At 43.0% G+C, this 126,229-nt stretch overlaps 2 protein-coding genes across 12 annotated transcripts; one reads left to right on the top strand and one right to left on the bottom strand.

Annotated features, from left to right (window-relative positions):
* Positions 1-46,149: 46,149 nt before the first annotated feature.
* Positions 46,150-47,244, top strand: CT47C1 (cancer/testis antigen family 47 member C1). The gene has a single exon (XM_057717581.1). The coding sequence runs from the start codon at positions 46,150-46,152 to the stop codon at positions 47,242-47,244; it is 1,095 nt and encodes a 364-aa protein (XP_057573564.1).
* Positions 47,245-52,794: 5,550 nt separating this feature from the next.
* KIAA1210 (KIAA1210 ortholog) lies at positions 52,795-126,003 on the bottom strand. 11 transcript variants are annotated; one of them, XM_057719199.1, is made up of 12 exons: positions 125,776-126,003; positions 95,521-95,591; positions 89,691-89,865; positions 83,042-83,168; positions 77,642-77,797; positions 66,916-67,098; positions 64,264-64,369; positions 58,767-62,174; positions 58,554-58,619; positions 57,474-57,637; positions 55,930-56,035; positions 52,795-54,474 (listed from the first exon to the last, which is right to left on the bottom strand). In XM_057719199.1, the coding sequence occupies exons 1-12, from the start codon at positions 125,808-125,810 to the stop codon at positions 54,299-54,301; spliced, it is 4,773 nt and encodes a 1,590-aa protein (XP_057575182.1). In that variant the 5' UTR covers positions 125,811-126,003; the 3' UTR covers positions 52,795-54,298. The 11 variants fall into 11 exon arrangements, with proteins under 11 accessions (XP_057575182.1, XP_057575183.1, XP_057575187.1 ...); XM_057719200.1 differs by having other exon boundaries at positions 52,795-54,471; XM_057719204.1 differs by having other exon boundaries at positions 57,579-57,637.
* Between the last annotated feature and the right edge of the window lie 226 nt (positions 126,004-126,229).

The raw sequence follows: 126,229 nt of genomic DNA, 5'->3' as shown, positions 1-126,229 counted from the left end.
AGTTCTTCTGCCCAGGATGCCTGCCTAATTCTCTCTGGAGGACTGGATTGGATCATCTAAAAAGAATGTCTTGTTTGAGCAAAGCCAGAGCCAACACCTTCTGCTTCTTCTCTTCTGGGATCCACCCTTTGAGTTCTCCGGGGCCAAAGATGCCTCCCTAGAAGGAACTCCCAGTCTCAAAATAAGATAGGAGCAAGAGAAAGGAAGGACAAATGCCCTTAATGCACAGGCTCCCAGATTTTAAACTTTCCCTTCTCCTCTTATATTTGATAAGTTCTTAATTCCCAGGAGTGGCTGAGGTGGGATGGGAAGGGACTGGTTTCTTCCAGGCAATGCAGAAACTTCCCAGCCAGACTTGTCCATGGTCAGCCCAATGCAGAGCCACGCCCTGGTCAAGACAGAAAGGTGGAGGCCCCAAGGAGCCCTGCCTCTATATTTCAGAGCCCACCTCTCCCACCCTTTCCAGCTTTCTGCTACTGATTTCCCCATGTCAAATGATTCTCACATTGACTGGCCACCCGTGTTTTCTGTCCACTTATACACATGTATCAGCCAATGTCGTTGTGTTAGAAAGCCCTGAAAAACCCTTCCCACCGGTTATTGAAGTGCCACCCTCTACCCCTCCTGCGGAACACTGCCTATCTCCCAGTAAGTCAATATCAACAACTTCTGGATACCACAAGTGCAACGAAGTTAAGTCCCAAAATAGCTTACTTAACAGAAGTCTAGTTTCACTATAGAAATCTTGCTTCTCTTGGATTTTAGAGGTGCATTATGGAAATATTCAACACGGTCTCGGGAACAGGGGAGATCACTGCCCCTTTGGCCCACCAGGATGCCCGTTGCCACACCTAGCATGCAACTGCATCTCAGGACCACGTGCTCCTCCTGTAAGCCCCAGTGAGTGCTTTCATCAGAGGACCAGGGCAGAGGGTTGGGGGAGCATGAAGTCCACAAATGGAGTTAAGCCCTTCGGTTTCAGCAGTCTCTACAGAGATGAGTTCCAACTGGAAGGAGGAAAGGAGGGAGGGAAAGAAGGGTATGGAAATGGTTAATCATGACAACTGAAGTGACTTCCTTTTCATCGCCTTCTGGGCAGAACTTCACACATCCTCTTTTCATGGTGACTGGATTTGATCTTCCATCCTGATTGAGGATGCCACTTATGTCCAAACCAAGACTGCAGTCATGTCTTCAGGAAGCACGAGTCATGTTCTTACATCCTTAGGCATTCAAAGACCCAGCAACTGTGCACTGAGTGTTGCCTGCGTGCCAGACTCTTTTCTAGGTGTTTAAATATTTAGCTTCTCATGAGATCCCCGCTATAATCTATGAAGTAGATCTCTAGTCCCATGTTACAGGGGAGTAAGCTGCAGCACAGGGTGGTTACGATACTTGCCTAGGGTCATACGGACTAAAACCTGGGCAATGTGATTCCAGAGTCCACACCCTTAACCGCTATTATGAGCTGCCCACCACGCGGTGCTACAGACCCAGGAGAACAACTCCGCTGGTGGATGCTCGGGGGACCTGCACTAAAGGTGACAGCAAAAGAGCAGCAAGAGCAGCTCCCATGTACCGAATGTGAATGATGTGCTGGGTGCTGTGCTTCAGATTATCTTGTTTAGTCCTGAGGTAGGTGCTGTTATCACCCATCTTTTACAGAGGAGGATGCTGTGGTTCGGCAAAATAAAGCAACTTATTGAAGGCCACGCAGCTGGGAGGCAGGGAGGCTGGGCTTGGGATCCAGGCTGTCTGACTCCATGGTCGTTAGACTGCCTCTCGTGAAGCCCACCACTCTCCTCATTTCTTGGACCTTAGGTTTCCTGCATTCTGCAACCATCCACCCACCCCCACCACTAATAGACATTTATCTCATTTAATAGGAAAACCAGAAGCAAGAGATTCCAAAGTTGGTTCATAGGTCCAATAATGCCATCAAGTGCCTGGTCCATTTCCATCTTTCCTGAATGTTTTTTTAAAGCCCCATTATTAGTGAAATAGCTTCACAAAGAAAAGAAGGCTGTCTACCTAGTCCTTCCTGCTGAGGGCCAGATGCCTGAAGGGGAGGGTTTTCGTTGGCCGTCAGCAATAGAGGGCTGTAAATCCACAGATGAAGGGATTTTTAAAGTAGGAAAAGGTACTTTGAATTCTCCTTAGATCAGATTGTGACATATTACTGGTTCCCTCATTCATTATGAGTTAAATAAAATCTTTGACGTATGTTCGAAAAATAAATAAGTGGAAAAGGGGGGTCTTCTGATGCTCACGTCTACTTCAAAGTTCAGACAGGAGGGTGTTCACCAGAGGCCTTTCCACCTATAGGAATTGGCAGCAAAATAGAGGCTCGGCGACAGTGGTAATTCTTAGTCCAGGTCCTGCAAGGGCAGTAGCACCTTCAACTCATTCACTTATTAGTGGAACAAGTATTTACAGGACACATAAGCTAGGCACTGGGCTACAGAGAAGAACACATGTGTGTGCCCTTGAGAGGCTCACAGCCTAGGGAAGAAAACAGAGCATTACACAGAGCATTACTTTCCTCAAAAGAAAAAGCACCTAATCTTGTTTGGGGAGGTATTCCGGGAAGGCTTCCTGGAGGAGGTGATACAAAAAGCTGAATATTGGGGACTTCCTAGGTGGCGCAGTGGTAAAGAATCTGCCTGCCAATGCAGGGGACACAGGTTCGAGCCCTGCCCTGGGAAGATCCCACATGCCACGGAGCAACTAAGCCCGTGTGCTACAACTATTGAGCCTGTGCTCTAGAGCCCATGAGCCACAACTACTGAGCCCATGTGCCGCAACTATTGAAGCCCACACGCCTAGGGCCCGTGCTCCACAGCAAGAGAAGCCACTACAATGAGGAGCCTGCACACCACAATGAAGAGTAGCCCCCACTCTCAGCAACTAGAGAAAGCCCGTGTGCAGCAACAAAGACCCAATGCAGCCAATAAATAAATAAAATAAATAAATAAATTAAAAAAAAAAAAAGCTGAATATTGAAGGATGATAAGTTTTCTAGATGAAAGATTGGAGAGGGGTTGAAGAACATTCCGGGCAGAAGAAACACATGAAAAAAAAATCTAGTGGCCCATAAAGAGAGCATCGGCCAATCACGTGGAACGTTATGGGCAGTTTAGCCCGGCAGAGCCCAGGGCTCAAGGTATGGCAGTGTCTGACAGGGAAGCAGGGCCCAGTGCCTCACACTTTTATTTTATCCTGGTTGAAACCACCAGCTGCTCTCTGGGGAGGCCTGTGCAGCAGACTTCTGGGAGTGGGGCAGGGCTAACGTATGAGAGCTCAGCTTGCCGGCCAAGTCAGGGTTCATGGGGTAACCGCCACGGGAGTCTTCTTGGCACAGCCTGACTCCTGCCACTGAGCCCAGGAGCCCCATTAGGGTTTGGACGAGAGAGAGAAGTGGGGGGTTGTGAGTCGGACATGCTTTGAGGAGTGACTGGAACCTTCAGAAGTGGGGAGGCCAGGGTGGAGTGGGGAAAGAAAGGAGTAGGCAGGGAGGGAGTGGAGGGTTGTGATTTATAAGATCTGAAGGCTTTGGGACAATGCACCCAGATGAATCTCCTCACCTTGATCAACCAAACATAACCCAGGGCCCTGGCCGTGGGGCGCTGGAGCTAGCTCATTCTGGCTCACGAAAACCAACTGTTGAGATTTCAGAAATTTTATAAGGTGGTTGTTAAACACAGCCGTTATTTTAAAATGAGTTATATAAACTTACAATGAAATAAATTATGTTAAAAACAAAGTAATGGATACTCAAAGTTTATCTCTTCCTAATTGTACTACTTTTCCCTCTCATCCATGCTACTGAAGTTGTTTAGCTCTCCGGCATCTGTAGGTGGAAATGCTATAGAAATATGCCACTCGCTGAGCACCTCCTTCCAAGCCCACGTTCAGTGATGTCAGGTTGGTAGCCGAAACCAGCCATGGTGGGAGATGTACAGCGCGTTAGAAATTAGGGCTTCTCTCCCAGGGAGCCGGTTGCTACATTTTTACCAGCATAGCCCTGGCTCTGGGTCTTTTTCCTTTCTCCATCTCTCAGCTTCCCCCCAATGCCAATAGCTGTTTTCAGGAAAAAGCAATCCTGAAAATGAATTCATGTGGACATGCAAAATGCTAGGAGTCCAGGTTTCTGGCTTGGGCTTTTAGATAATTTATTTGTGCTTTAACAGAGGTCTTCTGGGGACGCCAAGATGGTGTGATTGACAAGACATTTTCAGACCAACCTTTTCAGTGGCTGTTGAAATGGACATAATGGACAACAATCCCCTCTATGCTTTTGTTTAAGGTCATCCCTCCACACCTACCCCCTTCAAACCACAAGCCTGAAACTATTCCCCTGGCCTAGGATTTCAGTGGAATTAAGCAGTTGAATCCTCAACTTCATCCCATTAAAGTCATGACAAAACTGACTGACAGGTCCTCAACTCAGGAGCTCCCAGCTAGAGAGATTCACTTTTCACCACCACTACACAAGAGTAAATTATAATCATAATCATTACTGCAATCACAGTAGCAGGTAATATATATTGAGTGCTTACTATGTACCAGGCAGTGCACTTTAGTGCTCACAACAGTTCTGGAAGGCAAATACCATTAGAAGAGGAAACTGAGGCTCAGAGAAGTTAAGGAACCTGCTCAAAGGCACAGAGCAATCAAGCCGTGGAGGGAGATAGGAATCCAGCCAGTCTGCTTGCAGAGTGCTCCTTTCTCACCACGGCAGGGAGCTTTCTCCCATCAAAGCTGTCCTCACAGCTCTCCCCCTGGTTTGGCTGGAACTTGTCCTCTCCTCTCTCTGACCAGCCTGGTCTCTCTGCCTGGCCATTGCTGGATGGCACTCCTAGGGGCTTAGATGTCTGGCTGAACTTGACCATTAAGTGAGAAAATCACAGAAGCTGAGAAAGTCCCAGACCATTTCCATTTTATGATCCTTCCAATGTATTAAACAAAAAATCCGAGGAAATGCCAAAAATAACATTACAAAATTTGTGGTAGCACATTCATACATTTAACACAGAGCAGCTTAATGCAATATAATTTTGCTATTCACAGAGAAGTGGGGAGTTTGTTCAATGAGGATAGAGTTTATTTTGCAAGATTAAAAAGTTCTAAGAATCTGTTGCACAACAATATGAATATAGTTACCACAACTCAACTTTATACTTAAAGTTGACTAAGATGGTATATTTTATGTTCTGTGCTTTTTACCACAATTAAAAAGAAATCTTATAGAGAGTATATGGAAAAAAAACCAAGGAAACGCCAAAGAGAAGGATACAAAATTTGTATTCACACATTCACACATTTAATTACAGAACAGTTTAATACAGTATGACTTTACTATTCATAAGCTAAATCCAGTACTTATATAAACAGTAATTTGTATTGCACTATATGCAGTGTCATCTGAAAATGGGACACATGCTTTAAGTTGTATGATGAATGTTGTCTTTGTCCAGACCTATCAGTGAAACTCCGTGAATGTATGAAAAATAGCCTCGTTGTGAGACAACCTCAAACACTGAGGTTGGTCGTGAATGTAAAGCCTTGATCAAATGGCTTTCTTAGCTGCCCCGGCCATGTTTTGCCCTGACCTGACATAAGGCTTCTGGCCCAGAGGGCCTCTCATAACTACTGTCAATTTCACACTCGGTTTCACAGCTCCGACCTGCACTGTAGTTTCCAGAGGGACTGCACAAGCTTGAAAGTCCTTCCAGACTGAAACAACCTTGTCTCGACTCTTTTGGTCATTCAAGCAGATAGTTTAACCTTATTTCATCATTCTTTTTTTTCTAACTTTTTAAAATTGAAGTATAGTTCATTTACAATATCGTGTTAGTTTTTGGAGTACAGCAAAGTGATTCAGATTGTGTATATACATATGTATATATGTATATATTTTCTTTTTCAGCTACTTTTCCATTGTAGTTTATTACAAGATGTTGAATATAGTTCCCTGTGCTATACAGTAGGACCTTGTTGTTTCATCATTATATCGCTGTATCTCACCAGTTATCACCTTTATTGTATCACACACAGACACAGAACATTATGTATCTGTTCTCTAGAAAAAGGCACACACACAATTCTGAATACACTGTGCATATATACAGTTTACAGACCTCCTTGGAATCAATGAAGCCCATTCATATGGACTCTGTATAAGAACTTTTTGCACACTAAAGTCCACACTCTTTAATAGGAAGTTCTAAGCCATAAATGTTTTAGGTCACCGAGGTTAACACGAGATCCCCATAATATTTCAGTGATTTGGTGGTGGTTCAGCATATCAGGACAACATGCTAAATTTGAACTTGACCCAAACTCCCAACTTTCCCAGTCTGACCAGTTTGAGGACTGCACTCCACAGCTCCCTCTGACTTGGTCTGCCTGGCATGCTAACTATTTGGCTACAGCCTAGAATTTACCCAGAAAACAAGCAAATGTTAGTACTCATTGAATCTCTCTGGGACCATTCTGTGTAAATAGAAAATGCACAGAAGTCGTTCTGCCTTTGAGAATCTGCTAAAAGCCATATACATAGATACATATATTTGGGGGCTCTTAGACTCCCTGACGTGTATTTGTGGACCATCCTGTTCTATTTACTCTCTGGCTTCTGACCTGGGCCCTTCTTAAAGGAGTCTTTCTCTGATTCTAGGGTCTAAGCTAAAGCCAATCGGATGCTCACTTCCTGGTTTCCCCTCTGTTTTACTCATCTGGTAGCCTCTGTCCTCGTCCCACCACACCTGAGTGCTCCCATCTTGGATCCATAGTTATATTTCCACCCGGTTTCCCTCCTTTACACCTTGAGTCCTTGTTTTCTGAGGCTCGCACTACACTGTTCTGATCTTTTGTTCTCGGCGCCCCCCTTCCCCCAACAGCCTCTGAACACTGCACGCCTCGTTATCTCTGCCTGGCCCAGCTTACAGTTCCCAGCAACTCCCTCAAACGGGCTCTGCCTCATTCTCCTGAAGAGTTTCTTTATGGCTTCCCGACATACATTTGCATTTTGATTCTGATTCCCATAGATTTTGGCTTTGCCAAAACAAAAACAAAACTCGTACTTCAGGAAGCCAAGTTGATATATTTTTTAAAAGTCTCGTTCTGACTCTCCTTCTATCCTCCACTGGCTTCCACCATTCAAAACCCCTCCTTTGCCAGGAGTAGCCTTACACCTCTCCCCATCTCTCCTATCCCTTAGCTGTGGGGCCAAAGGCTAGAACTTTCTGTCTATTTGGCTAAAGAGAAGAGGTCATCAGATTGAGTCCAGAGATGTATATGTGGGGGCTCACAAATAAAACAACCTCATTTTACTCTTTTTAACCGGGTTGCTTCTAATAATAGCCATCCACTGGGGGAAATTAATGAGTATCAATTTACAAAACAGAATTACGGAATTTTGCAAAATGAGCACTAGATAGACAAATTCTTGGGTTAACACTCCTCATTGACCTAGAAGTACATCGCAAAAAGAAAATAGTGTATTTCCGATAATGAAAACACAGCCTCCGTACCTAACCTTTTTTATGTTAACAGTGGTGCATATACATGGTGATCCCTTCAAGGGCTGCAGGACCACGTTCTAAATCATTTTGTTCAGAGCTTATCTTGAGGAACATGATAGTCAAATCTACCTAGATATCTCCACCCATCTGGTCTTTGGGACATGAATTGATACTTATATAGGAACTAGCTGCCATGAGAGGAGGGAGTTTGAAGTTCAAGAGTTCATCTAGAAGAATATCAGATCAGGAGATTTAAGAATGCCAGGTGTTTTAATTTGGGTAAGTGCAGCCACAAAGCTTGCTGGGACCTCAACAGAGGACTGGTAGAGAAGGAAAAGTAGCTGGTATTAGATAAGACTGTGGGAGGGAAAGACAACCTGCTTTGCCCCTAGAAGGGTCCAGGCCATGGAGTAGGGAGTCAGCCCAAACTAATAGTGTCCAAGGCAGGGTGGCAAACTTGGGGAAACAAACATTTGTCCCTCTTGTGGTCTGAGCTGTGTCCCCTGCAAAATTCATATGTTGAAGCCCTAAACTCCCCTCCCAGTACCTCAGAATGTGACTGTATTTGGAGATACGGCCCTTAAAGAGGTAATTAAGTTAAAATGAGGCCATTAGGGTGGGCCCCAGGCCCATCTGAGCAGTGTCCTTATAAGAAAAGGAAGGGGCATATGCGGATACAGTGAGAAGATGGCCACCTGCAAGCCAAGGAGAGAAGCCTCAGGAGAACCAGACCTGCCGGCACCTTGATCTTGGACTTCTAGCCTCCAGAACTGCGAGAGAATAAACTTCTTATTGTTTAAGCCACAGATCTGTGTTATTTTGTTAAGGCAGCCCTAGCGAATGAATTCCATCCCTTTTTTTTTTTAAATTTCCCAGACTCTAAACTCCCTTCCAATATTTGGGGAAGTTCCCATTGACGAGTAATGGGAGAGGTAGAGCCTCTCTAGTAGAAGCAATGGAGTTCCATTTTTTTAATTAATTACTTTATTTATTGGCTGCCTTGGGTCTTCATTGCTGGGCGTGGGCTTTCTCTAGTTGCAGAGAGCTGGGGGCTACTCTTCATTGCGGTGCATGGGCTTCTCATTGCGGTGGCGTCTCTTGTTGTGGAGCACAGGCTCTAGGTGCGCGGGCTTCAGTAGTTGTGGCACGTGGGCTCCGTAGCTGTGGCTCACAGGCTCTAGAGGCAGGCTCAGTAGGTGCGGCGCACGGGCTTAGTTGCTCCACTGCATGTGGGATCTTCCCAGACCAGGAATCGAACCCATATCCCTTGCATTGGCAGGTGGATTCTTAACCACTGCACCATCAGGGAAGTCCTGGAGTTCAATGGTGAGAGCATTAAGAGGACAGGTTGCCATGTCTAGTGCCCATTGAAGGCAACGGTAGGAATGTCCTGGGAGGGCTGGCTCTACAGCTAGCTTGGCTCCCTACCTCTCCCAAGGATTCTATGAGCTACCAAGAACCTTTAAATAAATATATTTTCTTCCTATATCAGTTACAGATGGTTTCTGTGGCTTATAATTAAGACCAATGACAGCTATGATTCAGGTCTGCATCTGTATCCTGAGAGTAACTCAACGGCAAAAGGTCATAGGTGTCAGGGACATTCAAAGTTGGCTGGGTGATGGCCTCAGAGTTCCCAGGATTGAGGCAATTTTGAGCAGTGCTCCAGCCATCAGAGATGCTCTCAAGAGGAACACCTGACCTGAGGTGCTTTTTTCTTTTCTCTTTCCTACTTCCTTTTGTCCCTTCTTTTCCATTCCTCATCCTTAGCTAATGCTTTGGCTAGCCCACAGACATTGTTCAGCCCTAAGTGGGGTCCTGGGAGTAAGGAAGCTGTGAGCCCTGCTCAGTCTGGGCTGTCTTGGGAATGAAAGCTGCCTTAGAATGTGTCCCCCTCCACCCCATCCAAGCCCTTCTTGAACTCAGCCATGAAGAGTGGTAAATAAGGAAAATACGACATAATTTTTGTGTAAACTTTGATTCTCTATTACTTGGAAACCAAGGGTCATCCTGAGACCAAGGGGCAGCTCTAAAATAGCTATAAAGAAAGACTATCTATATGTCTATTAAGGGCAACGAATAGTTACTAATGGGAGGTGGGGATTTGGTCCAAGAAGCAGGGGTACTCCGTGTGGCCAGGGGGCTGTCTTGAAACTGTTTATATGACTAGCATACTACTTCTATTTAGGTGGTAATGGCAGAGGAACAGGAATACCAGAAGTCCCCAAATATGGTCCTTCTTACCCTTTACGCAATATTTTAAAATATAGATTGTCCCTATCAAAGGAAGCTTTTAATATTTTTTTAATAAATTTATTTATTTATTTAATTTATTTATTGGCTGCATTGGGTCTTCATTGCTGCACACGGGCTTTCTCTAGTTGCTGCGAGTGGGGGCTACTCTTCATTGTGGTGCGTGGGCTTCTCATTGTAGTGGCTTCTCTTGTTGTGGAGCGCGGGCCCTAGGCGCATGAGCTTCAATAGTTGCGGCACATGGGCTCAGTAGTTGTGGCTCGCGGGATCTAGAGAACAGGCTCAATAGTTGTGGCGCACGGGCTTAGTTGCTCTGTGGCATGTGGAATCTTCCCAGGGCAGGGCTCGAACCCGTGTCCCCTGCATTGGCAGGTGGATTCTTTACCACTGCGCCACCTAGGAAGTCCTAAATATTTTTATTTGAGGATAACTTTGGGGGTCTATATAGCTCTCCCGAGCTACTCGTTGGTGCCACCACTCCTGGACAGGAGGCATCTACCATCCCCAACATTATATCAGAAGGCAGTTATTCAGCCACAAGTTCAATTTTTGCTCTTAGGGACTTAGGCTGTTTTTCAGCCACCTGCCTGGGGCCTGACTTCCAGTTGCCTGGGCCACTACCTCTGCTCATTGGTCTCCCAGGCACAGGATTCAGGGCTTTGGTGGCCTAATCCCTTGGGCCTAGAACATAGTTTTAGCTGAACATTTTGCGAGGTGACCTCAGGCTTGCCAGACTTCGATACCTCCAACTCTCCTTTTCCATATCTTATCAGTTCCCTGGTCCTTCCTCCTCTGTTCCAGCCTGTGGAGTCTAGACAGGACAGGGAAGTCAGTCGTTTGGCAAGAGCACACATGATTGGGGGTAATTTTCAGGTTATTATTTCTCCTTTTGGGGAACTCAATAGAATTATTTGATTGAACATGTAAAAATACAAAACAAAACAAAAAAACCCCAGGAGATGACCTGAATTTGTCTGCGATAGAAGGCTTTCAAGCATTCACCAGTGTGAAGGAGCACATTATACTTAAAATATACCCAATCCCTCACTGGATAGTTGATTTAACTTTGTTTTAACATTTTATTAGGGGGAAAAAAGGTCAGTGGAGCAAAGGTTTCTATAGCAACCTGGCAGCCGCACCTCTTGTAACCTATGAAATCATTAAATTATAAGGTGCAACTAGGTCAGAGAAGGGCCTTATGGGAATTGGCTGACCAATGGTTATATAACTGGAATAAGTGAAGGTTTCAGCCCACTCATCAAGGAGGAGACAAGTAGGTATTTACAAATGCCTGAGGCTGCATCATATGCTCCTACTGTTAGGAGGGCCTTCAACTTGGGGTGGCAAGTGGGAGTTGGGAGTATACATGTTGTGTACATGTCTTCAGGATGGGGGTGGGGCGTGCCCTAAAGAGTGGGAGGACAAAACCTGAGAAAGCAGAATGTCCAAGGCTTCATTCTGAAAAGCTTGGTGCTACTCAGACTAGGTAATCCCTGCTGGTCTGGTTCCCTGGCAAGAATGGGCAGCCCTCCTTTTTTTCTGGGGTGGGGTGGGCGGGGAGGGTGGGTGGAGATGAGTACAAGCCAGATGTACTTGAGAGTAAAGCAATGTGTAGGCAAGAAAATAGAGGAAGATCAGGATAGCATGATGGCTGGTACCAAAAAACCAAGAAACAACAGCAACAACATCAACAACAACAACAACAAACCTAGGCCTGGGTAGGCACGTCCCCTGCAGCCCTCATTCTCCCCCATCCCACACCTATGACAACAACCGGAAATTCCCATTGATGCTTATATGTGTCAGGTAGAAAATTGGTGATTAATACTTCTGGAAATGAATACCCACCACTAGTTTCCTTTATCTCAGTGACACCTCTGCAAAACCAGATGTAAATAGACGAATCAACCCACTCTCACTTAATGTGGGGAATTGCAGAGCCTTATATAAGGCAGCTATTTCATTTTGCACCTGCGGATGAGAACGCGGTTTGACTTAGAGAAATCTGTTTCCAGTCTGGGTAATACGATGAAGGAGAGAGAGAGAAGGAGATGCATTCTATTTTCTCAGCATCCTGTGGGAGGAAAGTCTGTCACCAGATCAACATCAGCCCCACCAGAGAGGCCAGAACTCCCCATTCTCACCAGCCACATGAATGTTGAGAGACCGGTAGGGGAGGCTGCCCAGTTCTTGGACCCTAGAAATTGCTTCTTTGTCAACCTCCGTTGTGTCTCAGAACCCACCTCTGCCCTTCCCATCCACCAAACAGCACAATCAGGCACCTTATTTGTGTCTTTGATCACATTTGTCTGAGAGAATGTAGGCGTGGGTGACGGAAGAATGTTTAACTCCATGGGAGTGGTGGTGAGGGAGGTCAGTTTGGGATAAGAACCAGTGCCGCAGCACTCATGTGTTGGCTCTAATACTGAAGTCCAGGGTCATTTCCAAGTTGCGGAGTGACCTTCAGTCTTCTATGAGTCACAGCTGCAGCTGAGTCATAGGCAGAAGGAAAGAGACTGTGCTTTCTGCTTATAAGCCTTCTTCCTTATCCCCTCCCCATATTCTTCCTAGTTACTCGAGGAAGGGGCTGTGTCTTCTATTATTATTATGACAAATGTCATGATGGCTTTGGAGTCACAGTGTTCTGTCATTTATCACCTATAGATGACTTCCTCTGTCTGAGGCTTAATTTCCTTAGCTACAATGTGGGGAGAAAATAGTACCTCAGGGTGTATCAGAGGATTATTTTGAAGTTGAAATGAGATCAATCATAGAAAGAAATTTTCAGAGTCTCTGTCACACATAAGTACTGAATGAGTGTGAGTCATTATTAAGTCATTCCCCCAAATTATTTTGGAAATATTTTTGGAAATTCCTCTATTAGGAGCTTGATTGTTGAGAATCATTTCTTCAGAACCTCATCACCCTGGAGGAAGAGGCACCGATCCAACCTAACTTCTCACTCCTAAAAACGAAGGACTGACCCTAAGCATGTGTTGACCACATCAAAGGGCACATGTCCCACAAAGCTGTGCATGAAATATCGCATGGGCTTCTCTCTGTGCCTCTCTTGTACACGATAAGGAGTGGGTTACGCATTAACTACCTTCAGCTTGTTAGACTTCTGTGAGGGGAAGTGGTGTCTCCGTGTTTATGCTAATGCAATGGTTTGTCCAGCCAGTATAGAAACGATCCTGTTCCTCACTGTCAGTAGAACCTGTCCTTTGGCCACCTGGGTGCCCCCGGGTTCCCTGCACACTTGACATCCCTTATTGGTGTCCCTTGGGTGCCCTAACATCATACTCAACCAATGGAACTGACCAGCCCACAAATCGAAGGCTATTTTGCTAGTTTCTTTCTCTGGAAACAGCACATTAATCGAGATATTTCCTTCCTTCTAAACGTCATCTTTTTTTTAAAATTTTTTTCCTCCAGAGAAAGGGAAGCTTGCAAGTGAGCTTCTATGAAATGTTACTTAGCCTTTTCTACAACAGGTTCAGAGAGACAATTTCAGGACTGAGTGTGCTTTTAATATCACCCCCCAAAAAAAAAATCAATAAGGACCAATTTCCCACATAGCCTTTCAAGCCCAGATTGTAGTGATGAGAAATCAACAGACTTCCAGGCTCTGGAGAGAGCTTTTTTTTTTCAGGAACAAATTTTCGATAATGGTTCATACACACAAAGGCAAAGGCAAGATCAGTGTGATGTTTTAATTGCTGCAGACGTAGTCATCAAAGAACTATTGTGTGGGTGCCTCTGAAGCACCCCCATGTGTTCCAAATGCAAAGGGTAGAGGCACATAAATGTCGATGACAAGGCGTGGGCTCCACGGCCTCGTTTGATGTGCTCATGACGCACTCCTGGACTGTGCCAACCTTCTCCTGCAGGTTGCTGCAGAGCTCCCGCTGTCATCCACCCCTCATGACAGACTACAGCCCTGGGCAGAAAAGAGCTGCAGTACTGCTGAGGAGCCTGTGCAAATTTTCCTCTGATCATCTCATGGATATTTTTTTTAATCCAGTAACTTACACATTTTAGTCTTACTTTCCTTTGGGCTAGTAGGAGGCAGAAAGAGTGGACTTTTCTCTCCTAGGGGATTCATGGAATTATTGTCGAATGATATTTAAAATTGGACAGGCCCTTAGAAACCATCTAGTCCAATATCTTCATTTTTTACAAGTGAATCAACTAAGGTCCAGAGAGATTTTTGTCATTTACCCGAGGCCATTATGGCAATTTAGTAGCAGAATCAGAACTAGAATCCAGGACTCTTGCCATCCAGTTCAGTGCTCTTTCCGGGACGGCATGTACTTTCCGCTGTAATGGCATTTGTTTTGCCTTAGATAATAACAGCTAATACTTTTTAACCACTCCCTATGTGCCTGGAAGTGTGCTAAGCACTTCAGTGCATTATCGTATTCAATCCACAAAACAACGCTAAGAGGTAGGGACTTTTATTTTCCCCACTTTTATAGACAAAGAGATGGAGGCTTAGAAAGGTCAAGGAACTGAGCCAAGGTTACACATCACACCATACAACTCTTTTAATATTTAATTTACTAAACTAACTAATCTAATCCAAGAAGAAGAGTACTCAGACTAGAGGGGATATTTACGTTGACCAGACTCTACAAGGCAGACTGTCAGAATTTATTTGTACATTTCTTTATTTGTGTCTTGAGAAGATAATTCCCTGCATTAACCCTTACAAAGCTATTTTTAGGACTTTTCTGTCATAGGGGAGTTATGGAATTATTGTTGAATGATATTTATTGACATTCACCACTATGATGAGCACATGAACACGTGCACAGGTTGGAATTAAGAGGGGGAAGGTAAAGATTGAAGAATTAAAATATTGATTGAATAGGTATCCTGGAATGTTTGGAAAGGATACATCCATTTATTGCATTTGTCTTTTCTAATTATTCATAAATCTCCTCCCACTGAATTTTGGTAGAATAAAACCACTTGAATAAAAGCCACTTGAGGTAATGGATCTATCCTCTGTGTTTGTACATATCTGGATTTTCCCCCACAAAATATCTTCATACACACTTCCCACCCTCCTTCTCCTCTGCAGTTGAGCACTAGGTACCCTCTACATCACCCAGATAAAGCATAAAGCAACACTTTGAAGCAACTCATTTAATCCTTCATATGGGCAAAAAACCCACAAGAGAAACCAGGCTAGGATGTACAGGTTATGAGGACCTGTCTGATTATTTAATGACTACCTCCTTCAGTTTCCATTCAAATCACTTACGTCCCTATTGTTTCCATGACACTGTCCAAACATTCTACTGTTCCTTGGAAGTAGAGCTTGAGCTAGTGGACAGAGCTGGTAATCTGGAGAGGACTTTAGTCTCAGTTATATCCTTTCAGAGGCTCAGTTTCCCCTAGGCTTAACACCTACCTTTCCGACATACAGAGTGGCTATAAAGACAACAAGGAAATATGTGAATGTTCTTGAAAAGTTATGTTAAGCAAATGCAAGTTAAAATTTGTGACAATTAATTTTATGTGTCAACTTGACCAGGCCACATGGTGCCCAGATATTTGGACAAACATTATTCTGAGTGTGTGTGTGAAAGGGTTTCTCGACGAGATTAACATTTGAATTGGTAGACTAAGGAAAGCAGACTGCTCTCCCAGTGTGGGTGAGCCTCATCCAACCAGTTGAAGGCCTGAATAGACCAAAAAGTCTGACCCTTCCCAAAGTAAGAGAGAATTTCTCCTGCCTGACTATGAGCGTGGACATCAGCTTTTTCCTGCTTTTAGATTCAGCTGAAACATTAGCTCTTCCTGGGTCTCAAGCCTTTGGCCTTCAGACTGGAATTATACCATTGGCTGTCTTGGGGTCATGATCTGATTTATGTTTTTAAAAGATAACTCTGGTATGGAGACTGGTGTGTGTGTATGTGTGTGTGTGTGTGTGTGTGTGAAGAATTAAAGCAGAAAGACCAGGTTGGAGGCCATTGTAGTCAACTGGGAAAGAAATAATAACAGCTTAGCTTAAGGTGGTGGTAGTTGAGATGGAAATAAATGGATGGAATTGGAATATGTTTTCAAGGCAGAGGAAATAGGACTTGATAAGAGATTTCAGGTGAAAGAATGGAAGGAATGAAAGGTAACTTTGGGGTGTTTGGCTTGAGCAACTTGGTACTGAAGTGGGAAACACTGCAACTGGAGGTGGGGGTAAAATCAAGAGTACTGTTTTGAACATATTAAGTTTGAGATGCCATGCAAGTGGAAAGCTGGATACATAAGTCTGGGGTTCATGGAAAAAGTCAGTCCTGGGGATAAACATTTGAGAGTCACCACTATTGATAGCATTTAAAGCCACGGGACTGGCTGAGATTGCTAGAGACAGTATATGGAGAAGAAGAGTCCCAGGACAGGGCCCAAATTTAGAGACTGAGCAGAGCAGTAGGATCCAAAAAAGGGAATATACAGTAAGAGGTGGGTGAAGTATGAAGAAAATCAGAAGAGTGCTTTCCCAGAAGTGAAGAAAGGAGAGTGTTTCATGAAAGAGAGTGTGAGCAAATGTGTTAAATGTAGTTAAAAGGTAATGGAAGAGGGTAGAAGAAGTGACCACAAGATTTGGCAATATATCAGATATATGATCTAAAAGATCACTCTAGTGACAACATGGAGAAAGGATTTGAGTGGACGGGAGGTGGTGGCAAGATTAGAAACAGGGAGATACCAGTTAGAAAATCACTGTTACTGAAACTTCAAGGGAAAGATCATAAGGGCCTGGATTAAAGTAGTGGTGTTGAGGGAGAAGAGGAGGAGATAGACAAAGAAAATCTCTTAAAAATAAAACCAAGGTTCTCTCATAAACACTTCTTCCTCTCCATTTCAACTGTTCCTATTTCAAGACCTCATTAGCCCTAGAAGCACAGGGCTTGGAAAAACCTAGGGATTATTCAGACTAAGCTCTGATATAATGCTTCCCGAGTTAAGCATTAAGAAGTCATTCCCCTGGGCAAAATCTTTCCATAGCAAAAATAAAATTAATATACAAAAATCAGTTGTATTTATCTATACGAGTAATAAATATTCCAAAAGTGAAATTAAGTAAACAATTCTAATTGCAATAGCATAAAAATAATAAAATACTTAGAAGTAAATTTAACCAAGGAGGTAAGATTTGCACATTGAAAGCTACAAAACACTGTTGAAAGAAATTAAAGAGTCAAACAAATGGAAAGACAGCCTATATTCATGGATTGGAAGACTTACTATTGTTCAATGGCATACTTTCCAAATTGATCTGCAGATTCAAGACAATCCCTCTCAAAATCCCAGCTGCATCATTTTCGACAAAATCAACAGTCTGATTCTAAAATTCATATGGAAATGCAAGGGACCTTGAATGGCCAAGACAATCTTTTAAAAGAAGAACAAAGTTGAAGGGCTTTCACTTCCAATTTCAAAGCTTACTACAAAGCTACAGTGTGGTACTAGCATAAGGATAGGCATATAGGCCAGTAGAATAGAATTGAGAGTCCAGAAACAAGCATCATACATCAAAGGTTAATTGATTTTCCACAAAGGTACCAAGACAATTCAATGAAGAAAGAATGCTCTCTTTAACAAATGGTGCTGGGACAACTAGATATCTACATGCAAAGAATGAAGTTAGAACCTTACCTCATAATATATATAAAAATTGGCTCAAAATAGATCCAAGGGGACTTCCTAGGTGGTGCAGTGGCTGAGTCCACCTGCCAATGCAGGGGAAACAGGTTCGATCCCTGCTCCAGGAAGATCGCACATGCCATGGAGCAACTGGGTCCATGTGCCACAACAATTGATCCTGCACTCTAGAGCCCGTGAGCCACAACTATTGAACCCATGTGCCACAACTGCTGAGGCCCACTCGCCTAGATCCCGTGCTCCACAACAAGAGACACCACTGCAGTAAGGAGCCCGTGCACCACAACGAAAAGTAGCCCTCACTCGCTGCAACTAGAGGAAGCCCATATGCAGCAACGAAGACCCAATGCAGCCAATAAATTAATTAATTAATTAACTAATTAATTAAAAAATAGATCCAAGACCTAAATGTAAGAGCTAAAACTCTTAGAAGAAAATGTAGATGTAAATCTTTGTAACCTTGGTTAGATAATGGTTTCTTAGGTATGACACCGATTGCACAAGTAGCCAAAGAAAAAATAGATAAATTGGACATCACCACAATTAAAAATTTTGCAATTTATTATGTATTAACTTGCTCTTATACAGATTGATTTTGTTTATTGACTTATTTTAGACTTTCTGTTGTCCCTTTTCTAAAAGTTGAATACTACTGTTGAAGCCTGTGATTTCTTCATTTAAAAGAGACGATCTCTAGCCATCTGATCAAGTTATACTACATTTCACTAATGATATACAGAAACAGAAAATGCCCATTTTATCATCAGTGGCTTCATCTGATCAGGCTTAAGAATGTTTTTACCAGCTAATGGTGAAAGTTATAGTTGAATATAGGCCACAGATGTTCAGAGAGATAAAGGGGACAAAAACACAGATTTCCTAATTCAGGAGTTATCCACTATTTACCTCTATTGAAGTCACATTTACTTACTTTCCTAAACTTACCATAAATAAAAGTTTTAAAAAATCCTAAAGCAGTTTGATAATCACAACTTCCCTTATATTCCTGCAATTCTCTGTTGCTTTACTCGGTACCAACAAAAATGTTTGGGAAAGGGGGTCCAAATGGATAAAAGATATGCTAGGAACATCAGTCAAAAGGCACAGCAAGGACTTCCCTGGTGGCACAGTGGTTAAGAATCCACCGGCCAATGCAGGGGACACGGGTTTGATCCCTGGTCCGGGAAGCTCCTACGTGCAGCAGAGCAACTAAGCCCGTGAGCCACAACTACTGAGCCCACGTGCTGCAACTACTGAAGCCCACCTAGAGCCTGTGCTCCACAGCAAGAGAAGCCACTGCAATGAGAAGCCTGCCCACCACAATGAAGAATAGCCCCTGCTCGCTGCAACTAGAGAAAGCCCTTGAGCAGCAATGAAGACCCAACACAGCCCGCCCCCCTGCCCCGCCACCGCCAAAAATAATGCCTGAGGGATCTGTATGCTGATTAACAGAGGGTTAGATAGAATGTATAATTTACTATGTTTTGGCCCTTACAAAATTTCCTGCCCTTGTCCTAATGTTGATGCTCTTCTCAGTGAGATTGTCCTTGGACCTCCTATGTAAAAATCTCACCTCTGCATTTCTTATACCTCTTTCCTCTATTTTTCTTCATATCACTTATCATCATCTAACATATTAAGTGATTTTGTTCGTTGTCTGTCCACTCTCACTAAAATGTCAGATCCATGAGTCAGAGATTATTTTTTGTCCATTTTATTCACGACTATGTTCCCTCCCAGTGCCTAAACAACACTAAAAACAAAACACCTACTAAACGTGCAATTAATTATTATTTAAATAAACTTTTTATTTTAGAGTACTTTAAGAAAATAGTTGTATCGATGCTTGGTGATGACCTAGAGGGGTGGGATAGGGAGGGTGGGAGGGAGTTTCAGGAGGGAGGGGATATGGGGATATGTGTATAAATACAGCAGGTTCACTTTGTTGTACAGAGGAAACTGGTACAACATTGTAAAGCAATTATACTTCAATAAAGATCTGAAGAAAAAAAATAATTGTAAAGAGAATACAGAGAGTTCCCGTATACTTCACACACAGTTTCTACTATTGTTAGCATTTTACACCAGTATGATGTATTTGTTACAATTAAAGAATCAGTATCGGTATTGAATACATTATTATTACGTGCAGTCCGTAGTTTATTCAGATTTCCATAGTTTTTAACCTACTGCCCTTTTTCTGTTCGAGGATCCCATCAAGGACACCACATTACATTTAGTTGTCATGTCTCCTTAGACTCCTCTTGCCTGTGACAATCTCAGACTTCCCTTGTTTTTGATGACCTTGATAGTTTTGAGACCTACTGGTCAGGTATTTGGTAGACTGTCCCTCACTGGGATATATCTGATGTTTTTAACATGAGGTTATGGGTTCTGAGAGAGGAAGACCACAGAGGTCAGGTGTCTTTCTCATCACATCATATCAAGAGTACATGCTATCAATGTAACTTATCACCATTGATGTTGACTTTAGTCACCTGGCTGGAGGTACTGTTTGTCAGCTTTCTCCACTGTAACATTACTCTTCCCAGGCCCCCTCCCCTCGCTTACATACTGCACTCTTCAGAAGGAGGTCACTATGCCCAGCAGCCCACCCTTACAAAGTGGTGGGTTACACTTTACCTCTTTGAGGGTGGAGTATCTACATACATTATTTGGAACTCTTCAGCACAGGAGATTTGTCTCTTCGCTCCCATTTATTTATTTATAAAATTATTTATATCAGTATGGACAAGTGGATATTTATTTTATACTTTGGATTATAATCCAATAATTTAATTATGCATTTTTTTGCTCAACTTATTTCAGCTTTGTTCACTGGAAACTCTTTCAGAGACACTCCTATGTCTCTTTGACATACCCTCATTATTTGGGGATTTTCTTTTTAGCATGTTCTTAAATATTTCTTTATTTTTGTTTTTGGCTGCATCAGCTCTTTGTTGCAGCGTGCAACCTTCTCTCTAGCTGTGGCACAAGTGCTCAGTAGTTGCGGCGAGGGCTTAGTTGCCCTGAGGCATGTGGGATCTTAGTTCCCCAACCAGGGATTGAACCCACATCCCCTGCATTGGAAGGCAGATTCTTAACCACTGGACCACCAGGCAAGTCCCTTTAGCACATTCTTGTTTTCTATCACTACAAGATGCTCCAGACTCATCTTATGTATTCCCTGCCCCAGCCCTAGAATCAGTCTTTTCTCCAAGGAGACGTGGTTCTCTTTATTGGAGAATAGCGTTAGAAACCAATACCAGGGGACTGGGTGTGCTCATTGCTACTGGAGTGTTGTTGCTTCTAGGCCTCTTTAGCGAACAGAGCTAGGAAATACACGCATACACACTAATCCATGTCTACTATATCAAGAATTATTTCTGTATCTCTTCATCTGTACCTGTATTAAGCTGAACAGGAGTTCAAACTGATATCTCTAATTGGTTATCACATATGTCATTCTAGCCTCCTCCCCTTGCTTATCTGCAGCCTCTCACTATAACCTCCCAGTATAGGTAGGAATCTGGCTCCCACCATATGCCATCCATTTTCTTAATTGCCCAGTGTATACATGTATAGTAATTTTAGAATTGTACCTGTGCCTCCATGAGAAACACCTTTACCAACTAGAGTGTCAATGTACTGTCTTATCTTTAGCTTTACATTAGCCAGTCAAAGCACCATTTGTCAAAGTTACTTAGGTCAGCATCGTTTTCCACACTCTCTTCAGGAAGGTTATGTCATGTACTCGTAATACAGCTAGATTCATTAGCCTGCATCTCCAACCTCCCAGTTGATTAGAAAAAAATTTTTTTCATATATTAAGGTTTACTTTTTTGTGCTTCAAAGTTCTAAGAGTTTTGACAAATGCATAGCATCATGTGTCTACCACTACGGTAGCATACTGATTAGTTCTATCACACTAAAAAAATCTCCTGTGCTTCCACTAGTCAAACTCTCCTCTTCTCCAAACCGCTAGCAACCATTAATCTGTTTTCAATCACTCTAGTTTAGCCTTTTCCAGAATGTAACATGAATGGAATTATACATTATGTAGCCTTTGAATGGTGTGACTTCTTTCACTTAGCAAAATGCATCTAAAATCCATCTGTATTGTTGTCTGAATTACAGTTTGTTTACTTGTATTATTGAATTTCATTGTATGGAAATACCACCATTTGTTTATTCATTTATCTATTGGAAGATACTGTAGTTGCTTCCAGTTTTAGCTTAAATACAACTCTGTATTTGTGACCATTTCGAACTTGCCAGTGTTTCTAGGGCAATCAGATCTCTATTGCCCCACACTTCAGTTTGGAAAGAAAATTTGGATTTAATGCAGTAAGAATAGATGCACAGTGCCAGGTGACACCTTTCCCACCTGTATTGTGTCACCCAGAGCAATTCATCAAGAGGCAAGTCTAAGGGGGGAAAACATGGGAAATGATGTGAAGCAACTGAAAAGATTGAACAACGAGAGACTGGAGTCCTTCAGAATAGATTTCTGTTAACAATTTATCAATAAGATAAAGATAATAGGACTGAATATTTTACTAAGGATACTTCACATATTTCAAAAGTTTCCAAAATCATGGCACACAGACCTTCTCTATGTTGTTGCAGTGAGTGGGTTGCTCCTGTGCAAGAAGGGATCTAAATTTAAAGTTTCAGAGATAATTGGTACAGAAGCATGAATTTGAATTTGAATTTGTTATTGTGGGTCTGTGATTTATTCATAATTAAGGAAATACTACTCTCAGTTTTAGAAAAAATGTTGTCAGCAGGCTATTAATTGAAAAGATGATGCATCAAAATGTTAGAGAACATTTTTTTAAAGAAGATATGTTTAGTAGCTGTAATCAGAGTTAACTTGCTTTGAACTGTAGTTCAAATCTTTTTTTTTATTGAGGTATACTCGATTTACAATATTATGTTAGTTTCAGGTGTACAACATAGGGGGTCAATATTTTTATAAATTGTACTCCATTTAAAGTTATAAAATAGCGGCTGTATTTCCCTGTGCTGTACAATATAGGCTTATCTATTTTATACATAGTAGTTAATCCCCTAGCCTTATCTTGCCCCTCCTCCCTTCCCTCTCCCCACTGGTAACCACTAGTTTGTTCTCTATATCTCTGAGTCTGTTTCTGCTTTGCTATGAGGAGATAAAATTATTTTTAAGACAGGATAAGAAAATTTTTAAACATAAAATTCTGTCTCTGCTCATTTAGGCCACTACCCCCTCCTCTTTAGTATGCATTGTGTATCTGCAGTATACATTAACTAGATCATCTTTGAAGACACAGGAAGTTCTGCTCGCAAAAAATAAAATAAAATAAAATAAAATAAAATAAAATAAAATAAAATGAAAGCAATTTTCTCCTGGCGCCAGCAAAGTAACCCCTTGGGAGATAACATTCCCTTCTCAATCCTGTAAGGGGTCATAATGACCCACTACTAGCCTGTTGGACTATGTCAACTGTCAATATGCTACTTTGATGTATAACCTTTTGATGCATAACCCTTTGTCCCCAAAACTTATATAACTGTGCTTTGGCCTCAGAGCTTTCTGAAAGACTGTCTCCTGGGTTATAATCCTCAGGTTGGCTCAAATAAATTTTTCCATTCTTTCTTAGATTGACTATTGATTAATTTTTTTCATCGACAGTTATATTCATTCTTTTTTTTTCGATTCCACATATAAATGATAAAATACAGTATTGTCTTTCTCTGTCTGACATTTCACTTAACATAATGAGATTATTATCTTTGAAAAGACTAAGCAAAAGTTTAGCTATTTCTTCTACAAGGGATTTTTTTAATAGTTAGATTTAAGAAAAAGTTTTGACAATGTATAAGGTAACCATGTTTCTTCAATGTAGAGTAGACATATAAAATAAAACTAAAATATTTCTATGCAAGAACACCTTGTCAATACACAATTAGTTTGTACCCACTTTTGATTTTCTGGTCCATACATTATTTTGATATTGGTGACACTGGTGAAAAGTGACTATGCTAAACGCAAGGGAAAAACAAATGGGACAATATTAAAAAACTGAAAATCAAACCAAAACTTTACTAGTATTATACTGGAAATAAATCACACTAAAATTAATTTAAATTGCTTAAAATTAAAACTAAAAAGCTAAATGGAATCATCATCCATAAAAGATAAACTAACACTTTATAACAAATGAAAATAAAATCTGTAAAACATGCAAAATATTTTATATTTTAGATTCAATATCCTTTCCCCAAACATTATATTGGATTTACCTTAATATTTTTATGATTTTAAAGGTAATATATACTCATCATAGAAAATTAAATTTAGAAAATTATAAAGAAGAAAATTAAAGTTTCCCACAATCCCACTACCCAGAAACCACTGTCGTCTTTTCCAGCCTTTTTTTTTCTTTATGTATACATTTATAGCCATTTAAAAAATAAAACGGGACTCATGCTGCATACACAAAGTAATTTGTGTCCTATGTTTACAGGAAAAGCAAAAAGATAATGACACGAGTTAATGCACGTGTCTGCAATAAAATTAAAAAGTCAATAAAGCTCATTAACTGTATAGCCAAATAGGAACTTATTTTCGTGGTTGGTGGATATATTAAGCAGTTCAAATCTTCTAGAAAAAAACTGGACATATATAATAGAAGTGACAAACACATATATCCTGCCTCTCTCATGAGGACTGTAACGCAAGAAAGTAAAGCTAAAAACATCAATCAAGAATGACGTTACTAGTAAACAAACAAAAAACAGATGAATAAAGAAAATGTGGCATATATACATACAATGCAACATTATTCGGCCTTAGAAAAAGAAGGAACGTTTTAAGTCAGACAGAGAAAAAGAAATGTCATATGATATCACTTATATGTGGAATCTTTAAAAATGATATAAATGAGTTTATTTACAAAATGGAAATAGACTCACAGACATAGGAAACAAACTTATGGTTACCAAAGGGGAAAGGGGGTGGGGGGGATATATTAGGAGTTTGGGATTAGCAGATACACATAGTATATATAGAATAGATAACCAACAAGGACCTACTGTATAGCACAGGGAAATATATTCAGTATGTTGTAATAACCTATAATGGAAAAGAGTCTGAAAAAGAATATATATATTTTAAAAATATATATATTGGCTTAAAAAAAAAATATATATATATATACACATATTGGTTTTAAACCAATATATATATATATATATGGTTTACAAAAAGAGTATTTCTGGGGAAGGTGAAGGAGGTTAAGCATAATAGCAATTTCCTATTTATTTTAGGGAACGTAAAGATTAAGATGTTCAGTGATTTGTCAACACCACTCAACTATTTGGATAAAGTAAAGACTAGAAAATATTACTTCAGACAGAGAAAAAATTATTTCTGAGACCTATTGCTGAAATAAATTGGAGGAATTAATAAATAAATGATAAATTAATTTAACAATAAAAGACAATAATGAGTTTATTAATTCTATTTTATAAAGCATTTGGGCTTTATATGAGGTTTCTTTAATTTCACACCCTCCAGATTCCTTTGTATTACTGAAAGAATGAAGTTAGTCATTACACATTGAGATATTAAAAAGAACACCAGAGCTAAACCCATGCACCTATAGTCACCTAATCTATGACAAAGGAGGCAAGAATATACAATGGAGAAAAGACAGTTTCTTCAGTAAGTGGTGCTGGAAAAACTGGACAGCTACATGTAAAAGGATGAAATTAGAACACTCCTTAACACCATACACAAAATAAACTCGAAATGGATTAAAGACCTAAATGTAAGGCCAGAAACTCTAAAACTCTTAGAGGAAAACATAGACAGAACACTTTGACATAAATCACAGCAAGATCTTTTTTGACCCACCTCCTAGAGTAAGGAGAATAAAAACAAAAATAAACAAATGGGACCTAATTAAACTTAAAAGCTTTTACACAGCAAAGGAAACCATAAACAAGACAGACAACCCTCAGAATGGGAGAAAATATTTGTAAATGAAGCAACTGACAAAGGATTAATCTCCAAAATATACAAGCAGCTCATGTAGATTAATACCAAAAATAACAAACAACCCAATCAAAAAAAGGGCAGAAGACCTAAAAAGATATTTCTCCCAAAAAGATACTTCTCCCAAAAAGATACAGATGGCCAAGAGGCACATGAAAAGATGCTCAACATCACTAATCATTAGAGAAATGCAAGTCAAAGCCACAATGAGGTATCACCTCACACCGGTCAGAATGGCCATCATCAAAAAATCTAGAAACAATAAATGCTGGAGAGGGTGTGGAGAAAAGGGAACCAACCCTCTTAAACTGTTTGTGGGAATGTAAATTGATATACTGTTTTTTTTAAGGAAGAGTATGGAGGTTCCTTAAAAAACTAAAAATAGAACTACCATATGACCCAGCAATCCCACTACTGGGCATATACCCACAGAAAACCATAATTCAAAAAGATACATGCACCCCAATGTTTATTGCAGCACTATTTACCATAGCCAGGTCATGGAAGCAACCTAAATGCCCATCAATAGATGAATGGATAAAGAAGGTGTGGTACTTATATACGATGGAATATTACTTAGCCATAAAAAGGAATGAAATTGTGTCATCTGCAGAGACATGGATGGACCTAGAGAGTGTCATACGGAGTGAAGTAAGTCAGAAAGAGAAAAGCACATATTGTACATTAACGCATATATGCAGAAAATAGAAAAATGGTACGGATGACCTTATTTGCAAAGCGGAAGTAGAGACAGACATAGAGAACAAACGTATGGATACCAAGCGGGGAAGAGGGGTGGGAAGAATTGGGAGATTGGGATTGACATATACACACTACTCTGTATAAAACAGATAACTAATGAGAGCCTACTGTATAGCACAGGGAACTTTACTCAGTGCTCTGAGTAAACCTAAATGGTGACCTAAATGGGAAGGAAATCCAAAAAAGAGGGGATATATGTATACTATGGCTGATTCACTTGCTGTACAGCAGAAACAGACACAGCAGTGTAAAGCAACTATACTCCAATAAAAAAAAAAGAATAAAAGAAAAAGAAAACAAAACCAAAATAACCAAAACAAACTGAAAAAAATAAAAAGAATAAACAAGGAGGGTTATTAAAAAAAAAAGAGAGAGAAGGCACTTCTGCAATATACGATAACATTGATACACCTTGAGGACATTATGTTACGTGAAATAAGCCAGTTACAGAAAGACAAATACTGCATGATTCCACTTATATGAGGTATCTAAAATAGTCAAGTTCATAGAATCACAGTTTGGAATGATGGCTACCAGGGGTTAGGGGAAGAGGGACATCGGAGTTACTAATCAATCTGCATAAAGTTTCAGTTAAACAAGACAAAGAAGTTCTAGAGATGTGATGTATAACATTGCACCTATAGTCAACGATAATGTATTGCACACTTAAAAATTTGTTAGGAAGGTAAATCTCATGTTAAGTGTTCTTACCACAATAAAATAAAAATTTTTTTAAACTCTAAAAAAAAAGAATGATGTTAACAACCATGCTGGAAAGAAGTTTTCACTTTATTTCTCTAATGATATCTCATCAGTATAACTAAAGAAAATTATACTGCAATCAGAAACACGACATATAAAAAAATCACACTATATGGAATCCTGTGTGTATAATATGTTGAAAAAAATGAAACCACAGAGACATGCATGGGAACAGAGTACATGAAATGATCTCTATAAAAATAAGCATATGACCGAATTATGTGATAAGTGTCAGAATGGCTAAAATAAAATGTAGTGACAGTGAAGAAGGCAGGTGGGGATGAATATCCATCACTTGTGACAGGTGGGGGTTTGCAGATGCCAGTGATACAGGAATCCTCCCTGGCAACCCTTGAAATAAGAAGTTGCAGGCCTTTACACACTTGTGATTTTGTGGTTTTTCCAAATGTGAGAAAATTTATATTTAACAAAATGTGCAGATAGCTGCTTGGCAACATTTCTCAGGAGAGTTAGGATTACAGTGAAAAGTGAACATTTCTAACACTGTTTTTGTGAGATCCTGGGTTGGCTCCAATGGTCTTAAAGGAGCATTGCACAATGCCCTCAAAATTAATTATCCCAGTTCATTTTATAATAAAGACAAATCAAAGCATGAAATGCTCTCCACCCTCCCAAAAACCACTTTGCTCTAAAGTGTATTTTACCCTCCCTTCTTCCTCCACAAAGCCTTCTGAGACTCACTTGACCCACAGTGAGCTCTTCCTGTGAGAATTCCTCCTGCATTTATGGGACAAGCTCATGAGGCATTCAAAGAACCATGTAATTAGCACATTCTTCTGTGTTCATGTTCCTGTTCTATTTGCTGTTTCCCCAGTCAGGTGGTATACTCCTCGAGAATAAGGTTAGCATCAGATACTTTAGTTATACCACCTTTTCCACCCCCTCAGTGGGTCAGAACAGTTTGGAACCAAATGAATGTTCAAAAAAATGACACTTGATAATGAACTGGGGGGTGTCATCAACATAAAGTCGATGTTCCGCTAAAGCATTTAAAAAATAGCTACAAGAGGGCTCCTGTATCAGCATTAGTTAACAAATTATGTTGGGCTCTGTTTTTAACCACCTTGAAGTTTGGACCTGTCTCCCCTAGGCTCTTAGCCAGAGATTAGAGAAAAACCAGCCATGGCTGAAAGCCTTGTAGGGAAGTAAAAAGACACTATCCAGGTGTTGGGGTAGGAACAACAGCAGATAGGAGCTGAGTCATCTCCCTAACTGGAGTGTGATCAGTACAAAAGGAAGAATGATGCACACTGGATTGTGGGATTGTGATTTGTTACTAAAAGAAGTCTTTCTCTCTCTCCACAGCTCTTACAATTGTCTCTGTCATTTCACTTATCGTGCTGTGTTGTATCGTGAATGTTTCAGACATTTCTTGGATTGTGTCTGGGGATTCTTGAAATGAAACTGAGTGGCAGGTCTGCGTCCATAACCCTCAATCATTTTAGTGATAATATCAATGCCCTCTAGCCAAAGACTCCCAGGAACACACATGTAGTGTTCAAGCTGGGTTTGTCACTTGCTGCAATGAGAGAGAATGTACACCATGGAGAACTGTGAGGCATCTTAAGAAAAGGGTGCTAAAGAAACTTATAGGATTTGAGCTTTGGTTTGGTGACTTGGGGGAGGGTCAAAGGAAGCTGTGGTTCACTCTAGGTTGGGTGCTGCCAGAAAGCAGAGCAGTTCTGTGACTGAGTATCTCAATAAGTTTTATCTGGGGTGGGAGGCAGACTAGAGTGAGGGTGACACTGTAATTGGTAAAGAAGGAGTAGTCACTCATATTAGCCAGGAAGAAGAAACATTTGGTCATTTCTGAGGTTTGGACAATGTTCATACTTTGTCTGTGTTCAGGCATTATGGAGTGGTCTTGTTTTTGTCTTGATCCATCATAGTCACAGAGTTGCCTTGTCTGATATTGATGTCCTGTGAAATTATTCGTGTTCAACAGAACACCAAGCTCTAGTTTGGTGTTGCTACTAGTGCCAGGCCAGCACCGTCTAGCTGAGAGTACCAGGCTAGCTCCTGGATGTTAGGAAATACTTTTCTCTTTTTAGTTTTGTGTTTTACCAGTAGGCCATGTGCAAGGGGGCCCCCTTAAGTGCATTTCGAAGAGGCCTGACATCCCCCTCCACCACACTGGCATTTCTGTCTCTAAGCCCAGGTTCTTCTGCCCCCACTGCATTGCTCTAGCTCCATCTACTCATCCCCTGCCATATTTCTGGGGCCTATCCCAAGTCTTACCTCTTCCATGAAGCCATCTCTGATCACTCAACTCCAAAGGAATTTCTTGCTGCTGTGATCTTAGTGCTTTTATTGTTTGCTCTACTTTATTGGCACTTTTAGGGTCTAACACTACATGCAATCTATGTGTGTAGTGATAAGAGGTAACAGGTACAGTGAATTGCCTTTTACTGCGTGAGCCTTCTCTCTCCAAATGAACCCTAAGCTACTTGAGGGCAGGGATCATATGCTGAGAATTCATGTCTTTTATGTCCCAGGCTCTGTTCTAAGTTTTAACATGTGTTAACTCATTTAATACAATAAGTCTATGAAGTAAGCACTATTATTATCTCCATTTTTCAGGTGAAAATAAAATACCTCTAATTAGCCTTTCTGCTACCTCCCCTGCCACTTCCCCATCCAGTTCACTAAGAGGCTGGTTAATGATGGATAGCAAAAGGCAGGGGAACGGTGTGTGGAGATTTTCTCCTCAAATACTTCTCCGGAATAACTCACTTTACATAATATCAATACATATTCTTGAAAATTGACATTAATAAAACTGTTTCCTTAAACAGAAGAGCTACCACTACCATGCCAATTAGGGTAGCATTGTGAGCATCTACGAAGATAAATTGGTGCAATTTGGCATGTGGTATCTCCTTAGACTTTCACAATGCTACCCTTATCCTCATTTTACAGGTAAGGAAACCACAGCACAGAGTGGTTCCCAGAAAGAAAAAGAAGAAGACAAGATAAAAATGTAAAAAAGAAGAGAAAGAAAAGTGGAGCTACAGGTTCAATGCAATCCCTATTAAAATTCCAATGGCATTTTTCACCGAAATAGAACAAACAATCCAAACATATGGAACCACAAATAGTAAGAGCAATCTTGAGAAAGAAGAACAAAGTAGGAGGCATCACACTTTCTGATCTCAAACTATATTACAAAGCTATAGCAATCAAAATAACATGGCACTGGCATAAAACAGACACATAGATCAATGGAATAGAAGTAGTGCCCAGAAATAAACCAACCTATATACGGTCAACAAATATTTGAGAAGGGAGCCAACAATACTCAATGGGGAAAGGTCTCTTCAATAAAAGGTGTTGGGAAAACTGGACAGCCACATGCAAAAGAATGAAAGCAGATCCTTATTTCACACAACTCATGAAAATTAACTCAAAATGGATTAAAGGCTTAAATGTAAAACCTGAAACTGTAAAACTCCAAGAAGAAAACATAAGGCAAAATCTCCTTCACATTGGTCTTTGCAATGATTTTGTGGATAAAACAGCAAAAGCACAAGAGCAAAAATCAAGTATGATGATGTCAAACTTTTTAATGCTTCTGCACAGCAAAAGAAACAATAAAAAAATGAAAAGGCAACCTACAGAATGGGAGAAAATATTTGAAAACCATATATCTGATAAGGAGATAGTATCTAAAATATATAAGGAACTCATACAACTCAATAGCAAAAAAAACCAAACAATCCAATTTAAAAATGGGCAAAGAACCTGAATAGACATTTTTCTTCTAGGGAACACATCTAAATTGCTAACAGGTACATGAAAAGATGCTCAACATCACTAATAATCAGGGAAATGCAAATCAAAAACATAATGAGATATCACCTCACACGTTAGAATGGTTATCATTAAAAAGACAACAAATAACAAGTGTTATTTAGGATGTGGAGTCAGAAACCCTTGTGCACCATTGGTGGGATTATAAATTGATACAGCCACTATGGAAAACATTATGGAGATTCCTCAAAAAATTAAAAATAGAACTACCATATGACTCAGCAATCCTACCTCTGGATATATATTTGAAGAAAGTGGAATCACTATCTGGAAGAGATTTCTGCACCCCCATGTTCACTGCAGCATAATTCACAATAACGAAGACATGAAAACAACCTAAGTGTCCATTGATGGATGAATGGATGAAGAAGATGTGATACACACACACACACACACACACATTATTTAGTCATAAAAAAGAAGGAAATCCTTCTATTTGTGACAACATGAATGGACCTTGAGGGCATTATGCTATTTGAAATAGATAGTGAAAGGCAAATACTGTATGACCTCATTTATATGTAGAATCTAAAAAAGCCAAACTCATAGAAACAGAGAGTAGAATGGTGGTCGTCAGGACTGGGGACTTTGGAAAATGGGGAAATGTTGGTCAAAGCATACAAACTTTCTGTTATAAGATGAATAAGTTCTGGCTATCTAAGGTATGCCATGGTGACTATCATTAACAATATTGTATTATATACTTGAAGGGTCTAGGAGAATAGATCTTAAATGTTCTCAGAAAAAGTGGTAGTTATGTGATGTGATGAATGTGTTAACTAATTTTATTGTAGTAATCATTTCACAACATATACATGTGTCAAATCATCATGTTGAACAGCTTAAATTATGCAATGTTATGTATCAATTGTATCTCAATAAAGCTGGGGGGGGGGGGGAGAAGGAAAGTGGAGAGCCGAAGTGAGAGGATGGTGGTGGAGCTTTGTTGGGGGTGGGTTAGGAGAGGTGAAGGAAGGTTAAGGTAGGTTGTTGTTTTTGTTTGTTTGTGAACCTGGAAGGACAAAGAAAAGAAACCAGGGCTAGAACTTTCCTGGAGGCACTGCCTAGCAAAGCCTCCTGGAATAAGATCAGCAGTAAGAGTTGCCAACAAACAAACAAACCACCCGAAACAAAAGCCCACAAAAACTTGTAATTTGTCTTCTCTCTGCCTATAGCAAAGCCTAATCTCTACTCCAAAACACAGTCCCACTGCTCCAACCAGTGACAGTCTTGAGATAGTGCACTGAGAATGTCTGCCAGAGCCATCCAGACTGCATCAGTATCTCCACGTGGCAGGGAGGCGTGGCCATGTTATTATTGTTTCTTAATCCCCAGGGGATTCCAATGTGCTGCTGTATTTGAGAATGACTGGCCAAACCTGCATTTTCCCTATGACACAGGGACTTTTTCTGGTGCCAATCAGGATGGCTGGCAGCACCTGGGCAAGTTTCTAACCTAGGCCATGGCTTTGTTTTTTTGCATTCTCTCCTCAGGAGTTTCACTCTTTCTCATCATTGCCATTTCTCAGTGAGTGACTGTGTATTAGGTGCTGGGAATACAGCACTGCACAAGAAAAACAAGGCCTATGTCTCATGGAGCTTACAGTGAGGAAGACAAGCAAATCTGTACTTACAGATGGTGATAAGTTCTATGAAGGACATGGACATGGTGCTGAGATAGAAAATGACTGAGGTGATAGGAAACCTCTTTGAGGAGGTGACATTGAACTGACACTTGGAGAATAAAAAGTCAATTATACCCTGAATAGCCAAAGCAATCTTGAGAAAAAAGAACAAAACTAGAGGTATCATGCTCCCTGACTTCAGACTATACTACAAAATTACCATAATCAAAACAGCATGGTACTGGCACAAAATACCAGTGGAACAGGATAGAGACACATAGATCAATGGAACAGGATAGAGAGCCCAGAAATAAGCCCACACACTTATGGTCAATAACCTACAACAAAGGAGACAAGAATACACAATAGAGAAAAGATGGTCTCTTCAACAAGTGATTCTGGGAAAACTGGACAGCTACATATTAAAAAAAATGAAATTAGAACATTTTTTCACACCACATACAAAAATAAACTCAAAATGGATTAAAGACTTAAATGCAAGACCTGAAACCATAAAACTCCTAAAAGATAACATAGGCAGAACAATCTTTGACATAAATCATAGCAATATTTTTTTAACCTGTCTCCTAAGGCAAAGGAAACAAAAGCAAAAATAAACAAATGGTACCTAATTAAACTTAAAAGCTTTCGCACAGCAAAGGAAACCATCGACAAAATGAAGAGACAAGCTACTGCATGAAAGAAAATGTTTGCAAATGATATGACTGATGATGAGTTTACACCCAAAATATATAAATAGCTCATACAAATCAACATCAAAAATAACAAACAAAAAAAATGGGCAGAAATTTTGCAGCAACATGGATGGACCTAGAGAATATTATACTAAGTGAAGTAAGTCAGACAGAGACAAATATTATATCACTTATGTGTGGAATCTAAAACATAATACAAATGAATCTGTATACAAAACAGAAACACTCACAAACATAGAAAGCAAACTTATAGTTACCAAAGGGGAAAGGAGTGGGAGGGATAAATTAGGAATATAGGAATAACAGATACAAACTACTACACATAAAATACATAGGCAACAAGGATTTACTACATAGCACAGGGAACTATATTCAAGACCTTGTAATAACCTATAATGGAATATATATCTATATATATATCTATATAATTCACTTTGCTGTACACCTGAAACTAACACAGTATTGTAAATCAACTATATTTCAATTAAAAAATAAACAACAAAAAATGAGCAGAAGACCTGAATGGACATTTTTCTGAAGAAGACATACAGATGGCTAGCGGGCACATGAAAAGATGCTCAGCATTACTAATCACCACAGAAATGCAAATCAAAGCAACAATGAGATATCACCTCACACCTGTCAGAATGGCTATCACCAAAAGAATACAAATAACGAATGTTGGCAAGGATGTGGAGAAAAGGGAACCTTCATACACTGTTGTTGCAAAGTAAATTGGTGCAGCCACTGTGAAAAACAGTATGGAGGTTTCTCAAAAAACTAAAAATAGAGCTACAATATGATCCAGTAATCCCATTCCTGGACATATATCTGGAAAAGAGGAAAACTCTATTTTGAGAAGATACATGCACCCCAATGTTCACAGCAGACAATAGCCAAGACATGGAAACAACCTAAATGTCCACTGACAGATGAACAAATAAAGAAGATGTGGTATATATATATATATATATATATATACACACACACAATGGAATACTACTCAGCCATAAAAAGAATGAAATTCTGCCATTTGGAACAACATAGGTGGACACAGAGAGTATTATGCTTAGCAAAATAAATCAGAGAAAGACAAATACTCTGTTATTACTTATACGTAGAATCTGAAAATAAAACAAACAAATATATATAACAAAACAAAAACAGACTCAGATATAGAAAATAAACTAGTGAAGGAAGTGGGGAAAGGGATAATAGGAGTAGGGGATTAAGAGATACAAACTACTGTGTATAAAATAAATAAGAGACAAGGATATATTGTACAGCACAGGAAAATATAGCCATTTTGTGTAATAAATTTAAATGGAGTATAATCTATAAAAATATTAAATCACTGTTGTGCACCTGAAACTAACATAATATTGTAAATCAACTATACTTCAGCTAACAAGAAAGAAGTCAACTGTAGGAAGAGTTGAAGCAGGGCATATACCCAGAGAACCATAATTTAAAAGACACACACACCCCAATGTTCATTGCAGCTCTGTTTACCATAGCCAGAACATGGAAGCAACCTAAATGTCCAACAACAGAGGAATGGATAAAGAAGATGTGGTACATATATACAATGGAATATTACTCAGCCATAAAAAGGAATGAAATTGAGTCATTTGTAGTGAGCTGGATGGACCCAGAGTCTGTCATACACAGTGAAGTAAGTCAGAAAGAGAAAAACAAATACCTTACACTAACACATATATATGGAACCTAAAAAATGGTACTGATGAACTCAGTGGCAGAGGAAGAATAATGATGCAGATGTAGAGAACAAACATATGGATACCAAGGGGGAAAGGAGGGGGCGGGATGAATTGGGAGATTGGGATTGATATATATACACTATTGATAATATGTATAAAATAGGTAACTAGTAAGAACATACTGTATGGCACAGGGGACTCTCCTTAATGCTCTGTGGTGACCTACACAGGAAAGAAACCCAAAAAAGAGGGGATATCTGTATACATATAGCTGATTCACTTTGCTGTACAGTAGAAACAAACACAACATTGTAAAGCAACTATACTCCAATAAAAATTAATTTTTAAAAAAAGCAGTCATGGGATTTTTGTGCTGATGAGCTAGAGGGCGGATTCCACGATGGTGGTTGCTGGCACCAGTGTCCACATGGTGGAAGGAGCTCCTGGGAATGGCTGTCGCCAGTGTCTGTGTTCCCAGGGTGAGCTGCAGTTGCTTCCTGCCTCTCCGGGACACTCTCCAAGATCAGCAGAATTGTAGAATTACAAATTAAAGAATGCATCTCAAAGACCAAGAAGCAGCTGATGCATTTTGGAGTTGTGCTGCAGAAACAAGACCCCACGCAGACGGAGAGTGGTGAGCAGTGAGCATGCAGTCCAGAGACAGACTGGAGCCTGAAGATTGATAATGTTAACCCCTGTGGCCTAACCTGGTTACCTCACCACCCATCAATGAGAGAACTGTTCATGAGCTGATCACATTCCCCATGACCCTCTCCCTCACCTTGCCTTTAAAATCCTTTCCCTGAACGCCATCAGGTAGTTCATGTCTTTTGAGCATTAGCCACCACTTTGCAATCAATGCTGTACTTGCCTTCACCACACACACACATAAAAAAGAGATAATGAAAGTGAAAGTCTAGGGTGTGGTATAGGTCATCCAAGTGGATGTTAAAGTCACCAAGAATGATGAACAAACTTCAGCTTAAGGAGGACAACAGCCTTGAGGAAAAAATGTAAACCTCACAAGCTAGGGGAGACTGTGAGTGAAAAGGGACCTTTGTTGGTGCCAACTCAGCCAGGACCAGGGTCCAGCTGGGCTGCAGCTCCTGCTCAACATGAGGGATGGAGCCCTGACACTCCACCCCACTCCCAGGGGCTGGGCTCCAGGTCACAGGCCTGAGCAGTGATCCCCTTTGGATGTGGAGGCAAGGTCCAGTCCTGCGACTCTAGCACTCCTGCCAGTCCCCTGCCCCTCCTGTGGCTTTCACGAACAGCAGGGGGTGCTGGGATTGAGGAACCTGTGCTCCTTACCCCAGTGCTTTTGGCTCCTAAAGGGAGATAGCACCCCTGTGTGGGTGCTTCTGTTTGATGAGCACCCACTGCCTGGTCTAGCTGTGACATGCTCGTCTAGCAGGCCAGGGACAGGAAAAGTCACTCCCTGTCTGTGTGTGGGGGGGGGGCGTACTTGGGGGCACAGTCCCTCATTGTAGCCATTACAGTACCATGAACATCACACCCAGCCACAAGAGCAGAAACCTCCCTGGAGGCCCTGCAGAGGAGCCAAAAAAAGGCAGGAGGAGGATGGGAAGGCCCTCTGTAGACAGTCAGGCCCTGGGCAGGTAGAAGAGAAGCACCATTGATGGTGAGAGTGATTCTGAAGCCCTCATGATTCAGTCAACAAATACCTACCTGTGCAGACACTGTGGGGGTCGCAAACTTGAAGAAGATCTGGACCGTCCCTCTAAAGGATCTGTGCTTTCCAGGAGCGCCAAACAATGTCCACACACCTCAGTGCAACCAGGAGAGCTCGTGGGGGTAGCAGGGGGAGCAGATATAGAAGAGAAGGCCATGTTATGCCATGTAGCTGTTTATTGTTAAGTTGGGGTGAGCAGTAAGGGACTTGAAGGTAGCTTGAACCCCAAATGAAAGATCACCTTTCATTGTATGGACAGAGGCATTGTTTTGGCATCATATCCTATATTGATACTACTGTTCCTTATGTGTGAATTAGGACTCGGCTCTGAAATGATTAGTCACAGTAATCTTTGTCATTTCATAGCCATAGTTTTTCATTGGCAGCTTCCTAATGAGCTCATCTTTCGGGTGCCAAGTGGCAGAGCTATGGGATTTCTTTAAGATATTTGAGAGATACAGTCAGACAGTCAATTAGCATTTTTATTTACTTTGGGAGAGATTTGAGTTCCAAGACCTGCCTGAGATTTTCCTGGTAGAACTTGCACTGTCTAACAAAACAAGTCAAAAATTTCTTACTTGTCATCCCAGGAATTTGGCAGTAACAGTATTGAGCAGACTAGGACCAAGGTTGGTGACTGCTCACTAATTAGTATCTATGAACAGTTTATATGGAACTACTCTGGGTCAAATATTTTTGAAGAAGTTGAAAAAACACTTAGTATAACCTGAAGTGGAATCTACTAAGATGTGTTGCAACCGATGGTGTTAAAAAATGTTTGGAGAAGAAAAAGAGTTAGTAAACAAATATACAAAACTTGTGAAAATATAAGGTCTTTAATTCATGGTTATTCATTACATTATTTATCAGCAGTTATATTGCAGACAGTATTTGAATCGCTGATGTGTCATTAAACTGATAGTGTCAATGGAGAACATCATTCACTCTCATGAACGTAACCATCATGGTTCTATGAACTTTTGTCAGAAATAGAAGCTGGATATCCTGAATTTCCCTACCACTGTGTGTGTCTGTGTGTATGTGATTTTTTGAGCTCAAGGTGGAAATTTAATTATTATTATTTTTTTTTCAGGTTATGATATCTTTATTTTTTTTTCTTTTTAATTTTTTATTTTTTTATTTTTTTTTTATTTTTTATTTTTGGGGGGGTACACCAGGTTCAATCAACTGTTTTTATACACATATCCCCATATTCCCTCCCTTCCTTGACGCCCCCCCCTCGAGTCCCCCCCACCCTCCCTGCCCCAGTCCTCTAAGGCATCTTCCATCCTTGAGTTGGACTCCCTTTGTTATACAACAACTTCCCACTGACTATTTTACAGTTGGTAGTATATATATGTCTGTGCTACTCTCTCGCTTCGTCTCAGTTTCCCCTTCACCCCCCGCCCCCTCCCATACCTCGAGTTCTCCAGTCCATTCTCTGTATCTGCATCCTTGTACTTGTCACTGAGTTCATCACTACCATTTTTAGATTCCGTATATGTGAGTTAGCATACAATATTTGTCCTTCTCTTTCTGACTTACTTCACTATGTATGACAGATTGTAGTTCTATCCACCTCATTACATATAGCTCCATCTCATCCCTTTTTATAGCGGAGTAATATTCCATTGTATATATATGCCACATCTTCTGTATCCATTCATTTGTTGATGGGCATTTCGGTTGCTTCCATGTCCTGGCTATTGTAAATAGTGCTGCAATAAACATTATGGTACAAGTTTCTTTTGGGATTATGGTTTTCTTTGGGTATATGCCCAGGAGTGGAATTACTGGATCATATGGTAGTTCTATTTGTAGTTTTTTAAGGAACCTCCAAATTGTTTTCCATAGTGGCTGTACCAACTTACAGTCCCACCAACAGTGCAGGAGAGTTCCCTTTTCTCCACACCCTCTCCAACATTTGTGGTTTCCAGACTTTGTGATGATGGCCATTCTGACTGGTGTGAGGTGATACCTCATTGTGGCTTTGACTTGCATTTCTCTGATGATGAGTGATGTTGAGCATCTTTTCATGTGTTTGTTGGCCATCTGGATGTCTTCTTTGGAGAAATGTCTATTTAGGTCTTCTGCCCATTTGTGGATTGGGTTATTTGCTTTTTTGGTATGAAGCTGCATGAGCTGCTTGTATATTTTGGAGGTTAATCCTTTGTCCGTTGTTTCATAGGCAATTATTTTTTCCCATTCTGAGGGTTGCCTTTTAGTCTTGTTTATGGTTTCTTTTGCTGTGCAAAAGCTTTTAAGTTTCATGAGGTCCCATTCGTTTATTCTTGATTTTATTTCCATGATTCTAGGAGGTGGGTCAAAAAGGATCTTGCTTTGATGGATGTCAAAGAGTGTTCTGCCTATGTTTTCCTCTAGGAGTTTTATAGTGTCTGGCCTTACATGTAGGTCTTTAATCCATTTGGAGTTTATTTTTGTGTATGGTGTTAGGAAGTGTTCTGATTTCATTCTTTTACATGTTGCTGTCCAATTTTCCCAGCACCACTTATTGAAGAGGCTGTCTTTTTTCCATTGTATACTCGTGCCTCCTTTGTCAAAGATAAGGTGCCCATATGTGTTTGGGCTTACTTCTGAGTTCTCTATTCTATTCCATTGATCTTCCTTTCTATTTTTGTGCCAGTACCATACTGTCTTGATCACTATGGCCTTGTAGTATAGTTTGAAGTCAGGAAGCCTGATTCCACCAACTCCATTTTTCCTTCTCAAGATTGCTTTGGCTATTCGGGGTCTTTTGCGTTTCCATACAAATCGTAAGATTTCTTGCTCTAGTTCTGTGAAAAATGCCATTGGTAATTTGATCAGGATTGCATTGAATCTGTAAATTGCTTTGGGTAGTACAGACATTTTCACGATGTTGATTCTTCCAATCCAGGAACATGGTATGTCCCTCCATCTGTTTGTGTCATCTTTGATTTCTTTCATCAATGTCTTAAAGTTTTCTGCATACAGATCTTTTGCCTCCTTAGGCAGGTTTATTCCTAGGTATTTTATTCTTTTGGTTGCAATGGTGAATGGGAGAGTTTCCTTAATTTCTCTTTCTGCTCTTCCGTTGTTAGTGTATAGGAATGCAAGAGATTTCTGTGCATTAATTTTGTATCCTGCTACTTTACTAAACTCATCAATGAGTGCTAGCAGTTTTCTGGTAGAGTCTTTAGAGTTTTCTATATATAGTATCATGTCATCTGCAAAGAGTGACAATTTTACTTCTTCTTTTCCAATTTGGATTCCTTTAATTTCTTTTTCTTCTCTGATTGCTGTGGCTAACACTTCCAAAACTATGTTGAATAACAGTGGTGAGAGTGGACACCCTTGTCTTGTTCCTGTTCTTAGAGGGAATTCTTCCAGTTTTTCTCCATTGAGAACAATGTTGGCTTTTGGTTTGTCATATATGGCTTTTATGATGTTGAGGTAATTTCCTTCTATGCCCATTTTCTGGAGAGCTTTTATCATAAATGGATGTTGAACTTTGTCAAAAGCTTTTTCTGCATCTATTGAAATGATCATATGGTTTTTATCCTTCAATTTGTTGATATGATGTATCACGTTGATTGATTTGCGTCTATTGAAGAATCCTTGCATCCCAGGGATAAACCCCACTTGATCGTGGTGTATGATTTTTTTAATGTGCTGTTGCAGTCTGTTAGCTAGTATTTTGTTGAGGATTTTTGCATCTATATTCATCAGTGATATTGGTCTGTAGTTTTCTTTTTTTGTGACCTCTTTGCCTGGTTTTGGTATCAGGGTGATGGTAGCCTCATAGAATGAGTTTGGGAGTGTTCCGCCTTCTGCAATATTTTGGAAGAGTTTGAGAAGGATAGGTGTTAACTCTTCTCGAAATGTTTGATAGAATTCGCCCGTGAATCCATCTGGTCCTGGGCTTTTGTGTGTTGGGAGATTTTTAATCACTGCCTCAATTTCTGTACTTGTGATTGGTCTGTTCATGGTTTCTATTTCTTCCTGGTTCAGTCTTGGAAGATTGTATTTTTCTAAGAATGTATCCATTTCTTCCAGGTTATCCAATTGATTGGCATATAGTTGCTTGTAGTAGTCTCTCATGATGTTTTGTATTTCTGAGGTGTCCGTTGTGACTTCTCCTTTTTCATTTCTAATTCTGTTGATTTGCATCTTCTCCCTTTTTTTCTTGATGAGTCTGGCTAATGGTTTATCAATTTTGTTAATCTTCTCAAAGAACCAGCTTTTAGTTTCATTTATTTTTCTTATGGTTTCTTTCCTTTCTTTTTCATTTATTTCTGCTCTGATCTTTACGATTTCTTTCCTTCTGCTCACTTTGGGGTTTCTTTGTTCTTCTTTCTCTAGTTGTTTGAGGTGTAAGGTTAGGTTGTTTATTCGATCATTTTCTTGTTTCTTAAGGTAGGACTGTATTGCTATAAACTTCCCTCTTAGAACTGCTTTTGCTGCGTCCCATAGGTTTTGGGTTGTTGTGTTTTCGTTGTCATTTGTTTCTAGATATTTTTTGATTTCCTCTTTGAGTTCTGTAGTGATTCCTTGGTTGTTTAAGAGTGAATTGTTTAGCCTCCATGTGTTTGTATTTTTTGCAGTTTTTTTCCTGTAATTGATATCTAGTCTCATGGCGTTGTGGTCTGAGAAGATGCTTGATATGAGTTCAATTTTCTTGAATTTGCTGAGGTTTGATTTGTGACCCAAGATGTGATCTATCCTGGAAAATGTTCCATGTGCACTTGAGAAGAAAGTGTAGTCTGTCGTTTTTGGATGGAATGTCCTATAAATATCAATTAAGTCGAGATGGTCTAATGTGTCATTTAAAGCTTGTGTGTCTTTATTGATTTTCTGTTTGGATGATCTGTCCATTGATGTAAGTGGGGTGTTCAAGTCTCCCACTATAATTGTGTTACTGTCGATGTCCCCTTTTATAGCTGTTAGCATTTGCCTTATGTATTGAGGTGCTCCTATATTGGGGGCATAGATATTTACCATTGTGATATGTTCTTCTTGGATGGATCCCTTGATCATTATGGAGTGCCCTTCCTTGTCTCTTTTAATAGTCTTTACTTTCAAGTCTAATTTGTCTGATATGAGTATTGCTACTCCAGCTTTCTTTTGACTTCCATTTGCATGGAATATCTTTTTCCATCCCTTCACTTTCAGTCTATATGTATCCCTTGGTCTGAAGCAGGTTTCTTGTAGGCAGCATATAGAAGGGTCTTGTTTTTGTATCCATTCAGCCAGTCTGTGTCTTTTGGTTGGAGCATTTAATCCATTTACATTTAAGGTGATTATTGACATGTGTGTTCCAATTACCATTTTCTTAATTGTTTTGGGTTTGTATTTGTAGGTGTTTTCCTTTTCTTGTGTTTCCTACTTAGAGAAGTTCCTTTAGCACTTGTTGTAAGGCTGGTTTGGTGGTGCTGAATTCTCTTAACTTTTGCTTGTCTGGAAAGCTTTTGATTTCTCCCTCAAATCTGAATGAGATTCTTGCTGGGTAGAGTATTCTTGGCTGTAGGTTTCTCTCTTTCAGGACTTTCAGTATATCCTGCCATTCCCTTCTGGCCTGCAGAGTTTCTGTAGAAAGGTCAGCTGTTATCCTTATGGGTTTTCCCTTATATGTTGTTTGTTGCTTTTCTCTTGCTGCTTTTAATATTTTTTCTTTGTGTTGAATTGTCGTTAGTTTGATTAATATGTGTCTTGGTGTATTTCTCCTTGGGTTTATTCTGTATGGGACTCTCTGTGCTTCTTGGACTTGGTGAATTATTTCCTTTCCCATGTTGGGGAAGTTTTCCACTAGAACCTCTTCAAAGATTTTCTCAGACCCTTTCTTGTTTTCTTCTTCTTCTGGGATGCCTATAAGTCGAATGTTGGTACATTTAAGGTTATCACTGAGGTCTCTGAGGCTGTCTTCTAGTCTTTTTATTTTTTTTTCTTTTTCCTGCTCTGTGGCATTTATTTCTCCCATTCTGTCTTCCAACTCACTTATTCGTTCTTCTGCCTCAGTCATTCTGCTGGTTATAGCATCTAGAGTATTTTTAATTTCAGTCATTTTGTTATCCATTGCTGTTTGTTTTTCTGAGTTCTTATGAACTGTTTCTTGTACTTTCTCTATTTTGTTATTGAGATTTTGTATCATTTTTACTATCATTACTCTAAATTCTTTTTCAGGCATTTTTCCTATTTCCTCCTCATTTATTTGGTCTTGTGCGTTTTTTTCCTGCTCCTTTGCCTGCATGGGGTTTCTTTGTTTCCTCATGGTTGTCCAAGCTTTTGGGGTTGCTTGTCCTGGTGATAGAGGTGTTTATAGAAGACTGTCCAAGCCTCAGACTAATGTCCAAGTATTGGATTAAACGAATATTCAGTCTAGGAAACACATACATGTATAAGACACACAATTATTGAATCCGTTAGGACATAAGGCTCTAGAAAGACCTGACAGAACCCCAGTGTGCTATCAGATATTCAAAGAGAAACCCAGCAGAAACTGACAACTGAAACAGAACAAATCAGAGACAAAAGCAAAAGCAAACAAACAACAAATAACACCCTACACATACAAACATCAATCCAGGGAGATTTTGTAAGCTAGGATCAAATATAGAAATGAGCTGGAGTACCACCAGAGAGAATGGAGATTCTCAGAATGTAATTAGACAACTGTACTAAGAACTAAGATAAAGACAAAAGCCTAATATTAATACCAAGGCAGTGCATCATCTGGAGAATAGAGCAAGGAGTCTGAGCAGACTGATAGTGTTGCTTATAAGTATGTTAAGATAAAATACACTTAAAATGGCTGGAAGAAAGGGGAACAGAAGAGCGTAATGTGGTTGGAAATATGCAAAGAAAAAGAAAGGAATAGAAGTGTATAAAAGAAAGGGATGAAAGGAAAGTATGAAAGATATTTTGTCCATACTACCAAAAACTTAGCTAGATATAGAAGTATATAAAAAGGCAAAAAAAAAAAAAAAAAAAGAATAAAAAATATCCTTAAAAAATTATGTTGTAAAACTTGTAGATCCCTTAGGGCTAAGATCGTATTTAATAAATCAAAAAAAAAATTAAATTAAAAAAAAAAGAGAGAGAGAAAGAAAAAAAAAAAAATCCAGAACTGATCCCAGAATGGACCAGTTCAATAGGTATTGATACTACTATTTCTGTTTCCTTAGCGTCTCAGCTGTAAGTGTCCTTCTCCTTGCCTTGGGTTTTTTTTTTGCGTTATTCTGTGACCAGCAGAGGTTCCTTTATTGTTCGTCTGTAAGCCTCGGTGTGTGGGGAGGGAGAGGGTACAATAGTGGCTCCTTCTCCTGGGAGTGAGTGAGCAGTGGTGCACTGTTGTTTCAGTCAGGCTTGGAGGTGCCTGTTGCAGAGGGCGCTGGTGGCTCAGGCGTACACAGAAAGTCTTAGAGTTGGGCCTCTCTCGGGGTTTTTTCTTTTTGATGCTGGTTTTTTTTTTTTCTCTCGGCAGCCTCCCTGCTGCTGGCATTGCAAGGAGTTTTAATCTAGCCCCGCCCGAGTGCCTGAGGGTGCTTGTTATCCCTGAGTGCCTTAGGTGGCCCGCAGGGCGTCTCTCCACTGCCTGTTGCAGAGGCACCGAAAGAGAGGGAGAGGCTATGCGCGCGGCTCCTCCCCCCCGCCCGGGAACCTGCAGCCTCCAGCCACCATCATGGCCGGGCAGCTCTCAGGGACCGGCACTCCTCTCCGTGGACCTCCTCCCTCCTGTCCTCTCGGTCCGTCACCCTACCGGCAACAATGTTTCTCACCCTGAACCAGCTCTCCGGTTCCCACGCTCCCGCTCCTGGACCCTCCGTTCAGCCGCGGATCGATGTCTCGGTCCGGGAACGCTGAGCTGCGCTGTGAACCCTCCGTATGTTTCTCACTCCCTCCCGTCTGCCACAGCTCTGCCACTTCACCCTCTTTGAGCCCTCATAGATGCCTCCCTACCGGCTATGTCGGGCTCCCCGCAGCCCTTTCTGGTGTCCGAGGCCGTCTGCTGGTGTTCAGCTGGTTCTCTGTGGGAATGACTGCGTCCTTCCGTGCATTCCCAATGCATCTGTGGAGAGGGATGCACTCCACGTCTCTCTACTTCGCCGCCATCTTTTTCTCCTTCTGAATTATTTTTGATTGAGAACATCTCCCTCAATTGTTATTGTTAAACACTGAATGACTTTGGAAATTAGCTTCTCTTGTAGGCTTGATGATATTTCTTAATGAACTAAACCTAAAATTATAAGGCAAACAGTGCTCATATACAAAACATATTGTGGTAAAGTCATTTCAATGACAACTAACATTATTTGAATCAAAGTAATATCAGGCTGCTTTATACTCTTCACATGCTTTCTAAAGTTAAACTAAGAAGCAAGTCTCTATTCCCATAAAAATTTGCAGTAGATATATATTCAAGCTCAGACTACAGTTCCAGCAGCTTTTTTTCAGACCTCTATGCAAGTACAAAGGAAATTTCAGGCCCATTTAACTCTGCAGTTGAGGAGCTTCCACATAAACTTCAATTGGAAGGAATTATTCTGCAATGTAATGACATGCTAAACGGCAAATATCAAGAGAAGAACCTAATAGAATTCTACAATTCCCTTCCAAGAGATGAATATGCTAAATTAAAATCATATGCTTGTGGACTGATAACAGTATTTAGAAGTACCTATCTCATGGATTGATATCAATATTTGCCAATATCTGTGTGAAAAGACATTTGCAAAGGTGAACTACGTAAAACTTCATTACAGGACAACAGATGAACATATGCAATTTTGATGATAGAGAACACTAACTTTGATTGTCAATTAGGCAAAATGTTATTCTCCCAAAAGAATTCCATTGTTCTTATTAATAGACCTATATTACTAAAAAGCTGTGTGCAATTATTAATATTTTTTAGTTTCAACAATAAAATATTTGTGGACATTTGTTTTCTCTTCTGTTATGTGATTACCTACATAATAATCTTGATTTTACCAATGAGCACCTCCAAACCCAAAATGTTAACTCTCTGCCCTTTACAGAAATTTCCTCAACCCAGGTTGTCAATATATTGGACCACTATGGTTTTTTGGACAATCATAAAATTAAAAGGACAGGAGCCTTGTGAACCTGAACATAGGGCAGGACCTGAGGCGTCAAAGAACAGGGATGCAGTGGTGACCAATCCTACAACGGAAGGGCCTTGGTCATTCATTGGATGCAGGGCACGTCAATCCTTGCTTCTCAGCAAATGAGCTTGGAGTTTGAGACAAGGGGCGTGGCTTATTAGCCACTCTTCCGGCCCTGCCCCCCATCTGCGGCCTAGCAGAATCTTTTCCGCCTTGCCTGGCCCCCTGCTGCCTGAGGCCCAGCTTCGGTAGGCCTCTCCCAGTGTCAGGCCCCTGCCCTTGTCTTGGGGCCTCCTCTGTCCTCCCCTCGCGGCCACGCCATCCTCAGCTCCCTCACCACCAACCTCAGCTTCCCCTCAGGGCAGCCACCTTGGTGGGCACCGCCTGCGCCAGGCGTCGTCGTTGCCCCAGCCGATCGCTGCACGCCCGGTTGAGGTAACTGCCCTGTGCCATGCCGGCCACGGGGGATGGAGACCCGGCTATGGGAGGCCCGGACGGCTCCGCGGGGGCGTGGGCCCGGGAGGCCAGAGCCGGCGACGGGGTGGACCGCGACTCCGGGCCTCCCGGGGCCCACCCAGCGCCAGCGCTGGGGGCCGAGGCAGCCGGAGTCACGGGGGCCCAGGGAGGCTCGGGAGTGGCGGCCCCGGAGGGCGATAGCGCTGAGGAGGATTCAGACATCCAGCCGGCCGAGGAGGAGGAAGAGGAGCGCGAGGACGAGCTGGACCTCGTGGTGGACGAGCGCCAGTTCCCCATGGCGGCCTTCCGCTTCATGTTCCTGGACCTGATGCACTCGCTGCTGCACAGCGTCTACCACAACAACCACACCCTCGTCCGCCACCGCGGCGGCCCCGTGATGGTCCGGGCCCGGCCGTGCTCACCCGACGGCTCGGGCGGGCTGGCCGGGCTCCCCGCGCTCCCCGCACTCCCCACACTCCCCGCACTCCCGGCGTCCGATGGGCCGGGCGAGGAGCCCGCGGCCCGGGAGCCGGTGGCGAAGGCCGTGGCCCGGAAGCCCGAGGAGCCCGAGAAGCCAAGCCTGTTGGAGATGGCGGCCGAGGGGGCCCACGAGGCCAGCCTGTGGGAGGCGGCCGAGGAGGAGGAGGAGGGGGCCACCCTGTGGGAGATGGCGGAGGAGGAGAACACCACCCTGTGGAAGATGGCAGAGGAGGAGACTGAGGAGGAGCCCAAGAGGGCCAGCCTGTGTGAGATGGCGGAGGAGGAGGACACCACCCTGTGGAAGATGGCAGAGGAGGAGCCCACTGAGGAGGAGCCCGAGGCGCCCACCCTGTGGGAGATGGCGGAGGAGGAGGCCGAGGAGGAGCCCATCCTGTGGGAGTTGGTGGAGAACCCTGCCGCTCTTGAGGGTGAGCGGCCGGCAGGCGGGCCAGTGGGCGGGCGTGGGGAGCTGCAGGCCAGTGGGCGGGCCGGCGGGCGCGGGAGCTGCAGGCTGCAGCCCGGTTGGTTGGGGACCCGGGATCCAGAGGGACCCAGGCTCAGACGTGGGCCTCGGGAGGTGAAGCCGGGAGTCGGGGCCTCCACGAGCTGAAGGCCAGAGGGGTCCAGTAGAAGCCCAACTCCATAACGACCTCTCCAGTTTCGGGGTGGGGGGGGGGAATAAGCTGCCCTCTACCAACCCCTGGTAAGAGATCTGAGATGATTGGTGCCATTTACGAGCCCACAGGTGAAGGTCAGTGGAGGCAGGTGTTCGGGAGGGAGCTGGGGAGGAGATGGAAGAGAAGAGAACAAGCCAATGGCTTTTGGTTCCTGGCTTTTTAAAAATGTCAGGATTCTTAGAGAGTTCATCCCAATACATTATGAACTGATACGGGAGCACTTGGTCACAATAAAATATTCAGGGGGGTGAGGAACTAATGAGCTTCACCATAGGTTTAGTCATCAAAGCAAAACATTTTTGCAAGCAAGTTCTGACCAAAACATACAGAATGCATCAGACCCAGACGATTCTGATCCATTCTCTAAAGGGCCAGAAGTAATCAGCAGCACAGAGTGACAGATTTACTGGAAAAAGAGAAATAATGTCACTGTGAAATGATCAAGCAGGAGAAAAGTGAGGGCCACAGAAGTGTTGTATCAACCAGAAGCAAGGTGCCCAGCTACTCTCTTCCTAGTTGCTCCTATCCTCCTGCTTCTCTTGAGGGTAGAGAACTGGATGTCAGTTGCTCTTCCTTATGAATTGGGATTTTTTTCTGTGAATGTCTGGTCCCAAAGTCTGTATTATTCTTCACTAAAGAAATAACTAAATATCTTGATGAGAACTCCTGTGAAGCGGTCCACATGCCGAAAGTGAGGGGAAAACCAAGAAGTTTAACAAAAAAACAAGAATCTGAAAAGGATCTGGACCCAGCACAGGACAGGCCCAGAAAATCCAGGTATCTGCGTATAGCTTTGAAAATAACCCAACTGTTACCAGGCATTTACCAATTTTTTTTTTTTTTTAATTCTTACAGTAAGTTAAGAAAAAGTTTGTTTAAAATTACTTCATTGATTCAAATTTACCTACTTAGAATGTTAATAGAACATTCATGCACCTAGTAATATAAAATGCATTAGGTACTGAAATATACTTCATGGCTACTCATTTGTTCTTGTGAGGTTTTTTGTCCTCTACCTGTAAGACTACTAACAAGTTGTAAATGTGTCAATACCTAAGACCAATATTTGTTTAGAAGACAGCTCTAGAAGCAGCAGCAAAAGTAGCTGGGCTGTGCCCTTAGTGAGGCCTTCATTACTTAGCCACAGAAGTGCAGTCTCCTGTACTAAGAGATGATGCCTTTTAGAATGTGACTACTTACAAATAGCAAAAAGCTCAGAATTTCAAGTAGGACCACATTTAGTGATGAATACCTAAACATTTGTTTGCTTGTACATTTTTGTATTTTATGTGACAGTCAAAAGAAGAGCAACTTAGTCATAGAGTGACTGCTGTTTATCACTGAATTGGTAATGAAGTCTCAAGGTCTATCTCATCTTCGAGTATATTTAAATGATTAACTAACATTTTTCTTTTTCTTTTCCTGCATTTTCACAGCTGTGTATTTCATAATAACAGCCTCTTTCTCATATGGTAGATATTGAAACCGAGGGTCTGGGAGGGTAAGGGAGTATCGTTTGTGGAATGAGCACGGGCTTTTATTGCGGAGAGAGTAATTTAAATCCCAGAATGGCCTCTCAAGGGGGAAAAATAGTATTTATGGTATTGGGCAAGAGGGAGACCAGGTTGATATGATCACATGATTGAAGCCATCGGTTGTACAAGCACCCTGTATCCAAGGTGCAGATTACAAGAGGAAAACGTGTTGTTCTCTACCTGTTGAGACAGAGCCCTCAAATTGCAGCATTTATACAGAGGGCTGGCTATTTTCTTAGATTTAGAAAGTCTCTGGTGCTGGTTAATTCTGTGTAATTGTTAATTTGTTCTCATTTCATCCTGCAGTTGAGAGAAACAGAAAGAAGATGGAAAAAGAAGAAAGGATCTGTTGTTCACAATGTTTAGGTTTTTCGTTTCTCAGAAGCCCATGGGAATGTTATTAACGCTGATTCCATTCCAAAATGCATCACCCAAAAAGTGGTATCCAATAAGATAAGACTTTTCTCTTTTACAGATGTATTTGACAGCATTTGTTCTAGTTAAAAATGTTTGTTTTAAATTAATAAACTGAAACGCAGGCAGATTTTATGTAGGTAAATAATCCCGACTCAAATCTCTTTTACCTTTGTTTGACCCACTTTACCTTCATAGAAAGGCATCACTTGCCACCATTTGGTAAGCCTGTTTCAAATTCTTTTATTGCAACCTAAAATAAAATGTCAAGTTTAAAACAATTTTTGTAAAGACAGAAATGGAGGCTGAGTCTTTAGAGCTGAGCTGTTTACCACATTAGTCTCCAGCCACGTGTGCCTGTGAGCATTCAAAATGTGGCTAGTCTGAGTTGAGATGCGCTGTAAGTTGTTATTTTTTAAAAGTAATGTAAATTCTCATTAATAACAGCTATTGAAGTGATAATCTATTGTTAAATAAATATAATATTAAAATTACTTTCTCCAGTTTCTTCTTACTTTTTTAATGTGGCTACTAGAACATTTAAAATTACACATGACTTGTGTTATATGTGTATTTTACAGTACTGCTGTGTGCTTTTGAAGAAAACCTGATGGGTAGCCCAGCTTGCCTGGAGGCCAGATGGTGCTCCTGAGCCCAGACATTGATTTGGAAAGCTGGTTCTCAAAGTTTGGTCCTTAAAATAGCATTATCAGTATCACCCAGGAATTCTTAGGCTCCACTCAAGACCTGTGAATCAGAAACTCTGAGCGTGGGGCCCAGCACATTTTAACAAGCCCTTCAGGGGACTCTGATGCAGCTAAGGTTTGAAAGCACTGGTTAGGAGCCACAGGGGGAGACGCTGAGACCCACCTGTGGTGGGACCAGCCTGCATTCACTGGCTTGGGACTGTTGTAGGTAAACTAAACAGGATGGCAAGGGCTGGACTGGGCATGAGATTAGAACTCACAGGGACTGAGACACAGAGAGGCTAAGAATGGGTGATGCCAGCAGAAAAATGCATAAGGGAAAAGCTGATTCCAGAAGGATGCAAACATGATGCTGTGTATATGAAGTCTAAGAAAACATTCAATCACCATATATTGATTGTGGATACATAGAGTAACAGGCAGTGCATGTGAAAGATGTATACAAATGCAGCATACAAGTGGAAGGCATGCAGTGGAAAGATGAACACCACACTTAGGATGGTGGTTACCTCTTGGGGAAAGAAAGGGAGGGGAATTCAGTTGGGAAGGGCTCCACAGGGGGCTTCAGCTATGTTTGTAATGTTACATTTCTTAAGCTGGGTAGTGGGTATGTAGATGTTTATAGTATTCTCTATACCTTTGTGTAGGTCTGAAATATTTCATAATTAAAAATGAGAAAAATAAAAAGAGCAAAAGGAGAAAATAAGCTTAATATCTAGATTCTGTTTAAGAGGGAAAAAAGGTTAAGTCATATTTGACCAGAGGATCAGAGCTAGGGAAGGGCCTTGGGGTTTGAGACTAGACAGCCTCATTTCTGCATTTAGTTAAGGCTTGCTAAGTGCTCTGTTGGTAGCATTGATACTTTCATATTCTGTGCTAGCACATCTCATATTCTAACTTATATTAGCATTATTTTTTAATTGAGGTGATGAGTTCACTTAAAATCAGTCATTTAAAAGTGAACAATTCAATGACATTCACAATTTTGTGCAACCACCACATCTTTAGTTCCAAACATCCTTATCACCCCAAAACCCTGTACCCATTAAGCAGTCCCTCCCCATTTCCCCACCCCCGAACTCCCTGGCCCCTGGCAACCACAAATCTGTTTTCCATCTCAATGAATTCACCTACTCCGGACATATCCTATGAACGAAATCAATTTGTGAACTTTTGTGTCCGGCTTCTTTCACTTAGCATAATGTTTTCAAGGCTCATCCACATTGTAGCACATAGCAGTACTTCATCTTTATGGCTGAATAATATTGCTGTTAGATGTATATACTGCAATTTGTTTACCCATTCCTCTGTTGATGGACATTTGCATTGTTTCTACCTTTTGATTATTGTGAATACTTGCTGCTATGAACATTTGTGTCCAAGTATTTGTGCATTATTTACCTATGTGTGTACCTACTGCCCCCACCCCGCACCCCCAGGACTGTGAACTTCTGCATGGTTGGGGCCTTCCAAGGTTTTATCTTTCTTCCCCAAAGTCCTAGGCACTGAGTTTTCCACTAGTAGGTGCTCCATTCAGGCCTGTTAAACCTAACACTTCCACAATCTTTTTTTTTGGTCACCAGTGTTGATATTTTAAAAGGTATTATCACGTATTCCTTATGGCTAGAACCACGTGGTGAGACAGAGGCACATTGTGCCATTATTATTTAAAATGAAAGGGCAAGCCAATAGATAGTTTTCCATATAGAATGATTTGAGGAGCTTCAAACTGGTTCTGATTGGTTCTGATTGGTTAGTGTTTATGCTGTGCTAGTGAATATAGTATTCGTCTAGACCCAGGCAAGAGGGACCTCTGTCCTGAGCTCTATGCTTCAGAGGGCCCACTTTGGTCCTCTTCCAACCATACCCCTCCCTATAGGGCCAGGAGCCCAGCCCATGGGAACAAGGGATTTGCCCCTGTTAGTCCACGCTCCAGGCACCTGACACCCCTCAACAGTCCCAAGCCTGCTTCCAGGGCCTGTGTGCTCCTCTTAGAGCTGTCCTGGGGAGGGCTGACTGCACTGCCGGGGTATGTGCTCCCAGGCCCAACCCGGAATGGGGGGGGAGGGGGTTGTATGCCCAGAACAGGGGATGGGACTTGGCCTAGGAGCCAAAGCATAGGCAGGGGGAGGGGAGAGGGGGCAGCTCTTCCCATACCATTGGAGCAGAACTTAGAGGGGTTGGAGAATTCTAAACCCCAACTTGGCCTTTCAGGTCACTATGAAGGTACATTTGTCATGGAAGGAGATACGACTTATTTAATGGTTTATTAGTTGATTTAATTATTTCAAATATTTTTAGACATGTGATGTGGATCCCAAACTGACCTTTTTTTCTGAACCCTGCAAATAGGACAAATGTTACAGGAGGGTCAGGTTAAATATCTGCTCTATCACCCCTTCCCCTTGCTCATTCTGTGTTACACTTTGTTACCTGAGCACAGTGGGGCCACTTCCTTTTGATCATGGCTTGTTCCAGTAGCCCAGCTTGCAGTAGGACTCAGACCTAGTCCCTGGGCCAGGCTGGAGTACGACCACTATCTTGTCCCCTCTACTCACCCCCATGTGCATTCTCTCTCCCACTTGGTCTCTTTGCTCCCCAGGTGTTTACACATATGCAAACCTCCTCTACAATACCACCTCTCCCCCGTACAAATACCCACCTGGAGGCTACCAGCTTGATCAGGCATACCTGCGCAGGGGTCCTTTATGCTCCACACAACCTCTTAAGATCAATTTGCTTTTCTGGCAACCCTCAGGTCTAAGTTGCCAATAACCTATTCAATTTCCCTCCCCATGTGACAGAGACAGACTACAGAACAGGCTTTATTGACTTTATTTGCTGTGCATACAGTAGAGATCAAGAACGCTAAAAGAAGCTGGAAACTTGCCAAAATGTGCCTCTAGGCATTAAAAAAAGACTTACCCTCTTTACTTAAAACAGATTTTTGTTGTTAACTGTGAAACAGAAATTGTTAATGGAGCGTTCTCAGAGTAAGAATAACCTAATAGTGGTCCACCCTGAGCAAAGGAGGAAGGGGCGTATAACAGTTAATCCACCAGGATTGCCTGGGTAAACAGCATCTAGCTGAATGAACCGCTCACTATGGGAATACAAAGGAAATCAAACCCAACCAATCAATCAAAAACCTAGCATTATCCAAAAGGCAAAGATATAGTATCAGGAGAAATAGATGTTTTATAAAGAAAACACAAAATCCAGCATATGATTGTACGATATCACATTATACCGTCATCGGGAAAACCAAGCACCGAGGGTTTAAATTAGCTCTGGTACCGTACAGCCTCCCTGAATTTTTCTTTTTTTTTTGCATGAGGCAGCTGAGGGAAACGGTCAAGAAACTGGGCTACTCGCAGGTTTCCACCTTAAGGCTGGAGCCAGGGTGTAAGACAGCTCTCCAGGGGCCCCAGACTTCCTGCGTGGAAGGCGTCCCATTTGCCTGATTGAAAGCACAGCTTTTGGCATCTGCAGAATTTTGAATTTCAACAGGGTCTTAAGTGCTTTGAAAATAGGATCTGTATGAAGTGCAGTCCACTTCTGAGCAACTAGCGAGGGTCGCAGTGACACTAGGGCAAAAGGTCAAACACGGATGAGCTAACCATCCAGAGGACTATGATAATCCCCGAGGAATGTTATGCCTCGCAGGAAGGTGCTCACAGCTGCCAGACTTGAGGCAGGCTGACATGGGGCACCTGCGCAAAGAAAGCTCTGTACAAGCTGCAGGTGCTGGGGGCCCTCAGGGATGCAAAGAAGGTGTTTCAAAGGGCAGTGGGCTGATTGGGGGACTGGCTGTGCCAAGTTTTTCTTGGAGACCCAGAATTATCACTTCTACCACCTCTTCTTAGGGGACTTTGCAAAGTTTGGAGCAGAAACCAAAGAACTGAAGCATGTAACTAGGCTCGTAAAATCTAAAAGCCAATCCTTGGACCAACTCATCTGGACATTTCCATTAGAATGAATTTATTTGATCAAGGGAAATGACCACCTCTTAGTTGCTCCAACAAAATGTTTTAGCTTTCTCCCTTCTAAAGCACATTGTCCAAGGTTAAAGATTGCTCAATTCGACAGCAGTGCAAACATTTCACATAGTTGTATAGAGGAAATGCTGGGTTTTCAGATGCTGGCAGTGACTGTATTGAAGGTTAGGCATTCATGGCGTCTGTTTCATTCAAATAATTATTAGCTTTAATTCCCACTTTAAGGCTCTGATGCTTAATAAAAATGGTTACAGTAAATAATTCACTACGTGGCATTAATACAGCTATTGGCAAGTATCATTCGAAATGCTGATAACTCCGCCCAGGAGTTGTTTATGTCATGGTCTCTGCTATATGGCTCCATGCTTTGGCTTTCTTCTTGGCCAGGGAGAACCAGACTGGCTCAACGGGCTCATCCTGCTGTTGTAGCATGGCTGGGAGAGTTGAAGACCTTCTGGTTTCTTTTTCCGTAGAAGGTCCTTGAAATATCATCTCATCTGCAAATCCTACTGGAACCATAGCAAATGATACATAAGCAGTAAGAAGCCCCAGAGATAGCGAGGTATGTTTATGAGATGCAATAAAAATTTTCCTCCTTTCAGGTTTCCTCTGGCTTCTAAAAGTCAGTGCGTGGCCAGTGCCACAGGGTGGTATGTGAAAGGGGTAACATCAATATGGCTAGAGCCACAGGGGCCTGGACATGGGAAGGCCTGAGAGAAAATACCTACAGCTGTAACTGCCAGTTTGGGGGTGGCTATTATCGGATTGTCTTACACTTTTGAATTGAGACCAGAGAAGAAACATGTTGTATGGTATCTGTTCAGTTTTTAAAATTTCAAATAAGGTAATATTGTTTTTGTTTTGCCAATCCATTATGTTGTATGAAATGGTTGTTGATGACTCAATGGATCCACCCAGTAAGAGTCTCTGCTAAATAACATTATATCAACTACTCCCACAGGGCAGACTACCTCACTCTTCCCCATTTCTGCTCCTTCCCTCATCCTGCTTTACGGTTGGTTGACTTACTGGCTTAGACTCAACCAGTGGTTCTCAACCCTGACCACAAGTTAGAATCACCTATGGCTCTTTTTAAAACTACAAATGCACATGCCATTTCCTGAACTAACTGAATTAGTACCTCTAGCGATGGAGCCAGGGCCATCTGTAATTTTTTAAAAGCGCATCAGGTGATTCTAATGCACAGTGAGAGTTGAGAACCACTTGAGAGGGTTACGGTGCCCATGAGACTATTCACAGCTATAAGCAGGTCAAGTGCTGCTATATCATGGCCAGACAGTGGGTTCCTAAATTCCTTCATGAGGCAGACTGAGGAAGAGAACAAAGATGACTCAGTATAAATCTATTCTCCCCTCCTCCTGCTCCTTCTGAAAACAAATCCCTCTGGCACATACCTCTACTGATGAGACCCCATTCTATTCTATCACAGCACAGTGCTTTTTTCAGCTTTCAACATTTCCCCACCTCTCATACCCCTGCTCAGAATATGGAGGGATTGAAACAAACCTTTTAAATAGTTTTTAAAAAATTCAATACCGCTGAGCATTTATAGTGGATTATTTTCCACAGTTTCACTGGGAATGTAGAAGGTGAGAAAATACTGTTTTGCTGTGAACTAGACAGTGGCTTGGTTCTTTCCTTTCGAATGCCAGCCACAAGAACGTTCTAGTGAGTGATCACAATTTTGTTCTTATACAGTTTCCTCGATGGGGTAAAATACTGGAAGACCCTCTGAAAGTTACACACTGGATTAACTTATAGTAGTCAAAATAATTGGATTTTCCTAAAACAAGCTAATATCTGTATCTAATGGAAGAACCATGAGAGAATCATAAGCTGATTTGGGGGAAGAGACAGGTATTGTCTGAGTTTCAAATTGCAAAAGCTTCACAACATCCTGCCAGGGCTATTTTGGGAGTCAGGGGTTGGAGTGTGTTTTTTACCTGCTTTGGTAGACTTCAGTGACTTCATGAGTGCTATGTTCACCTGTCTGTTGACATCAGAAGTGAAAATGCTTCTTGCTTGGCTTTCATTTGCAAGGCCAGTTCTCTTTAATACAAAAATGAAAACAGAAAGCTCGTAAGTTCTGACATGAAAACAGCAAATTACTTAGTCAGATCACAAGGTGCAAGTCCTGTCCTGGGTATCATGAGTTCAACATTAATCAAAAGGAAAGAGAGAGATAAGGAAAGAAATAGCACACATAGCACCTTGGTTCAGAATTTAGGTTCACAACATCTAAGCTGGTTCAACTTTATCACCTTTCTGATCTGGGAGAAAGGGTTGTCTAATCATACAAACAGTGTAAGCAGGTGAACATGAAAATTATTTAACTTTACAACAACCTTTTCTCTAGTATTTTACCAGCACTTAACAGAAAGCTAACAGAAATGTGGTGGTTACAAACAAATCTTATCAGTTAATTGACATGAAGTCCATAGATTTCTATGTAACAAAACCTATTTACATCTGATGTGCACTCCTTGCGTTAGAAAGTGATATAACAATAGATCTTTTCAAAATTGTACAGTTTAAGCTTTTCAAATTAGCCTCTCCACAACTGGTCTAAATTAATTAGTTTATATACTCTAGTGCAATTCCCTCTGACAAAGCTTTAACCAAGGTGGACTTTGCCCCTTGTATGAGCCTGCTCCCATAAAAATACTAATAATGAAATGAAAAGATCTTTAAAGCAAAGAGTTAAATAGATTTTCACATGATCACACAACAAATTCATCAAGCAATTAAAAGTATAGGAATTTAGACATCTCGATATGTAAAAGTGATTGCTTTCTTGAGTCAGTTTTATGTAGTTTTGACAACAACTAATTCTAAAACTTCCAAAGACACTGCAAAGGGGACAGTAGAAGCAAGACATCATCCCATTATGCCTGGTCCACATGTGGTACCATTAGTCTAGTTCATCACATAACTTCTCTTTTAACCTATAGGGAGGTGCCAGACCAAACCAAATCAATATGTGGAAACCCAAACACCAAATATTTACCTTAAAGGTAAATCATTATGTACTGTTGTGGAAAGGTGCCCAGAAACAAAATAAGTGAAAAATAATATGTATAGTTTAATTCCATTTATATTTTCTTAAATAAATATACATATTTATAAGCCTAAAATATCTGTAAGGATAGTTACTCAACTCTCACCCCAGTAGTGACCTTTGGGGTTTTTATAATGACTGCTTATTTCTCAACCAATTTCATGGAGTCCTGCTCTAGAATATTTAGGACAGGATTTGACTTACAGAATCTTCTTGTATTCATTACTTTTCACAAATCCTTTAAGAACATAGAGTGGGGCATATTTCTATCCGTACAAAGCAGGTCTTTCCCCCCAAAGAGTCCCCTTGCCTTGATGAATGCACCCAAAGAGATGAGGAGCTACATGTCTGGCAAAGTTCCCAATATAAGCTTAATCAATTGGCTCCAGCAACCTTTTGGAGTGTTCTGTGGGCTGCCCCAGGTCCTACCCCATATCTAGGTTCGTTAGTCTCAGCCTTGGCTCCAGCTCTATTCTCGGTTTCTGGCTCTTTCACAGGAATGTTGGCCTGGAAACTCCCCTGCCTCTGCTTTACCATGGTTATCCAAGCTGGCTCTGAGGTGGCATAATCTGACTGTCGACCAGGAGCTTTTCCTGAGAAAGGAATGAATGAAGTTAGAACTAAAGTGCGGCAGGTAGGGTCTTGAGACTGGCTGGGACCTACTTATATTAATGTCCCAAATGGGACCCTTGTTAACTGCCAAATGAAAAGAAAAAGATAACATACAGAGAAGGGCCCCCTTCTTTTGTGCCCTCCCCACAACTTGGCAAGGCAGGAGTTCCTTGAGTAGATAAGAAGCTGTACTTCAAAGTTTGCAAACTGTCCTCTTACTGGTCACTTTTGCTCCCTCGTCCATCTCTCTTCCTATCCCCATTTCAGGGTAGGACAATGGCTGCCAGGTGGGCTGGGAAAATTCCTAGGAAGCCAGAGGCTCAGGTCACTGATGTCATTTCTCTAACTCCAAAGAAAACCTTATTGCATTTGTTACTTCACGGTCTCTAATGCAAGTGTGTGGTTAAATGGATATAATCAGAGGCATGTACAAGACTATGTGATGATGAGTCTGAAGGCACAAAGGCTTTGAGGGCAATAAATGCTCAAAAAAATCACTTAGCTCTGATTCTTAGACATTTCAGGTGAGTTAAGAAACTGTGGAAGTACAAACAAATACCTTTACGTGCATAAAGGTATTTTGAGAAAAGCATAAAATTCCATCTACATGTAAGGTGTATGAGGTAACGGGGATGGGGAGATGGTTACGTGTCCATTACAGAATGTGGACAAATGTCCAGAGGGGACCCTCTTGGGAAATAGAAGACTCAAAATTAACCATCTCCAAATCCACTAATCTAGAATGGGGCACTAGTCTGCCCAGAAATTCACAAGCCAGCCCTATCAAAGCCACAACGCAGTAGGCAAGACTAGAACAGACTTCCTCCCATTCAAGACTTTGTTTTCCAGTTCTGCTCTCCACTTGGTACCTTGCCATCTGGGAAGATAAAGGCTCACCTGGGATCCTGTAAGCAGGTTGTTTCTTGGCCATGCTTTCAGATTTGGGCTTCTTCTGTTGCCTCGCTGCAATGTTAGACATTGTGGTTAGGTTCTGTGTGGTACCCAGGAGCCCCTGGGAAGCCCTGCTTCTGAATTGCTGTTCTCTACCTACAGAAGATGAAATTGGGCCCAAGGAGGGTGAAGAAAGCTTGGTAAAATCTTGTTTCTCACCTTTACACTTCTGTGAGGAAGAGGTTCTTCTCAGTCGGACTCCAAAAAGGTTTTCAACATCGGCCCCTTTGGTGGATGAACTTGAATGGCTGTTATCTTGATCATCACCCTCGAGAACTTCCTTCTTAGAGTAAGTGCCCCTAGAAGTGGATGTTTGCCAGGGAGGGGCATCAGCGAACTTCACAGGTTTGGTAGCAGGAGTCAGGATGTTCTTAATGAGGTGTTTGGAGCTTCGCCTGTGTTTCTTGGTTTTGTTTGGAGAAGCTGAGTCTCTCGGTAAGGACCAGCAGCTAGGATCGCTCTCCAAAATGGTTCCCTCAGCAGCAGCACTCATGGGACCTGAATGAACCGGTTGCTGATGTTCAGGGTCTGCGAGAGCCCACAAAGGGTGTCTGGGAGGCAGATGCTCCTCAGAACGGCTCCCCTCCGCTGGTGCACTCACTGGGCCTGTTGAGAAAATCTGTGGCTGCAATTCAGCCTCATATTTGGCTTGGCCAGGGCATCTGCAAGGCAGCTGCTCTTCAGAACTCCTCCACTCTTCAGCAGAGCTCTTGGGAGCTGAGGAGATTTCCTGCTGGTACACAAGCTTCCCCAACACCTGGGCAAGGTGTCTGGGAGGCAGCTGCTCTTTAGAACTGCTCCACTTCACAGGAGCACTCTCTGAATGTGAGAAGACTTGCAGGCCTTCAGGCCTCCACAAGCCCTGTGCAGGGGTTTTCGCAGGCAGCTGCTTCAAAGAAACGCCTCCCTCGATATCGGTACTCTCCCAGCCCGAGAAAACTTGGTGCTCAACCTTAGGCCTCGACGAAGATTTGGAAGGTTGATTTGGAGACAGAGGATCCACAGAGATTCCCTCCTCAGGAGCAGGGCTCTCTGAAAAGATCTGCTGGGCCATAAACCTCACGAATGGCTGGGAAGGACGCTTGGGAAGCACCGAACGCTTAGCTATGCCTTCTTCAACAGCCGTGCTCTCTAGGCGCGAGGGCAGTTCCTGAACTTTAGACTTTTTTACCAACTGGGCAGGATATGTGGCAGGCAGTGACCTCCCAGAAATGCCTGCCACAACAGCAACACTCTCGAAAGTTGACAACATCTGCTGGACTTTATGTCTCCCAATGGATCGGGAATGTTTGGGAGGCAGCAGCTTGGTAGAAGCACTGCCTTCCGTCTCGACACTCTCTGGACCTGCAGAGATTGGTTCTCTGACTGGTGGTCTCACCAGGGCCTGAGAAGTCTCTCCGGGAGGCAGCGGCTCCATGGAAACACCCCACTCCACGGCAGCGCTCTCTGGACCTGCAGAAGCTTGTTGCTCGGACGTAGGGATCACCCAGGGCTGCCGGAAGGTGTGCCTGGGAGGCGCGGGCTGCACAGGACTGCTGCCCTCTGCGGGAGCGCCCACTGCGTCCAGAGGAACCGTCTGTGGCCGGAACGGAGGCCTCAGCAAGGGCTGGGAAGGGCCTCCGGGAGGCAGCAGCTCCACAAGCACGCCCTCCTCAGCAGCAGGGTTCTCGGAGAAGATTTTCTGGGCTTGAGGATTTGTCAAAGACTGGGGAGAACATTTCGGGAGCGATGTCTCCACTGGAATGACCTTCTCCCTAGCAACACCCTCCAAACGCGTAAATTCCTTTTGTTCAGCTTTAGGGTAAATCCAGGGCTGGGCAAGAACTTTAGAAGGCGGATGCGCCCTAGAAACGCTCCCCTCGGCCGCAGCACTCTCTGGACCTGCGGAGACTTGTTGCTGGGCGACAGGTCTCATCAGGGCCTGAAAAAGATGTCTGGGAAGCAGTGGCTCCATAGAAACGCTCTTCTCAACCACAGCCCTTGCCGCACCCAAGGGGACGTGGCGCTCAAATACTGGTCTCACCAAGGGCTGGGAAGGATGTCTGGGAGGCAGCAGCTTCTTAGAAATCCTCCCCTCAACAGCCTCGCTCTCTGGGCCTGCGGAGATTTCTTGCTCAGCGATTAGTTTCACTGAGGGCTTAGAAGGAGGTCTTGCAGATGGCGGCTGCAAAGAAGTGATCCCTTCAAGTGTAGCCCTTTCTGGACCTGAGGAGACTGGTTGCTCAACTTTCTGCCTCATCAGGCGCTTGGAAGTCACTCTGGGAGGCAGCGGCTCCAGGGCAATGCCCCACTCCAGGGCAGCGCTCTCTGCACCTGCAGGGGCTTGTTCAGACGCAGGGCTCACCCAGGACTGCAAAGGGTGCCTGGGAGGCCTCTGCTGCACAGAAGCACCCCACACTTCAGGTACGTTCTTTGAAGCCGAGAAGACTTCTTTTTGGACTCTGGGCCTCCCCGAGGCCTGGCAAGGGGTTTGGGGAGGCAGATCTTCCTTGGAGCTGCTCCAATCTTCAGCACTCTTGTACTTTTCGACATAACCATTGGATCCTGTGGAAACATCATCTTTGGGCTCCCCCAAAGCCTGGGAAGCACATCTGGGAGCCAGCTTCTCATCAGAACTTCTCATTTGCACAACGAAACCTGATTCTTGGCCATCTTTGGACTTCCTCAAGAACTGGAGAGAGCGCCCGGGAGCCTGCCGCTGCTCAGAGCCACTCCCCTCTCCGGAAGCACTCTTGGAATCGGAGAAGATGGCTTCCACTTTGTGCTTCCCCAAGGACTGGGAAGAATGTTGAGGGGCCCGTTGCCGCTCAGGACCACTCACTTCCACAGCTGAACTTTCTGATTCTGGGAAGACTTCTTGTTCATTTCTGTGCTTCTTCGAAGGTTGGAAAGAATATCCAGGCGACAGCTGCTGCTCAGAACCACTGTCCGCCTCTGAAGTACTCTCTGAATCTGAGGTGACGGCTTCGGCTTTCAGCTTCCCCGAGGACAAGGAAAGGCTTCTGAGAGGCAGCCTCTCTACAGAAGTGCCTCCCTCCACCAAAGCACTCGCGGTACCTGAAATGCTCGCTGTAAAGTCCTGGAGAACATTTCTAGGAGGCTTTTCTTTGTAGGTATCTTGAGCCGACTTCATTTTAAATTTGACACTTTTCAAATCAAAGCTGGAAGCGTCTACCTCTTCTGACTGTCTATGAGAAGAGTCCATAAACACCTGATCCTCCAGTGCCACTGAGAAAATATCTTGGCTTGTAGAAGGGCTTCCTACCGTGGGTAAAAGAGCAGCTCTGGCTTCTGTCTTCTTGGCTCCAGAAGCCCCATCTTCATGGTGTGGTGATAGACCACTAACCATGGACTCTTCCATGTCTTCAGGCAGGGACTGTGATGTTGATGCTTTTCTGGCTTCAACATCTATACCTGAAGTACTTGACGCTCTTCTTCCACGTCGTGTTCTGTATGCTGCTGGAAACAGGCAGCCCTGATTCTCCGCAGCATCTGTGTTTGCAGGCTGATCTGTTGTCTTCTGTTCACAAATCTCAGTTTTGTTGCCCTGTTCCTGGCTTGAGGCACCTGTACCAAATAGGAGTAAGGAAAGGAAAAAAAATGTGTACTTTTGATTTTCTAAAATAAGCATACTCTGCCCTGGCCCACTGGGTACCTATTTGCTATTGAATTCCTAGCATGGAGAAGTAGCTATTCAGAAGCTAGAGAAGAACTTGGTCACTATTCGCCTTCTGTAGTTGGAAATTTTAAAATCAAAGTGAAATCCAGTTCTATGAACTGACTCCAAGGTTGGCACATCACCATTACATCAATACTTTGTTCCACCATGAGATGTGAGACACATCAAAAGGCAATTGGTGGGCTTCCCTGGTGGTGCAGTGGTTAAGAGTCTTCCTGCCAATGCAGGGGACACGGGTTCAAGCCCTGGTCTGGGAAGATCCCACGTACCACGGAGCAACTAAGCCCATGAGCTACAACTACTGAGCCCACGTGCCACAACTACTTAAGGCCGGGCGCCTAGAGCCTGTGCTCCACAACAAGAGAAGCCACCACACTGAGAAGCCTGCACACCGCAACAAAGAGCAGCCCCTGATCGCAACAACTAGAGAAAGCCTGCGCACAACGAAGCCAAAAATAAAATAAATAAATAAAAATAAAAATAATTTTTTAAAAAGGCAATTTTTGATCTTGTAACAATCACCTTTTAGGAAACTTACTGGGGCAGGGTGAAGGGAAATTTTACTTCCTACTTAGTATTTATATTTTCTACTTAATTCTACTTAATTTTTATATAATATCCAGCTATTGTTTTATTTTTTAGAAAGGTGTCAACAGGGGTTATCTGGAAGGTAGGATTATGGCCCCCCCATTTCTTCTGCTTTCAACTCTCTTTATTAAAATAATCTGATGTAATATACGTGCAAAGCCATTCTTGGAAAGCCTTAACAATTGCATTGGTCTACAGGCTTCAGGTCAGGCACAAGGCAGCAGTCCTACAGAGTGCTCCTCTCCTCTCTAGTACTTTTACTAAGGAACTCATTTTAATCCCCAGGTGGGAGGGCCCTCCTAGCCTCCCCTCCCTCATCATCCACTGATCCCCAGCTCCATCTAGTGGTTTCACATCCAGCATACAGTGCTGAGCGTGGCGGCAGGGCGGAGGGCGGGGAACGACATGTACTCCAAACCACTTCCATGACATGGAAAACCAAACTCTCTGCCCTCATAGACACTGAATAAGTTTTATCCTCTGCATGTAAAAGGGACAGCTATTAAAAATAAATAAGAAAAGAGGATAAAAAGAAAATAAAAGTACTCGTTTAATTTCTTTTTTTGTTGCTGTTATACAGAAAAGTTTTGTGGGTTTGTTGCTTTTCATGGGAAAATGTATTTAGGGATATCCTGCCTTTGAACCCACATGTGAAATCCTTTGTGACAAAAATATGAAATAACTGTTTGACAATTTGTGGAACAGGAATATTGGTTTACCAAGTATTGCTTGAAATTAGATTGCCATCAGCTGGAGCCAACATCCACATCCACACACACACACACACACACACACACACACACACAGAGATTTTCACTCCAGTGGTATCTGCTGTTTGGGGATTTGATGAGTGTTGGCTACCAAGGACATCTGTCTGCAGCTGCCCAAGCCCTCTTTGCCCATGGATATAGGAACAAGCCTCACTGTTAACACAAGACCTTTTTTTTCTCTCTACTGGAAGAGAAAAGAAACTTTAAAAAAAAAAGTGTTTTTTTCACCAATTGTTATTATTGTCTGATTCTGTTGCTGACAGGGAATGCTGAAGGGGAAATCACTGGCTGCCCTCAGATATCTGGCTTCACTGAGCAACTCGGCATGTACATTCGACTTAGAATTAAAGAAACTTACAAACAAACATAAAACACGTCTCTGCTGGGAAATTCATTCAGATAAAATAGGAATCCAGGTATGACCCTTTACCTAAATTTCATGCAAGTGGCAACTGTATTAATTGGGCAGTTTAGATGGAGAAACTTGGACCATATTAGTGTGCATCTTAAATTGAAAGCCCTCTGAGGACCAAGAACAGCAGGTCTGGGCTCCTGTCACATAGCACTGGGCCATTGTGCTTGAGGACATGTTTCTGGGTGAGGGTGAAGATATGCCAACCTGCGCTGTCTTTTCTTGGCTTCTTTTGGTCAGCTTCTTTTGGTTTGGTTGTGTTCGTCTCTTCTTCAGAAGCCAGTGGAAGGCTTGGCTCCTCCTTTGGTTTCTCCTAAAAGAGGGAAAGAGAGAGCCTGAATCAGACTGAAGTGCTCTCCACCCACCCCTGCATGGTTACCATGCCAAAGAAAAAAGCATCAGGAAAAAAGTCCTTGCTATCCAAATCGTTACGCTCTGTTGGGAGCATAACAATACAATTCATGATGGAAATTATTTCCAAAGGCATCCATAACCTGGCAATCATTTTACCTATTGGAAGTGCTTCACCTAGATTGGAAGTTTCTGATCTCTGAGTGATATGCTGCAGGGAACTCTAGAAAACACCCCAGAAACCACTGACCTACACTGCGAGGCCATCAATCGGAAAATGGGGTTATTGGGCCTGACAACAGTCATACTCTTGGCAATACTGGAATTCTCAAATTTGCTTCCCCAGACCTGGGAGCCGCATTCAAATCCTGTTTGGCTTCTTTTCAGGGAATTTAGTGACAACGTGACTTATATCTTCCTAGCTTGGTAGAAGAAAAAGGATTGGGGTTTGGTTGGGAAGGAAGAGAGAAAAAGATGAAGGGTTCAGCCCTCACAGTGAAGAGGTTGAAATTGCTTCAGTATAATCAAGGTTTTCAGATAATGACAGTGCAGCTTTGGAAATGTCAGAGTTGCACTGCACTGAACAGTGTCTGTAATTAGCTTCATGTAAGCCTTTATGATATGCACCTAAAGGCAAACATACAACTCTTTATGTTCCCACTTGAAGTGCCTATGTAAACAGACTCAGTTCAAAATTATTTACTTTTGAGTGAATGAGGTCAGATAGACCTGTGTTCAGATCTCTGCTCTGTCATTTACTCTCTATGTGATCTTGGGCAAGTTATTCTCTAAATCTCTGTCTACATCTATAAATTAAGGATAAGGGGAAACCTCCTGTGGGACTTGCAGACCTAAGAAATTCCAAAGCAGGGAGCCAGTGGCAGCAGCTTCTGTGTCATAAATGTTCCCAGACTCTTATATTCATCCGTGTGTCAGGGAGAGAGTCACAAGGAAGAAGTAGATGTCCGGGCCTTGTTAGAGAGCGCTACCCAGGCCTTTCCTCAATTAGCCTATGCAGAAGGATGAAAGTCAGAAAGGAGGGTCACACTGAGTTTCCCTTCGCCAACATTCCCTGTCTCCCAGGTGTGTGGTGAGGTGTCCAGGTGACCGTGCACATACAGGATTTAGTGCATAGTAATCGACCACCCTCTGCTTGACACCTAACCAAGGAGATTCTCTCAGGGCCACCAGAACGCCCTCCTAAGCCAGCCAACCTGCCAACTGTTGTTTCAACTTATACTTTGTTTTCCTTCTAAAGCTACATTGCAATGTTTAAGCTAGGGGCAACATGGTGGGCTGAAAAGGGTGCTGTGCTGGAAGTCAGAAGACTGGGTGCTGGTCCTAGCTCTGCCACTACCAGAGTGTTTGACCTTGGGCCTCTATTTGTGCTCTACTGTCCTTCCCTGTAAAATGCTTGTAACTATGAACTCTTTTCATCTCTTCCAGCTCTGATGTACAGCCCTTTACTTATAGCCCGGAGACACTGAAGAGAAAGATACACCAAAGTGAACCTTCCAGCTAACGGATACATCCTTTACAATACCAACATCTTTTAATTCTTAGCTTTTAGTAAAAATCTTTTCCCAAGGCATTACCTACCTATCTTCCTAAACAGGGCTTGGGGAATACAGTCCAACTTTTCTTGATGATTTGGATGAATAATGAAAATGACATATTACATTGGACAATGATACAGTGAGGCCCTGAGGGACTCATTGAGATGGGCAAGGTTCTTGATCCCTATACTAAATGTCCCCAGATCATTTCTGTCATTTCTCTCTGCTATAAACTGTCACTTCTCTTTGCTGTCAGATCTGAGTCTGGTCTGTGGCCATGTTTTAAACAAAATTGGCTTGCCTAAGTGTACTAGAAAGTCATGTGACAGAACTTTGTGACATCTATGCGACACAGAGAGATCTTTGGAGGGGTTAATAGCTGAGTTCTGAATGCTTGGAATTGCTGGAAGCCTGACCTCCAAATAAGTGAAACAGTGCTGCAAATTATAACTCGTGGGTCTTATCTGATTAGCAATTAAAAGAATCCTGATCTGGGCTATGATTGAATATCTTCTACAAAGAGGGCTGAGCGAATTCCCAGATGCCAAGCCAATAAGCAGTTTCTTATGGGTTAGGTCACTGTTTCTGCTTTCTTCAACCCCTTTTACGTAAGTTCCATCTGGATAGGACATCCTACCCACTACATGCAATTTTTCTCACCTCTCCGGGGTTGTCAAGCCTGGGACAGCACCTACTTAGGGTGTGGATTCCCCAAACCATACCACTTCCCTAGGAGCAATTTGCAAAGGTTGGTACTCTTTTTTTTTTTTTTTTTTTTTTTTGGCCATGCTGCACATCTTGCGGGATCTCAGTTCCCCAACCAGGGATTGAACCCAGGCCACAGCAGTGAAAGCCGGGAGTCCTAACCACTAGGCGCACCAGGGAACTCCCAGAACTCATCTTTTCTTATATGGGAGTTTATTCCCAGGCCTCTTGAAGGAGCTATAGTCACCTGAAAGCTCTTCTTTTGTTTCCGGGGGTTTAAAGTCATCTTGTGTCGAGCAGCTGAAGATTCCAAACAGCCCTGGGTAGTGGCTGGGGTGCTGAAGCCAGCAGGCCCCTGGGTGCTGGTGGGAGAGGGGGGCATGGCAACTGTGGTCAAGGACTGTGAGCAAACACGTCCAGGTGAGGTGCTCTGGAGAGAGTAGGAGAAAAGAAACAAGTCAGCTCTGTATTCTGGCGTTGGTCTCAAAAATTAGAAATTCCTCTGACTAAACAAGAATTTCTAGAGAACTCCTTCACCAACTACCACCCCATTTTCCTACAGCTAGATTCATGCTCCAGTCAATGGGCTCACTGCAGGCAAGGTGCACACTTTCTGCTGGTTCCCCTGCAGATAGAAACAAGAAACAAGAAGTTCCGGTTGTCCCCCTGCTTAGAGAGCATTCAGGAGCTCCCCTTTGCCCTCAGAATAGGAATCCCACCATTTCGAGTTTACAAGGTCAGAAGGTTTGCATGTTCCCTTGTTCTGTACCCCGCTTTAATTACCAGAAGGGGCTGATTGAGGTGAGAGGCACAATCTATGTCAATAAAACCCATCAGGGCTCGGGGATTTCTCCATTGGAGTGCTCGGTGGAGGGAAGAGAATCAGGTTGGAAGAGGGCTTGTCTGAGAGCTGTGTTTGCATAAAGAACATACTACCTTTACTTATCTTTACTGTTCCCGGGTGCAAGGCTGATGGCGGCACCCAGAGGAATGGAATGCTCCCATCACCGACGGGGTGGGGATGGAGCCCGTCCATCACCTTATCCTCATCATGGCTGGCCTCTACGTCTCCAAACTGTCTGGTCCTGGGGCTCCTAGTTGGCTTCCTCTGTAGGAGCTTCAAAATAGTCTCCTCTAGGCTTCTCTACATAGTATTTTCCACACCTCAAAGAGACTCCCGAGAGTACCTCTGATTCCTAAGAAGTTCCAGATATTTGTGTTAGCAGAAGCCCTTTTGAAGGCCAGGTGATGACCCGTCTCTCTCCTGGACATCAGTGGCAAACGATGCAGTTCAGCAGGTAGACGGAATTTCCATGTGTGTTTACTCACTAGCTCTTTCCAAACTAGCTTTATACAGTGCCAGGGACCCCTTTGGTGTTTGCAGCTTTCATAACCCTTCACATTTCCCCACCACCATTGTATGTTGATCCAGTGATAACCTTAGCTACTATCTTGGTTCCAAATATGGTTTTTTTATGCCCTGTGGTTCAAATGCCTGGGGACTTAACACAGCTAGCGGTTCAGGCTGATGGTACATCCAGCTCACCATTCTCTTGTTGATTCTAGGAAAGGGAGTGGAATAATACAGTTATCTTTTGTGGGGTCAATCACACAAAATTTGGAGTGGTCCCAAGCCTTTCCTAACTTCTTTACGTAACTGTCATCCATGAGTTTATATATATAACACTGCTTCCTGAGAGTATATATTTAGCTTGTGTTATCTTTTAGGATTATGAACTTAGTACTCAGTGTACAGGGTAATAACGGCTCTTGTTTTATTCTTCTGAACTTTTTTCATGCTTCAGAGTGGTCTTATAGTTCTGGTCTTTGGGGACGGGATGGCAACATCTGTGCTCCCACGAACCTCACATGATCTGTCTCCCCACTGCCTCTCTGACCACGTCCTTACCACTTTCTGTTCCAGACCCTCTGCTGGTTTGCTGTTCCTCAAACATCCCATGCATGCTCTTCCCTCAAGGCATCTGAACTTGCTGCTCCCTCCGCTGGGCATGCTCTTCCCCCATGTCCACATGGCTAGCTCCCTCACTCCCTTCAGCTCTTGACCCAAAAGCCACCTTCTCAGTGACACTTTCCCCAGTCAACCTATTTGAAACTTTAGCCTTCCACCCTGACACTTCATAATACCCTTCCCTGTGTTATTTTTTTTCTCCTTGGCACTTTTATCTCTGTCTAACATACTGTATATTTTGCCTAGTTATCTTGTTTAGTGTCTAGATCATATCCCCCCACTACAATATGTGCTCTGTTGAAGAAGAGTTTTCTTCTGTTTTATCTACTACTGTATTCTTAACACCTATAACTGTGCTTGGTACGTAGTAGATGCTCAATAAATGGTTGTCGAACCGGTGAATTAATTATGTTAAGAGCTCCAACGAAACATCACCCTTCTGAGAAGTCGCCAGAGAAAGCCCCTCTGTTCTCTGTATCATTTTCATTATCTTTTCTGAGACCTCACTAGCTGCAGCCGAAGGTAGATGGAAAAAGTCTAGGAGGTCTGTGGATCTAGAAACTCTAAAAGGATACCGTGTAACCTGCTTTGCATGAAAACTAACTTGTGATACCTATTCAGCAAGTAAATACATATTTAGTACAGAAACATTTTCAATTCAGTTGTCATCCCGAACTTTGTGGCATAAACACTATAGATAAAAGCACTGTTTGGTAAAACTCACTCTATAGCATAAGAAACAAATCAGGCTCAGCAAAATTCTGGCAATTTCTAGATTCAGTGTGTGCAGGAGAGAACTATCTGTTCCCAATCACAGCCCAAGCCAAGAGTCCATCAAACTTAATCATGGGCAGTAGTCTCCCTATGCTTGATTGACTGTCATTTAGGAATCTCTAGGCATTAGATCTAAACACAGACCCACAGTTCTCCTCAGACCTGGACTAAAAACGAGAGCACAAAGCTATCAAGCATCATCCCCACCTGACTATGGCACTCAAGCTCAGGCATGTGATTCAAAACAGCCCTAAGAGGATCTCTCTTGTTGGGTTTAGAGTATGTTGATGTATGTATTTTACTACTTCCCTTAAACGCACCAGTGAATTAAATAAACTATTCAAACTTTCTGGAATGCTGGGCAATGTTTCTCAAAATATGGTCTGGGACTCCCCCCCCCCCCCCCCCGTATCACAATCACCTGGAGGGAGTGCTAAAAAAGCACTTTAAAAAAAATTTTTTTTTCATCTTTATTGGAATGTAATTGCTTTACAGTATTGTGTTAGTTTCTGCTGTACAACAAAGTGAATCAGCTGTCTGTATACATATATCCCCATCTCCCCTCCCTTAAAAGCACTTTTAAGGACCCATTAAGATCTGATGACTAACACTATCAGGGGAGGGAACCTTGGAATAGGCTTAACAGGCTCTCCAGGTGAGTCTTCTGGGGGCCAGAGTTGTGAACCACTGCCTAGTTCTCTGCCATGAAGAGAAAGGCCCCTATTTTTCAGACAGAAGCGCAGCAAGTTCCTAAATAATCACATCAGTTGCCTTAGAACAGGAGGCAGCAATATCTGGGCTCCCTCTGGGAACTGGGGTTCCTTCTTAGGCCTGACTTTTTCCTACAGCCGTATTGGTCAGGAGAAACCTAGAAAAGTTACCCACAGGAGCCAAACACAGGATTTTCTGAGCTATGCAGGAAAAGCAAACCGAATCCCTTCCTGGCAGGTTTCTGAAAGAAAGGGAAGTTCAGGAAATGGGACTCCTTTCTCTATGTTTCCTTCCCCACCCCCTCCTGCAACCCCACTCCTCCCCCACTGCACTGTGAAAGCCAACACACCCTCTCAGTACCCAAGGCGCATATTTTTCAGGAAGGCCAAGAAGTTTCCATTCCTTCTCCTGTGTTTTAGAGGGAGGTTAGCACAGACAGCTTCTGCTTAACAGCTGGAGTGAAATGAGCACCTTTTGCCTCAACATCTGGGAGATGTGCCAGGCCTGGTGCTTACTAATCCAGAATCTTCCTGGGTAAGGAACCTGGGTCAGACTTTGGGCCAGGGGAAAGGATCCTTCAGTACTGGTTGGGAGGGGTGTTGGACAGTGATTTGCTATTAGTGGGGATAAGGCTACTCTTTGGACAATTAAGGCACATTTTAACTCCGTTTCCCCCTTCTGTCAAGTTTCTAGACCCAGCACAAAATAGTTCAGTCAAAAATGCATCATCCTTTTGATGGTTTCTCTGTCTGTTGTGTGGTGCCAGGATGTTCCCATTTTCCTTTAACTGTTGATATGAAACACTTGAGTGGAGATAGCAGTTTGACTGCTTCTTGGAACAAAAAAGAACCCCAATGGTTATGTCTTAAATAATGGCTTCACCTGGTGGCTATTTAGACCACATTTTATCAAGCCTTTGGCCTGAAAAGCTGTCACGCTGGGAAAAAGCTCACTCTGAAACTGCGTGGGAGGTTTTGCCACCGGGATGCTGGGGAGCTAGGTTCCGTATGAGCCATTCAGCTGAAAGCTCCCAAGGCAAGTAGTCTTTGGAACATCTCCAGAAGCGGCAGCAGCTCTTGGTGGGAAAAGTGGTTCTCAGTGGGAGGCTTCTCTACCACGGTATACTGGTATACTGGCACAGGATATGAGACCCGGTATTGGCTGTTAGGACTTTAATTTCCCGAGTGTGTCAAAGTGACTTATGTGCTCATTCCTGAGAATTCCTGTGCAGCTGCAGCTTCACTCAGAATCTTTGTTTCATAAAAGCTGTTGTGCCATTTCCCATCTTGAAAGTTGTAGGAGGTGGAATTTCACATATTCCCTGCAGCCCCCCTCCTATCAAAATCTCCGCAGTTTCTTAAGCAGTATAGAGAATAAGAACATGAACTTAGCAATTGAAGAGGCCCGAATTTGAGGTCCTAGCCATGCCATTTTTTTAAGCTGTTTGACCTGCGACAAGTTACCTAACTGAGGCTCTTTGAGCCTCAGTTTCTATGTCTTTAACATAGGGATACACTTTAGTGTGCTATTTTAAACATTAAAGGAAATGGTACATGGGAAGTGCCTTTCACGTAAGAAAGTCTCAGTGTTAGCTAGCTGCTGTTGCTGTTGGTGGGCATTGGTTGTCAAAATTTAGAGGGCTGCTAGAGTCCACGTGGTTTGGTGAAAAGTGGTGTGGATTTGGGAAGGAATCCTGGGTTAGAGTCCCAGCTCTATCTCTGATTGGCTCTGTGACCTTAGCCAAGTCATTGCACCTTTTTAAACCTCAGTTTTTCCCATCCAAAATGGGAATAATAGTATCTTCCCTATCTACCTTACAGAGTTATTGAGAGAATCAAATGCACCTATATATAAGCAAAATCACTTTGTAAGCTACAAATTTCTATGCAACAATGGGGAGGCAGCCATTATGCTCTCCTTTGATGTATCAGAGGATTTTTAAAAATATTGCTCTGGCCTTCAGAGACCTATTTGTAAATAATAACGGTGAATTATGACGTAAGCCATCATAGGTAAAGCCAGAGACATGATAAGGAGGTAACCTTGAAGCAATCTAAATTAACTCTTCATTAGCCAATACAGTGGAATAACTGGCAGCTACTTAACCCCCACCGTGTTAATAGCAACATTTATCCTGCAATGGGACTAAAGCCTAGGCATTTAATCAGCTCAAACTTTAAGCACGTAAACAGCTGATACAACCCTTTCTCAAGAGTGAAAACTGATTGGGTTGTAAATGTATGACTTCTTTTCCATACAATTATTTTTCTCCATAGAAAGCAATATTGAGGGAAAATATTCCACAGACTCATGGGGGAATATGAAGTTGACTCATTGATGAAGATGAGCCAGGTTGGGAAGGTGGCAGGGGTCAGGGGAGCTCGAAGTAAGAGGATCCTCTGGTCCATGGGTGGGCTAGAAATGGTCGGTAGAGTGGATTAGTCAGGCCTTGCTAAGTCAGACTGTCTGCCATAGGAGCCCTGGGCTTGGGTCTCTGCATGGTGAATGCTGAGGTCAAGCAGAGAGTCACAGTGGCTCATTATGTCACACATGCTATACGGAGATACCTGTTCATCCTCACTGCCTGTCTCACCTATACTCAAAGAATCAAATGAAGCTACTGAACAGAGTCAGAGGGCTGTGAAACCCAAAGAGGAAGATCACTCAGGGAAGAAATAGCAAGTTTTGCTAACTAGAACTAAAAGGGACAAGGTACCCAACTCTTTACCAAAGGAAATGTGGAAGAAGTAGTCTGAGACAACAAGGGCTTAAGGCAGTCCTTCTTTTCTGCTCCAGGGGATTTGGAGGAGAAAATAAGCCTAGGGTAAAAGGTCTACTGGGTCCTTGAGACATAACATGTGTTTCCCCCTGCCACCAGTAGGAGGCAGCAGCTCAGAGACTAAAGAATGAAACTGCAAACTTGCAAAGACGCCTCTGAGAGGGTAGAGATTTAGTCATCTTTTAGTTTGATTTCTCTATTTGATTTAGTTTTCTGCTTAGCTCCCTAGCTGATGCTTAGTGAGAAGGCAGGAGAAGATGTGTTTGTGGGGAGGCACTTGGGGATATAAGAGTTGGGGGTCATAATTTATGTGAAGCTCAGAGAAGTATCCAGGCCAGCACATCTGGCTGGGATGGTGATTACAGCTCCTTCATTTGGGATGCTACTGCTGCTGCTATTGCTACTGCTGCTGCCACCTGCCCCCCTTGTATTCACCAGGGAGGTTGGCAGAAATAGCTAAGAAATGCTCATGCCTGGGGATGGTAAGGGTTTAACTCCACCACCAAAGATTAGAGTTTCTGCCTGCAAGCCCATTTAACCTATAGCAACCTGACTCAAGTCTTGAATTTACTAATAGAGAATTTATTACATTAAGCAGGACAGATGTTTAGATTGCTGTTAGGAGATGTTGACTATAAATAATTTAACTATATTCATTAACCTATAAAATACATAGTTAGCATACTCAAATTAATAGAAAAATATATATCTTAAAATGTTAACTTTCTTAATTGTAATCCCCAAGGTAACCACTAAGAAAATAATTTAAAATTACATACAGAAGGAAAAGAGAGGGGAATGAAAACAGTACACTAAAAAAATTAATTAAATACAAAATAAGGTAGTAATGGAAGAACTGAAGTACAAAAAAGATGTAAGATATATAGGGGGAAAAGAGCAAAATGGCAGAAGTCCTCCCTTATCAGTAATTGCTATGAATATAAATGAATTAAACTCTCCAATCAAAAGGCAGAAATTGGCAAGATGAATTTTAAAAACATGATCCACGGGCTTCCTAGGTGGTGCAGTGGTTAAGAATCCGCCTGCCAATGCAGGGGACACAGGTTCAATCCCTGCTCCATGAGGATCCCACATGCCACGGAGCAACTAAGCCCGTGTGCCAAAAACAAACAAACAAACAAACAAACAAAAAAACATGATCCATTTATATGCTGTTTACAAGAGACTCACTTTAGATCCAAAGACACAAATAAGTTGAAAGTGAAAGGATGATTAAAGGGATTCCAAGCAAATGGTAACCAAAAGAGAGCTGGGGTGGCTATACTAATATCAAACAAAACAGACTTCAAGTCAAGATTGTTATAGGAGATGAAGATGGACATTATACATTGATAAAAGGGTCAATCCATCAGGAAGATAGAACAATCATAAACATATACATACTGAACAACAGACCCACTCCTAAATACATGAAGCAAAAATGGACCGAATTGAAGGGAGAAATGGGCAGTTATACAATAATAGAGACTTCAGTATCCCACTTTCAATAATGAATGAGCAGCTAGACATAAGATCAAAAAGGAAGTAGAGGACTTGAAACAATACTACAAACCAAGTAAGCCTAACAGATATATACAGGACATTCCATTCAACAAGAGCATAATACGTATTCTTCTGAAATACACATGGAACATTCTCCTGGACAGACCATATGCTAGAAAATTCTGAAAAATCCCCCTAAATTTGTTAGCACTAATAAATGAATCAATCATAGTTGAAAAATACAAAACCAACACACAAAAATTAGTTGTATCTCTATACACTCAGAATGAACAACTCAAAAAGTAATTAAGAAAACACTTCCATTGACAATAGCATCAAAACGAATGAAATAATTGGAAATTAATTTAACCAAGGGGTTCAAGACTTGTACACTGTAAACTACAAAATACTGCTGAAAGAAATTAAAGACCTAAATAAAATGAAAAGACATCTCATGTTTATGGATAGGAAAACTTAATGTTAAGATTGGTGATATTCCCCAAAGTGTTTACAAATTCAATGCAATCCTTATCAAAATCCCAATGTGTCTTTTTGAAAATATGGAAAAAATGATTGTAAAATTCATACAGAATTTCAAGGGATCTTGAACAGCCTAAACAATCTTGAAAAAGAACATAATTGGAGGACTCACACTTCTTGATTTCAAACCTTACTACAAAGATACAATAATTAGGACAGTGTAGTACTGGCATAAGCATAGACGTATAGATCGATGGAATACAATTGAAAGTCCAGAAATAAGCCCATTCATCTATGGTTAAGTGATTTGCAGAAGAGTGACAAGACCATTCAATGGAGGAAAGAATAGTCTTTTCAACAAACGGTGCTGGGACAACTGGATAGCCACATGCGAAAGAATGAAGTTAAACCCTTACCTCACACAATATGTAAAAAAACTCAAACTGGATCAAAGATCTAAATATAAGAGCTAAAACTCTTAGAAGAAAACCTAGGGGTAAATTTTCATGATCTTAGATTTGGCAATGGCTTCTTAAATATGACACCAAAAGCACAAATATCAAAAAAAATCAATAAATTGGACTTCATCAAAAATTAAAGATTTTTGTTCAATTTTGTCCTCTTGATAAAGTTAAAAAACAACTCACAGAATGAGGGAAATTTTTTGCAAATCATATACCTGATAAGGGTGTAGTATCCAGAATATATAAAAAATTTTTACAACTCAACAACAAAAAATCCAAACAACCCAATTTAAAAAAGGGCAAATTCCGTACTCGAGGATGGATGATGCCTTAGAGGACTGGGACGGGGAGGGTTGGGGGGAGTCGAGGGAGGGAGGGAATATGGGGATATGTGTATAAATACAGATGACTGAACTTGGTGTACCTCAAAAAAAAATAAATAAAATGAAAAAACAAAAACAAAAACATGTTCTACATTTTGTTGAAAAAAATAAAAATAAAAAAATAAAAAAGGGCGAAGGACTTGAATAGACATTTCTCCTAAGAAGATATATGAATGGCTAATAAACATATGAAACGATGCTTCATGTCATTAGTCACTAGGGGAATGCAAATCAAAACCACGGTAAGATACTTCACACCCACTAGAAAGACTATATATTAAAAAAAGGAAAAAACAAGTGTTAGTCAGGATACAGAGATATTGGAACCCCCACATATAGTTGATGGGAATGTAAAGTGATGTAGCTGCTGGGGAAAACAGTTTGGTGGGTCCTCAAAAAGTTAAATATAGAATCACCACATGACCCAGCAGTTCCACCTCTAGATATATACCCAAATGAATTAAAAACAGGTGTTCAAACAAAAACTTGTGCATGAACATTCACAGCAGCAATAGCCAATGATGGATAGGACCTAAATGTCCATCAATGGATGAACAGCTAAACTAAACAAGGGACATCCATGCAATGGAATATTATTCATCCATAAAAAGGACTGAAGTACTGATCTGTGCTACAACATGGATGAACCTCAAAAACATTATGCTAAGTGAAAGAAGCCAGACGCAAAAGACCATATATTGTATGATTAAATTTACATGAAGCATCCAGAATAGGCAAATCCAGAGACAGAAAGCAGATTAGCAATTACCAGAGGCTGAGAAGAGGAAGGAATGATGAGTGACTGCTTAGTGGGCCTGGGGCTTCCTTATGGGGGGAACCAAAGCTATTCTGAAACTGGATAGTGGTGATGGTTGCACAAAGTTGTGAATGTACTTAATGCCACTGAATTGTACACTTAAACATGATAAATTTTATGTTTTGTGTATTTTACCATGATAAAAAAATGTTATCTAATTCAATCCTTCCACCAATTCAGACTGTTACAATTTGTCTGACTTAGTGCTATTGTTGTAGCCTAAATTCAAAAATCAGTGAGCATCCTGATTTGGCTTTGAAAGTTTGACGGCCATCTGTCCTGAGCAGGAGCAGAGCCCATGACAGAAGCTAGCATGTCAGGTCCATGGCAACAAAGAATATTAAAGCCTGTGCTTTAACTTTGGTCCTAACCAAATTGTTTTTTGGTTAACATATCTAACTAAAGGCTGCTTCCCCTCTATAGACTCTTTTAACGTTGAAACAGAGTTTTGAGCTGACTGGCCAATTATCTTCATTATAAACTACCTTTCTGTTTACTCTTTAGTCCCCAAGGTTAATTGTTCTAAACTCTACTTCATTCTCAAAGCCCTCTCAAGTTCAAAAACAACCAATTGAATTAACCACATGATAGTTTGAGAATGGACGTGTTGATATGAGCACAATCTACTGACTTTCCAATTGTTGATGGGTTTTATTTGGTTGGCAAAATTAGACATATGAAATACGCATACATGCCCTCTCGTGTCAAATGATTTTTCATATGAATATGTCTATCAAACAATACTACATGCCCTAACCTTTGAGATTTTGGCATTTGAATCTGTAAAGTCTTTACTTCCATAAAAATCTCTATTGTTTTCTTCATGAAATAACTGAAAACATCTGCAATATTTTTTTTTTCAGAAATACCATCTTCCACTGCTTGCAAATTACACTGCTGATTATTTGGTTTGCAGAACTGGACAGAAAATGTAAACCACCAAGCAAATCAAAAGCCAAGAATGGCAGCTCCTTCCCCAAACATCCCCCTAGGGCTGAGCTATAGCAGGAAAAAAGTTAGCGCAAGAAAAAATTATGCCTCTGACTTGTGCACCCCTCCGCAACCTGCGAATTAGGATGGAACTAACACTTGCCTTCTTCAATGGCAACATCTTGTGTGATGAACCCTTCTTTTGTGGGCCCTTAGGTGACTCATCAGCAGCAGACATTTCTTCAAAATCCTTAGAGATTGTGTCAGATTGAATAAGAGGTGGGCTGATGCTGGGTTGGCATGGGCACAGTGGTGGGATCTGTCAAGGAGGAGGATAGAAGGAAAAAGTTAAAGTTTGTGTGCCTTCCTCCAAATTACTTGTTGCTTAATGGTTGAAGGGCTAAGAATCCAAGTGAAAAAAAAATGAGCCAAGGAAAGACTCTCCTACTTCCTTGTCTTCACTTCCAGTACCTACTCAAAGATGAATAGCATTGGTCCATTCTCTGGGTTGTTGCACACTTTTGCCAATCCCCAAAGACAGAAACTTCAAATTGTTTGTTTGATCAAAACCAGAATCCTGGTGTTATCTCCTACTGATGTTTGAGTAGGACAACCATAAATCTTGTTTGAGTCTGATCTTTGTTTTGATATTGGTCCTGTCTTTGCAGGTCCAGATCTTGGGAAGGTGTCTTTGGGTTATGATCTGGGTTTGGCATCCAAGCAATTGTCTGGATCACATCTTGACTGTATTGGTTGCTTATCTTAAGCCTGTCAAGATTGATTTTCTGGGACTTTTAGAAAATCTGTAGAACTAGTCCTGGTTAGAACTGTTTTAACTAGTTTTCTGAAGGGAATACAATCAATCATTTGGGTTTACCTTGGGCTTCAACAGATTGATTTATTTGATTCCAGTTTGAAGTTCATGGTACACTTGAATTTGAGGCACTTGTCCCTGCCATGGTCCTCTCAATGTGGATCAGAATCCCTGATTTTATCTTTAACAAATACTGGCTAAGCATGGACAATGTGCCACACCCATTCTAGGCCTATAGCAATAAACAAAACAAAATCCTTGTTGTCACGGAGCTGACATGCTTGCTTCTGTCTTGCTCAGGACAGATGGCTGTCAGCCTCTCAAAGCCAAAGAAAAGGGGCCACAATGAGTTTCTGCCTGTGGGGTACTCCCGGCCAATGTCTAAGGTGCCCTCTTATTACTACAAGGCCCCGCTGGGGGCTCTTGAGAAGAGACCTTGGGGGTTAACCATCCCCAAGCCCAATTGTAATAATAAGCACTATACTAATGGCAGCTAACTTTTACTGAAGGCTTTACTCTTCTTTAATCGTTATTATTTCCTTCCTTTTGCTAGCTTTGGGTTTCGTTTGCTTTTCTCTTTCTAGTTCCTTAATCTAGAGAGTCAGGTTATTGATTTGAGATCTTTCTCCCTGCCGGGCAGGGAGTACTCTCCATAGATGTATTTCATTCGAACCTTACAATTCTTCGAAAGCATTTGCTCTCATGGTCTCATTTTACCGATGGGGAAAACCAGGTCTGAGAAATCACGACTGGCCCTAACTCTCATAGTGGCAGAGCAAGGATTTGAAAAGGTCAGCTTGTCTTTATAGCCTACGTCCTTAACCAATCTGCACTCCTGTCTCCTAGCTACAAGGGCCAGGAAGGGGATGTCCCATGCTCAAGTTCAGGAAGTTTAAAGGCAATAGCCAGAAGAGATAGTGTGCCTCCTTCCTTAAGAAGGGCTGCAGGGGGAGAGTTGGGACTGTGAGCAATAAGATAAACTGCTTTGTAGTCTCAGCTTCTTACATTACTGAATTCAGTTTGATTCAACAATAAGAAGGTGCTAATAATATGCTATTACCTCTTCTTGTCGACTTGTCCTCAAATAAAAAGAACATGAAACATCTTGAAGAGTAACCTAGGCACCCACATTCCTAACACTTCAGATAGGATATTAGGTGAACATCTGGCAGTAGCATATGCTTGTCAAAGATGAGTCCATGAAAATTGGACAGCTACATGTAAAAGAATGAAATTAGAACACTTCCTAACACCATACACAAAAATAAACTCAAAATGGATTAAAGACCTACATGTAAGGCCAGATACTATAAAACTCTTAGAGGAAAACATAGGAAGAACACTCCATGACACAAATCAAAGCAAGATCCTTTTTGACCCACTTCCTAGAATAATGGAAATAAAATAAAAAATAAACAAATGGGACCTAATGAAACTTAAAAGCTTTGCACAGCAAAAGAAACCATAAACAAGACAAGAAGACAACCTTCAGAATGGGAGAAAATATTTGCCAATGAAGCAACTGACAAAGGATTAATCTCCAAAATATACAAGCAGCACATGCAGCTAAATGCCAAAAAAGCAAATAACCCAATCCACAAATGAGTGGAAGATCTACATAGACATTTCTCCAAAGAAGACATGCAGATGGCTAACAAACACATGAAAAGATGCTCAACATCACTAATCATTAGAGAAATGCAAGTCAAAGCCACAATGAGGTATCACCTCACACTGGTCAGAATGGCCATCTTAAAAAAATCTAGAAACAATAAATGCTGGAGAGAGTGCAGAGAAAAGGGAACCCTCCTGCCCTGTTGGTAGGAGTGTAAATTGGTGCAGCCACTATGGAAAACAGTATGGAGGTTCCTTAAAAAGCTAAAAATAGAACTACCATCTGACCCAACAATCCCACTCCTGGGCATATATCCTGAGAAAACCATAATCCCAAAAGAAACAAGTACCATAATGTTCATTGCAGCAGTATTTACAGTAGCCAGGACAAGGAAGCAACCTAAATGTCCATCAACAGATGAATGGATAAAGAAGATGTGGCACATATATACAATAGAATACTACTCGGCCATAAAAAGGAATGAAATTGAGTTATTTGTAGTCAGGTGGATGGACCTAAGAGTCTGTCATACAGAGCGAAGTAAGCCAGAAAGAGAAAAACAAATACCGTATGCTAACTCATATATACGGAATCTAAAAAACTGGTACTGATGAACCCAGTGACAGGGCAAGAATAAAGATGCAGATGTTGAGAACAGACTTGAGGACACGGGGTGGGGGGCGAAGGGGAAGCTGGGACGAAGTGAGAGAGTAGCATGGACATATATACACTACCAAATGTAAAACTAGATAGCTAGTGGGAAGCTGCTGCATAACACTGAGAGATCAACTCAGTGATGGGTGATGACTTAGAGGGGTGGGATAGGAATGGTGGCAAGGAGTCGCAGGAGGCAGGGGAGATGGGGATATATGTATAAATATAGCTGATTCACTTTGTTGTACAGCAAAAACTGGCACAACAGTGTAAAGCAATTATATTCCAATAAAGAGAATTAAAAAAAAGATGAATCCACGCATGTCTAAGCACGTACGGCTGGTGCACTGAAACTGCAAATGGCTCATTAAATCAGTTATGGTTCCTTTGGCCGCTCACTCCTCTCCCACTTAGATAACTGTGGTAATTCTAGAGCTAATACATGTCGATGGGCACCAACACCCCCTTGCCGGGCCGAGAGTGCGGGATGTGTGCATTTATCAGATCAAAACAAAAAACTGGCTCAGTCTCAGCATTTCTAACGAAACTTTGCCTGGATTTCCTCTCCCACAATCTCTCAGTTGCTCTGAATGTCACTTAGTCCATTAAGAACCCTGCCCCTTCAAGGGACCCAGTCATTGGCCAATTCTATATTTACCCCAGCTTCTATGCAACACTGCGTGTCAGGACCCTTGACCTAATGCTATCAACCACCCTGTCATTTAGGAATGTCACCTTGGCACTTAAGGGAAGTTTCCCATGCAAAAGTCAATCTCATTGTTGTTGATGACCCAGCTTCTGTTAACACCCTCTTCCATCTTCAGCCCTGTTTCCCAGTGGAGGGACCAAGGGAGCAAGCTGAAAGTATGAGGTGTGGGCCCAAGCCAGACATTTAAGAAAACTTGTCTCTGGGCTATTGTGGTTTTCCCCACTCCCTTTGTTGTGGAAAGAAATGTCCCTAGAATCTTTTCCTTATCTTTAAAAAAAAAATGGAATGTCTTTTCTATAAGAGTCTCTCTGTTGCTGGGACTGAGAGGAAGGAGAGAGGGAGGAGTCCAGGAAACAGGTTTCCCCTTCCTGAATATGAGAACTAACCTCGTGGCATTTGGTCATGTGTACCTGGATTTTTGTCACTGGGTGCCAAGGGAGTATAGCTGTGGAGACAAGCGAAAATTGGTGTTGATGTTTGAAACTGAAGACTAGAAAGTTCATGGAAGTGACTTTTCCTGCTGTAGTACAAGTGGGCAACAGTCTGCTGACCGAGGGGCTGCTTTACAATCATAAGGTCAGCACCACTGGTGACCATCTCAGTGTTTGCTTCTCCACCCTTCATGGCTCATGTACCCAGCAGAACTTCCATACACAGTATGAAAACCAGAGCAAGAGACAGGGGGTCTCAAGCAGACATGTAAGAAATAAACCCCAGTTACCTCTTGCCAAATGCAGCCCTCTAGTGGAGAAGGGTCTCCTCCTTGTGGGGCCTCCCCAGTAACACAGGGAGTTTTGGGTATAATCCAACCCCCAGGCCGAGAGGAGGAAGGTAGCTGCTAAGGGTTATCCTCCTGGCAATATTTCTGACTGCCCCCGGAGCATTTCTAGATCAGAGCTCCAGAAGAGTCTGACTGAGAAATGGGTAGGATTAGCTGGAGGTAAGAGACTATCCTACATACACGTTGTATTTTCATGGAGACTAAAGATGTACCTTCCTTCCTGTTGAGGCAGCACCAGAGAAGTTGAACATCTTAGAGATTGGGGTAATGGAAAGACTATGGGTTTGGAGGTCAACACACGTGGGTCAGAGTTCCAGGTCTACCACTAACTACATGGGTCAGCTTGAGCAATTCCTTCAGTCTCTCCAAGTCTTTATTCAATCCTCACAAGCAATGCTTTAAGGTAGATATTAATATTATACCCATTGTAGATGAGGAAAGGAAGGCTCAGAGAGGTTAAGCAATTATCCCAAAGTCACAGAGCCAATAAGATGCAGAGCAAGAATTCAAGCATACGTCTATCTGTCCAACTTTGAACAATTCTACTCTATTACCTCAGTGATCTTGGAGCCTGAAACCCAGATTCCACTTCTGGGCACACATCAGGGTGCAGCTCCAAACATAGCTCCATGCCTACTACCAGTCCCAGCTCTAGGCAGAGTTCTCAAAACATGAGATCTCTGTGGAAGAAAGAAAAAACATGGGGGTTGGAATGCCTGCACATTACCAGTGGAATGTCCCTGTCATAATACTTTGAGCATCTTGGGGTGTGGAAAGAGAAGTGGATATGGCAATACCAGCCAACAATGTGTGCTGGGCACTAGGTAAACACATCATGTGTTTATTCTCTCATTCAATGTTTACAATCGTGGGGTAGAAACAGCTGGGAAGGAGGTCCAAATTCCTCCCTCCTTGTTTTTTGACAGGAGAGGAGTAGGCAATGGAAGAGGTGTAGTCCAATTAGGCACTGATGCTCGAGTTCACTATTACCTGCAGAGGTCTGTCTCTCTGGACCTCTGGAGAGGGGCATATTCTGCTTCCTGATCCTTCAGGCTCAGGCTCCAAAATGATGATGCTGTCATGGGACAGGGCTTTGTTCCCCATGCTACTCTTGGCCCTGGACAAGAAGGAAAAAGTCTTATGAAAGCAGCCAAAGGAGCCAAAGGAACCAAAGACACATGTGTCGATATGTCTATAACATGGCCTACCAGAGACGCCTCGGAATAGTATGGCCCCATTTAACACATACACATATATTACATACATGTATAGTTTGCGTTCATAGAGAAAAGTCTGGAAGGCTATCCACCGCACTGTTAGTGGTGCTTCCCTCCAAGGACTGGCACTAGGAACAGGAGGGGTATTTTCATTTTATACTCTATGTACTTCTGCATAACTTTGATTTTTTAAATGATCAACACATATCTTTTTTATATAATAGCTTTACTGAGATATGGTTTACATACCATACAATTCACCATTGAAAGTATACAGTTCAAAAAAAATAATAAAAAAAATAATAAAAAAAATTAAGCAAAAAAAAAAAGAAAGTATACAGTTCAGTAGTGGCAACACTGTGGAAGGGGAGGGAACACCTGAATCTTGCTATTATTAAGATGAGAGTTGTAAAACATCTTTCACACCCAATTTGTCTCTGGTGTTTTTGTTTTGATTAAAAATATCAGATATCTGCCCAGATGCTGGATACTTTCATTCATTAGGTCTTTTCCTCTCTCACACAAGGGTTCTACAATATATTTATCCTGTTTTCAAAGTCATCTTATGCATCCACCCTATCCACCTCCAGCTTGCTAAACCCAGATGGAAGTACCTTCTGATTGGGAATGGAACCAGGTTGATAACAATTATGTTAAGACAAATCAGGGGAAAGTTAGAAGCAAATGAAAGGCTAAAGGCACAAAAGACTCCTTTAGGGATGTGGGAATATATTTCACCTTTTAAAAATTTCAACCAAAGAAATCACAAGAAAAGTACAGTATATCTTATGAATATAGATGCAAAAGTCTTCAATAAAATACTAGCCATCTGAATCCAGCAACATATAAAAAGAATTATACACCATGACCAAGTAGGACTTGCCAGGAATGCAAGGTTACTTTAATATATGAAAATCAATTAATGTAATATACCATATCAATAGAATAAAAAGAAAAACCACGTACATGGCCACTTCAATAGATGCGGAAAAAGCACATACAGAATCCAACACTTTTTCATGAAAAAATACACTCAACCTTGACGGAGAACATCTGTGAGAATCCCACAGCTGATATTATAATGATGAAAGACTGGATGCTTTCTCATGCAGATCAAGAACAAGACAAGGATGTCTGCTCTCACCACTTCTAGTCAGCATTGTACTGGGTTCTAGCCAGGGAAATTAGATAAGAACATGAAATAAAAGGCATCCATATTGGACAGGGAGAAGTAAAATTATCTCTAATCACAGATGACATAATCTTGTGTATAAAACTCCTAAGGAACCCATTAAAAACTACTAGAACTAATCAACGAGTTCAGCAAGGTTGCAGGGTACAAGACGACTATACAAAAATTGATTGTATTTCTATATACTTGCAATGAACAATCCGAAAGCGAAATTAAGAAAATACTTCCATTTACAATACCTCCAAAAAGAAAAAAAAAAAAGGATGGACCTAGAGATTATTACGCTAAGTGAAATAAGTCTGATGGAGAAAGACAAATACCATATGATCTCACTTATATGTGGACTCTAAAAACCAAAACAAAAAATAAGACAAAACAGAAACAGACTTATAGATACAGACAGCAAACTGGTGGTTGCCAGAGAGGAGGGGAGGTGGGGGCCTTGGCTAAATAGATGAAGGGGATTAAGAGATACAAACTCCCAGCGCTAAAATAAATATCACGTGGATGTAATATACAGCATAAAGAATACAGTCAATAATACCGTAATAATTTTGTATGGTGACACATGGCTACTAGACTTATCATGGTGATCATCTCACAATGTATTTGATCAAATCACTATGTTGTACACCTGCAACTAACATAATATTGTATGTCAATTATACTTCAACTTAAAAATTTTTATAAAAAAGCATAAAATACTTAGGAATAAATTTAACAAAAGGTGTGTAAAACTTATACTCTGAAAACTATAAAACACTGATGAAAGAAATTAAAGAAGACCTAAATAAATGGAAAGATATCCTATGTTCATGAGTTGGAAGACAATCTTGTCACGATGGCAATACTCCACAAATTGACCTACAGATTTAATGCAATCTCTTTTGAAATTTCAGCTGCCTTAAATTTTTTTTGCAGTAATGGACAAGCTGGTTTCAAAATTCAAAACGAAGTGCAAGGGACCACAAATAGCCAAAACAATCTTGAAAAAGATGGATAAAGTTGGAGGACTCACACTTGCCAATTTTAAACTTACTACAAAGCTACAGCAATCAAGACAGTGTAGTACTGGCGTAAGGGTAGATCTATAGATCAGTGGAATAGAATTGAGAGTCCAGAAATTAACCCATTCATCTATAGTGAACTGATTTGCTACAAGGGTGCCAAGATCATTCAATTGGGAAAGAATAGTTTGTTTTTTTTTTTTTTATTAAATGGTGCTGGACAACTGGATAGTCACATGCAAGAGAATGAAGTTAGACCTTTATCTCATAACATATATAAAAATTAACTCAAAATGGATCAAAGACCTAAATATAAGAGCCAAAACTCTTAGAAGAAATCATAGGGGTATATCTTCATGACCTGGATTTGGGAATGGATCCTTAGATATGACCCCAAAAACTTAAGCAACAAAAGGAAAACAAAAAACCAGATAAATGGATTTCATCAAAATTACAACCTTTTGTACTTCAAAAGACAACCCACATAATGGGAGAAAAACTGTATACCTGATAAGGGACTTGTATCTAGCATATATAAGAAACTCTCACAATTCAATAATAAAAATAAAAAAAAGAATGAAATTTTGCCATTTGCAGCAACATGGATGGACTTGGAGGACATTACGCTAAGTAAAATAAGTCAGACAGAAAAAGACAAATACCATATGATATCACTTATATGTGGAATCTGAAAAATACAACAAACTAGTGAATAAAACAAAAAAGGAGACTCACAGATATAGAGAACAGACTAGTGGTTACCAGTGCGGAGAGAGAAGGTGGAGGGACAACATGGGGGTAAGGGGGGAAAAGGGTTACTATGGGATTCTATGAAATCATGTGTGTGAAACTTTTGAAAATTGTGAAGTACAATAGAATTTCAAGAATCTTTCATTCAATAAATTAAAAAATAAAGATATAGATAACCTAATTAAAAATGGACAAAGGATCTCAATAAACGTTTCTCCAAAGAAGACAAACAAATGGCTAACAAACCCATGCAAAGATGCTCAACGTCATTAGTCAGCAGGGAAATACAAATTCAAACTATAATGGAATGCCACTTCATACCTACTGGAATGACTAGAAACAAAAATAAGATAATAACAAGTATTGGCAAGGTTGTAGAGAAATTGGAAACCGCATACACTGCTGGTGGGAAGATAAGACAATTCAGACACTTTGGAAAACAGTTTGGTGGTTCCTTGAAAAATTAAACATTAAATTACCATATGACCCAGCAACTTCACTCCTAGGTATATACCCAAGAGAAATAAAAATAATATATCTATCCAAAAACTTGTACACAAATCTCCACACTTCATAATAGTCAATTGATGAGTGCATAAAGTGGAATATATCCATGCAATGGAATACAATTCAATTCATAAAGGAAGAAAGTACATGATACATGCTACAATATGGGTGACTCTTGGAAACATGCTAAGGGAATCAAGCCAGTCACAAAAGACCACGTATTGTATGATTCTGTATGTATAAAATATCCAGAATAAGCAAATTTACAGAGGCAGAAAGTAGATAAGTGGTCACCTATGATTGGACTGGGGTTAGGGAGGAATGGGGATTGACTGCTAATGGGTACAGGGGTTCTTTTAGGGAAGGATGAAAATGTTTTTAAAGTAATTTTTTAATATTTCAAATCCTTTTTTTCCATTTACTATCTTTATTACCAAATTATACATGCAGGTTGGCATTTAAAAAAAAAACAATCTTTAAATGGTAACCAGAGTAGCAGCTCAGACACTGTAGGGCTAGCACCCACCTCGCCATTGTGAGCCTGTCTGGCTGAGGGACAAGCACATGGGATATTTGATTGTGACACACTCCGAGGACAATCTGGTGTTCTGGGGATTAAAATGGCACCCATGCTAAGGTGTCTTGCGGGCCAGCAAGGAAAGAGAAGAGGCAGATGTCTGCCACTTTGTATCAAACTCCTACCCACCTTTTCCCTAAAACTCTCCTACCCAGGCGGCCCTGGTGGTGAAGGCAAGATGCTCTGCTTTATGAAAACAGCAGTCCAGCAGAAAATTAACATGACTCTAGAGAAACACTTGATGGGGTTATACAACTGATGCAGCACTCAGAGAGCATCTCTATCCACACATTCGTGCACACACACACACACACACACACACTTCCATTTACTGCTTGTCTATGACCTGCTGGCTCAAATCAGGCTTGAGACCAGTGTAGGATCTGTGACTATCTTACCTGCCCTGCTTTGTGCAGAAAAAAACTGCAAGGAAATCTTAGGCTATAAGTGGGCTTAAAAACCCTGTCATTTCCATGCTGTGCATCAGCCAGGATTTCACTGTTGAGTTGGCTCTCCAGTGCCAAGCCCTCCCTGATCAAAGGATTACATTAGCACCAGCTGTGGTCAGGTTTGTCGGAAACCAAACCTCCTGTCAGCTGACCATACCTAGTGCTTATTGATCTGCTCCCTGGAGGCAAAGAAAAGAAAACACACCCAAAATCCAAACAAAATCTTGGCCTTAATTAAAGGCAATAAAGTAGATTACACCAGCACCCATTAAAAAATCAAATGGAGGAATGGAATTTGTCCGTTCTATCAGATACAGTTTAAAACAGTCTTGGAAATAGATACTGGTCCTACTGTACAAGACAGAGAGGGCTGGCTCTAAGTTTTGTTACGATCAGGTGCTTCGATGGATGAAAAAATGTCATTTCCCTAACTCTCAAGTGACATTTTCCAGGGTTTCTCCCCTAGCAATTGAGCAAGAGGCTGGGGTCAGGGGTGAACTTCAGGCCTCCTAAGTTATATTCTCGATTAATCTATACTCGAGAAAAAAAAAAAAAAAAGACCGATCTCAGGTCCTTAGAAAAACACCCTTCCTCGTGTATGAACTAGTTGATGCACTTATACTAGCTGCCTCTCCCTCTCCCTCCCCCTCTTCCCCTGCACCCCCTCCCCAGAAGTGTGCATGAACACACCTTTTTGGTCTAGAGAATGCATCAGACCAAATGGACCATTTTGGAGGGAGAGGGACAGGTAAAAAGGGGCAAGGTAGAACGTCAGTGGAGATAGCCCTTGCCAATTTGTAGAGACAAAGCAGAATAAACCCAAACTTCCCTCTCCCACCCCACCTTCTGCTTTGTTTGTAGGACTAGTCTATCTTCCTTAGACCTAAAAGGCAATGGCCTATAATGGTATGTTTGTGACATATGAGGCAAGCCCCCCTGCAAAACCATCTCCCTCACTAGCAAAGCTATCTGAAATACCTCACATTGAATGCACTCATTAAGGTCCTTTTTAAGGAGACCTACATGCTGTTAGAGGGTAGTATAACATGTTCACTAACTGTCCCATTACCTCCAAGCAAAGCCTTGAGGGAATGGGTAGCAGTACACGTGAGCTCTGCGGGGAGTCCAGATAAGTCTGGAGTTTAAGGCCAGGGGAACAGGCCCAAGTGGAACTCCATAGAGGGGGATCCGACTGATTCAGGAACAGCTGGGGGTACTGGGTGTCCAGATTTTCCACGATGAAATGTGGAAATTGGGCTTCAAAGATGAAAATATGAATAGGAGTGGCAATGGTAGCTGAGAAACAGTCTTCCCCATGCCTTCTGTGACCAGTTACATCACTTCCCCCAGTCTCTTGGAATGGAGGGAGAAATGAATTTGGGTTTTTTGCTTGCTTGCTTGTTTGTTTGTTTCTACATTGACACAGTGATTGTATCCTTACGCACCAACCCAGCTAGATGGCTTCACTATCTAAGACTTTAATCACACATTATGAGATCTGGAGCCTGAGGGCTGGGTAAGCAAACCAGATCAAGCTTCCTGAATGATGGAGGCCATCCTTACCTTGTGGAACAGAGGCCTCCAGCTCCTCACTAGTGGTAGGCCTCACATCTCAAGTTATTGTAGCTGTGACAGGGCAGGGTTGCCCTGATCTCCCCTCACCCTCTCACCCAGCACTCTTGGGGAATAGGCTGTGCATTTGCCGTGCTCCAACCCACTGAGCTGTGCAGCCCAGACAGCAAGCATATACACATGAGCACAGGGAAAGGTCCCCGGGACGTGGCTGCATTGGCAATGGCTGCAGACCCAGCTCCCCAAGGCAGGGAGGCCAAGAGTCCCTGGGACCAAAGACCTATTGGTGATTTGGCTGCCAAAGGGGCACCTGCATCTGGATACCTGCCCCTTGCCCTGCCCCCACCCGCCGCCCCACCTGAGATTACCCAGGCTTGATTTGTTGACCTTCCGGAACTGGCTTCAGGAAAGAGGTGTTAATATTGCCACTGGACAAGCTTGGTTTGAGCCTCTTCCCTCCCTGGACATCTTCGGGCTCTTTTTTCTTCTTCTTGCCAAAAAAGCACTTGAAGACTTTAAATTTGGATTTCTTCTTTCCTGGAACTTAGAAATGAAAGTGAGGTAGAGTGTGATGGTGGAAGGGAAGACAGGAGAGGAAATGGCTTTCGTGACAGGAATGAGGGCTATGATCCCAGAGGCCCTGCGGGTCTTGGCGCTCGCCCCCAGTGCCCACAGCACCGTTCATCTGGTTTGTTCTCTTCTTAGTAACTCACAAAGTGTCTGAGTTTCTGGTGGAAGCAGAAGCTCAGGCCCCAGCTTGCGGCCTCTGGGCAGCCTTTATTCAGGTTCAACTCACCCTGGGTTCACTTGCGTCTCAATTTCAACTATTAACACACACCTCTTTCCTGGCCCTAAGAATTTCATTCACATGCAGCGATTATGGGGCCAACATAATTATGGCACTTGGTACCCTGGTCGCTGGAGTCATCACCACCCAGTTGGGGAGCCAAGCTTCCACATGAGACAAACACTTCAGGACCCTTGGAAATTCGTGTGGGAGTTGGTACCGCCCAACCTGTGTGCTGAAAGGATGCAGACCCAAGGAGTGAGTGCAGTGGGGTTGGTGCAGTCAGGGAGGATGTCCTCAAGGAAGAGATTTACAAGCAAGGAAGAGGGCTGGGAAATAGGAAGAAAGGGCTGCTGAGCAAAGAAGCTCCCTATGCAAAAGGCATGACAAAATCACCTACCAACGAGTTTTACAAGAGAGTGTGTGTGTGTGTTACGTGCATTGTGTACGTTCTTCAATTATCACTGATTGGTTCAGATCATCCACAGCGCTGCTGCCCTCTGCACATGCAGATAATTGAAAGTTTACTCCACTATGATAAAAAAAACCAGGGCAGCAGTGAGGAATGTGAGCTTTAAATGCTCCTCAGGCCCTGTTTCGGTTTTCTCGTGTTTCCTAATAAGCACCTGTATCTTTATCGGGGCTCAGTAGAAGAGCGGAAAGGGCAAGGGAGTTTCTGCTGCATCTTCAGAGGGAAGGAACCAACTCTTACTGCTTCACATGCAATAATTGACCAACTCATGTGTCCCAACAGCCTGGTCTCTGGAAGGCCTCTTGTCAGCACAGCAATGCTGCGCTGGCAGTGAAAGGCCCAGCCAAGGGAATTGCAGACAAGGCTGCCATTAGAAAGGCTTAGTGGTGTGATGGAAGGCACCACTCAAGAGTCAGAAAACTCTAGAATCCTGGGCTTGGCTCTGGTATCGATTAGCTCTGTGACCTCGGGGAAGTCATTCAACCTCTCTGAGGCTCAGCTGGAAAATGAAGGGGTCATGCCGATCAGCATCTCCCAGAGTGTGTTCAGAGGGATACTCACAGGTCTGTTGCGTGAAAAGGGGGGTCTGCAGTCGAGTCAATCTGGGAAATGCTGATGATTAAACAAAGCTTAGGGGTCTGCTTTGCAACAAGACTTTGCCGAAACTTCAACATGCCTATGTGTATGGTGAAGCGTGAAGAAACTGGATAACAGTGTTGTCTCTTCAATGCACGTATGCAGAACGTCTGGCAAAACACACTTTGGGAAATGCTGAAGTAGGGCTCCTTCTCGTGCTGAAATGCGCTGGCCAGTTTGTGTACTGATTACTCCTGGGCCTGCCTATTCGAAAGGTTTCTAAACTTCAAGGCCTGCCTTAAGTCCAGTTTCCCACCATCACTACAATTCACGTTCCTCTCTGTACACCTAAAACCTGACTGTCGGCACAAGTTTTGCATCTGAATGTTCTCTCGTCTGCGCATTCATCCATTCATTCACCTATTCAACGACCATTCACCAAGGTCAAGCACTTACTATGTTTTGGGTATCAATGGGGAAGAAGTAAGATACAGTTCTAGGTCTTCGCTGCTGTCCCCCACATCAAGGTTGCAGGCGGGCTCTCTTTAGCATCCTTTTTAGCAACGAGCACAGTGCAAAGCCCGCGGTGACACTCGAGAGACAACTGAGTCCCCTGAGGGGTGCAGAATACCAACACAGCTTGTCACTTCCCTTAAATTGAGATCACTAAGCAGAGCCATCCTTAAGCATCCTATGATTTAAACACTGGCCCTTATTGGGGTTGATGTAAATTGTAAATAATGTAGTAAAGAGCTTGGCGTAGGATCTGGCATGTAGTAAATGCTAATAAATGTGAGCTAGAATTAGGGAATCAATAATTGTCTGTTAAGATCAGATTCAATTCTATCTGTAGAACTGATCTATCAACTCTATCCATCTACTCTATCTATCCATAGATAAGGGGAAGCACCCCATGTCTATAACTCAATAATGAGCTCTAAAATATACATGATTAGAAGCAGAAGCCAGCATGGATTGGGGCAATACAAGAAGATGGTAGGGCTGCGTGCTTGGTAATCATTGCTTAAGTAACTTCAGTTTTGAATGATTTGGGGAATTTCTTATCTACTAGGCTGTACCTATAGAGGGTCATGGTTGGAATAAACTTGGCAATTCTACCTTGATACAGACAGAATAAAGCACAAAGATACAATAGGAAACATTTTCCCAAGTTTCCTTCTTCAATATTTTAAGGAAAAATTAAACTAATTTCGATGATAATAAATTAAATTATTTAAAATGATATTTGATCTCATAGAACCACTGTGAGGATTCAACGTGAAAGTGCTGAAAAGTATACAGGACAGAGTAGGCTGGCTCTAAAGTAACCTATGTTTTGCTCTCCAGCTTTCTTTCTTAATCTTCTCACCCCCAAAGGATTTTTAAAATCCATGAAATAGTGAGATGTTTATGTAAAATCCTGACTACTATACTATACTAATTACTATAATCAGTTTTTTGCTGGGATACATTTACCAACTGGGTCTCTGGGGAAAATGCCCTAATGTGTAGTATTTGCCTACTTCTGTGGTGTAAACACTCCCATCATGGTCAATTTCAAGCTACTAGCAAGACATTTACAAAGAGATGTGCACAGCCTCCCAAGCCAGTGTAAGGCAGCTCCAACACACCCTAAACAACTCCTGCCCAGTGAGGATGAGCTGGGCAGCGTCCCCTCTCAAACGGGAAGGAGGCTTTGCAGGCATTGCCATTTTTCAAACAGAAGGAATGAGATTTATTGATTGACAGGTGGATCTCCTTCTGGCCTTCTGAAAAGAGAACAACTTTCTGCTCAGAGTGTTTGGACACATAATGCTTATTGCCCTTCATGCTTTGAAATCCCAGAATGGAAAGGAGGAGGGCAAAGCTAGAAGATCTGGAGTTACAAACCTGCCTCTCACAAACCAGCGCAAGACAGAGGGGAGAGAATCAGCAGGTGGTAGCTCGATCTGTGACACAATCTACAAACACTTAACAACTGAATAAAAACACTTCTAATCAACTTTTCAGGCTGTAAAACTGAATGTACCAAACATAGTCATTGTATGAGCAAACCAAATTATGCATTAACACATTTTTATGTTCCTAAGTTAACCAGACTAGTGACTATAGAACTGTAAAAGGTGTTAAAAATTAAGTATGCATATATTTCAATTTTCCCCGTCTTCCATTTTTGCTCTGCAGAAACAACTTATTTTCCCACGGGGATTTAAAATACCTTAAGCAATGCATGTCTCTTTCAACCTTGACCACTAGGAGGCAAAGAATGTTTCCTTTCCTCCCTCAGGGGTAGCTCTCTGTATAGTGGTGGCATAGCTTTGTTGGTGGGGAGTTGCGGGGACACCAAGAGATGGTAATCACCGCACATGGTGGGTGGGCTGCCCATTGATCTAGGGCAGTGGCTTGAAAACTGGATACAACCTTACTAAGCAACCCATTGCCAGACATCCAGTCCAGCTGCAACAGTCCAAGTCTTCAGCCTGCTCTAGCTTAGGAGACCTCTCCATCCCCAACAGCATCAGACCGCATGTACGGAGACCCTGGGAGTGAGATACAAAGCTGGGAACTGTCCACGTGCTATGTTACTTTTGAAACCCTAATGGAATCCAAGACAGTTGCCATATATTCACAGGTATATATTGGACTTTCAAGCTTTCTTTTGTAAAGGGGTGCCCTTAAATTGCCAGCAGCTGAGCCCTGGGTGGGCTGGTTTCCAAAGTTGCTGAAAGTGTAAAGGGTAGATAGACCTAGACAGCAGGTTTGGGTCAAAACCCACACCTGTATCCAGCAACGTTTATGTAGGTCACCTATATGCTGGGTAACTTACGCCCCCCAAGGCACAGCAGTGGTGGTCAGTGAGCTGACAGCTGTCTCGACTTCTGTAGCAAAGCCACTGAATTCCCTGTCCAAGCCCAAGGACTACGTATTCCCAAACAGGCAGTAGCTTTCAAGACCCTCATTCACTGAGGGCCTGTAGTGTATCACACACCAGAAAACAGCCCAAAGAAGCAGTCCTCCCCCTGCCCCCAGACAAGAAAACACTTAAACCCAATGAAGAAATCATTGCTTCGGGTTGTATATTTGCTTATCTGCCATGCACACAGGCAGCCCTGCTGGGTTGAACTTGATGAGCTTTCAAAATACATTGCACATAATGGTGACCTTGTTCTCTTGCATTGCTGCTTGGAAAGAAGACTCTTCTAACCAGCCTTTCTTCCCTTCAGCCTCCCAACAGCCACCTTATTCTCTGGCTGGCAATGACTAATACTAAAAATGTACCCAAGTGTTTGGTTTCTTAAAAAAAAAAATCTTGGGAACAGAGAAAGGGCACTTCCTTACCTCCACTTTTCATCAAGACGCAGCGTCTTGCCACCTTTTTTGTAGGCATCTGTCCAGCTCATATCCAAAGAGATAGGTCAGCTCATTTGGTAGTTGGGGCTGCCTTGGTGAGGAGGCCTATCACTCATTCATTCATTACAAACTTCTGAGTGTCTGATCACTCTCTCTGAGACCCGATACTGAACAATGGCGACACAGGGATGAGGAGGCAAGCCCTGCCCTCAAGGATCCCTGTACCACGTGCAGTATCCCCCAGTTCACATCCTTAGTGAAGTCAGGCCTCCGGGAAGCCACAAGAAGGTTCCCCTCTCTCTATCCTTCCAGACCAAGTCTTCTGTACCACACACTACTAAGAACACTCAGCAAACATCGAAGAACAACCCAGTGAACTGTTAAATTCAGTTCTGTCTTTAAATTCAATGTCTCTTCTTATGTCTTATAGGTCCTCCCCCTCCCCCCAGCGTTTTTCAGCATCAATAAAGCTTATCATTGTTTAGTGAGCTTTGCCTCTCTATTACCCCACTCATGGTCTCCTACCATTCACAGGTGGCACCATAACTTAGGCAATGGATAGGGTTTGCAAAAGAAATTTTTATAAACTGATTCCCATTTAAACAGAAGCTGATGGTGGCTTCTTTTGTTACTATTCCCCCTTTACTCTTCAAATTACAAATGTATCTGTTGGTTAAATCTGGATTACCGTCTATAGCAAAACCTCACTTGAATCTCTCAGATCGTGGCCTGCTCTGATTTTTTTTTTTTTTTTGGTACATAGAATTTGGTACATAGAACCTGGTAACCATCCCCAAAACAGATTGCAGGGCCTAGACAAAACTTTTTTGACTATAAGAGTTTGAGATGAAAGAGAAAAGATTAAAAGATGGAGAAGCAAATATAGGCTGAGTCTAGTGTCATTAGAAATTTGATATGAACTTGTTTTCTTGTGATATGATTCTTGTTTCTAGGGGTTAAACACATTAAACAAATCTCGTTCTAGTTATTGAGATTTTATTGGGTTACTTACCCTCATCACTGGCCTCCAGAACTTCCACACTGCCAGAAATTCCACTTAGTGATTCAGCCATTGTTGGATCACTAAAATATAGAGCAAAAAACAAAAAATCATTTGATATCTAGGATATAACACAATCATTTTACCCTACTCCTTATCCTCCAGTTAGATTCTTAAACTATGCAAGAAAAGATATACAAAGGGAATTGCCATTAGAGAAAATTATTCTTCCTTAAAAAAGCCAATGATTCCATTTAAATGAAATGTCCAGGATAGGCAAACACATAGACACAGAAAGTGTCTTGCTTAGGGCTGGAGGGATGAGGGTGCTGTTTTGAGTGATAGAGTACAGGGTTTCTTTTTCAGGTGATGACAGCATTCTAAAATTAATTGTGGTGATGGTTGCACAAATCTTTGAATATACTAAAAAGCATTGAATTGTACACTTTAAGTGGGTGAATTGTATAACATGTGAATTTTATAGCTCAATAAAGCTGTTACCAAAAAATAAAAGACAAATGTGCAAAACCTGATCTATCGCCTTCTGTTGAGGCCCATTAGAGCTGGAGGCCTGTTACTATTCATGGATGTACCCAGGCAGACAAAATTGCATTGATAAGCCAGAAAGAAAAAAATTGAAATATTTGACTACATAAAAACTTTAAACTTTTGGCCAAAAAAGTTAAAGAGTCTACAAAAGAATAACAAACTAGGAAGCAATACCTACAACAAATATAGGGGCCAATTTTCTTAATCTGTCTACCGTGCATATGAATCAATAAAAGACAAACAACTTGGTATACAATGGGGCAGAGGCTAGAACAGGCAGTTTATAGAAAAAGAAATACATGAAGAAAGTCTCAGTCCTACTCATAATGAAAGAAATGTAAATCCGAATAACAAGTTAACATTTTTACCTAACAGATTGTCAAAAAGTTTTAATTTTGCTGATGTTCCATGCTGACAAGGATGGGAAAAACGGACACGCTCATACATGAGGGAGTGTAAATTGCTCTCTGAAGAGCAACTTCACAGTATCAAAATTAAAAAAATACACATACCTTTTGATCCAGTAGCATCACCGCTAGAACTTCACCATACAGCTACACTCATGCTTGTACACAAAAATATACATGCAAGAATGTTTATCACAGCATTGTTTTAAGTAGCCCCAAATGGAAAACAACCAAAGTGACCATCAAAAGGATAATCCTCCCGTGACTCTGACTCTGTGCCGCAGGAGAAGTATCTCTCCCTGGGCTCCTTTCCATTAGTGCAGATAATCAATTGAGAGTCTACTGTACATTTTCCATCCAATCTAGCCTTCTAGCCAAAGCTAGACAGGTCTAGGGAAGCATGTCAGTTGATAATCAAACCTTTATAAATCAATGCTGACATTTTTGATGGGAGTTTGTGTGTGGTGGGGGGAGGGGGAGGGCTGATCAGCACCATGACCCAGGGAAAGGAGCAAGAGCGCTGCAGAGAGGCAAGCAGAGACCGCCCTCATCGTAGCTCCCGCTGGGGTCTTGATGCGACTGACTCAAGTACTGTCGAGTTGGATTAAGTAAGTTTTGGAGCCCCCCTCCCTACCCCACTTCTGTTCTTCTCCCAGAAATAGTCAAGCTGCCATTGCTGTTTCATGGGTGGGCTCCAAGCCCATCCTGTGCTGCTCTCTGGCCATTAAGCCCCGATACTTCTCTGGAGCTAGAGAGGGGTGACCACAGGCTCTGAAGTGAAGGCAAATTTGAGAGGTCACCCACTGAGAGTGACTGAGGCCTTGGAAAGCAAAAGCTTCCAAACCACAAGGAGAGCTGACATGGTCCTGGTGTCAAGATGCCTTGAGAGCCTGTCACTGAGAAGTCCCATGGTTCCCCACGGTGTGTGCTCTTTCTCAGTGCAATGAGTAATAAACTCAGCTTGTTCAATGGCAGGTATGTTCCAGGTGGGCCCTGGCTGAAAGGAATTGGCACTTACTGAAGTCACCCAAACTCTATGAGCCAATACCACAATTCTGCCTGAAGATGACAACCCCAGGCCCACACAACGCTCACTAATTACCACACACATATATAGACACACATACACAAGTCCCATCTGGACATCTGGAAGGAGCAAAGAGGTAGGGAAATTCAGAAGCCCCTCAGAAATTCAGTGGGAGAACAGGAGAATTCCTTGGGCCAGGAACAACTCACATCACGGGTGAGTCCCTCGGCCATCTTAATAAACATGGCAGCACCCCCACCGCCGCCACTAAAAAAGGCTTCTTAGACACTGGGAAAATAAATTACCTCTGAGCTTTAGAGCAGCCCATGGAAAAGGAGCCCATTTTCCAAAAATACCAGGCCACGGCAGGCTAACATTGCCCCTGACCCAGCACTGTCAGGGGCAGAAGAAGGAAGGGGAATGATAACCAAAGAGAAAAATATGAAAGACAAAGGGAGAGCAAAGAAAGAGGCCATCATGGCGGCCTCTGCATCCCTAGAGTGCCAACAGAATCATTTCATCTAACTTTTGACTTTAAACTGTCTAAAATTCCTTCTGGCATACTTGCTTATTTCCCCAACCAAGGGCCCTGAGGACGGTACCACCATCAGCCGAGCTGTCTCCCCTTCCAAGCAAACAAACCAACAATCACAACAAAACACACAAACCTCCCCTTGATTCGAAATCCTCTTCCTGTTACCACCTATTTCTCTGCATCTCTTTAAAGCCAAACTCAAAGGGTTATCTATACTTACTGACCTTATGTCTTCACTTCTTATTCTTTTGCTTTCTCTCCAACCGGCCTTCCAAACCCAACTGCTTCCCAGCCTCTCCACCAAAACGGCTCTCGTTCCATCCAACCATCTGTTACTTGACCTCCCAGCAGCATCTGACACTCTCTCTTTTTTGAATAATTTTAACACTTGCCTTTCTGAATATCACACTCCCTTCATTTTCCTCCTACCTCATTGGCTGTTTCTTCTCAACCTCCCTTGCCTCCCTTGCTGTATCTTTCCCCTTTCCTGTATTTGAAATGTTGCACCATCTGAGGGCTCTACCCTTAGCCCTTTTCTTTATCTACACTCATTTTCTAGACCAGCACCATTAACTTGAAATGTTAATGTGAACCACAATTGCAAGCCACATAGGTGATTTTAAATTTTCTAATGGCCACATTTTAAAAAAGCAATAAAGAAACAGATGAAGTTACCTTTTTTTAAAATTTATTTATTTATTATTTTTTTTGAGGGGTACCCCAAGTTCAATCATCTGTTTTTATACACATATCCCCGTATTCCCTCCCCGTCCCAGTCCTCTAAGGCATCTTCCATCCTCAAGTTGAACTCCCTTTGTTATACAACAACTTCCCACTGGCTATCTATTTTACAGTTGGTAGTATATGTATGTCTGTGCTACTCTCTCGCTTCGTCTCAGCTTCCCCTTCACCCCCCGCCCCCTCCCAAACCTCGAGTTCTCCAGTCCATTCTCTGCATCTGCGTCCTTGTTCTTGTCACTGAGTTCATCAGTACCATTTTTTTTAAATTTCATTTATTTATTTATTATTTTTGGGGGGGTACACCAAGTTCAATCATCTGTTTTTATACACATATCCCCGCATTCCCTCCCTCCCTTGACTCCCTCCCCCACCCTCCCTCGAGTCCCCCCCACACTCCCCGCCCCAGTCCTCTAAGGCATCTTCCATCCTCGAGTTGGACTCCCTTTGTTATGCAACAACTTCCCACTGGCTATCTATTTTACAGTTGGTAGTATATATATGTCTGTGCTACTCTCTCACTTCGTCTCAGCTTTCCCTTCACCCCCCGCCCCCTCCCAAACCTTGAGTTCTCCAGTCCATTCTCTGCATCTGCGTTCTTGCTCTTGTCACTGAGTTCATCAGTACCATTTTTAGATTCCGTATATGTGAGTTAGCATACAATATTTGTCTTTCTCTTTCTGACTTACTTCACTCTGTATGACAGACTGTAGGTCTATCCACCTCATGACATATAGCTCCATCTCATCCCTTTTTAGAGCTGAGTAATATTCCATTGTATATATATGCCACATCTTCTGTATCCATTCATTTGTTGATGGGCATTTAGGTTGCTTCCATGTCCTGGCTATTGTAAATAGTGCTGCAATGAACACCATGGTACATGTTTCTTTGGGGATTATGGTTTTCTTTGGGTATATATATGCCTAGCAGTGGGATTACTGGATCATATGGTAGTTCTATTTGTAGTTTTTTAAGGAACCTCCAAATGGTTTTCCATAGCGGCTATACCAACTTACATTCCCACCAACAATGCAGGAGAGTTCCTTTTTCTCCACACCCTCTCCAACATTTGTTGTTTCCAGATTTTGTGATGATGGCCATTCTGATTGGTGTGAGGTGATCCCTCATTGTGGCTTTGACTTGCATTTCTCTGATGATGAGTGATGTTGAGCATCTTTTCATGTGTTTGTTGGCCATCTGGATGTCTTCTTTGGAGAAATGTCTATTTAGATCTTCCGCCCATGTGTGGATTGGGTTGTTTGCTTTTTTGGTAAGAAGCTGCCTGAGCTGCTTGTATATTTTGGAGGTTAATCCTTTGTCTGCTGTTTCATAGGCAAATATTTTTTCCCATTCTGAGGGTTGCCTTCTTGTCTTGTTTATGGTTTCTTTCGCTGTGCAAAAGCTTTTAAGTTTCATGAGGTCCCATTCGTTTATTCTTGATTTTATTTCCATGATTCTAGGAGGTGGGTCAAAAAGGATCTTGCTTTGATGGATGTCATAGAGTGTTCTGCCTATGTTTTCCTCTAGGAGTTTTATAGTGTCTGGCCTTACATGTAGGTCTTTAATCCATTTGGAGTTTATTTTTGTATATGGTGTTAGGAAGTGTTCTGATTTCATTCTTTTACATGTTGCTGTCCAATTTTCCCAGCACCACTTATTGAAGAGGCTGTCTTTTTTCCATTGTATATTCGTGCCTCCTTTGTCAAAGATAAGGTGCCCATATGTGTTTGGGCTTACTTCTGAGTTCTCTATTCTATTCCATTGATCTTCCTTTCTATTTTTGTGCCAGTACCATACTGTCTTGATCACTATGGCCTTGTAGTATAGTTTGAAGTCAGGAAGCCTGATTCCACCAACTCCATTTTTCCTTCTCAAGATTGCTTTGGCTATTCGGGGTCTTTTGCGTTTCCATACAAATCGTAAGATTTCTTGCTCTAGTTCTGTGAAAAATGTCACTGGTAATTTGATCAGGATTGCATTGAATCTGTAAATTGCTTTGGGTAGTACAGTCATTTTCACGATGTTGATTCTTCCAATCCAGGAACATGGTATGTCCCTCCATCTGTTTGTGTCGTCTTTGATTTCTTTCATCGATGTCCTAAAGTTTTCTGCATACAGATCTTTTGCCTCCTTAGGCAGGTTTATTCTTAGGTATTTTATTCTTTTTGTTGCAATGGTGAATGGGAGAGTTTCCTTAACTTCTCTTTCTGCTCTTCCGTTGTTAGTGTATAGGAATGCAAGAGATTTCTGTGCATTAATTTTGTATCCTGCTACTTTACTAAACTCATCAATGAGTGCTAGCAGTTTTCTGGTAGAGTCTTTAGGGTTTTCTATATATAATATCATGTCATCTGCAAAGAGTGACAATTTTACTTCTTCTTTTCCAATTTGGATTCCTTTAATTTCTTTTGCTTCTCTGATTGCTGTGGCTAAAACTTCCAAAACTATGTTGAATAATAGTGGTGAGAGTGGACACCCTTGTCTTGTTCCTGTTCTTAGAGGGAATTCTTTCAATGTTTCCCAATTTAGAACGATGTTGGCTTTTGGTTTCTCATATATGGCTTTTATTATGTTGAGGTAATTTCCTTCTATGCCCATTTTCTGGAGAGCTTTTATCATAAATGGATGTTGAACTTTGTCAAAAGCTTTTTCTGCATCTGTTGAGATGATCATATGGTTTTTATCCTTCAATTTGTTGATATGATGTATCACGTTGATTGATTTGCATCTATTGAAGAATCTTTGCATCCCAGGGATAAACCCCACTTGATCATGGTGTATGATTTTTTTAATGTGCTGTTGGAGTCTGTTAGCTAGTATTATGTTGAGGATTTTTGCATCTATATTCATCAGTGATATTGGTCTGTAATTTTCTTTTTTTGTGACATCTTTGCCTGGTTTTGGTATCAGGGTGATGGTGGCCTCGTAGAATGAGTTTGGGAGTGTTCCTCCTGCTGTATTTTGGAAGAGTTTGAGAAGGATAGGTGTTAGCTCTTCTCTAAATGTGTGATAGAATTTGCCTGTGAAGCCCTCTGGCCCTGGGCTTTTGTTTGTTGGGAGGTTTTTAATCACAGTCTCAATTTCAGTGCTTGTGATTGGTCTGTTCATAGTTTCTATTTCTTCCTGGTTCAGTCTTGGAAGATTGTATTTTTCTAAGAATGTATCCATTTCTTCCAGGTTATCCAATTTATTGGCATATGGTTGCTTGTAGCAGTCTCTCATGATCTTTTGTATTTCTGAGGTGTCCGTTGTTACTTCTCCTTTTTCATTTCTAATTCTGTTGATTTGCATCTTCTCCCTTTTTTTCTTGATGAGTCTGGCTAATGGTTTATCAATTTTGTTAATCTTCTCAAAGAACCAGCTTTTAGTTTTATTAATTTTTGCTATTGCTTCCTTCTTTTCTTTTTCATTTATTTCTGCTCTGATCTTTATGATTTCTTTCCTTCTGCTCACTCTGGGGTTTCTTTGTTCTTCTTTTTCTAATTGTTTTAGGTGTAAGGTTAGGCTGTTTATTTGATAATTTTCTTGTTTCTTAAGGTAGGACTGTATTGCTATAAACTTCCCTCTTAGAACTGCTTTTGCTGCGTCCCATAGGTTTTGGGTTGTTGTGTTTTCATTGTCGTTTGCTTCTAGATATTTTTTGATTTCCTCTTTGATTTCTTTAGTGATTTCTTGGTTGTTTAATAGTGAATTGTTTAGCCTCCATGTGTTTGTATTTCTTGCAGTTTTTTTCCTGTAATTGATATCTAGTCTCATGGCGTTGTGGTCTGAGAAGATGCTTGATATGATTTCAATTTTCTTGAATTTGCTGAGGTTTGATTTGTGACCCAAGATGTGATCTATCCTGGAAAATGTTCCGTGTGCACTTGAGAAGAAAGTGTATTCTGTCGTTTTTGGATGGAATGTCCTATAAATATCAATTAAGTTGAGATGGTCTAATGTGTCATTTAAAGCTTGTGTGTCTTTATTGATTTTCTGTTTGGATGATCTGTCCATTGATGTAAGTGGGGTGTTCAAGTCTCCCACTATTATTGTGTTACTGTCGATGTCCCCTTTTATAGCTGTTAGCATTTGCCTTATGTATTGAGGTGCTCCTATGTTGGGGGCATAGATATTTACCATTGTGATATGTTCTTCTTGAATGGATCCCTTGATCATTATGGAGTGTCCTTCCTTGTCTCTTTTAATAGTCTTTACTTTCAAGTCTAATTTGTCTGATATGAGTATTGCTACTCCAGCTTTCTTTTGACTTCCATTTGCATGGAATATCTTTTTCCATCCCTTTCCTTTCAGTCTATATGTATCCCTTGGTCTGAAGTGGGTTTCTTGTAGGCAGCATATAGAAGGGTCTTGTTTTTGTATCCATTCAGCCAGTCTGTGTCTTCTGGTTGGAGCATTTAATCTATTTACATTTAAGGTGATTATTGACATGTGTGTTCCAATTACCATTTTCTTAATTGTTTTGGGTTTGTATTTGTAGGTGTTTTCCTTTTCTTGTGTTTCCTACTTAGAGAAGTTCCTTTAGCACTTGTTGTAAGGCTGGTTTGGTGGTGCTGAATTCTCTTCACTTTTGCTTGTCTGGAAAGCTTTTGATTTCTCCATCAAATCTGAATGAGATTCTTGCTAGGTAGAGTATTCTTGGCTGTAGGTTTCTCTCTTTCAGGATTTTCAGTATATCCTGCCATTCCCTTCTGGCCTGCAGAGTTTCTGTAGAAAGGTCAGCTGTTATCCTTATGGGTTTTCCCTTATATGTTATTTGTTGCTTCTCTCTTGCTGCTTTTAATATTTTTTCTTTGTGTTTAATTGTCATTAGTTTGATTAATATGTGCCTTGGTGTATTTCTCCTTGGGTTTATTCTGTATGGGACTCTCTGTGTTTCTTGGAGTTGGTTGATTATTTCCTTTCCCATGTTGGGGAAGTTTTCCGCTATAACCTCTTCAAATATTTTCTCAGACCCTTTCTGTTTTTCTCCTTCTTCTGGGATGCCTATAATTCGAAAGTTGGTATGCTTAATGTTATTACTGAGGTCTCTGAGACTGTCTTCTATTCTTTTTATTCTTTTTTCTTTTTCCTGCTCTGTGGCAGTTATTTCCCCCATTCTATCTTCCAATTCACTTATTCATTCTTCTGCCTCAGTCATTCTGCTGGTTATAGCATCTAGAGTATTTTTAATTTCAGTTATTTTGTTATCCATTGCTGTTTGTTTTTCTGAGTTCTTATGAACTGTTTCTTGTACTTTCTCTATTTTGTTATTGAGATTTTGTATCATTTTTGCTATCATTACTCTGAATTCTTTTTCAGGCATTTTTCCTATTTCCTCCTCATTTATTTGGTCTTGTGGGTTTTTTCCCTGCTCCTTTGCCTGCATGGTGTTTCTTTGTTTCCTCATGGTTGTCCAAACTTTTGGGGTTGCTTGTCCTGCCGATAGAGGTGTTTATAGAAGACTGTCCAAGCCTCAGACTAATGTCCAAGTGTTGAGTTAAACAGATACTAAGTCTAGGAAACACATACGTGTATAAGACACACAATTACTGAATCCATTAGGACATAAGGCTCTGGAAAGACCTGACAGAACCCCAGTATGCTATCAGATATTCAAAGAGAAACCCAACAGAAATTGACAACTGAAACAGAACAAATCAGAGAGAAAAGCAAAAGCAAACAAACAAACAAATAACACCTTACACACACAAACACTAATCCAGGGAGATTTTGTAAGCTAGAATTAAATATAGAAAAGAGCTAGAGTACCACCAGACAGAATGGAGATTCTCAGAATGAAATTAGACAATTGTACTAAGAACTAAGATAAAGACAAAAACCTAATATTAAATACCAAGGCGGTGCGTCATCTGGAGAATAAAGCAAGGAGTCTGAGCAGATCGATAGTGTTGCTTATAGGTATGTTAAGATAAAATAAACTAAAAATGGATGGAAGAAAGGGGAACAGAAGAGCGTAGTGTGATTGGAAATATGCAAATAAAAAGAAAGGAATAGAAACGTATAAAAGATAGGGATGAAAGAAAAGTATGAGAGATATATTGTCCGTACTACCAAAAACTTAGCGGTTATGTCGGGATCCTTGTGGTCCTTTCTGGTGTCCGAGGTCGTCTGCTGGTGTTCAGCTGGTTCTCTGTGGGAATTATTGCGTCCTTCGGTGCATTCCCAATGCATCTGTGGAGAGGGATGTATTCCACGTCCCTCTACTTCGCCGCCATCTTTTTCTCTCCCTTAAGTTACTTTTAATAATATATTGTATTTAATTCAATAGAAGCAACATATGATCATTTCAACATGTAATCACTATAAAAATAATATCAATATTTTATGTTCTTTTTTTCATACTATCTTTGAAATTTGGTTTGTATTTTACATATATAACACATCTCAATTTGGGCTAGCCACATTTCAAGTGCTCAGTAGCCACACGGGGCTAGTGACTACCATATTCTAGATGATCTCATTCATGCATTATATATACTACCTAGACACTGGACTCCAAAATTTCTTTCTCTAGGCTGGATCTCATCCCTGAACTCCACATTCCTATAGCCAACTGTCTATCCAATAGCTCTACCTAATAGCGCATATCGGACAACTGGGTCCCCTCACACTCACTCCTCCTGGGTTTTACGTGCTCTGGCCCCTTGCTCATGCCCCACTGACCACCAATTCTTCTACCCTCCTACTTTCTCCCTCTGCTCCAGCCTCACTGACCTTGCTAATCCCCAGCACACCCAGCCCCTTCCAATCTCAGGGTCTTTGCATTTGCTGCTCCCTATGCCCAGAGGGCTCTTTCCCCCAGCTAGTTACATGCTGCCTCCTTTACAGCATTCAAGTCAGCGCAAAGGTTACCTCCCACAGAGGACCTCCGTGATCATCTAATTAAAGCCTCTATTTTCTCTCCATCATATTATCCTTTACTCACATCTTCGTAGCACTCATCGCTATCTGAAACTATATTCCATATTAAATCAGTGGCAGTTTCTTATCTGTCTCCTCTATTAGAATGTAAATTCCAATAGGTCAGGGGCCTCGTCCATTTTGTTCATCACTGGATCTCCCAACACCTGGAATGGTACCCGGTACATACATCAGGCACTTGATAAATGTTTGTTGAATGAATGTCTAGATTCAATAAAAGAAGAAGTAACATAAGAACCATCTTTGTGGTCAGAAACTTCTTAGAAGTCGAGGCATGCTACAAGAGGCAAAGGAAGACTTGTCCTGGGGGAGGAAGCTCGTTATTTGCCAGCTTAGCAGGACCTGCCTTCCCTCCCAGCAAGGTGGACCCTGCCACTAGGTTATTCACCTGTGCAGAACCAAGCGCTCTTGGACCCCTCTTGTCCTTGTCACAGAGAGCCCACTCCCAGGTGTCCCAGCCATGAGACTCCTGGGTGCAGAGCCCCACTCAGCTGGGCGAGAGACCCTCCTAGAGGAGGTGTCAGGAACAGACACCCTGCCTCATCCTACTTGACAGCTACCACCACTGGCAAAACTTCTTTCCATTTACCCCAGGCTGACTTATTAGCCAGAGCTCTGCTTCCCCAGTATCTCCTCTTAGAAGAGGAAAGACTGTATTTCTTTCACATCTCATTATAGCTAATATAAGTTTAAAGTGAATTGGTTCCTTAATTATACCAGGGCTCTTTAATAGCGGCCTTGGCGCTGCCTCCGGGCTGGTCTATATTTTTATTTATGATATTTAGCAAAATGTCACCTCAGTGGTATCTCAAAAAAAAAAGTCACAATGTTCTCTCTAAAATACCAATGTGACCATGAGCTTAGACTAATTCATCGACTTCCTGCTGCCTGCAGGATGAAAGCCAAGTTCTTTACACTCAAAGTTCTCAGCAATCGGGTGCTTCCTGCCCCTGTCTCTTCTCCAGCAGTCCACCCCCACTCACACCCTCATGGTTTGGTCTCCCAGAATCACTAGTCATTCCCTAAACACATCATGTTCTTTCGCACTCTCTGTGCTCTGCACAGGCTGTCCACTTGGCCCAGAACACTGCCTCCGTCAGCCCCACATCCTTGAAATCCTACACATTCTTCCAAATCCAGCTCAAAGATTACCACCCTTCCCTCATGCTCTGGCCCCTTGTACATGCCTCTGTCATAGTTGATAATCCCTTGAAGACAGGGACCCCATTTCACTTATCTGGAGATTCCTAGCACCTAGCACGACACCAGGCTCACTGGTGCTCACTGTGTGGATGGATGAATGCAGGAGTTGGGGGAGAGGTGCAGTGACAAATAGGCATCAGTGGGGAAATGACCCCCTTTTTAAAATATACAGGGACAAAAAATACAAATACACATACAAATAAATATACAGGGACAACCTGAGACACACTTGCAGCAAAAGACCCCACTGCATGAAGTCCCATGAAAAAGCTGGCAAGCCAAGTGGGGAAAGAGGAAATAACATACGTTTTTATCCAGTAAAGGATGAGGGGCCTTCAGAACCACTTCCAAAGAGCATAAAGTCCTGTTATAATTGTCATCAGGAAGTCTGGCCCAGCAGAGATATCAAGTTTCATTATCAGTCATTGTTTAAATGCTCGCCTGCTCTCTCTAGGCCAACCCCAGATGCTTCAGCCCCAGAGCTGCCTTTTCCTTCTCAAACTGTCTGACTTAAGGGCTGAACAAGGGCTCTAGGGGGAAAAAAAGAGGGAAAAAAAAAAGGAAAATGGCCTTTCTTCCAAGGTTGTTGAAGTTTTTTAACCACAGCCTGGTTCAGGTTCAAGGATTCAGAAGACTTCGCTTGACAGCTTTGCTGCCTTTCCAGGCTGCGGACGCTGATGAGAAGCAGCTGGCCTCATTAAACAAAATCTGATAGGAGGAAATGGTTTCCATAGAGTCTTTGGTAGGCAGAAACCTATGATGGCCCCCAAGGTTGTTGTCTCCCTGGTTTGTAGGCCCTGTAAATCCCCTCCCCTTGAGTGTGGGTGGGCCTGGCCTAATCAGGTGAGCTCCCTTTTTTTTAATTAATTACTTTGTTTTTTTATTTATTGGCTGTGTTGGGTCTTCGTTACTGCACGTGGGCTTTCTCTAGTTGTGGCGAGTAGGGGCTACTATTCCTTGTGGTGCACGGGCTTCTCAGTGCAGTGGCTTCTCTTGTTGTGGAGCACAGGCTCTAAAGCACAGGCTCAGTAGCTGTGGCGCACTGGCTTAGTTGCTCCGCAGCATGTGGGATCTTCCTGGACTAGGGCTTAGAATCCTTGACCCCTGCATTGGCAGGCGGATTGTTAACAGCTGCACCACCAGGGAAGCCCAGATGAGCGCTTTTAAAAGAGGGTCTAGAGGGACTTCCCTGGTGCTCCAGTGGTAAAAAATCCACCTTCCAATGCAGGGGAAACGGGTTCGATCCCTGGTCGGGGAACTAAGATCCCATATGCCACGGGGCAACTAAGCCCGTGCCTCAACTACTGAGCTCACACACCTCAATGAGAGAGCCCGCGTGTCGCAAGCGACAGAGCCCACACGCCCTGGAGCCCACACGCTGCAACTAGAGAGAGAAAAACCCACAAGCCACAACTAGAGAGAAGCCTGCACACCACAATGAAGAGCCCGCGCACCACAACTAAAACTCGGCACAGCCAAAAAATATATAATAAAATTTTTTAAAAAGTCAAAGAGGGTCTAGAGGTCAGATATAGAAGTCAGAGAGATTCAAAGCTGCAGCAGACACTCTCCCGTGGGCCTTGAAGGAACAAAGCGCCACGCTGTGAGAGGACCACGTGGCAGAGAACGGCAGTGGCTGAGACCAACCCTTGGCTGACAGCTATGAAGAAAGTAGGGACCTCAACCCACAGACTCAAAGAAACTGTATTCCACCAACAACCCGTTAGTTAGGAAGATAACCCCGAACCTCAGGTGAACCCTCAGCCCGGGCTGATCCACTGACTGCAGCCTCTTGAGGCCCCGAGCAGAGGACCCACTAAACCGTGCCTGGTCTCTTGACTCATGGAAACTGAGTACATTTGTGTGGGAAGACACTCAAATGTTTGTCATTTGTTACACAGCAATGGATATGAATAGAATCTGAATACAAGTCCTACCGGCCCCAGCTCTAATTGAGGACGAAGCAAAAAGTGGGGCAGGTTTGGAGCTATGTGAGCTGCAACGCGCAGCTTGGTGAGAGGCCCATGAGGGGACTGTTCGCCCCCTTCCCCAGCCCATCCCACCACAAACACTTATCAGCTGCCTCCCTCTCAAGCTGCATGTTGGCTGAGCAGGTTGCATCGACCTTGCCAAAATGTTAGAACACGCAAAAGCCCCCCGAAGGCTCACTTGGTGTGAGACGGCTTTCCCGACCCTCGAGAGACTGTCTCCAACTCCTTTCAAATATGGCTATACTCTGTCCCCGCAGCCAGGTGTGTGTGTGTGTGTGTGTGTGTGTATCCACCAATCAGTGCATGAAGAGTCTTGGAGCTGATCACTGTGAGGCATGACCCGGGGAGGGGGAGGGGAAGAGCCCAGCTACTTCTAGAGGAAGTGTCTTTTGCCAGCCAACTGGCAAAAGCCAACTCATTTTGTCAATGCCAACTTATTGAGGAACCTTGGCTCCCCCTGAAATGAGAGTATGAGAAAGGGCCCCCTTTCGCCGTACTAGTTGTAAGATAAGCTAACCTCTGATGGAGTGTGATCACTCCCCGCTTCGTCTTTTCCTTGCGTGAGGTTGGCGGGAGGACACCAGAGATTCAGCCAGTTCTTGAAATGCAGCCCTTGGACTCCATGATGGAGGTGGCTGCCCCTCAGATCACACCATGAGCTTCAGAAGCCCCACCCCACAAGCCCACCGGTAATCAGAATGGCTCTGACATGGACGGTCACCCCGCTTACTGGCAGTGTTCACTCGGGGTGGTAGGGCTGTGATGCCGAGTTCCACCCAGGATCTGACTACTTTCATGTACAAATCAGGGCTTTCTGAAGTCGTCGACGTGACTGGCATTTTCACAGCAGGGGCCAGGGTGCGGCAGCAGCTCTCAGCAGGCTTGAGGCCACCTAGTTAGCTCTGGGATGTCTATTTCCTCACGCTCCTGGGTGAATGCCCTCATGGGATACTGGACTTAGGAGAACAATCTTGATGGTCATCTATCTTGGCTCTGAGAGCCCTGGGTGGGTCTCTGCCCAAAGCAGAAACTGCTGCATGGCTTTGGTGGCACGTTATTTAAAAAGACCTCTTCAGCAACTTCTGCAAAGCCAGCCCCCAAATGCCCACGGATGTCAACAGGAAGGCATCCAAAGGCTAGAGGGTCGCTCCTCTATACACCTTGCTCTCACCTGTGGGCATTTGGCCACCAGAACCATCGAGCTGATGCCCACACACACTCTAGGGGACTCCTGTCTTGGACACCCGCTCTAGAGTAACTGTCCCCCAGGCCCTTCTTCCAATTCTGGAGGCCAGAGGAAAATGACAGCCCACCACCCTCCACTGCCCCACCAGAGGGAAGCCCATTTCAGGAATACCTTTCAACACCTTGATCGTCATCCAGGGAGCATGTCTTTGTCCCGGCAGCCTCAAAAGAAGAGGTCATCTTGGCTGGAACACTGCTCAACATTTCTGCGGAGCAACATCCCACCACTAGGAGAAGAGAGGAACCGGAAAGATCCGCTCCTTATCTTAGAGAAGCAGCTGCAACAGCCACACTGGCTGCAGCTTCTCCATCTCCCCCTCCTCCTCCTCTTCTTCTTTCTTCTATTTCCTTCTCTGCACCTTTTCCTCCTCCAGCGCTTCCATTTACAAGGGCTCTGGTTTTGCCTCCAGCTCTGCCTCCCCTTCCTTCTCATCACACCTCACCCCTAGAGTGAACCAGGAGAAGCCCAGAAAGACCCAACTTATGTGGCCCCTAACCCCTTAGATCTTCTGCTGGGGCCGGGGGTTAAAAATGCAGAGAACTTGGCCTCAAAGGTTCTTTCTGCCATCTCCCTAGCGGCCTCAGAGCCTGGCTGATGGGGAGTCCTATTCCATCTTGTCAGTCCACAGAGCCTACAATTAAAAGCTCTGCTCTTTCACAGTCAGGGGCAATTCATATTACACAATTAATACAATGAATGAAGTCGCTGAGTCCTAACTCTCTCTGTGCCAGGCAGGCCCTGTGAAAATGGTGTTACACGCATTATCTCATTGAATCTCACAAGAGCCCTATGAGGTAGGCTTTGTTATTTTGTTTTTATCATTTTCAGCCCCATTTCCCAGATGAGTAAACTGAGTCTCGTTGAAATTAGGTAATCTGGGCAAGGCCACACAAGTAGTAAGTAACAGAGCCGGAACTCAAATCCAGTTCTGGCCGATTTCAGAGCCCATGATTTGACCACTACACTCTGCTCCCTTCTTACTTGGCAAAATCTGGTAAGTATTAAATGACCACTCGCTCCTGCCCCAAAGGATCTCACGTATTGGCCCATTACAGGACTTGAAAATAGCATATCTCGCCAGGTCTTTATCAGCCCCTAATATCTTTGCAAAAGATTTGTTGGTCATTTTAACAATAGAGAGTCCTGCCTAAAATGGCTCACTGGACACATACATTGTGATGAGAGATCACACAATATTAAAGGGGATAGGTTTGTAGCATGGGCCCCTTGGGTGGCCGGGCTGAAGTGGGGTACCAGCAAGGGGGGCAGGAAGCATGAGGACCGTGAGAGACGCAAGGAAGAGCCAGAATTGAGTTGAGGGGCCCTGAGGACACATGTCACAGCTTTCAGTGTATTGGGTGCCAAGAGCTCTAGACTCAAACTCTCCGCCAGCTCTCAAGTCCATCCCAAGCAGAGTATGTCTGAGGCTTTTCATTTTATCCTGTATTTGTTGTGGTGGCTGTTAACACTGCTCCTAGCAGTCAATAAGCCATCAGTTGGGGGTCGGGGTGGAGCAAAAAATCTCCAAGGAGGGCAAAAAGGCAAAAGAAGAAGAGGTCGGTGGTGCTGGGGCAGGCTGTGAATTCTACGTGGCTGGCTGGATTCTGCATTGGCAGTGGTTCTGAGGCAGGGGAGATAAAGGAGGAAGAGAACTCGGCCACAAGAACGTGCCCCCAGCCCAAGCTGAACTATCAGCGACGTGAAGCCAACTTGTAACTCTGGGGGTTTATTTTAAGGTCCTTTAGCCCACGGGGTAGGGGCTGGAGAGGCAATCACCTCATGGCTATGATGAATAGCCTTTGGTCTCCCAGTTCCGGGGTGAAACAGACAGAGGTCTCAGAGTGACCTGTGTCTCCATAGGGAGGGAATGGGCCAAAGGGTGATGCTGCTGTTGCCCAGGGGCCCAGGCCCAGTGAAACACACATGCCTCCAAGAATCTGAGAGCCCTGGGCAATCTCGGTCAAGGTCATATGTAGGGGTCTTTAAAATCGCAGATTTCCTTAGCCCTAACCCCACAGACAGCGCTGTAATAGGGCAAGGAAGCCGCTGCCTACCTGGAGCTGCAGGAAAGTTATCCAAAAGTCCTTTGGTCCCCAGCTCTCTCCCCAGATACCTACTATTAGCATTAGGACCATTAGAGTTAGAACCCACCATCAGAACCAGACGACAAAGTCAGAATAGTATTTTTCAGGGCCTCTCTCTTTGCACCCCAACGTCTTCATGCAGACTTACTATATACTCAGGCCTGTTTCAGGGGCTACGGAGACAGTGACAAAATAAAACAGTTAACATTTACTGGACATTTAATATGTACAGACGCTGCAGTGTTCTGCATACACCATCGCATGTAACCCTCAGCGCAATCCTGTGAGGCAGGTACTATTTACTCTCACTTCTCCCCCACTGGGTAGCTGAGGAACCCGAAAGCCAAGAAACTGCCCGGGGTCACCATGCACGTACATGCGATTTAAGAGCAGGATTCATACCGAGGTAGTTTGCCTCCAGAGGGCACAAGTGCTACGCTAAAACAACCCACTCCCTGATGACAGAGAAAAAGAGACACATGAAAAATTGAGAGCAGTGCCTGACTGGGAATCAGAAGACCTGGGTCCTAACTCTGCCTTTCCTACAGATTATCCTTGTGGCCTTGCCCCAGTCATAGCTCCTCGCTGGGCCTCAGTTTCTGCATGTTTGGGTTTGGTTTTTTCTTTTCTCTTCTTTTTTTTTTGGCCACACTGCATGGCATGTGGGATCTTAGTTCTCCAACCAGGGATGGAACCCACACCTCCTGCGGTGGAAGCGCTGAGTCTTAACCACTGGACCACAGGGGAAGTCCAGTTCCTGCATTTGTAACACGAGGAGGTGAGACAAACTTGTCACGTGTACTCTTATGATATTTTAGGACAAGTATTCATTTTAAGATGAGGATTCAGAGGCTAAACTGTCGGTACTGACTCCATATAGGAGGGGTCTGCAGGGCCCAAGAGTCGTGGCACAGGAAGCCAGAGTGTGTGTTGCACACATGCGTGTATGGTAGAGGGGACAGTGAGGGGAGGGGGGCAGACATGAGGCAGAGAGCCAAGGTTAAGCTAGAGAAGTGTGTCCAAAACACATCACCAAGCTGAGTTGGGCAGGGAGCAGCAAAACAGGGCTGGAAAGCCGAGCTCTAGCTGTAATGAGATCAAGGAGGAGGGAACCTGAGAGTGAAGGGGAACCTCAGATGGGAGGATTGGGGGAGGGGAGGCAGCGCAGCCACAGTAGGTTCTGGAGGGCGCTTGTGTGGGCGGCTCCATTTAAAGCCGCGAAAGAGACTGGAAGGGACTCTTGGTGTAGGCTGGCGTCATCATGAAAGGCCTGCGAGGGGAAGCCCACCTTCAGAAGGGCCATTTGCTAGGCACAGAAGGTTGACAGCTTGAGGCCTGAGGCACTGCGTGTCAGCCTAGGTGAGCTGGGGATGGGGCAGAGAGGGCAGGTGACAGCCACAGACCCTGGGTGAGCAGGAAGAGCCTGAGTACTCTGGCCTGGAATGATGTGCTTGGGGCACTGAGACATGGGTGGTACCTGGCTCACCTACATCCCTTTTGCCCAAGGTCAAGTCTGCCCTCACCCCTGACTCTCATACCTCTTTGGTCCGGTGCCTGCAAAAGAAGCCAGAAGCTTCTGGAAAAATATTGATAGGCACAGGAAGGAGACTCCGGGACAAGGGACAACAGATAGCAACTGACTGGAAAATGGAGTGTCCCAGGGTCTGGGGCTAGACAGGACACCAAGAGGGCGGAGAAAGAGGGACCCCCTGAAAAAGGGCTCAGAGCTGGGCCAGGCTAGATGGCAGCTAATAGAGGAGGAAAGAAAGGCTCAGAAGGCCAAGGGCAGAAAGGAGATCCTGTTCTCTCCTGAGTTCACTGCAGGCCACAGAAGCAGAGGGGACCCCCGTGCACAGCGCTCAGGGCACATTCTCACGCTCATTCCCTCATTCGGCCGCCCTCACTCCCAGGCAGGGAAGGGAAAAGGACTGCCGCTTTGAGAAGTAAACGATGTGTGCAAAGCTCTTCCCAGCAGGATAACCACCTCATGGGAAAAGAAAAGTGGCAGTGAGACCCAGGACAGCAGAAATCTACCAGGCTCCCTTCAACTTTAAGGCGCAAGAATCCCTAGTCAGGATGGCCTGGGGAGTAAAAAGCCATCCTGGGAGCAGGTCCGGGAGGGGCGCTTACGTGGCGGTGCCAGGCGGCTGGCCCCTCCCCAGGCTGGACACTGCTCTGTGGTCCACTTGAGAGTGAGAGGGAGGCGCATAGCCAGCCTCTGAGGAATATGTGAGATAATACATGAAAAATAGCACAGCACCTGGTACAAAGTAAGCGCTCAAGAAATAGTGGAGGAGATACATCAGGAGATTGGGATTAACATATACACACTATTATATATAAAATAAACAACAAGGACCACTGTACATCACCGGGAACTATATTCAATATCTCGTAATAACCTATAATTGAAAAGAATCTGAGGGACCTCCCTGGCGGTCCAGTGGTTAAGACTCCATGCTTCCAATACAGGGAGCATGGGTTCAATCCCTGCTAAGGGAGCTAAGATCCCACAAGCTGCGAGGCGCGGCCAAAAATAAATAAATAACAATTTAAAAAAGAAAAGAATCTGGAAAAGAATGTGTGTGTGTATGTGTGTGTGTGTCTGAATCACTTTGCTGTACACCTGAAACTAACACAACTTTGTAAATCAACTATATTTAAATTAAAAAAGAAAAGAAATAGTAGGGTTTTAAAAACTACTAGTACAGATATGGACAATGGTGCGACAAATGGGTTTGAGGAGGAAGGCTGTAAGTCACCAGCCTGCATGACAATCACTGATTCCAGGGACCCGCTACTGGCTACTGGCTACTGGGCCTGGCTGGAACAGAAAAGCTGAAATGGGGAGCCGTAAGAAATGGATGTGGATGTGGAGGTTAAAAAAAAAAAAGCAACTTGAATGACACCTAGAGAGAACTGTGGCTGCAAAGGAAGGCATTTTGTTTTTCTAATGAATGTCTCTAAAACTTGAACCTCCAACGAGTCCTATAGCAACTTATGGAGGGTTGACACCCCAGCCCTGCTATTAATTAGCTGTGAGGCCTTGGCCACACCGAGTCCGCTCCCTGGGCTGCAGTTTCCCCACCTAAGAAGTAAGGGATGGGGCTAGACTTGGATCTGGGGATCCTGTTATAACGCCCAGGCATTCCAGGATCCTATAATTCATTTAGACAACCATTCACAGTTCCCTGTTCACCCCTAGAGAGGCCAGATTTTGCAGAGGCCCCGTGTAAGCCTTGCTTGAGTTGGCCAACAGGGGACCAGCCTTCAGAAGTCCGTTGATATTTTCAGAAAACTCTCCTACTTTTAGCTTGTTTAGAAACCTAAGCTATTTTTCCCATTAGAAAAAAATGCACAGGGTTGCAGGAGATTTGATTTAAAATTCCCCATTCGCTTTTTCTTCACCTTCAAAAGAAACTAAAAAGAATTTTTTTTTCAAATCAGGAGTTCATCCCTATCAGAGAATTAACTATCTCAACTCAGAGAGTTTCCTCCAACTCTGAATAAGCAAACATAGGCCGTTTCTACATGAAATAAGATCTTCGGATCATTGACATTTGGCTTCGGAAGCCACAGGCACAGAAGAAACATTCTTCACAAGTAAAAGCAAACTTATGTCCTTCAAAAATAGGAGATGGAGGTTTAGTGGGGATTTTTTTTCATCTCATTCCCTTCTAAAGACCCCCTCCAAGTATCACAAAGGAATAGTGAACTAATGCGGAAACCTGTTCATATGCTTTTTGCAAACCCAGGAGAGTAGACTTTTCCTGCCTTACCTACTGGGCTCTGCTCAAAATGTGAACAGGTAGATATGCCTGGGTTCCCAGGACCCTTTCTGTTCCCCAACGTCCATGGGGCTCCAAAGAGTCTCCCTTTAACTTACTTTCCTCTCCATTTTTCCAGAACACTTGGGCTTATGGAAAGGGGAGATCTGGATGCAATAAGGAAGCGGAAGTAACCATGACAACAGTGTATAGAATGGGCTGATCCCTGGCCCATGAGGCTCCCAGGATAGGGACAATGACCTTGCTGATGTAAAAATGTAACATGACTTTATCAATCTTCAGTAGAATCTTTTCTGAAACACAGTGCCTACCATTTGTTGCTTTTTCCCTATCCATATCTAGACTTTCCCATATCTGTATCTCTTCTTTTCCTCTTCTCGTTTCCATTCCTTATTTTGAACATCAACTGTGTATGCTATAGTAGATAACTGAATTATATTGTTACAATGTGTTGCGTTCATAACAAGGAATACAGTTCCAAATGTTCAAATGAGATGTGGACACTGTTTTACGTTTCTACTTTTTAAAAAAATTCAAGTAGGTTGCTTTAACAATATGGGGCCTTTTGTTTATTTTTTTCCCATTTAGCCTTGGCCCCGATAGATGAAACTCTTCCTCTCCCTATCGGTCTCTGAGTTTTTTGAGGGCTAGAATGTCAAACAAATAAAGATCCTGACAAGCTGTGTGACCTTGGACAAGTCATATAATTTCTTCATGCCTCAGTTTCTTTATCCACAAAGTGAACCTGTCTGGGGAAAGAATTGGGGGGATAGAGGAAGTAGGTGGGATGAAGGAGGTATAGGTGTCACTGTATCATGTCTTTGAGCAATGTTCTTGAGTCTCTGATCCAGTAGTTTCTAAGCAAATGTTCTTTTGTCACAGAAAGAAATCTGGCACCTTGACCTTCTGAGGAGGAAGCATGATGTAGTTGCGAAAGGATTAGGCCACAGAATGGGACAAATCTAGGTGTGAATCCTGGCTCTGCCTACCCATACCCACCCCCCAACACACACACATACACACCAACTAGGGCACAGCCAGGGCGGGCAGGCATGCTTTGGCAATGAGGCCCCTCTGGAGGCCCAGGGTATGAACAGCTGCAAAAGGGGTGTGTGATGTGGAGCTCAGCACCTTTGGAGGTGGGAGGGGGCGGTGGGACAGAGAAGGAAGAAGTCTCAGGGCTCCCAATTGATCAGAAGGAAACTGGGAAGAGGTGGGCAGGCAACAGGCAGACCAGGAAACAAAAGAGGATGACCAGAAAAGAGTCCCAGAGCAGAACATGTAGAAAAGAAGACTGTGGAAAGAGCAAGAGGTCAAACAGGATGTGGCAACCAAACAGAACAGGAAGGGAGACAGAGCAGAAAAAGGAGTGAAGGAAACAGAAAAGAGAGCAGGATGAGTTGGGAAGGATATGAGAAACGTAGGAGAGAGGGGAGCCAGGAAGAGGACATCAGAGGACCTCAGAACTCAGTAAAGAACCTCAGATGAGTGGAGGGAATCAGGGGCCCCCCTGGCCTGTGATCTTGGGGAAGTCACTGAACTGTTCAGAAACGAAATTTCCTTATCTGTTTCGTGGGGCTAAGAGTACCTTCAGCATAGGCTAACGGTGAGGACTCATTCACTTAATAACTGTTTGTTGAGCGTCTACTATGTGCTAAGAAGAGATCAGAGTAGTGCTCAAAAAAGAGATGGGCCCACTCTCACAGTCAGTTTTGTGAACTAACTCACATAAAGCTCTTGGCATGAGGTGTAGCACATAGTAAGCTCTCAGTAAATGGTAGCTACTATCATTTTACCCTCGTTCTCCGTAGGAAGACTGCCCTTCCCCTGGCGTTAATGACCTATGTCCCTCTTTATCTTTATCGGTTTCCTAAAAGTAGGGGATGAGACTCTCTGTGTTATCCACATTCTCTCTAGAAGCCAGCCCCCTGGTAACCAGCAGCATTGGCAAATGGCTCTCTGCACTGGGGCCTGGGGCCTGGGTCTGTGTGGGGACAAAGCCAACTGCATCCAACCTGTGTCCTTTGCTCGTTAGCCATCACTGGGTCAAGTGGCCACAGATAAGGCTTGAGTTTAAATTCCAAATGCCTGGGAAACACACTGTCCCCAGAAAGCCTCTCTCTGGGCATACAGCATATGGTGACTTCTCTCAGGGGACTCCCAAGCCCAGGCGAGGCCACTCAGGCTCTTCATTTACACTGTATCATGACTAACTCAGAGCCCTGTGCTTCATCCTTCATCCTGGTCCATCCCTAAACAGTTCAGACTGCTCTTCTGGACAGGGTAGTAGCACAACAAGAAGAATCCTTTCCCCCTTTCCTCTTCTCAAGAAAGATCTAAACAGTTCTCCCAAGCCACCAGCAGAAAACTCTCATTTTCCTTTTCCATCCCAGAAGAACAAAAACTGGATTAGGACTCATTAGTTGGTTAAAAGTTGTTCTTTGTTTATCAACATTAGGTGGCAACATTATGTGCCTGTCAGTTACCTGATTGAATCCCTGTGACAACCCTGTGAGGTAGGAGCCATTATCTCCATTTTACAGATGAGACAACTGAGGCCCAGGAAGGCTCGGGCACTCACCCATGGCCACATAGCTAGTGAGTAGCATTGTGAGGATGCAAGCCTACATCTGACGCCAAAGCCCCATGCTCTTTTCTCTATATGGTGCCAAGTACATTCAGTGACTGTACGTATGTATCTCTCAGGCCGGACACTTTGCCGGGTGGCCGAGCCCTGGGGCAGCATGGCCTTTGCTAGCCTGCCATAAGCTGCTGTGAGGAGCCCTCTTCTCTCCTTTTGGGCTAGATGCCTTGCTCCTTCATTAGCAGCCTGGAAACCAGGCCGGTCCATACACTGCTCTGGTTTCCCAACCCCAAACACCAAGTTTCCACGTATCCTTAAAGTGGTACCTGGGCTCTCCCGCCACATTACTGGCTGGGTGTCAGATGGAGGAGGCCCTGACATTGTGAAGAGCTCCTGGCTTCTGCTGCTCTCCAATACAACCTCCCTGACTCAGGCGCTCCCATTACAAACTTCAGACGGTTCTACCAAGGCAGAACTTTTGCACTGAGTCTAAACAAAAGCACATTTGTGTGCAAACTCATAACATAAACCTTACAGAGGGCCTTGTGCTCTTCAAAAGCACTTCCACATCCATTTGGCCATCTGGACAATTCTGTGACATGAACTGGGAAGTGACATTATTATTTTTATCATTCCCATTTTACAGATAAGAAAACCAAGGCCCCAAAAAGGCATGGGGACACATCTACGGTAATGCCGTGAGGGATGAGAATTAGGGCTCTGCCTCTGAAGTGGCCTTTAAATAATATCCCAGGGGAGGACTCATTTGTAAGCCCTGCAGAAGTCCCATTTACATGATGGCAATTACTATATTAATCATAAATCTCTGGCAATAATTACTAACGTCTCTCAAACGCTTACTGTGCTGGGCACTGCACTGCATGCTTCATTTCTCACGCATTATTTCAGTGGATACCGTAATCTTCCGAGGGCTAGGTCCCATGATTACCCCTATTTTACAGATGAGGAAACTGGGGCTCAGAAGGCTTAGATGACATATGCGAGGCCACAAATCTAGGAAGTGGTAGACCGGGGACTCAACCCTGGGACTGTCTGATCCCAGAACCACGCTCCACTAGACTAGAGCACCTCTAAAGTTGCGTCCAATATGGAAGCCGCTAGCCACATGGGGCTATTTAACTTTAAATTCATTAAAGTGAAATAAAATTAAAAACTCAGTTCCTTGGTCCCATTAGCTGCACCACAAGTGCTCAATAGCCACATGTGGCTAGTGGCTATCACATTGGACAGCACAGATAGAGGACATTTCTATCACCACAGAAACTTCTATTGGATAGCGCTGGTCTAAACACTTAAGGGTGGTCCTCCTCAGACTTTGGTAAAATGTTATTCATCGAAGGCAGGGTTTCTTAATCTTGACACTATTGACATTTGGGGCTAGAGAATTCTTTGTTGCGGGGGTGGTGGTCGTGCATTGCGGGCCGCCAAGCAGCATCTGGCCTCTACCCACTAGATGTCAGTAGCACACCTTCCCCCTAGTTTTGACAATGGAACAAGTCTTCAGATACTGCCAACCACTGCCTGGGGGAGCAAAATTGCTCCCCACACCTCTGCTGAGAACCTCTGGGTTAAGGTTAGCATATGTATTTGAAGCCATCAAATGGCAAATCTTATCACAACCATACTTTAGCCTCTTGAAAAAAAGCCATTTCACTGAAACTCATTTTTTTCTAGTGAATCACAGTCTACAGTAATTTGCATTGAATGTGTGGGCTTAAAAGCTATTGAAGAGTTCGTGAAAGAGTAAGACCATTTAAAGCAGCAGGACGAGCATGAAGATGACAAGAAGGGATCACTATAATGTACTGTACGATTAGTTCCTCCAATTTGCTCTCCATTAACCATAACTATGAAATTGCCAAGGAAGGGTAAGAAATGAATTGGTTTAAAAAGCTTAAGGAATGTCACGGTAGGAAATCAATTAGGAAACAACAGGCACAATCACATCACATACTGCATCTTGGCTACTAATTTCCAGAAATAACAAAATACTGTGCTATTTGAGAAACTGGTGAAAGAATCCCCCAAATGCTAAAGTTGGCCCAACAGAATATGGGCTTTCAAGCGGTTAAAAAGAAACTAGTATAAACATTCCCATACAAAATGCTGAAATTTGGGTTACTGATGAAATAATATACTTTTCTGCATTTTTCATACATTCCCAAGGACGCTAAATCTCCCTATAACAAATGGAACATTCCTTAGAGAGCTGCTAAAGACGGTATGGAACCTGCCAACTGCATCTTCAGAGAAATCTCTGAAAGCTTTTAAAACCATTCTCTCCTAAATGAATTTTCACAAAGAGTTAAATAGTTTAACGATGTTATAGTCAAAGGAGACAAAGTTTTGGTAAGGTGGTAAATATGGCAAGTAGATTATTCAAGTACTTTCCAGAGAGTCAGTTTCCCCCCACCTCCCCGGTAGAGGCTGAGGGCCCTGGGGTGGCACCTCCTGGGTGAGCACCTGCCACCCCATGGCTCCCGTACCATGCTCATGAAAGGACAGTGCCTCAAGCAGGTGCCACAGGGTGAATGCAGGCTAGAAAAATGCAGTAGCCAGTCTGGGCCCCTTGCCAGGGGAACTGGAGTTAATAGCTTTTCTTCTAAAACGAAGAAGAAGAAGAAGAAGAAGGAGAAGGAGGAGGAGGAGGAGGAGGAGGAGGAGGAGGAGGAGGAGGAGGAGGAGGAGGAGGAGGAGGAGAAGAAGAAGAAGAAGAAGAAGAAGAAGAAGAAAGAAGAAGAAGAAGAAGAAGAAGAAGAAGAAGAAGAAGAAGAAGAAGAAGAAGAAGAAGAAGAAGAAGAAGAAGAAGAAGAAGAAGAAGAAGAAAAGAAAACGGAAGAAGGGAAGGAGAGAAGGAAACAAAGTGCCACAGGGATCTCTAATGACCTCATTAAACACTCTGAATAACAGTGAGAAGTGGAGGCTGGGTCTGAGCTGGCAGCCTGCGTGGCTGCAGCTACATGCACATTTTTGGTGCTTTCTGTTAGTCCATACTTGCCTACCTCAGCTGGAAGGTCAGGTGGAGCCAGGCTTCATGTTCATCAAAGCTCCCTGGGTGCAGGTGGGCCTCGGGTTCAGGAGAACAGATTGCAGGTGGGAGGGGAGATAGCCCTGAAACCATCCATCACTGGAGGGACCTGGTGGTGGGTCTCCTCCAGCATCTGGGTGGAGATACTCGCAGCACATATAACCTATAGCGGACTAGTACCCAGAATATATATAAAGAACTTCAGCAAATCAATGAGTAAAAGCCAGGTAATGCAAAAGAAAAATGGACAAAAGGCTTGTACACCTACTTCACAAAAGAGGAATTCCAAATGGCCAATAAACACATGAAAAGGTGCTCATCCTCACTAGTAATCAGGGAAATGCAAATTAAAACACAATGAGATACCATTTCACATCAGGTAAGGAAAAGTAAAACATTTTAAAATCTGACAATACCAGGTTTTGGTGAGGTTTTGAAATAAAGAGAATTGGTTTTATTTAATAAACAAACAAAAAAAGAAAGAATGCACAGACCCCCTGACTACCAACATCTGGAACTCAGAAAAATTCAATATGTGTGTCCTCTAATCTCAAATAGCAGCCTGTACTGCTTGGGGGCGGGAGGAGGTGGGAAAGGACATCAGGGAAGTTTTGCAGCCAACGGGAGAAGACTGGCACATCAGTTACAATAGTTCTTCTCTGCTCCGGGGTCTGGTGCCTGTGGCAGAAGCGCTCAGCCTCAGCTTCCTGCTTCCTGTTCTTAGAGTAGGAGAAGCTGACCAGCATGATGTGAGGGAACCACCAACCTGCAAACTCCCCCAGATGACCCCTGAGCATCAGAGTGACACAAATGCATCCAGGTCGTATCAAAATGCACATCATCAGAAATAATCCACCCAGGCCCACTAACCTAGCATCCACCAGCCAGTCTGGCCAAGAGCTAGCCCCTGGGCCACAGGATGGCAATGTGTTAGCCAAGGGGAGTCCACAACCTGGGACACCAGAGGCTAGGAGAGGAGGGCAAGGTTCAGGCCCAGAACACCTGGAGCAGGAAGTGGCTGAAATAGGAAAGGGTTGCGACAGAGACAGAGACTGGGGTTGCCAAAACCAAAGTTGCCCTAGCTCATTATTTTTGCCTTGGACTGAATCGATCTCTGCAGCAGCCCAGCGAGGGGCCGCTGTATCCCATGATGCATGCTTTTCATCCTTTGCTCAGAGGATGACTTTTCCTCTTTCCCAGGCTGTACAGCTCTACACCAGAAGACACGGTACCCAGGATTCTAATACTACACATGTCATTGGCTGTGTGACACAAGGAGAATCACTTAACATCTTTGCGGTCCGGTTTCCTCACCCTTAAAATGAAGACATTTTCACCCAGCCCACCATTAAAGGATTTTGTCTGATTAAGACAGTTCTTGGGCTTTTCTTCCATTTCCTCATGTACTTGTACAAAATGGTCTTGCATAATTCAAGACGCCTACTATTTTCTCCCTTCTACCAATAAGCACATTCACTGATCCCTTGATAATTCGCCTGTCACCTGCTGTCATTCTGTATCTATGAAAAGAAGAGAACTTAATAGCTAGTTATCTTAAGCAAGAGCTATATCTAACAAGAACTAGTTCTGAATTTAAACACTGAAACTGGTACCCTAGCAACTCACTTGATTAGAGTGAGGGGCCAGTAGGGCTAGTGGTATGGAGTCAAGCTTACAAGGATATGGATGGCTCTGGACACACTCACTTCCACCACTGGCCAAACAGCTCCAACTCATATCATAAATGTATCCATCTGTATATAAAATCTAGAGTGCAACTGTGATCTGCAGAGGAAACTGTGAACCAATCCTGTGTTTCCACCCAAATTCAACTTTCAAAGCCTACTGGGCTTCCTTGAAAGGATGCATCCCTCCTGAGGTGGCCAAACTGTGATTCTAGGAAATTCCCCTGTGGAGGGTGCTGGGGAGATGGAGGGTGGCAGGAAACCCAAGGCTCACGGTGGGGAGCAGTGAACATTCCAGCAGCCCAATCTCCCTCCTGGCCTTCCTCTCCCACTACCCCTCAAAAAAGCTTATAAAAGGGACCCTAACCCTAATCCTAACGCCACATCAAATAACTGGAAGACTGCATATTGTACAAGTTGGAACAGATTTCGAAAATGAAGACAACTCAGAAAATGTAAGGTGATTTTTCTCCACTCACCCAAATTCTTCTGTTTCCATCCCTCTCACCTACTTCTTCTGGTCTCTCACCCACTTCTTGCCCCAGGCTCACCCATCTGCTCCTGTCCTCCTTTACATTCTGTCCTACTGAGTCTATGCCCCCCACCCCACCTCCTGCAAACCGCTGCTGACTGGGCTGACCACTCCCTAAAAAGGCAAGCTCCTCAAGGGCATCTTAGTTCAGTCAACAACATTCCTTCAACAAACACTGGTGCCAGGCACTGTGCTTGCTTGGTTCCAGGAAAGGAAAGCATAAGTTGCTTCCATGCTCGATGCTCAGCACAAAGCTTGCTACAGAGCAGGTGCACAATATTTTTGAATGTTTACTGAGTCTCCATACCTTCTAGTTCCTGTGAGGGACTCCAAGCCTCTTATTTATAGAAGACTTGACTCTATAAATCTCCTCAAATGCTCTCTTATCATTTCTTATCATCAGCCCAGATTCCATAAATCATCAGATTAGCTCAGGCCTATAATGGTGGCCACAGGAAGAGGCCATTTGGTCCACCGAGTCCCCCTTTTCCACCCCCAAAGACCTCAGGCTCCCCCAGATCTCCTGCATGGAAAGCGACCATTAGGATGAAGGGCCCCTCAGGTATCTGCAAGCAGGAGAATCTAATAGAAGCCAGCACTGAACCCCAGGGAGGAAGCGCTTGCACACTACCTAGGAGCAGTAACGATGCCCTGAGCATCTCCCACTGTCATGGCTGTCACCGCCCTCGTTCTCCCAAAGGCTTCACTATCTACCTCTCTGCCACCTGGTGCTGTGGCGAGTTCCACAGAGAAAGCCTATAATTTCCACAGCATCCATCCGAGGCCATAGGTTGAGGGCACAACAGTGAGCCCGGGATCTGGGGTGATAAGATAGTTGCAAGGACGCTTTTTAAGTTTCAAGAGTCCAGGCCCATTCCTCACCGGAAGAGCGGGAGCGCGCTCTGGTACTGATCTTGAGGAAGCAGCAGAAGCGGCAGCCAGCCTACCCACAGCTCCATGCCTGAACCTCCCGTCTTTGGTGCCTCAAATGGAGTGGCACGAAAAATCACATGGAATACCACTGTGGGCCTGCTGGCCAGAAGCTGCCAGTCCCTGTGCACACAGTGCCTTTCCATGAAGGCAGAGGACTGAAGGGTCAGGGGAACCCATGCAACTCTGGACTGTCACAGACCTGCAGTGAGTGAGGTGAGTTTCTGGCGTGATTCCAGATTGTGATAGTTTAGGGAGAAGAGTGTTAGTTTCGTGAATGAAAATGGAAAATAATTGCACACCCACTAATCAATTACATGACTAAACCCATTTTGCTTCTTCCTGTTGCCACTGCTTGAAATACGCCCACACGACATCTAAAAACACCTCCATGGACGCGTAGCAAGAATAAACTGCTTGGAGCCAACGCCACATCAAATAATTGGGAGACTGTGTATCGCACAGCTTGGAACAGATTTAGAAAATTAAGAGAACTCAGAAAATTTGAGGTGACTTTCTCCACTCACCCAAATTTCCCTGTTTCCATCCCTCTCTCCTCCTCCTTCCCCTCCTCTCTCTCTCCCATTTCTTGGCCAGGCTCCCTGGGACTCAGGTGAGCCAGGCAGGGACGGCGGCAGGAAGGAGAAAGCCTGCAAGCCGGGAGCCTCTGGGTCCAGCCACCCCACCCCGCCCCCTCCGGGCCAGCCTAGTCCTGGAAGCGCCCCGCGCCCGCACCCGCACCCCCGCCGCCGCCTTCCCACGCACGCACACCTGCGCGAGCCCTCCCAAGAGCGTGCCACCCCCACGCGGCAGGCGCGTCGCCGCGAGTTCGAGCCCCGGAGATGGCGCGTTGCGCGCCGCGCGCCCTCGGCAGGCTCGCAGTCGCTCCACTTCGCGGCGTGCGGGAAGAGGTGCCCGCACCGGCGGCCCGCGCTCTGCCACTCTCCACTCCGTGCAGTCCAGCTGCAGCGCTTACTGCGCGCACCACTTACTCTTGAGTCTTCAGGCAGCCGTAAAACCCAGCCATGGTGCCTCCGAGGGAGCCGGAGGCCGGTTACGCGCCCTGGGCTCTGGGGTGCATAGGAGCCCGCGCTGTGGGCCTGCCCTTGGGGCCTGCCGCGTGGGGGCAGCTCTGTACGCAGAACGCCCACACGCAGGCGGCCCCAAACCCACCAGCCAATGCAGTCACCAGCCAGATAAAGTTTCTTCTCGGAGGCCTCTCGCTGTCTTCTGAACTAGGTCCAAAAAGGGCTGAGCTTGTTCCTTACATGGTTAGGAGCTGTTAACCCTCCCTTTTTCCTCTGCCTCCAACTTCCCGCGACCAGGGCATCCTTAGTACAAAATACCAGATGCTCTTTCTTAGTCTCCCTGTATCCCTGCAGGGCTGACGAGTGTGAGGAGTAAGTTGGAGGGGAAGCCCTGAGGAGTTAGAGACTTTGATCCAGG

Source organism: Hippopotamus amphibius, chromosome X (genome assembly GCF_030028045.1).
Source record: "Hippopotamus amphibius kiboko isolate mHipAmp2 chromosome X, mHipAmp2.hap2, whole genome shotgun sequence".
NCBI lineage: Eukaryota > Metazoa > Chordata > Mammalia > Artiodactyla > Hippopotamidae > Hippopotamus > Hippopotamus amphibius.
This window is presented reverse-complemented; position numbering and strand designations above follow the sequence as displayed.

Excerpts from the sequence above, each read along its gene's own strand:
- CT47C1 (XM_057717581.1), top strand. The coding sequence starts at position 46,150 with ATGCCGGCCACGGGGGATGGAGACCCGGCTATGGGAGGCCCGGACGGC.
- KIAA1210 (XM_057719199.1), bottom strand. The coding sequence starts at position 125,810 with ATGGCTGGGTTTTACGGCTGCCTGAAGACTCAAGA. Across the intron at positions 64,370-66,915 it reads AACAAAAGAAGAGCTTTCAG|GAGAAACCAAAGGAGGAGCC; the intron begins GTGACTATAGCT and ends TCCCTCTTTTAG. Across the intron at positions 57,638-58,553 it reads ACCTGCTTACAGGATCCCAG|GAAAAGCTCCTGGTCGACAG; the intron begins GTGAGCCTTTAT and ends TTCCTTTCTCAG.